The following is a 117,578-nucleotide window of genomic DNA, read 5'->3' as shown; positions in this document are numbered from 1 at the left end:
TATCCATTACCTCATTTGACTTTCACAACCACCTTGGGAGGTTACTAACTATAATTGTTATAATCTCAATTTTCCAGATTTTGAAATTGAGGTTCTGAGAAATTGTGACACATAGATGGTATCTGATTTAGGATTCCAGGTCCAGCACTTTGCTACTACTATTATGCTGACTGCCCAGTGATTACTTAATTCAACCCACTGATTTATCAAGAAAGAACTGAAACTGGGAAGTTTGCTAAATTTGCCCAAAATTACAGAAATGTAAGTGACAAATAGGAGACCAGAATTCAGGTCTTCTGACTTCTACCTGATGATTAGGAGGCACTATGAAAATATGGGATAGAGCACTGGTCAAGTTATCAATGTTATTCATTATGTCACCAACATCATGTTACCAACATTGACCAACTAGGTGACTCCGTAGTACAGTTCCAGGACTGGAGTCAGGAAGAATTGAGTTAGAGGGGACTTCCTCATCTATAAAATGAAGTGGAGAAGGAAATGGCAAACTATCTTAGTATCATTGCCAGGAAAACCTCCAACAGAGTTATTAAGAGTTGGACAGGAATGAAATGACTGAACAACAAACCACTTACTGGCTGTGTCACCTCATTGCGCCTCCTCTTCTTCATCTGTAAAATGGGAGTTAAAGTAGATATTAGACATGAATACCTCTGAGATCTCTTCCAGTTCTAAATCTATGATCAACTTTGCGGGATGTGCTGCTCCATATAGTTTAGCATCATGAATGATTCCAGCTGTCTTAGGAGATTCAAGAGTCATAAATACCTTTGAAGTGTATTTGTTCTTTGGGAGTCAGAGAGGATGTATTCAGCTTAGCATTTTATGGTCACCCTAAAGTTTTCACCAATTATCCATCCTCCAACCCAAAGCCTTGATATGTAAATGTCCCTCCTTAGGCAGTACATAAATTGTACTGGCATTAAGGATTTGTTCATTTAATCATCTTTATTAAAGCTCTCATGAGCACCAATTGATTTTTGTTGTTTGTTTTTATAATTACCATACTAACTTGTGTGTCACAACTAATTGGAACTAATTTCACCAAAGGGAGGAAAGAAGAATTGTCTAGAGAAATTAATGTGGAAACACAGAATACTCATCAACCAACTTAGATCAGAAAAAGATATACATAAGTTAGAAACAATGGCAAGTAACTGGACAAATACAAAAAAGGTGTGGGACAATACTAAAGCTAAAGCTCAGAAGCAAACTGTGTGAAAGATCCTATTCTAAAATATTCAATCCTTACAACAATCCTGGGATATTGGTGCTATTGTACAACTGAAGAAAGTGAGAAATCCATTTTAAATAAGTTGCCCAGAGTCACACAGATTAGTAATTGTAAGAGAGAAGGCAAGGCTCATTTTGAACGCAGGTTTTTTTGACTCCAGGTCCCACATGCTATCCCCCTGCACCATCAATTGAGGAAAACAAGGGAGGTTTCTACAATTTTAGAAGTTGCAGAGGAGGTACTGCATTGGGAGCTTCCTATTTTAATGAAAACTCAGGTCTAGTCCTTATCCCTTTGAAGCTGCATGAGTGAAATGAGGGTCAAAGAAAGGTGAGAATCCCTCCTGAGCACAGATACGATGCAAATCAGAGCAGCTCACTTATCATTTTGCTATTTCCTCTGCCAAAGATGATGATCTTGATATTAGAAAGGAAAAAATAAAAATTACTTTAAAGGGAAATGATTGGCAGGTAAGGAAAGGTAAGAGAAACTGGCTGCCCTAGAAGAATTCAGATCACCTAGTCCAGATGAACTACATTCTTTGGTTCTAAAAGGACTGGTGGGTGTGACTGCTTGGCCATTGTCAGTGATATTTGAGAGACAGTGAACTGGAGAAATACTGCAGGGTTGGAGAATGGCCAATGGCCTGGTTTTTTTAAAAAAGGGGGGGCAGGGGGAGAAGGAAGGAGGAAGAAAAAGATGAGAAAGAAAAAGAGAAGAGCTGTAGGAGGGAAAGGACAGGGAGAAAAGGAGGAGAAAATGAAGAGGGATAAAGGATGGGAGTAGAAGAGGAAGAGGAGCAGAGGAAATGAAGAGAGAAGAAAATGGCAACAAGAAGGAAGGAAAAAGAAGAAGAAGAGGATGTTAGTGTAACATTTACTACCCTGTCCCTCCCCCCTCCCAGGCCTGAAGGCTAGGTATGTTATATATATCATTCCTACTCTGAGAAAGTGACTATTATCTGGGCTGCCTTAAGAGAAATATAGCTTCCCAGAAATAAAGAGCTTTTATTGTTCTTTGTTCAGATTACATCTAGGTTGTTGTAGTTACAATACACATAAAAGCAAATGAACATATGGTCGAGAAAAATAATAAAAAGCATACTCAAAACATCCAATAATACATAATATAAAACATCATATGGATACGTGTAGTATGATCATTTAGCCACATGTGTAGCCATTTCCCCCATTTCTACTGAAATATCTTAATTAAATTCACCTAGTTTTCATATGATCTGCTGAAATGTTTTCCCTTATGTTGAGGGCTGATCATACTGGCTGAGCATAATCCTCAGCTGAACTACAGTTCTGCCTCCTAAATTTGAACTTGGCAATGGCCCAAACTACCTATCAGTGATACTAAACTTTGTGGAGGTGGGGGAGACCCAAGAGCTTTAATACTAGAAAGAAAACATGTTGCCTAAGGTTCAGTACCCTCCTTTTACTTGAATTGCTTTTTGATTCTCTTTTGCAATGTCTCTTTCTGAGCTGTTGCTTGTGGTCTTTTGCAATATTGGAAGACACAAGTCCAATCAATTCTCTCCCTAGTTCAACTAAATGATGTGTGTAAACCTAGGAAGGTAGGGGATATCGCTATTTCAGTTGTGTCCAACTTCATAACCCTTTTGGGATTTTCTTAGCAAAGATAATTGCCATTTCCTTTCCATTGCCATTCCATAAATGAAGAATAAGGCAAAGAGAGTTAAATGACTTTGTTCAGTCACATAGCCAGTAAGTATCAGAGGTTGAATTTGACTGCAAGATGTCTTCCTGATTCCAAGCCCAATCCTCCATCCTCTGTGCCACCTAGTTCCCCATTTTATAGGGGAGAAAACTGAAGCTAGATTTCAATTCATATTCTCCTTAATTCAGGCCCCTTCTAACTCTGAATTTCTGTTCATGTAGGAAAAGAAAACCAGTGAAGAGAATGCAGTGAGGAGGTAGAAGCAAAGGGCAGTGTGATGCCACCTGGAAAGAAAAAAAAATATCTATCTATCAATCTATCTATCTACACATATTTGTATGAGCATAATCTTTGTCATCCAAAAATATTTTATTATACACTTTCAGGAAATGCTATTTTTGGCAGAGATAGAAGCTGTGATCAGACATGGTATGAAATCCCTACAGAATATATAGCACAGTATATAGATATGACTGCAAAGAGAGTTCAGTGACTAACTCAGATTACAAAAGATACAGAAAATGAGAATAAAAGTTTAGAAGACTTTAATGGCTCTCTAATTTCAACAGTATTAATTCAATGATATAGATTGTAACTCCATGCTTTCTCATTCTGCCCATTTCTTTCTGTCAATCCTCTAGCAAAGATGTCCGACTCAAGGGACAGCTAAGTGGCACTGTAGATAGAGCACCAGCTCTGGAGTCGAGGACCAGAGTTCAAGACACTTAATAATTACCTAGCTGTGTGACCTTGGACAAGTTACTCAACCCTATTGCCTTGTAAAAAAAACTCCACCAGAACCAAAAAAAGAAAAAAGTTCAACTCAAGGCCACTTGACCATAAGAGTGACCAGCAGAACTTCTGAGTTTGGGTCAAGCCAGATCAAAATGTAATGGGGAGATTTTAATGAAATAAATAAAAATAAAATATAGATAATACTAATTTGTGGTTTTCTAAGTCAATGTGTATCTAGCAGAACTAGTTTCTTTTGGGTTTGATGCCATTGTTCCAAAGAACTTGAACAACAAAAATAGAGATATTTCTCTAGTTCTTTTAGTATTCCTGGGGTGCATACAAATGTATCTGGGGCAATTAAATGGCACAGTGGATAGAACACTGTTTGGAAACAGGAAGACTCATTTTCATGAGTTCAAATATGGCCTGTCTGATCCTGGACAAGTCACTAAGCCCTGTTTGTCTCAACTTCCTCATTTGTAAAATGAACTGGAGAAGGAAATGACAAAACCACTCCTGTCTTTGACAAAAAAAAAAATAAAGCAAATAGAATCACAAAGAGCTGGACACAACTGAACAACATAATACTAATATGCCACTCACTTCGTGTATCTATCATCCTCAGTATATGATTCCATCTTATTTTTCTAGCTATCCATGTCATTGGAGAAGTCCTTTATACTAACTTTGCACCAGGTCATTAGTAGTATCATCACAGTCAGTTTATACCTCTGATAGATCTCCCACTTGTCTTCTGAATTGCTTATAAAGCATTGGCCTTTATGTAGAAGAATTCTAGCCTAGACATCTAGTCCAACTTCCCCTCCCCCAACCCCCACGAATTCATGGAAAAGGAAACTGAGGGGTAGCTAGGTGGTACAGCTCTGGAGTCAAGAGGCCCTGAGTTCAAATCCAGCCTCAGACACAAAATCGCCTAGCTGTGTGACCTTGACCAAGTCACTCTTAACCCCATTGCCTTAAATAAAAGTTAAAATGAAAAAAAAGGACGCTGAGATCCCCAGAAGTACCTTGCCCACACTTGTTCTGTCTTGTGTTTCTTCTTTTACATCATGCTAGTTCTCAGGACACACTCCTAGTTCACTTCCAAGAAGAATTCTCTGAGACCTGGATTCTTATCTCCTTTGCAACAACCTGGGATCCAGTCATTCCTTTTTACTCCCAGAGTAATCTATAGTGGCTGCTCTCATCTCTCATACCTTCAACAGTCTGATCATGGAAGTTCTGGGAGGAGAAAATGTTAACCAATTTATCCCAGTCTTCTCCTCATGTCTAGGTCAATTTACTACAACCCTCCAAGATCATAGGTATTGATAAGCATGTGGCGCATGGAGAGGAGAAAAATGTAATTTTTTTTAAATAAAATAGCATAATATAAGGTAGGTAGCAGTGGAGGAAGGAAGAGACAGTGCTTCAGGAAAGCTTGGGAAGGAAGAGAACAGTTTTAGTTGAAGAACAACAAAAGACTACAGAAGAGGTAATCTCTGGGCTAAGCTTTGAAGGGAGTGGCAAATTCTAGAAAATGGATCTAGGACAGAAAACACATTTCAGGAATGGGGAAATACCCTACACAAATGTACTGGTCCTGAAGATAGCATGTCATGCTCTAAGATCAAAGAAAAAAGTGAAAGTGAAAATAATATGAGGGCTAAAAGAATAGATGGAACCAGAGTCTGAAGGACCACAAATTCCAAGCTAGGGAAAAGAGGGGCAGGAAGATGGGAATAAAAAGTCAACAAGAAATGATTAAGCAACTGTTTTGTGTCCAACTGGGGAGACAGTATTTAGGACCAGAAGGAATATGGGAATCAATAAAAGCTTTTGTACAGGACCAGGAAAATTATATTAATAGTTTTATGGGAAATGGGTAAGAAAAACAGGGACATAAGGGCAAGAATAATCCATAGCTAGAATGATATCACAATAATCTTGGCAAGAGGTGATGAGGGCTCCAAGAAGGATGGTGGCAGTATCAGTGGAGAGATGAAGACAAATGTTAGAGATGTGGAAACCTATTGACTGGCTGCAGAAAGTGAGAAAGGGGAGACAAAAGTGATACTTAAAAGTTTTAAACCTTGGTAATTAAGAGATGCTGGTACTGACACCAGAAATAGAGAACTTGGATAGAGGAGAGGATTTAGGGGGAATTAGAGTTCACTTTTGGAGCTCAAAATGGAACCAAAATTACCTTTCCCATGGTGGATCATCTGAAGTTCAAGGGAAGAAATTTGAATGAATATGTAGATCTGGGCCTTAACTGCATAGAAATAATTCAGTCAACCCTCAATTTTCTAGTGTTTAACTTTCATAATTTCAAACATACCTATGAGTTTATTAACATTTTCACTTTCAAGTTGTCACCACACACATTTCAGCCTAAGTATGGCAGAGAAAAAAAATGAGAGGCAAGTTTGTGGAGAATATGATATTCTACTGGTATTTCACTGGTCTTGTTTGCCTACAGTTTTAAAGAGCTCCCTGCCCATTCATTGCACATTTTCATTGTTTGCCATAAAATTCAAGATTGGTATTACAATTATGGCCCTCTAAGCATCCTTGGACTCCAAGCCCAAGTGTGAAAAGCCAGCAATGTGATTTAGTGAGAAAAAAAATGTTTGATAAACTTTGTGCTGGAATTTGTACAGTCATTTTTGGCAGTGAGTTTCATGTTGATGAAATATGAATCCCCTCCAGAAAGTGCTATAGTAACCTCTCAAATGTGTGATGAGGAAATTGAAAAATTGGAAAAGTGACTGATGCTCCTGTTGCTGAAGGAGTATCCCCCTTCCCCCACTGTCCAAACTAGATTCCTGAGGAGAGAGTATCTTGTCCCACAATTCCCTGGTTTGAATTGAGCCACATCAGGAGTTCTGAGCTCAGACCTGGGGCCCAAAACTAGCCCTCAAGTAAGTGCTTTTCATCAAAGAAGAGTTCAGCCACTGAGCGGAAAGGGAGATTAGAAATGGTGGGTTGTGATTAGGTGGTGTAGTGGATAGAGCACCGGCCCTGGAGTCAGAAGTACTTGGGTTCAAATCCGGCCTCAGACACTTAATAATTACCTAGCTGTGTGGCCTTGGGCAAGCCACTTAAACCACATTTGCCTTGCAAAAACCTAAAAAAAAATGGTGGGTTTCTCTTTTCCCTTTTTTTTCCTCAGGCTTGACATTGTGCCCAGTCCCTCCCCATCCAGGTCTGTGTTGCTTCTCTTCCCTGCATTTTAGGGGTGATTTCATGGTTTACTGTATTTAGGATCAATGCATATTATCAGAATTGATGTTTTAATAAAAAATCATATGCAGAAAAGTATATTTACAGGAAAAGAATCTATTTCCCATGGGTTCAATGTGTCAACATTTGCAATTATTGACTTTTGTGCCCTTTTCTAGGAACATTACCCTTGCCAAAGTTGAGGATTGACTGTAATTGCATCCGTATGAATGAACTTGCCAAAGAGAAGGTCTATAAAAGGAACTACATCAAAACCTGAGGAGACACTTACATGGTGGGAAGAGGATAGTGAACCAGAGAGATGGAGATGTAGGAGAACTAAGAGCTCTGTTTCAGAACAAAGAATTTTCAGGAGAGGTAGTAGTCAGCAATTTTAAAAAGGAAAGATGAGAAATGCCAAAAGGTCATATTTAGCAGTTAAGATACCAGTAGTAAACTTTGAAAAAGGCAATTTCTATAGATAGAAATCAAGAGATTGAGTAGCAAATTGTGAAAAATTAAAGTGGAGAGTAGTTTACACTTAACTGCCCTTTAGTTCCAAGTGAAAGAGTGGCTATAGGTAGAGTAGGGCACTGGTGCCTCCAGGTTGTGCTTGGGATAACACAAGTTCTTTTGGCCACTGTGACTGGGACATGGGGGATGGAGTAGCTGCCTGAGAGATTTGGCTGATAAGCCAGAAAGAGCTGCCCACTCAGTAAAACTTAAAAGGGAAGAAGCCCATTACCAACTTCCTGTCTGCTTAGCAGAACTCTTAAATCCTTTGAATTTTTATGAGGGGTGGCAGTTATGGCAAATTATGATAATCAGCATATGTGTTCACCTAACAAAGTTTAAGAGTAGATTTCAAAATCCTAATTTCCCTCTTACTGCTTTGGATTGTTTTTTTTTTCCCTGAACACATAGTGGGTGAGCAAATATGCTCAGATGCATATTTATAACCTTGGGAGGAAACCCTGAAAGGTCTGGTAGAGTTCCTGATACACTCACTGTCCATTCCCAACCTCCATCACTGGAGGTGTTCTTTCTATCTAGATGCAGATAGATGAAACTGGGTAGAGCACTGGTCTGAGTTCAAATCCAGTCTCATACTAGCTGTGTGACCCTGATTGCTTTGCATCCAAGGCTATCATCTCCAGTCATCCTAATCCATACCTGGTCACTGGACCCAGATGATTTCAGAGGAGAAAGTGAGGCTGATGACTTAGCACGGCCCCCCTCACTCCAATCCAGTTCATGTGCTTGTAATAACATTAGCTCTCTGTCCCAGTTGTCTTTGAAAAAAGGACCAACAGCAAAATCAAGATCTTTGTATCTACTACAATCTTTTTGGAGTAGATGACCATTGAAAAGATCAACCCCAACCCCCTGGCCTGGATTGCCAAAGATAAGGACCTGGAGGGAGCTAATTCAGAACTGAGGTGAACGTGAAATGTTTATTTGGAAATCACAAAATGTTTTTATGTCTTAAATATCAACTGTCTGGGAGATATAATAGTTATAAGCTTCTGCTGCTTAAGCTTTAATTTCCATTAATTTTTATGCATAAACACACAAGCATTTACATATATATATATATATATATATATATGTATGTATATACTTGTCCTATATCTGACATTGTATACTGAATACCTTTCTACTCATTTTTGGGAGACCTTAGAATGAGATTTCTAAACTAAAGTGATTTTTCTCAGGGTTCTGGGGTGTAGTTAAGGGGCTCTAAAGAACCAAGAATATAAGGAGGAACTTCACTCCTCTCTGGAGGCCAAGTTCCCTCTAAAATTGAACCTGGTTTTGGGGCAGCTAGGTGGCACAGTGGACAGAGCAACAGCCCTGGAGTCAGGAGTACCTGAGTTCAAATCCAGCCTCAGACACTTAATAATTACCGAGCTGAGTGACCTTGGGCAAGCCACTTAACCCTACTGCCTTGCAAAAACCTAAAAAAAAAAAACTTGAACCTGGTCTCTGTTTATGGTTCCAGAGCTAGGGCCCATTTTAATGGGATAGAAGTATTGTTACACTGGAGGCTAATAGTGCAAAGAGAGAGAAATAGATATTAACTTGAAGGATTTTCAGAGCTCATATAATTCAACAAGTATTAAGCAATTAAGTGACTAGGTACATAGAGGCTGATCCTGGAGTCAGAAAGACCCGAGTACAAATTGGACCTCAGACACTAATTAGTTGTGTGACCCTCAGCAAGACACTTAACCTCTGCTTTCCTTAATTCATTGGAGAAAGAAATGGCCACTCCAGTGTCTTTGCCAAGAAAACTCCATGGTCAGTACTGATGTGGTGTGGCCCATGTGATGAAAGGAAAAAAACCTTACATCCAAGAATTAATCTGAATCAGATTAATCATCTTTGTGCCCAATTTTCCAATTGAGGCACTAAACTATGATGAGTTACCCCTGTTTAAAATCTTAGCTATATAAGCCACTTCCCTCTTCCTCCAAAAGGGAGAATTCCAATAAGTAACTAAGTTCCCTCCTTTGAAGGAAACAAGTCATTCTATGTCCCCTGTTTATTTGGGTCATCAACTCCACCTCCAGGTGGCCTGGCTTTGTGGTACACTTGCCCTGGGCATTCCTCTCATACCTAGCATGAGGACATTTTTCTGCAGTTTCCCTACAATCGAGGGAAGAACTGCTGGCAAGATTCTAGTCTGGGGTCGATACTACAGTAGTAAGGCTGCACTTTAAGGTTCTACAGTTTGAGGCTTTATGTCCCTCCCTCTGAGGTCATTGTCTCATGATTTCTTCCTTCTGTTCAATCTGACACTTCATTACATGGGGTCATGAAGAGATGGTCATGAAGAACTGAACAACAACAGTCAGGTACTCAGGAACAAAAAGACTTCCCTGCCCTCAAAAGTCTTACATTCCAATAGTTTAAAGATGGGGAAGATCTTAACAAGCTTCTGGACATTAGAAAAGGATTCAGCAAATAGAGATGCTGAAATGAGGGCATGATTGAAGAGGCAAAACTCCAGAAGGGACACAAGGGCAAGAAACACATTATCCTCTGGGACTGAAGGAAACAAAAAGGTGATGAGGCAGACTTATGGAGAAGAGTGCTCATAAGTAAGGCATTCTACAGAGGGAAGTTGAGTAGAATTGTAGGCTTGAGAAAAAAAACTTGCAACAGTTTGATAAATTAAAAACATGAGGGCTCCATTACGTTAGATAGCATGCATTTCTTGTGGACTTGAGTCAGCAGCTTTATGATCCTTTCCAGCAGTTTAAGATTAGAAGCAGAAAAAATACAGAACTGAGGATTAACAGGATCTGAGCATCAAAAAGATGAAATGCGAGAAGGCTGAAGGAGAACTGAACTGGTGAACAATGTGAAGATTTGAAAGGGAGGAAAGTGACGCCAAAATTGGAACTCTCCCTGAGAAACTAGGAAGGACTGATGAACCAGAAAAGCTCAGGAAAGGTAAACTGGTTTAGGAATTATCAGGTAGTGGGAAGGGTAGATAACATTTAAAAACTGAATCTTGGAGGTTACACTGTCTTTGGTGAAGGCTATTAACATTAAAGTCACTAAAGTTAAAGAGGGGTTTTGGGGTAGAGAGGAAGACCATGAAACAAGAAGTGAATTAACTGACAGGGAGGAGGACCTGGAAATAGGCAGATGATTGCAATAAATTTATGAACATGTATAAAGATGAAATGAATTTCAAATATAAAAAAGTACCTGCTTAAAAATTAAGGCAGCAATTTTTGAAGATTACTGACTTAACAGGAAAGTAACATCTGCATTTAGTCACTTACTATCAGTATGACTAAGTAGATTCCTTAATCTCTCTGAATAATTATCCCCAATCGAAAAATGGGGACAATAATCTTTGCACTACTTACCACATTCCATAATTGTGAGTAAATTATATGGAAATTAGTTAGCTCTAATAATTTACTTAAAACTAAAATTTTAAAAATGAATGGAAAATAACATAAATGATTTTTAGGTTAAAGAATTTTGAAATTTGAAACTCAGTCCCACTCTAGAAAACTCTTTTATAGGCATTCTTAATGAAGAATTTTCAATTTCTACAATGACTTTCAGAAGTGAGAGATCCTAAGGTACTTCCTTGTCCTCCAAAAGACTAAGCAGAAGTAAATTTTATTATGATCATTTGAAAATTTTTAAGATCATAAAGAGAGCAAAAGAATTAGTCAAAATATTTAATTAACCAGAAAACCCAATTCCACTGTATTTGGTAGAAGTTAGAAACTTAATAGATGTTGGCTGAATTGAATCCTAAGAAGGCTTACTGTAGAGAATATGTAGAATAATCTGATTGGTATAGGGTGGCATAGGAAAGAATTCAAGTTCCAAATCACTATCAAAAAGGATTTAATTCTTTGAGGAACAGATAGCAACAAGTCTTACAAGAAGGATCAGGTCATATCTTCATACCATTAATATGCACCAAATGGAAATGAGATGCTCTGATAAGATTTTTCATCATCATACATGTCACAGTTCTGTTTAAGCTCCTTACTAACTTGTAAAATCTGGACGTGTGACCAAACAAGTTGCAAAATCTGCACTAGGTCTAAAGAAATTAGGCTACAGAGCAGTCAAATTCAAGTGAATTGTTCAGGGAGCACATAGGTGAATTCATAACCAAAACAAAGGTCTTAGATGCTTTGTAAAAATGTTTTTATATTTTAAGTTGTATCCTTAATCTAATTCAATTCATATGAAATACAGTTTTCTACCCCTGAAAGCAGCACAACTGACAAGTCATTAAAGAAGATGGGTTCTTTGGTATGATTTATGTTCACTTTTTCTTTCATTGCATAGCTCTACAATTATAGTATCAAAATAATTTTTTTCTAAGCTACTAAATTAAAAAATCATAAATTAATCAAAGCTTGAGTGGCTGTGGTCCCATTTTAATAAATGACTTCTATGAAAGTCAATAATTTACTCTTTTACTTTATATTTCAAGGGAAGATATGTTCTTTTTTAAAATCTAGAGGTAGAATGCTTATAATACAGTTTCAATTTATGTAATTGTTAAGTAAAACTATAGTTTAGGAATAGTGACTAGGTTAAGAATTTAAAAAGTCAGCATATTTTCTATAAAAAAATTTTTTTTATCATTCCAGTTTTAGAAAATATATATGTGGACATACTGACAACCTTTCCAAAGGCAACCAAACCACATTTAAATCTAACTCTGTCATGTGTAATCCTTCTCCATGATGTGGAAGGGCATCTTGGGATCACAAGGATTATGACAAAAAGTCTCCAGCACATCTTACCAAGCTAGGACAGTGTCAGAACACAATAGCAACGTATGGGCTCCACTATATACCTCCCAAGGAATGGCTAAGCTACATTTGGAGAGAGAGAGAGAGAGAGAGAAAGGTTCATCACTTGGAAGACTGGCCACAGATAATGGATTTTTTTAATCAACCAGGCAATCTTAAATTGAGGAGGGGTCACAATCTACATTGGTTCCAAGATAGCCCACAACCACAGAAACATCACTTTTTGTGAAGTTCACTACTTATTACCATTCTATCCTAGTTAGATGAGAGAAAAAAGAATTTACTCAAAAAAGGAGGAAATGGGACAGAAGACATTCAATGCAGTACTAAGAAATTTCTTCCTAATAGAGTTTGGTGTCTTTAAGAAGTCTCCACAGCACCACTTATACTAGATAGAGAGTAGGCTTCCCAGGTGAAAAGAAATCCTTTAATCCTAGTGCATATCTGAGAGAAACTTTCATTAGTAATAGGACCCAAAATCTTTACTTTCACTTTCATAGTGGGGGAAATAAATGTAGTTGGATTTACAGACAAAAAGAAAAGAGGAATTTAAATGAACAGTAGTAAAATCTGGGTGAAAACTATGCAAACATTTGGTTGGAACAATTCAAAGAACAATTCAAAGAAAAGCCATACTGCTTTTTAAGGTCGCTAAGTAAAACTGCAGGACTTTTCTATTATATTAATATTTTAAAACTGATTATTATCAGATATAAACAAGAAACTATTACTAAGACAACTGAATGTGTGCAACAAACACAACTGAGGGGAAAAAAATCATGTGCAATGGTAGACAGACCCCTCTGAGAAAAGCAAATGATTGTTTCCCAAATCTGCTTTGAGAAACAGCCATTAAACATTACTTCATAAGTCTGAAAAGACTGATTATATTGAACTTGCATTTCATCTTTATCTAATTATGGGTCATTTATTCCATTACCACATACCCACATAGTACCAAAGCACAAGTGTTAGTGTTAATTCAAACTTAAGCTGCACCAAGACTTTGGGGATAGCCTATATTTCTTTGTGTTCATTTCATCTTTGTATTAGCAGTATAAAAATAGGTTTTATTTATTTTGTAGCAAGAAATGAGGATGACATATAGTGGTCAGATTTTCATGGAATTAAAATTTAAAAATCAACTAAGTAAATATATTCCTATTAAACTTTTAAAACATGCCATTTTCAGAGAATGCAAGTTTAGCTCAACTGTTTTAACAAATGAACAACTAAAAAGATGAAAACTATAAAAGGTGAATGCACTTAAATATACTCAAAATTAAAATCAAGTCAACTAATTAAATAAAAAAGATGTTAATTCTCTAGGGAAGACAATATATACAAGTTAGAAGGTGAGCAGAAGATTGCAGAATGTGTGCACACAATTATCCAGACAAAGAGGATGTCTTTCAAAGCCCAACCTTATCCATCCAACCAGGCAGTTTATAGCCCCAGTCCACAAATATTCCTGGGATCTACTCATGGGATGGAGAAATTCGAAAAAAAAATTTTGGCTTAAAGTTCATAATGTTTTTTCAAGTTCTGTATATCCTCTGAAGTAAACGCATGGTTTGATTTGTCTGAAAGGGCTTCCAACAGCTGTTCGGTCTGTTCTTTTTGTCCTTTGCTAAGTAGTGTCAACATCATCTGAAAAATAAAGAAATTTACATTATTAGGACAGTACAGTCAGCTTGGTATTTTGAAGATCAAAGCAAAATCCCTTCTTATGTATGATCTTTCTCTTTTTAAAACCTATCAATTTGCATAAAGAGTAAATATTTGGCAGCTTACCATAAATCTTTCTGCTTTACTTAGATGTAAAAGATGCTGATAGACCAATATGGGATCACTGTCAAGAAGGTGATTTTTCAGAGACTGGATGAGAAGGAGGAAAGTATCCCCTTCCAGTTTGTTACTCAGCAATGCTGGCAAATCTTTCGGGTCTGTGATGGCTAAGAGCTTTGCACAGGCTTCTTCATCCTTCCTTATGTTTATGGCATTTAAAATCTGCCCAAATTCATAAGCATTGGCAGGTTTTGAGATGCAGAGTTTTTCCAAGTCTTTTGCTGGAGGCCTGCTGCTTGCCGGTCCCTCCTCCAATTTGCAGCAGCTGACCAAGATGTCATCTGGAGAACCACCTCCAAGTTGTTCCTCACTGCTCTCTGTCACCTTCAGAATGGAAAAAACTTAATGTTGACATTGAGCAACAGAATACCTTAACAGCCACATGTATAGTTCATCTATGTTATGACAGATCAACTTTACTCCCAGACTAAATATACTTTACAGAAACATTAATTTACAAAAATGAAAAATCAGAATCAATGTATTTTAGAAATAGAAGGTCTTCAAGAGACAAAGCTGAAGCTATCAGTTTTGCAGTCCTTTGCCTAAAGTCCCTTCAGCAGACAGGACTTCTTCCATCCAGGAGACAAGAGCAGAGCTAGTATGGACTAGAACTTGGGTCTCAAAATTTCTGTTCTACAACTATGTCCACTGCTCCCAATATTTACTTTACAAAAAAAGGTTTACTGCAGGGAATACTTCAAATAATGAGTTCCCTTAGAGAACATTTAAAATACAATATGATCTATGAAAATTGGCTTTTATGATACTTTAGGAATATAACAATTAATGACAAGCAGGAGAGCTGGAGCAATCTGTATTGCTCCAAATATGACAGGTAAATTCTGAAAGAGAAGTGTGTATGGGTATGTGTATGTCTGTTTGTATTTGTGTGAGTATGTGTGTGTACATACAGACTGATAGATGCCACTGAAATATTTTAGAGAAAAATAATCAGACAAAAAACTCTCAATCTTCAGTTGAAGAAGGGCAAACTTCAGTCAGGAGCTCCTGAAAATGCTTGAAAAGGGAAAAGAGAGGATCACAAAGATAGGGTAGGAAGTAAAGGCAGGAAGATGTATTGGAGTCTCCTGCAATAACTTTCCAAGGGCTGTTGATGAAGTCCTGGATGGAGGGATGGCTATAGGAACAAAGGTGGGGGATGTTAAGGAAGCCTCTCCCCTGTCCTCACTTCTGGAGAGATCACTGTTCCTGCCACCTGCTTCAGTAGGGACAAATCAAGAATAGAAAGGATTAAGAAGAAGCAATAGAATTTTAGGTTCACTAAAAGTAGCAAAGGTCCTCAGAACTTCAGGTCCTGGGCTGTAGTTAAGCTTCAAAGAGATCTGAACTGACCCAAGTTTATCTCAAGTTTGCTTCCAGGACCATCAGGAGGGTTATGTGAGTCAGTTCAGATTGGGGTCTCCAAGATCAGTTTGGGAGGAAACCATTACCTTCTCCCTCCCAACATCCTCCCCCAACCCCAAATTACATTTCGTAACCAAAAAGTTACTTTTATGATTATCGTACCTCTTCAATTTTTATTTTCCTTCTTTCCTTTTCTTGACTGTGTACTGGTGTGTCATCCTTGTTATTAAGAAATATGGTTATCTCTTTTATCTCTCTCTTTGCTTCAGAAATATTTGGATCTAATAGGAGAACTTTGTTGAGATCATTAAAACTTTCCTGGTAATTCTGAAAGTCAAAGTGGGAAAGGGAGGGAAAAAGAAATACTTCTTATAAATCTTGTGAAAACCGGCATGGGTTAAGAAACTGTGTATAATATTCAATTTTATTCACTTAAGTGGGAGGTTCAGAGACCTGTCCCCATTCGAGCTCCCAAGGCCATAGAGGCTTCCACTTCAAAGACATGTAAATTAAGCTCTGTGAAGCCAAAGTACTACATAGTATTAACTTGATAGTGGATTTTGTATGTTTTAGAATACAAACTGATTTGCTGCATGAAATCTTTTAGAGCTCAAAACACTCTAAAATAAAAGCCATGATACTATTTGCTGGCAGTTGCATAGAGAAATGCTTTTTTTTTTTTAATTTTTAAAAGCATGATATAAATGCAAGGTATTTTTCATATGGCTTTTTCACATTCTATATCTTTTTTATATACATACCCCTATATATGCACACACACACACACACACACACACACACATATAAAATCAGCATTCATCTTCCTGGCTTGACTGCTTATATTCTATTTGGTGCTTAATTCATTACCTATAATGTAACATTATAAAGTAATAATATTGCTAGTCTACATGAATTTAACTTCAATAACTTCAAAGTCAGCATCTTTTTAGAATTCAAATTTAATTTCTCTTAATGGCCATAAATATGTGTGTATTTTAAGATATGGTAAAATGATATTGTTTTCAGAAATTACATTTGTAAAACATATGTCCCAAAAGTCTTCTTATAGTTTTAAGCTTAAGACTTTTGGGATATTGTAGATATAAAAGATAAAATTAATTATTTTATAGTAAGCCATTGTTTGAATGATTTTTTAAATTTTGTTTGGGGAAAAAAAAAGGTAGATGCATATATAAGTGAAAGAGGCAAAATTTACACCCAGATTTTCCTGACTCCAAAGCTTCCTCTCTATGCACCAAAGTATGCTGCGTCTTATTAATGTGAATAATCTGCTTAAAAGGTACCTTGTATTTCAACATTCATACATGTTAGTAAGGATGTGGTTCCCTGACAGTGACAAAGTATAGGGTTAAAGGTTGAAACAAACAAGAAAAGAGATTATTTACTTTTCCCTTTGTTCACTGGTAATTGTACCCTCTCCTAGCCCATTTTTTTGCCTGCCTTTAAGAAGTAAACCAAATCTGAGCTTTGCTTAAAGGCCAACCTAATGTAAGCCTTAACTGCAAGTTTCTCATCTTGGATGGGTTACCTCTGTTGTTAGAATCTGCTCAGGGATATTTTTACTATTGTGCTTACCAAAACCTATACAAGATTCTCACAATGAAAGTGAAAATTTAGTGCTATTTTTCTTATTATCTTTGAGTCTTTAAATTCACATTATTATTCCTGTCCTGTACAGCAATAATGGTTGAGAGCTTGACCCAAAATCAGATTTTTATCCTCACAAATCCATGACCATTGCATAGGAAGAATTATGAAATTAGGGTGATGGACAATTTTTAGAAGAATACATAAAGGAAATTGGTTTTAACTAAAATATAAAGGCTACATGTACATGGTTGTTCAAAATAGTTTTGCTATGCCAAATCATTTAAAATTAACATATATATATACTGGCATTCAGAAAAAGAGCAGAAAGGTCTTTTTTTCAGATAGAAATTTGTTTTAAAAAAGTGGCAAAAGTGGGACATTTTGAGTAACTCTTGAAAAATTCCATTTAACACAAACTTTCTTTGGGATTTTTTTTTCAGCATCCAATAGAAACATATGTCTAGTGATGTAGGCAATTCACTTAAAGCCTTAGATGTGCCTATGTTACTTTCTCTACCAAGGAGAAACCTTTTCCAATTTCTTTTTTCTCCTCTCTGATCTGTCTCTTTGTCACTCTCTTTTTTTAAATTTTTTTTTTCTCTGACTCTCTTTTAACTTCATGTCATACTAATAGCAATGATGAAGACTAATAATGCCATGGTCCTCAGTAGGAGTTTGTTATATTTGTTGGTCTTTGTTAATTGTGTTTACTTTAAGTATGATAGGAACTAATTCAGTATAATAAACCAAAAACTATATATAACATCACAGGATATTTTAGTTAGAAGGCACGGATCATCAAATTCAAACCTGCCAAGTATAGGGATGTCACATTAACTAGTTCAAGATTACAAAAATTAGTTAATATGGAGGAAAACATAAACTCAAAGTCTTTGGATTTTATAATTCATAATAAACTGCAACAGATTCTTTTCATCTCTAGGATTAACTATAAAGCCTATGTTTGATAAACTGAGTTCTTTATGATTTAGCCTAAGTTTACCCCGCCAACCTGACTGTACATTACTGCTTTCAGTTCAGTCAAACTGGACTTATATTCCTTCTTCATGACTCTTCATTTCCCTCCCCACATCTCTGCATTGCCAACCCCCTTCCTGGCATGTAGGCCCTCCTCATTTCCAGGTCTCAGAAGCCTTAGATGCCTTCTCCACACTGCCAATACTCTCCCTGCTATCAAATAACTTTATATTTATTTTGTATGTAGTTTTATGTCCTTACCTTCTATGTAGAAGATATATACATGTATATATGTAACTCTCCTTTCTCCTTTCCTTCCTCTCATCCTTTTCTTCTTTCCTTTTATATTTACAAGTGTTTAATATAGAACAGATAATAAAATGCTTGTTGGCCAAAGGATAATTTAATTCTTTTTTTCTCTTCATTGAAAACTATATTATTTCATCTTTCACATTATTTTTTGTTAATGGAAGCCACTTGATTTATTTTGAAATAATTTTGAGTTTGGGCATTCATGGGATCACAAATTTGAAACCAGAAGGCATTTCAGATGTCATCTCATCTGACTTCTATATTTCATAGATGAAGGAGCTGAAATTGAGGAAAATTCAACAACTTCCCAAAGATCACAGAGAGTCAGAGAGAAACAGAGAAACAGAGTCAGGATCTAACCCAGATCCTCTGATTCTCCATTATGCCATACTGTCTCCTAATATATATTCCTTCCTCCTCGTCTCCTAATATATATTCCTTCCTCCTTTTCTTACCTTTAGTCCTTTGTGAGCAAGACCTCTCCTATAGAAAGCTTTAACATTAGTCTCTTCTATCTCAAGAGCTTGATCACAGTCCTGTTTTGCCTCTTCAAATTGGCTTAACTTCAAGTAACAAAGAGCCCTAGTAAAAGGTAAGGAACATAAGCATCATAAAAGGTGGTGACTCTGGAATATCTTCATTCTTCACAAGCATGAATGCCAGAGGTCAGTGACCTGAGGCTTCTGTGTGGAAGTTGCTGGTACAGTATTAGAAACATTTTCATAGTAATTGAAAAATGAGGCCCAGTGGTTCTTCAATGAATGTAAAAGAAAACACAGTGAACAGTTATCATCTGAAGAACTCAAATGAAAAGGCCTTGGGGCAGCAAGACAAATTCTCCACCCCATTCTATGACAATTTTAGCTGCCATGATCACCCTACTTCTTAGAAAACTCAATCACCGTGCTCTACAATCATCCTGGATCCTCATCTAGAGTGACCAGAACTACAGTACTGGAAGAACTTCCAAGAGGAGCAGCAATATTTTTTATTAACCTGGTTAACAACCAAAGGAGAAACACTGAGTTAGAAAAATCACTTAACCCAGTTTGACTCAGTTTCCTTTTCTGCAAAATGAGCTGGAAAAGGAAATGGCAAAGTACTCTAGTGTCTTTACAAAAAAAACCCAAATGTGGTCAGAAAGAGCTAGATGGAAATGAAATAACTGAAAATATAATTCATCCCAGAGGCATGGACAAACAATAATGTCAACTGCTTCCACAGGGATCTGCTATCAGCACTAAACCAGTACAACTCCCACTAGACATTATGGGTCAGACCAAAATTACCTGTTTGTGTATATGACACATTCATTTTGATTTATCTGCAAACATTCACTATATTTGTCAACAGCTTCCTTATATTTCCCTTTCTTTACAAATTCATTTCCTTGTTCCTTAAAGCTTGCAAACATTTCTTCATGTTTTTCACCTACATGGGAGGAAAAAGGAAATTGTTTGCTATAGGTTGCTCTTAAGGAAGTAATGTTTACAAGCCTAGTTCAAGTTAACTCGACTGCTGTTGCTCTCTTCATGTGAGTGTCAATGTTACATGGAATAAAACAATACCAGATATGATAAAGTACAATGATTGTGCAGTTAAGTTACCATGATTTCTGAAGATTAAGTCCTAGGGTGGATTTTAAAAATCACTTGGTATGTTTATACAACATAATTTCTCTCCACTAAGCACTTAGGGAGGTCTAAGTCACCAAAGGGTACCAGAGACAGAGAGGTCTGGACAACGTCAATGATACACCAGACACGGTTGCTAATGTAAGGTCAGAACAATCCTTTCGACCATACTTGCGAACATCTCCCCACACCATCTGGTGTGGTGTTGAGAGAAGGCTCCAATACAAGGCCTTAATCAGGTTCAGAGTACTTGTAAACTTTAATCAATTTAATTTTAGATATCATTCACTGACTGTCCATCTTACCTACAACCTGAACTATTAAAAGTCTAGGACAAGTACCTTTCATGCACAATGTACTCATTTCAGAACCTGTAACAAAATTTTTTCAAGAGTAGCTATAAATAAAGTGAAGGACACAACAACTGAAAGAATATTCACTATTCATTACCAGAAAGTTTTAAAAATCTTATCATATCTACAATTTAAATTATTAAAATGTAAAGTTTAAAAATTAGAATTCATGAAGGCCCCATAAATTTGTAATATGCTTAAGAAAACCCAGATTTTTTTTTTTTGCAAGGCAAATGGGGTTAAAGTTGCTTGCCCAAGGCCACACAGCTAGGTAATTATTAAGTGTCTGAGGCTGGTTTTGAACTCAGGTACTCCTGACTCCAGGGCCGGTGCTCTATCCACTGTGCCACCTAGTTGCCCTGAAAACCTAGATTTGCAAAAAAATAACAATGATAATTTAAATTGGCATAGGTACCAGAAATAAACAGAGAGCTGGCCTTAGTGTCAGGGAGAACTGGATTCAACCCCCTCTTCTGACTCATACATCTTATGAGACCTGCCTTTAGCCCTCAGTGCTCTTGGCTGCTCTATAAGACAGGAAGTTATAGAGAAGGTGGGGCATCTGGAGAGGTAAACCTTCCTTACCAGGAAGGAAATAGGTCTCTGTAGCTATGACATCATAGGTTCAGTTCCTATCCTCCTAGAAATGGTGGTTCAGATATTTTTGATACAGGGATCCATTTCTTTTCCCTCCATTACAAAGGGGCTCTGGTTCAAAAAGCTCTTCAAGGACCACACCTCATACCCTCACACTTTACTGAGATTGTTCTTTGAGCACTAGCACTGTTTGTCTCTCATATTGTCTCTCTGTGTCTACTATTCTTTCTCTCTTAAATATTCTGTCTCCGATATTCTGACTCCATCTCTAATATTTTTTTGTCTCTGTCTCTAATATTGTCTGCTTCTTGAGCTCTCTGTTTCTGTCTCTCTCTCTCCCTCTTTCTTCTGCCTCCCCCTTTTTCATCACCTCTCCCTCTCTTCTCACCTTAAATCTCACTTCATCCATCAGCTCCTTCTTCTACTAGGCCCAGATCTAGACATTGCTATCATCTCAAGCTTCTTTTCTTTAAATTCACTTTTTTTTTTAAAGATTTTTCAAGACAATGGGGTTAAGTGGTTTGTCCAAGGTCACACAGCTAGGTAATTATTAAGGGTCTGAGGTCAGATTTGAACCCAGGTACTCCTGACTCCAAGGCCGGTACTCTAACCACTGCGCCACCTAGCTGCCCCTTAAATTCACTATTAAAGCCCTACCAATCCAACAGCAACTGATCTTTATACCCTGATATTGGAAACAGTCAAGAGTCATCTAGAATAAAATTTGGAAAATCAAGTTTGCTAAGATTATGCTTTGGATAAAAAAAAAAAAACAAATCCTGGCTATGAAGTAAATAGTCTGATTTTTGGTTGCCTTGCAACTTTGGTTTTGTTTTTTTCTTTCCAGGTTTATCTACCGGAATTATATATTTAGACTGAGGTCACAGATTTAAAAAAAAGTAAATAGAATGTAACTCCAATAAGGAAAGGAAGTAAGATGGCATTAAATAAGCTACACTGAGTAAGTTTAAGATACCAGATCCCATCACATACAAAGCACATGCAGATAGGGTGGAGGAACACTATAGTTTAATGGTTTAAGGAACCATGGTGGGAAACATGAGAGAGGGAACTACTGCCTTGATTTCCAAAACAAGGAAGAGGGTAGGTACTGCAGACCACTGACCAATGAAAGTGATGTTGATTCCTGGTAAATCATAGAAAAGATTATTAAAAGGAAGGTCTGTGAGCACACAGAAAGGGAGAAGGCAAGTCCTATAAGAACAAATCATGCCATGTCAACCTTACTTCCTTTTTGAAACGGTTATTAGACTAGAAAATAGGGGGATTCCACAAGACATCTGACAATCTTTCATGATAAATTAGTAATTATTTTAAAAATACTTTGTTCTAATCTTAAACACCAAAAAAAGGGCATTTTCAGACATAATAAAATGCAAAAATGGAATTCTATGTCAAACCACAAAATCTCTACTTCATAGTGTTTACTTCTTAAAAATATATTGCTTTCAAAACTGTTCTGCTTAACTCCTTTTCAACCTTTTGGTCTTTTCTGAAAACTGTTATAATGGTCCTCTTTTTTCTTCCATTCTATTCTTTGCCTTTTGATATACTTATCAATAAAGTAGAGTGATTCAGTTCTATTTAGGAGCCAGACACTGTGCTGGGCTCTAGAGATATGAAGGCCAAAACAAACAATAAAGTGGTTTTGGAACTTGTTCACTAACCAGCCTGACCCCATAAAGTGGTGATTAACAGAACATCATGAATCTAGAAGACACTAAGATTATATCTCTGGCTCTGTCCTCTTCAAGCTTTAAATGGGTTTAGAGATATGAAAACACAGACATCAAGTTTGTTAAATTCACAAATGACACAAAGATGGAAGGGATGACACCTAATAGAGTAGGTGACAGTACTGGGATCCAAAAAGATCAAGAAAATCTGGAAAAGCTAATTGGATGAAGACATGATAAAATCCAACACACCCCTCAGATGTAATGTTCTACTCCTGAATTCCAAAAACCAACTGCTTAAGGACATGGGAGATAAAACAGCTGCAGAGAAGTAGTTCATGGCAAAAAGGACATAGGAGATCCAAGGAATGGAAAAATCCAATGAGTCAGTAACATAATGTGCTAGTCAAAAGTGTTCATATAAATTTGGGTTGCAATAACAGAAAGTCAATATTAAAGGAAAGAATAGTTCTGTGTCCTTGGTTAGAAGATTGTCTAACTTTAGATGTCAAAATTTGGAAGGGACAATGATAAGCTCAAGGGCACACATAGGATGATGACCAGAATGGAGAAGGGACTCCAAATTCTGCAACCACAAATCAGGAAATCAGTTCTGAAGGCACTTCCCAAAAACAGGCTGCAAGGTGGCAGAGATGATAGAGCACTGGACTCAAGTCAGGGAGGTCTCGGTTTGATCTTACTTCAGATACCTGTTAGCTGGCTGAGTGACCCTGAGCAAACATTCAAGTGTTTGAAGTCCCAGAGTGAGGTAACTGATATAAAGTGCTCTGTATACCTAAAAACACCCTATATTTCTTTGCTAATTATTTTTATTATGAATTCCAAAAATGTTTTGCTCACTTCATCATCATTTTTCAGTTTCAAAAGGTGACTGATATGAAGGATGATAATGAAATGATCATATAGATATTATGAAATGCTTATTTAAAAAAAATTTCCATTCTTCTAGCTGGCCATCAAACAAGGGTTAATTTTTGGATTCATGAAGCACCATGAATATAGAAAAGAACAGTATTTCAATGAAATATGTTGTTTTGGCTTTGTCCTAGCACAAGCCTTTGCCTCAATGAATGGGTGAGGTTCTAAAGAGACACATGAAAAATGACACTTGTCACATACCTGTGACATTTGATTTTTGATGGAGTCCAGACTTAGTTCCATTTTGCTCTGCAGGACTTTCTACATCTACTCTGTGTAACTGAACTGAAAAGGGAACGGATGGAATTGGTGATAATTTTTCCCTCCAAGTTGGACCATCTTGATCTATTAAAGTTCTTGTTATTCTAAAAAAAAGAAAAAAGAAAAAGGTTGTTTCCACTGACTATATAATTTGCTTCTTTAATACTACATAAGACCTTACCACAGTAAAATTGACAAATGTTCTGTAAACTTATGATGCCATTCTATGTTCCCTTCGGCAAAGCATATAAACCCTAGCTATTTTCAGCCACTGTTACCACATAAGTACTGAACAGACAAAAGAGGCTTCAGAAACAAACAAAAAAAAAAAATGGTTCGGTTGGATGGTGTGGTCATTTTCGATATGAAGCACTAGCAGTAGTAGTAGTAGTAGTAGTAGTAGTAGTAGTAGTAGTAGTAGTAGTAGTAGTAGTAGTAGTAGTAGTTATAGTAGTAATGTTGCAGTGGTGCTAAATTATTAAATATAGGCATATTTAAAAACTTACTTTTTAGGAAGCAAAATGTTAGACTGGCATTTAACAGATCTGGGGAAGATTTCCTTTAACATTTAATTATTATAAAAAATTAGTCAAGTTTTACTCTTAAAAGTGCCAAATCGACACCAACAGTTTTAGATCATAATTGTAAAATGAGTAGTTTAAAATAATAAAACTATTATGAAAGATAAATATTATATAAAATTCATTTCCTCTTAAAACATTTTCATAGTTAACAATATTCTTACCTTGTATTTTTAATCTTCAAAATTTTCCAGCTATATTGTTTATACATTTACAAAGCACACCGAATGCAGATTGACATATTATAACCAGTTACTCCTATAACACACTTTACATTTGACATTACTAGTGATTTTTAAAAATGATCTTAAGGCTTATTCCAAATAAAGTGGAAGAACTCCCATCTAAGATTATAAAACAAAATGGTACTCAGTTTTAGAATAATGGTTTTCTAATCATATTTTGATAATCTGTGCCCATCTGACACTAATGTAATTTATTGAGAATTAGGGGGATTAAATTGATTTGCTTCAGATTGTCAGCTTCTTGTCAGTCTCTGAAGCAGAGGTCTTGTATTTATTTACTCATGTTTACACATATATTTCAGTGTGGGAAAATAAATAACCTTCTCAAATTGCAGATAGAAAAGGAGCTTTAGAGAAAGAATTTGCAAGCAAAAAATGAATTACCAGCAGAGAAGAAGGAAGAAGTAGTTGAAAAAAGTGATGTGTTGCCAGGGAGTAAATAGTTATGTGCAGGGAAATCTAAAAACATAAGAGATGCCTAGAGAGGAAGAGAGGAATATGGTTAAAAGAGGACAAAAATAAAATAAGCATTTTTAAAAAATAATTACTGACTTTCAGTTTTCCATTATAGAAACTTAATATAGCAAAAAAGCAAATAACTATGGAATTAATAAAGAGATATGAAGTTTAAAAAATATCACCTGAAATTGAACAAATACACTTCCACCTCCACAATATAGCTAGGCTGGACAAATCCTCTAATAGGATTACAAAAATTATATAACCACAAAGAGAATAAAGTCTTCAAGACTTTTTAAATAGCAAGTAAAAAAGGAATTTTTTACAAAGGGCACTCTTGTCAGTTTATATGAATACTGGGAAAAAAATGAAGAGGTCTTGAAAACTAACACTTTCTATCCCCTTTCTAATCCATCCTGCCCACCAGTCCCTGACAAAATCCAAAACACCACTTTCCTCATAGCGCTCTCCTGCTTCAGATTTCAATAGTGTGGTATGCTGGAAAAAAGTAAGTGTTAGCCTGGGATCTGAACAATTCAATTTTAATCCCAGCTGTGAGTCTTCTATACCACATCTTCTATACCATCATTTACTATCTCCAAGATTCAACTTCTTCTTTCAAAGAAAGCTAAACTCTTTTTTCTTTAAGGAAAATACTTAAAAAAAAAAAAACTAAATAAATGAGTTCCCTAACCACTTTTTATAAGGAGAAGCTATATTTTTTTTTTTACCCCAGATCTGGGGATCATTAGTAATTAGGCATAGCTAAAGATCCAGAATAGAATGTAATGGAGGCAATGGTTGCCTCCCTAAATAAAAACTTTGGAGAAATATCAGGTGTGGTTGGGCAACTAACCTCATAAAATTGATCTCTATTGGAAAATCGACAGACCTGGAAAAGCCCTTCAAAATCAACCAAGCCTATCCTTTTCTCTTATCAGATGAAGAAACTAGATTCTAGTGAGCCCAAGATCACATAACAAAGTGAGCAACAGAGCAAGGCCTAGAATCAGGTCTCTGGGCTCCCAGGTCAGTGCTCTTTCTACCTGCCTACAACAGAATATAGTCTAAACTTAGTGTCAAAAGTATTCCAGGACTTCAGTAAGTTGGCCTTCTCTTATCAATATGACCTTATTTCCTGCAACTTCTCTAGCCTGTCTCTCAAACATCTAGTACTCAATCCACCTTCTATGGGTTTTTTTTATTTTTTATGTATGAATTTATTTTGCAAAGTAATGGGGTTAAGTGACTTGCCCAAGGTCACACAGCTAGGTAATTATTTTTTTTTTTAGGTTTTTGCAAGGCAAACAGGGTTAAGTGGCTTGCCCAAAGCCACACAGCTAGGTAATTATTAAGTGTCTGGGACCGGATTTGAACCCAGGTACTCCTGACTCCAGGGCTGGTGCTTTATCCACTATACCACCTAGCTGCACCTGCAGCTAGGTAATTTTTGTCTGAGGCTGCATTTGAACTCAAGTCCTTCTGACTCCAGGGCTGGTGCTCTATCTACTGTGCCACCTAGCTGCCCCTCTATGTTTTTATTTAATTCTCCTGCCTAGGAAGGGGAATGCTACTCTCTGACTATATGATTCCTGGCCATGCAGATACTATTCTCCTCCATGAGAACTTTTGCAACAACTCTGACACAAAATGAACATTTCTCCCCTACACATTTTGACACCTGATTACAATGTATCTTGTATTTTCCCTAAATTATAAAATACACTTAAAATATCTCCTCAATTAATTTATGAACTACTTATAAGTAGGGATCAAGTTATAAACTTCTCTTGTATATCTCACAGTAGGGTATATAATATGTCACGTAATAGGTATTCAGTGAATACTAACTGGACCAAACAGAATTCTAAATAAGGTCAGGAAATTGTGTTAGACAGATATGGAGCTGGTATTGGAATCAGAAAAATTTGAGTTCAGGTCTTTCCTTTGTCACAAATGCTTTGTGTGACCATAGACAAATTACATAATATCTTAATGCTTTAATGGACAAGTTGTTGATGTATGTAGGTGGAAAGTTTCCACTTTAGGAGTTCCCTAAGTGATTTTATCCATCCCTCAAAAATGGAATTTGCATTATCACAAAATGATCACATTATCATTTTCATTCCAACAATTTTATAAGGCTTCACCAGATCACCACATTAAATACCTCCCCCCAAAACCCCCACTACACAGTCCATTTTCCTTTAGGCCTAGAGATTATTAAATAGAAAATATAGTTATTAAATAAGCATTAGCATTTTTATTATTTCATCATTAAACTGCTACTAATTCCAGCTATGTATCATTTATTTACAAATCACAAATCCATGAAACTCAGAGTCATGTAGGTATAAAAACATTAAACTGTGAAGGAAAATACATATTCTTATAGTATCAGACATGGTACCAATCAAAAATGCCTTTTCCATTGTCACAGTAAATAAAGTTGAAGATTCGGTATTTTGACTAGAGATATAAATCTATTCCCAGGAATACCTAATAGTGCTGATCTGATAAGGCTAATCTGTTTTTTTTTCTCACTTGCCTAACCCTGTCATATAACTTAGGTCAGTGATTCCCAATTTGTGAGCCAAGGAATTGTTGTAAGGGCTCTACACACATATATCAAGCAAAGTAAATCTGATCTTTAGTTAGTCGCAACATCCTTGCTATTCCCTGCATATAAAGATGTTATTGTGATTACTAAAATGAAAGTTAAAGAGATACTGAATTCTTAACAGCTGTCAATCAGTGGAGATTGACATCCATTGGCTTTAAAAGCCCTTCATAACCTAGCCCTTTCTAACTTTCCAGTTTTCTTACCCTTTATTTGCCTCCACGTATCATGTTATCCAGGTACACTGGATTTCATCTCATGACTCCCTTGTGATGGGCTGTCTTCGCCACCTACAAGGTTCCCTCTCCTCATCTGCACCTCTTAACATGCTGGCTTCTTTCAGGGCTTAGTTCTAGCCCTCCTTAATGCCAGTTCCTTCTCTCTGAGCTAATCTCTAATCTGCCCGGTATGTCTAGTTGTTTGCCTGCTGTCTTTGCCATAATACTTGAGGCAGGGACAGCATTTTTCCTTTCTTGTGGGACATTTAATAAAAAAACTACCATCCTGTGGTAGTAGGAAGATTTGGGATAATTTTAGACATTGAAAAGGGAAAATATTGATATAAATGAGAAATCAAAGAAACATTTAAAGGTAGGATTTAATCAGAAGAGTGATTTATTCTTTGGTGTTCCATTCCCCCCGCCCCAAAAGAAAGATATCCCAGTGAAGACTTAACTTGTGAAAGGGATTGTGAAATAAAGGATCACTGAAGATGGCAGAAGTGAAAAGTAAATTTAAAAAGATTTTATAAAAAGTCAGAAACCAAGTCCCAGGCTGAGACTTTGATTTTTATTAATGCACAAAAAAAGAAGTTGGAGTAGTCATAGTAATATCATTATGATTTCAACTATTCTCAGCAATTATAAAGTTCCTTGAAAAAAGGCTAAATCTAAAATTCTGTGATATCTAATTAAGAGAATTAATTAAAAGAAATTCAACTTAATTGAAAATATACTAGCCCGTCTACAAAGAATAAAAATTACATTACCTGTTAATGCTGTCATTTGCTGCTGGTATTCTGTTGTCTATCTGCAAAACTGTTTTATAATCTACATATGCTTTTCGATACTGCTCCATAGTTTCATATGCTACTGCTCGCCTCAAGAGAGGTTTTATAGAAAATGGATGAAGTTCCAAGGCCCTAAACAAAAAGGAAAAATTACAAAATGTAAGTTAAAATGTTTTTAATTTTCAAAAAGGAAATTCAAAGTGATTATACAATGTAGAATCATGTGCTCTCAAAAGGGCCTATGTCTACAATTTCCTCTGAGCTAAGTCAGAACATTAATAGCTAAACCCAAAGGGAATTCACAAAGACATGATTTAGAAGCAAATTCAAAAACCACATACTTTACCATTTCATTTATTCTTTAATTGTTTCATGAGTTTGTCAATCCTGTCCCTTGGGCTAAATGCAAACCCCTCATCCTTTTTATTTTCTATCTTTGTGTAAGTTTTACAATGTACACAATTACTAGTACATATAAATAATGTAAAAATAAATATACACATTCTCAAAAAACACATACGCCACATGATCAAACATGTTTGGATATATATCTCTGAACATCCCTCTACACATCATTCCCAACAAATGGTCATCTTCCACTATCAGATGTCCAGTGCAAGAACCCATTTTCCTTTTCTCCAAGATAGATAAAAAGACAAAAAACCCAAACTTATTGTCCTTAACTTTTCTTGAAGTTATAGCACTACTGATGATTTATTTTTGTTACTCTAGCTCACTTAAGGATTTAAGGAGGCCATAAATTCAAGCTTTCTCTCAAATAACATAATGGTAGGAGTCTAGAGATGTTGGAGCTAATCCTGATTAGCTGTGGAATCTGAGACAAGCCATACCTCTTTGAGCCTCACTGTCCTCAACTACAAAATGGAAACAGTATTTCTCTTCCCTACCCAGGGCAGTGAGTACTTGTAAGCACCAAACATGATAACATATGTGAATACAATCAACATATATATATATTAAGTAGCCACTACACTTGAGACACTGTTCTTAGGGACCAGGAAGAAAAACATAAGATAAATCTTGCCTTCCAGAAACTTAAAATCTACTAGGAGATGATTTGTACACAAATGATACAAGATAGAGTATGATAGGAGCAAAGGACAGATTAAAATTCTTTAGGAAAATTGGCAGAGAGAGAAAACCTTTCACCTGTGGGGGGTAGAGCCAGGGAAGGGATCAGGAAATGATTCACAGAACTTGCATTGGACTGGAAGGAAGATTTTTTTTAAAATAACATTTTTTTTCCAGCTATATGTAAAGACAATTTTCAGCATTCATTTTTATAAGATTTTGAATTCCAAACATTTTTCCCTCCTTTTCTCCCATTTCTCTAAAATAGTAAGCAAACACTTTTCAAGTTTTGAGTTCCAAATTCTATCTTTCTATCCTTCCCTCCTCTGCCCCCTCTCTGAGATGGTAAGTAATTTGATTTAGGTTATACACACATGTGCACACATGTGTGTATGCAATCATGTAAAACATTTACATGATAGAAAGAACACACCAAAAGGGGGGAAAAATAGAAAAAAATAAAATTAAGTGAAAAATAGTAAAACTAGACTCCATCATTTCTTCCTCTGGATATGGACAGCATTTTCTATCATAAGTGTTTGTAATTGAATTGGGTCATTTTTTAGCTGAGAAGAGTTAAGTCATTCATAGCAGACACAATGTTGTTCCCATATACAATTATTTTCCTAATTCTGCTCAATCATTTTGCATCATTCATATAAGACTTTCCAGGTTTTTCTGAATATGCTGCTCATCATTTCTTACTTCATGAGTAATCTAATACATTCATATACCACTTGTTCAACCATTCCCAATTGATGGGTATTCCCTCAATTTCAACTTTTTGCCACCACAAGAAAGCTGCTATAAATATTTTTGTACATGCAGGTTATTTTCCCTTTTTTATGATTTCTTTGGGATACAAACCTAGTAGTGGTATTGCTGGATCAAAAGATATACATAATTTGGTTGTTCTTTGGGCATAGTGATCTTTAGAATGACTGGATTAGTTCACAACTCCAACAGTGAATTAGTGTCCTTATTTTCCCAAGTCCTCTCCAAAATTGATCATTTTCCTTTTTTGTCATATTAGCTCATCTGATAGATGTAAGATAGGTGTTACCTTAGAGTTGGTTTAATTATCATTTCTCTAAAGTATTTTAGAGCACTTCTTCATATTAACTAAGGATAGCTTTGAGTTTTTCATCTGAAATTGCCTGTTCATGTCTTTTGACCATTTATCAACTGAGGAATAGGAAGAAGATTTTGATAGCAGGAATGAGGTGGGAATGAATTCCAGGTGCAGGGAAGTACCTAAACAATATATGAAGATGATAGCCAACAGGAGGAGATTGCACAACAACTAGTAATCCAGTTTGGCTGGATCACAGGATATGTGATGGAGGGTAACATGACAAAAGGTGGAAAGGCAGATTGGGAAAAGATTGTAGAAAATCTTAAAAATGCTTTAGATCTATTATAAACTGCCCAGTTAGGAGCTTCTGAAGGTTTTTTAAGAAGGGAAATGTCATTTTAGGAAGATTATTCTGGCAGCTTCATAAAGAACAGATTGGGAGAAAGGAAGAGAATAGAAGCAGGAAGACAAGTTAGGAACTAGTATAATAGTCCAGGCAAGAAATGATACAGACCTCCTATAGGGTGATATAAATTGAAGCTGATCAACAGAAGGAAAGCTCTAGAATTAAGGGAGACTAGGAAATACAAATTTAAGCAATTCTGAGATTCCACTTCACACCCAAGTTGACCAAAAAAAAAAAGCAAAAAGAAAATGGCAAATACTGGAAGGGCCAAGGGAAAATGGACATGTTGATAAACATGTGATTGGAGCTATGAACTAATCTAGCTATTCTGGAAAATAATTTGGAACTATATCCCCAAAATTACTCAGATGTGCCCTCTAGTACAACAATACTAGATTGATAAGGAAAGAAGACCAAAATAGAAAAAACATATTTATAGCAGCTATTTTTTGGAGTGGGAAAAACCTGGAAATGAAGGGAGAATCCCTCAATTGGAAAATGGCTAAACAAAATATGGTATATGTTATAATGCAATATTATTGTGCTGTAAGAAATGATAAATTTATTTTAGTTCCGTTCAGTTAAATATGTAAGTGCCTACAATGAGCTATGGGTTAGGGATATAAAAAGAGGCAAATTACAGTCCCTACCCTCAGAGAGCTTACAACATACAAACAAATATATATGAAGCAAATTATATAACAAGATAAGTAAGAACTAATTAAGAGGGAAAACATTAGAATTAAGAAGGGTTAGGGAAGACTTTGGGCAGAAAGTAGGGTTTACTTGACACAGAATGGAAACCAGGGAGGTCAGTAGTCAGCAGAGGAGGGAAAGCATTCAGGTGAGGGTGACCCTCTGAGAAATACCAGGGTGGAGAGATGGAAAATCTTATTCATAGAACAGCTGGGAAGTCAGTGTCACTGGATCAAAGAATACACAGGTCAGGGAGTAAGGTACAAGAAGCCTGTGGAGGGCTTTGAATGCCAAACAGGATATTCTGTATTTATTTATAGGGGCAATAAATGAAGAAGAGAATTTCAAAGAAACTTGGGAAGACTGTAAACTGATGTAGAATAAAATTAGTAAAAGCAGGTGAACAATGCACATACTATCAATAACAAAAAAAAACCTTTAAAAGCCTTAAGAATTCTAATCAACTCAATTGACCAACCAAGATTCCAGAGGACTTATGAAGAAATATGCTACCCATATCTCCTGACAAAGAACTCAGTGTACAAGATGAGATTTTTTCTTTTGACATGATTAATTCAGAAATTTGTTTTGATAGACTATGCATACACTATAAGAGTTTTTTCCTTTTTTTTCCAATGGGAGGGATGGATTCTATTCACTGAAAAAAATTAAACTCACTATTTACTACATCTAAGTATATAAAGATTTCTTGTTCAAATATGGATAAGAAGAAACATGCCCCAGAATTCCAAAGAACTGTATATATATGTGTAAAGTCTTCACCTGGCTCCAAGTCTTCATTCTAGATATCTCTGTACATGGAACATCTCTTAGACAGATAAATATATCTCTATTGTGAATATGAGGAATATGAGGAATATTTGAAAAGGGAGAAAAATAATTCATCTGCACACCCCTATCTCTTCTCTATGACTTCAGTTTCAAAGGCATTAAAATGCCCTGATGTTTGCTACAAGAGGCACAATATATACTTGGTTTCTGATAAAAGTGGAATTGGGAAGAACTGAGTTCAAATCCAGCCTCAAGTATTTACTAGCAGTGGAACCTAGGGCAAGTCATTTAACTCCTATTTGCTTTAGTTTCCTTATCTGTAAAATGGGGATTACAACTTGCACCTATGTCCCCAAGTTGTTGTGACAATTATATAATTTTACAGTGCTTAGCATGGTGTCTACCACATTGTAAGCACTTTATAAATATTAGCTTGTGGAAACAATGAGATTTTATGCTACAAAAGATTTCCATAGTTAAAGTGTCACCTATTTGCCAAAAAAGATATATCTCCAACCCCAAAATATCCATGCTAATCACAAGATGAAGTCAAACCAATCCACAAACCCGATCTTTCAGCCTAGACTGGTTTCCTAGCTTGTGGTGAACAGTCTCTATTATCAAAAAGCATTTGGAAAGAGTAGATTATAGAATATACAAACCTATACTTTTGACATTATACTCTAATCAGGCAACTAGTGGATAGTAATGGGTAGAGACCCAGTCCTGGAGCTGTCCTGAAGTCTAGAGGATCTGAGTTCAAATCCAGCCTCAGACATTATTTATGAGACCTTGGGCAAGCCACTTAATCCTAACAACCTCACATCCAGGGCCATCTCCAGTCATTCTGATTCATATCTGGTCATTGGACTCAGATGGCTCTGGAAGATAAAGGGAGACTGGTGACTTGGCACAGCACACCCTCATTCAAATCCAATTCAAATCCTCTCCCTTGATGCCATGGTCTTCTTCAAGAATGAAGGACAAACATCATCTAATGAGCTGAGCTAGATCCCTTGCCCCTCAGAAAGAGCTTCAAGGATGCCCCTGCCTGAATCAATCTTATTTTCTAAGACTGCAGATTATCTCTTCCTAAATCAATGCCCATTGGTTTAGGGCACACTCGGGGAGGCTAGGTGGCGCAGTGGATAAAGCACTAGCCCTGGAGTCAAGAATACCTGAGTTCAAATCCGGTCTCAGACACTTAATAATTACCTAGCTGTGTGGCCTTGGGCAAGCCACTTAACCCCATTTGCCTTGCAAAAACCTAAAAAAAAAAAAAAAAGAATTCTCACTCTATATCAACTTTTGAAGTTAGATCTTTCAGGCCCTTCTGTTACCTCACTAAACTTGAACATTTGCACACTAGTAAATGGAAGCATCTCAAAAACTATGTAACTATGTAAAAAAAGGGAAGTTAATTGCTTGACAGAGCTTTTCAAATTTAATCATAGAGGTCAGGATGAAAACACAATAATAAGGAAAGCAATAAATCTTATAAGTACTTGGATTATATAGTAACAGAATGATAGACTTGAGGGACTGTAGGGTCTTGGCCTTCCATCACATAAGGCTTTGTGTTCCAAAGCTCAAAGTGCATAGTCTCTAAGAGAGGTGTTGTATTGTTTGTCTGCTCCACCAAGACAAACACCAATTGTTTATTTTCTTAAAAACTTTGTATATAAAAAAATGTTTATGGGTCAACCAGAAGTCAGTCACTTATTTGGGATAAATTTTTCAAAATTATACATTTAAAAATGTCATCATGACAAAATGTAAAAGCTATTAAAGTTTGTATTCTGAAGGATTTTTTGAGTTAACAAGTTCTCTGACCCACTTAATGGAGTTAATCCTGCCAATGAGAAACTGAGTAAACTATGCATCTTATGGAAGTAAAGACATTTACAGACCTAATGAATTTTAAAAGGCCCACTTTCCTCTAAGGTGTGAAACTAATCAATAGTAAAAGAAAATTCACAATTTGTTATTAAGGGAAATAGCCTTCCTTCCAGAATATAATTTGGTACTTTATTATACTAAGGCATTTGAATCATATTCTACAAATATTTATTTTCTACTTTTGTAGCTTTTTGTATTTATTTCTATTTCAATTACAAAAAGTCCCAGTGCCAATAATTATAAAGAGCACAAAGTATAAATGGTATGACTGACCTCCAAAACCTTATAGACTAAAGACATGATAACATGTAATCAAATAACTAAGTAAAAAGCTGACCATATCACATGAGAAGTTTTTTAGCAAGTGAATGACATAATTCTGGAATCACTGGATTTAGAAGGGAATATAAGGGAAATTGAAGGATAATCTTATATAAGTCCTTAATTTTGCAGATATGAAAACAAACCAGAGAGGTTAAATGGTGACAGGTAGTAAATAGCAGCAGGAGTGTTAGTTAAACCAGGGCTAAACCAAACCAGATTTATGCCTAAGAACTTTAAACCCCATATGTTCTTTATTACAGCACTTGATCAAAATAATGCTAGATGGAAGTGTTCAAGATAGATTGAAGGAAGAAGAGTTCTAAAACAGGGCAGAATAGGAAGGAGTGTCTACAATATGTAATCTAGGCAAGAAACAGTAGATACAAGATTCACTATATACCCACCCACTATTTTAAATCTTGTCTATAATAACAGCCTTTTCAATGGTTTCAGATCACCAGATTCTTCCCCATTCAATTTATCCTTTGCATAGCTTCCAAATTAATTTTGACTAAAATCACTCTTTTGTTCCACCATTTACCTGACCCAGTAGGCTACATTCCTAGTCAAATTAGATCCTTATAGGAGCAGCTAGATGGCACAGTGAATAGAGAACTGACTCTGGAGTCAGGAGGACCTGAGTTCAAATTATGTCTCAGGTACTAGCTGTGTGAGCCCATTGCCTTGGCCAAAAAAAAAAAAAAAATAGAAAAAAAAGAGAAGGGCAAATTAGATCCTTATCAGTAACAAACAAGGAATACACATTCAAAATGCTGAAGCATTTTGCTTCAATGCTCAAGCAATCTTCTCCAAACCCCAAAGTGTGTAATTTACCTGTTACAATCTTCAATGCAGCCATTGCAATTGCCTTCCTTTAGGTAACATGCTGCTCTATTTGAGTATAAGACGCTTAATTCATCAGAATTTTCACTTCCTAAAATTATACATAAAAACAGTTTAAATGAGTTATCAAAGCCCTTTTTTCTTAGAATTCATAGGCTTCCTGTAGTTTCTGGTTTGCACTGCAGTATTACTTTTTGCTGATGGTGCAAGGCTTCCAGGGGCTATTCCTTATTCCTTATACAGCCATCATAAAATCAGCAATCACAACATGTTAATCAATATAAACAGGACTCCTTTGATGCAATGTTTCAAAATAACTTCTTATTCCTTGTCAGTTATCACTCATAAATCAGATCATTCCAACATTAATCATTACAAAGGAATTTACAGGCAGCAAATTCCTGCCACTCAAAAGGGTTGGGCTTGTATTTTTATACTGTGATTCTGGCAAATAAAATTAGCAATTGTAGGTTTTGTTTGCAATGAAGTTAAGACATTCCAAGAAACCCAAATCACTCACCTAAAGCCTGAAGCTTTTCCATTGCTTGTGAATACTTAAGTCCTGCTTCCCCAAACTGCCCATTCTTGAACAACTCATTTCCTTGGCTTTTCAGGTCTGTGGCAGTGGTGGCAGCAAGGGGCAGAGGAGAGGGAGCCGGGCTAGAGACCTCCTGGGCCCCACTGCTCCCACCTGCACTTTGGTGTCCCTGGAGATGGCCATTCACTTCCCCTGTGAGGTCAGGGGAGGGTTCCAAGCTCTTGGAGGTGCCTCCACTCAAGGGGCTCTCTCTGCTCGCCTGGCTCTCCTTTCCTCGTGACTTCTTCCCATTGCCTTTGCCAGTGAACTTATTTTGCACATTGCCCATTTCAGCCTGGTCACTTCTCTGCTCTCCTCCCACGGGCACATCAGTTTCTATAAGGAAGTTGATTAAGGAGGTTAGAGTTTGCATCATCAGAAGAAACTACTGTGAACACAACAGAGGGGTGGTTCAGTTGGGGACCAAACCCCAGGTAATTGGGCAATTGGTTTTTTGAGGAAATTTGGGATCTAAAATGTATTCCTGATCATGCCAGAAAAAAGCCTAGGGAGTGAAAGTGTAAAGTGCACTGAGAAGATTTATAGCCAAGGCTGCTCTCTCTTTGCCACCCCTGTTGCTCCTCAGAGCCTTCAGTCTAGTGCTACTGAATTGTAGGTTTGTGTCCTGCAGCATTAACTCTTTCAATACAGAACTAATCAATGCCATTAGGAAAGAGGCATTGGGATTGGGCTTTTTCACCATCAACTAACTACCTACCAAATTACTGCTTAAACCAATACATGTAAGAATTATCTTTGCATATAATTGGAAAAATTAATTAAATTAAAAAAATATAAAAAGCAATACATGCAACAATATTATTTATTTTCCTTTCAATAATATATCATGAATTAAAATGACTCATTTTGACAGTAAAAATACTATTATTGAGTAGGAGAACTTTTAGATAAAATCATAATTATACACATATTCTCTACTTGCTTCCTCTTCCCATTATAGACTGTGATCATTTGTAAAAGATGAATAATCAAGGTGAGCTTTGATTGCATTATTTTAAAATGATTTTCTAAAAAAAATCATAAGAGATCATTAAAATTTTCAAGCATAAAGTATTTTAAATTTGTACCAATTCTTCAAGGCTCTTGATGTCTCAGTAATGGGAACATCCTCTCCTGATACAGATGAAAACCAGTCTCAGTTGATAAATTCGAGGTCCATGTGAACCAGTGAATGACAGAGACACAGTGAATATGGATCATTCTGATTTTAAGCCTATCACTCTATAACCACTGAACCACACATTGGATTTCACTTCAAATAGCTCTAGATTAGGTTTTGTGTTATGTTCTTTTCACTGCCTCCTTATCTGTGTTTTCCTTGTGTTATGATCAAGAGATAACTTGTACCAATCACTTCTTTATACTGTTTTTTCAAGCTTTATTTTATTTTATTTTTTTTGGTTTTTTTGCAAGGCAATGGGGTTAAGTGCCTTGCCCAAGGCCACACAACTAGGTAATTATTAAGTGTCGGAGGTCTGATTTGAACTCAGGTACTCCTGACTCCAAGGCCAGTGCTCTATCCACTATGCCACCTAGTCACCCAACTCAAGCTTTATTTTAAAATGAATATACTACATAGTTTATATCAGTATATACTGAAACAAATAATGTATCAGTATATTGAGGGAACCTTAAATCATGAATGTTATTATTTAAAAAACATCATTTTATTTTCCTCCCTCCAAAATAATTTTTAACATTAGGGTTGTTTTTTAAGTTTTGAGTTCCAAATTCTAACCTTCTCACTCTATTTCTCATGCCTCCCTGAAATGGTAAGCAATCTAGTATCGATTATACACATACAGTCATGTCAAACATATTTCGGTTAGTCAATAAATTTTTTCCTCCAAAATAGTAGATGGAGGGTCTAGGAAAGAGTCTTGAAATATGTGTTTCCAATTTTTAAAATGTGATCAATCTATAGTCAATAATTATTATATTATTTTTCCCCCTTAGGTAAGAAAATGTTTTCCCCACATAGAATCCCCTTCTCTTGCACGTTCAACTATCCAAATCCTCTCCCCTTGTTCCATAAGACCTGCCTGGAAACATGATAGTATCATAGGTTTTATTTTAAACCAGAAAAGTTATTTTCAAATGCCAGATTTGCTATTACTGCCTGTGTGAACTCGGGCACTTCATTTACCCTTTTATCTCCTTATCTATAGATAGATTTAGAGCTGTTTCAGCTCTAAATCCACAATTCTTCTCATTTAAAAAAAAATTAAGTCCAGAAAAGATTTCTCAACTTGTTATCAACCTGGCTGTAGAAATATTTGAAGAATACTAAATAAATTAGTGCTATTAATGACAGACTATGGTCATATAAAAAAAAAATCTCTAACTAGAATTATTTAAAATTGAATTACTGGGCCTTACTTCACTGCAGCTAGGTGGCATAGTAGAGGGCTGGACTTGAATTCAGGAAGATTCAGCTTCCCAACACTAGCTCATATGACTCTGAGCAAGTCATTTAATGCTGTTTGCCTCAGTTTCTTCATCTGTCAAATGAGCTAAAGAATGAAACACAAACCACTCCAGCATCTTTGCCAAAACAAACAGACAAAAAAGCCCAACTGAAATAGGGTTATGGAGAATTGGTAATAGCTGAAAAATGACTAAACAACTGCCTAACTTCAAAACTTCAAGTGCAGTATTACACATAATGTCACATCTGATTTATGTGACAACTGGTTTGCTTCAAAGCAAAGCCCTAATTTGTAATTTTGACTAGAACTATTGTGTTTTATAGGTAGTGAAACCAATATGTGAAAGGTAGAGATTAAATAAGAGTATAGGAAGAAAACATTTAGCATCCTGAGTTGGATTTCATAATTTGGACTTATTCTCTTGAGAAATCAGTGAAAACATTTAGTCATTCAACTTGAAAATAATCACCAAATAATGCCTCCTTTATAGTCAATCAATCAAGAAGCATTTATTAGGCAACTACATGTGCCAGACACTAAGATCCAATTAAGTATAAGAAGTGTATGCTTTGGTCTCCATCATTTCAAAGGTTATCATTATGGACCCTAAATATAATGTTATAGCAACAGCCTCCCAACTGGCTTGGCCTCCAGTCCCTTCCCTCTCCAATACACATTACACACCCAAGCCAAATAAAATAACAATGCCTTTATGCCATCCTCTTGTTTAGGAATGCCCTGTCTGATTGCTCTCCAGTGCTTTCAGTATAAAGTTTAAGCAAGTTTGCCTGACAACCTATTTCCCTACCTTTCCACCTTCCAAACACTGGTCAGCCATCACATACCCTTCCACTCGAGAATGCCCTTCTCTTGCTCCTTCACCTATCCAAATTCTAGCCCCTCTTCTTCTAGAAGACCTCTCCTGATCCTTCCATGTTCATGCTGATTTTCCTTCCCCTGTATTCTGTACTTGATTTGTTGTATCTATCATTCATTCTGTCATTTTATGAAATACTGCTCTATATATTGTTAATTGTTCCATCTCCAACAAGTCTATCAGTTTCTTATTTTTATCCTAGAAAAATTGGAAATTATGAGTAACACTCTCTTCATGTGGCCCTGTTGAAGCTAGAGGAAAAATGTTTTAGCTGTCTAAAGAGAATTATGCTTTCTTAATGTTCAGTGTAAAGCCCTGAAGGCAAGTTTTAATACCCTCTCTTCCTAAAGCAGGATCATAGATGACCTAGTTTATGAACTGCCAACACAGAGAGAAAACTAAGAAGTGGCAAGGCTCTAGCAGGCTCAGGAGGAGATCTGGAAGTAAACAAACAACAAACTTAGTGAATGAAGAATGCCAGCTCCCAGAGCAGCAATAATTGAAAGAGTCAATCCTCCACAACCAATCAGTCTTAACTTAGTGTGCAAAAATAAATGTAAATATCAAAGAAAATCCAAGGTGACCCCCCCCCCATTTATCTGTGAAGGAGCAAGCTTTGTATTCAATTGTGAAGCAGGTAAAGCAAAGGAAACAGTCTCCTTTTTGTGCCTCTAGCAGCACACTGCCCACCACACAGTAGAGGCTTAATAAATATGCTTGATTAATCCACTGGTCCTCCCCTCACCCCAGTGCTCCTGAATTCTACCACAGGGAATGAAAACCTTCTAGTCTTTCAGATGTATCTGCCCTTCACTTAATTTCATCTGGCCTGTATCAAGTTTTCTAGAATCAAATGACTCCTGCAGAAATGATCAAATACAGCTGCATACAATGGGAGAAAAAGTCCATGTCATTAACCAGAGACATTGTCAAAGTCTAAGACACTCTCAGAATTGGAGAGAGGACACCAGCTGGGGATCTAGGACTTCTCAGGCAGCCTGGGCCAGCAGGAGAACAGAGGGGCAGAGAGTGAGGTCCCAGATGTGAGACAATCCTGGGCCTCTCACTTATTCCTTTCTATTTGGTTTTCTTCCCCTCCCTCTCTCAGCAATACAGTTCTCTCCTTTTCCTGTCTTCCTTCTCTTTTTCTATTTCTTATTCCCTTACTAAGTCATAATAAGAAACTGAAGGCATTTAACATAATTTGTTGCATTAATTAAATGAAGGTTTATAGTCTTTGTTTCCCATTACAATTACAGATTTTTTTTTCCTGAGAATTAGTTGTCTTTGGTGTAAAAAAAGGTCCTTAAACCTTGCCCTAGAGGTTTGAAAACATATGTTGTTTTTTTACCTTTCATTTTACATTTTGAAGGAGGGAGGTAGGAAGAGGGATGGAGACAATAAAGAAGAAAAGAAGGAAGGTATAAAGGATATAGTAAGCACCTACTGAGTGCTACACAGTGCTTTATAAGTTTACCTCATTTTATCCTTATAAAAATCCTGAGAGGCAGGTATTGTTATTATCATTCTACAATTGAAGGGACTGAGGTAAATCAAAAAGATGTTATATGACTTGCCCATAGTCACACAAGTAGTAAGTGCCTCAGGCCTAGTGCTCAATCCATTCTATGGCACCTACCTTTTATTTAGCTTTCATTTACTAAGGATTATTTTTGTTTTAAAAAAATACTTTATCGGTGGCTAGGTGGCGCAGTGGAGTCAGGAGTCCTTGAGTTCAAATCTGGCCTCTGACACTTAATAATTACCTAGGTGTGCGGCCTTGGGCAAGCCACTTAACCACTTAAGCCATTTATATATATATATGTATATGTATATATGTATATGTAGTTCCTCCCAAAAGTCTCTGTGAGCCCAGTTCTACTGAGCTCCCAATCATGCATGACTGACCACAGGCTTAATGAATTAATAAATATGTGAACATTACTCTCTTTTGTTAAAGCCAAATTTAGATAATCTTTTTTCTCAATCTTCACTCACAAATATAGTGATTTAAGAATTACCAAGACTTTCCTCATCACAACCTTGTTTAGTAGTGTTACCCTCATTTTCCTAGTGTTACCCTCATTTTCCTGGTGTTATCCTCACTTTCCTTTTTTTTTTTTTGCAAGGCAAATGGCATTAAGTGGCTTGCCCAAGGCCACACGGCTAGGTAATTATCAAGTGTCTGAGGCCGATTTGAACTTAGGTGCTCCTGACTCCAGGGCCAGTGCTCTATCCATTATGCCATCTAGCTGCCCCTATCCTCATTTTCCTAAGGCCCATTTAATCAGGGTCACATGTGTCATATTCGGGATTTGAACTCAGCTCATTGTGAAACAGTGGAAAGAGCACAGCTTTCAGAAGAAGACTGTCTCATACCTAATTCTGCCTCTTACTACTGGAATGATCTTGGACAAATAATTTAACTTTCTCCCTGACATTCTATTAAAGTTCATTGTTCTTTTACTGTCTCTCTTTGAGATCCATAATTTATTTTTTGTAAATAGAACTTTCTCACATTGCTTCTCTTTGGGAGCTTTTATTTTTGAAAGCAGAACTTTTTAAAGAGGCAAAAAATTTATATTTTCATTGATTCACAGTTTAAGGATGTGTATGAGACTATCTACACGATTTTTTTCTGTTTCTAGTCAATTTCTCTGCTATTAAGTCAATGGTCATAAAACCCCCATTTAAGACTGAAATGTTTGTTTTATTTGTAAATTACAGTGTTATAAGGACACAGCCATAGTTTCATCCAAAAGTTCTAATGTTCAAAAGTGAAAGCCAAGTAACTAACTGAAAGAGGAGTGATACTGGGTTTGGAAAAATTGGAAAAAGTTAAAAGAAAAATAACTTGGAGGGTAACCCAAAAGGTCATTTTCAGAACAAAAAGTATGACTGAAATGAACCTGTGGAAGTCCATTTCCTTTTCTAAACAAACTGAAAGATACAGACAGCCTAAATTTTTTAAATGCCACTTTTTCTCAAAGAACAACTGAAGAAATGATAGTTTACTCTTATCTTCACTGTCATTTTCCTGTTCTCCACTTCTTTTCCCATCTTCATCCTCTGAATCTTCTACTTCCTGAATGATCATTCTCTTTCCTTTGATTTTGGGTACAGATTCAGGTTGGGACGTGTTCAGGTGTTTTTCAACTTCTGACAAGATTTTCTGTAATTGAATCTTTAGGTTAGGAAAATATTTTACAGTAATAAAAAATAAAGTAATTTCAAGTTTCAAAACTAAAAAAAGAGAATTTCATTAAGCCCAATAGTATCAGAGAATCTCATAGCTGAAAAAGTCTTTAAGGGTTGCATACTCCGAACCCCTCCATGAAGCATGAATCCCCTCCTTGACATCCCTCCCAAGTGGTCAGTTAGCCAAGCTTTTGTTTAAATACTTTTAGCATCAAGGAACTCACTATCTACCTCACTATTCTACCTAGATGCAGTTAAACTGCAAGAAAGTTTTATTGAGCAGAAATTTGCCTCTCTTTAACTTTTGCCCATATGGTCCTGGATTGTGTCCTCTGTGGCAATGAGGAATAAATTAAAAAAAAGTAAAAAAAAAGAACAAGGACAAAAAAATTAAAAGCTAATTTCTCCTCCATATGATAGCCCTTCAAATATTTGAAAACAGCAATCATATTCTAGTTTCTTAAGTCTTTTTTTTTAAAGTTAAAAATGCTTAAGCTTCTTCAACCACTGTTCATTCCACATAATTACTAGATGCCAAACCATCCCCATAACTGTCCTCTAGGCTCCATCTATACCATCAATGTTTCTTTTAAAATGCAGCACCCAGAAATGAACCCTGAAGTCCAGATGTTATCTGTTCTGTGCAAAGCACAAAGGATTCTAATCCCCTTTGTTCTGGACATTGTACAGGAACATGTGCATGATGTGACCTGAACCAACACTTTACAGCTGTATCATCAGGGCTGTGGGGGTCCAATTTCATCAGCATAGAGACCCCCAGGGAGCAAACACCCCTCCTTCCCAATTCATTGTCTGAGACAGTGATTTGGTGTGATGGTGGGAAATGTTTTGCCCATATCACCCAGTCAGTATGCCTAAGAGGTAGGACTTGAACCCAAGTTTTACTGATTCCAAGACTTGTTAACTACAAACTACACCATTCTTTTATCATAAGAATATCATTTAATACATTATAAATTCTATATATTATAAATGTATAGTCATTGAGCAATATATCTAGCCATTCAACCAAGCAGATGGTCTATAAAAATAAGTTAGCTACTAAGTCCCAAGAGGGTTAACTCCTATAAAGATCATGAAGTATTACTTACTGGATGTCCCCAAAAGTTGTGCCCATGGAACTAATTATCCCCGTTAATGGTGCTTTACATACATCTTAATATATAATTTTTTGTGAGTCAAATGAACACTATTGTATGGGATATGCCTCTACTTCTGTTAATACAGCCTCATATTTTAAAAGGAAGCTAGATGGCTCAGTGGATAAAGTGCTGGACCTAGAGTCAAAAAGACCTGAATTCAAATCTGACATCAGACACTGTGTAAACTTGGTCAAGTCATGTTTTAACTTGTTTGTCTTAATCCACCAGAAAAGAAAACCTCAAACCATTCCAGTAGCTTGACCAAGGAAACTCTATGGACAGTATTAGTGTGCTGTGTTCCATGGGGCCATGAAGAATCAGACATGATTGAATAACAATATATTGTTAGACTTTTAGTAACTGTGTCATATTTTTACTCATAAGGAGTTTTAACTTCAAACTACTGAGACCATCTTCACTTCAACTACTATTGTGAAGACAGGTCTTCATTATCCATTAAGATTTTTACCTCTAATTCTGCCACATCTAGTTTATTTTGTTCCTCTATATAATTTAAAAATTTCTAGGGCGGCTAGGTTGCCTAGTGGGTAAAGCACCAGCCCTGGAGTCAGGAGTACCTGGGTTCAAATCTGGTCTCAGACGCTTAATAATTACCTAGCTGTGTGGCCTTGGGCAAGCCACTTAACCACATTTGCCTTGCAAAAACCTAAAAAAAAAATTGTTGTTTTCTAAGACAAACTCAGAGACTATCCGAAAATAATTACAAAACAACTTTTCATACAAAATCAGATTTAAATAATTGGATAAATGTCAATTGCTCATGGGGAAGCTAAGTTAATATAATAAAAATGACAATTCTAAATTAAATTACCTTTTTCAGTGCCAAACTACCATCAAATTACCAAAAAATTATTTTATTGAGCAAGAAAAAGTAGAATAAAAGTTTAAGAAAATCAAGGGAATCAAAGCATCAGTCATCAAAACTGTTTGGAACCAGCTAAGAAACAGAGTGTTGATCAGTGGAATAGTTTAGGACAAAGAAACAGTAGTAAATGACTATAATAATGTACTGTTTCATAAACCAAAAGAATCCAGTTTCTGGAATAAGAATTCACTCATTAATAAAAACTTCTGGGAAACTGGAAAACAATATGACAGAAACTAGGCATAGATAAGCATTCTCACCCTATTCTAAGGTAAGATTGAAATGGGTCAGTTTAGACATAAAAGGTAGAACAAGGAATGGCTTAACTGTCAGATCTATGGAAAAGGGAGGAATTTATGATCAAAGAGGAGCTTGATAACACTGTAAAATACAAAATGGATAATTCTTTACATTAAATTAAAAAGTTTCTGCACAAATAAAACCAATGCAACCAAGATTAAAAGGAATGCAGTAAGTTGGGAAACAATTTTTACAACTAGTGTTTCTGATGAAGGTCTCATTTTTAAAATTTATAGAGAACTGAGTCAAATTTTTAAGAGTACAATTCATTCTCCAATTGATAAATGGTCAAACAATTTGAACATGCAGTTCTCAGTTAAAGAAATTAAAGTCATCTATAGTCACATGAAAAAATGCTCTAAATTACTGACTAGAGAAATGCAAATTAAAACACCTCACATTAGAGGTAGCGAGGTGGCTAGGTGGCGCAGTGGATAGAGCACCAGCCCTGGAGTTAGGAGTACCTGAGTTCAAACCCAGCCTCAGACATACTTACTAATTACCTAGCTGTGTGGCCTCGGGCAAGCCACTTAACCCCATTGCCTTGCAAAAAGTAAAAACACCTCACATCTATCAGATTGACCAATATGATAAAAAAAAAGAAAATGATCAATGTTTCAGGGAATATGGGGAAACTCGAACACTAATGTACTGTTGATGGAATTGTGAACTGATCAAACTTTCTGGAGAGCAATTTGTAACTACACCCAAAGAGCAATAAAACTGTACCTAATTCAGTAATAAAACTACTATGTCTGTGTCCCAAAGAGATCATAAGGGTAAAAAAAACCTACATGTACAAAAATATTTATAGTAGCTCTTTTTGTAGTGGCAAAGAATTGGAAATTGAGGGAATGCCTATCCAATCCACTGGGGAATGACTGAACAAACTATGGTATATGAATGTGAGAAAGTGCTATTGTTCTGGAAGAAATTGTGAGTAGCCAGACTTCAGAAAAACTTGGAAATTGCATGAATTGATGTTGAGTGAAGTGAGTAAAACCAGAATAATATTGTACACATTAATAGCAGCATTGTGTGATGATCAACTATGATGGACTTGTTCTTCTCCACAGTAAAATAATCAAAGACAATGCTAAAGGATTTGTGATAGAAAACAGCATCCACATCCAAAAGGAACCATAGTTCTGAATACAGGTCAAAGCTTACCATTTTCCATTTAAAAAATTTGTTTTGTGATTAATTTTTTTCTCTCTTGTGATTTTTTTCTTCTTTTTGTTCTGGTTCTTCTTTCATAATGTAATTAATATGGAAATATGTTTAAAATGATTCTGAATGTATAGACTAGATTAGATTGCTCTCTGTCAAGGGGAGGGGGAAGTAATGGAGGAAGAAAGAAATGTGTTAACTCACATTAAACCTTATGAAAATTGATTGGTTTAAAACTATCTTTATATGCAAGTAGAAAAATAAATTTATTAAATTAAAAAAATAAAAAAGTTCCATTAAAGTTTTTAAAACAAATGTTAAAAATAGTTTTTACATGGAACTATGAGAAAATGAAATACTAAATTTGAAAAAATTTTTCTACCATTTCTAAGTAGCTGAAGTAAATATTGAATGGGACAGCTGGTTAGACAATATTAGGTACTTACTCTCTATTTGCCACTATGCTAAGCACTAAAGCTAGGGCAGGACCACTGACAGAACTATGACCTGGATCAAGTATCCTGATACATGCTAATCAGACTTTATATTTTTCTCCCCATCCTAAAATTATATTATTATAATAATTTGAACAATCACTTAGACCTATCTCACTCAAATAAGGAAACTGAGGTCCAGCAAGATCAGTTTCTTTATACAGGGAACCATAGCTAGTGATAAAGCTGGGACTAGAAATGAGGTCTCTGCACCTCTTCCATCTAGTTCTCCTTTTAATTAAGCTGTACCAAAGGAACACAGGTGGGGATTAAAACTGTCCCACCTTCAATAAAAGACTGAGGCAGAGCTCTGAGCCAATGGCACTTTATCAAAATAGTATATGGTCCCCTCTAATGAAATGGACCTCACATCTTTCTCATGATCTGAGATGTCCTCTCCTTGGTATCAGGGTCCCATTTTTATAGGCTCTGCTACCTTGACTTTCAAGAACAGCTATCTCAAAAACAGAACAATTCCATTGGTTGACATATGATACATAAACTTAAATAGACAAAAACAAATGTCAACAGGGTCATAAATTAAATGAAGCAAGGATTATCTCTGTTGACTAGGTCAACTCAACATAGATCAGCTACTCCTAAGGTTGGGCAAGATGAAATGGTACAGTTGGGCTACTTCAAAGATTGGGCAAAAGGAGATGGTACAGTCAACAAAACATGTGGGGGGACTTTACATGCCATGCCACCACTACTGTATAATTTGATGAATGGAATTTGAGCAAAACAGGATGGAGATATTTGAGTAAGCATTTCTGGGGTTATGCAAGTAAGCAGTAATGACCCTTACATTGAAAGTCTGAGGTCAATTATAGGGCCTTCCTACCTGAATCTATATTCCTATGTAACTTATACAAAGTATGGATTAATACTTTGCTTATTTTTATACTAATTATTAGATGCCTGACTCTCTCTCTCTCTCTCTCTCTCTCTCTCTCTATATATATATATATATATATATACATTCCAAATTACTAATAATCATTACCCCTTATAAAATCATAATGAATTTACTAATGCTGATTAAAATTTAAATGGGAGTGTTCATTCATTAATTCAACTTTCTCACTTCTGAGTAGCTTGCTATGAGGAACAGTAGTTAGAGCACTGGCCTGAAGACAGGAAGTTCTAGCCTCAGATAATGCTTGTCTTTCATTCTTGAAGACCATCATGACATCTGGGAGGTTAATACCATGACAAGTACATGAGATGGCTATGAGTGAGGGGGTATTATGCTAAGTCATTAGCCTCACTTTCTCCTCCAGAACCTTCTGGGTGCAGTGACCAGATATGAATCAGGACAACTAGAGATAGCCCCGGATGTGAGGCAATCAGGGTTAAGTGGCTTGCCCAAGGTCACACAGCTAGTCAGTGGCAAGCATCTGAGGGTGGATTCAAACTCCCATTCTCCTGACTCCAAGGTCAGTGTTCTATCCACTAACTTATATTAGCTGTGTGATCCTGGGCAAGTCATTTGACCTCTGTTTGTCTCAGTTTTCTCAACTGTAAAACGGATAAGAATAATACCTACCTCAAATATCTGTAAAGCATTTAGCACAGTCCCTGTCACATGGAGGACATTATATAGACATTATTCCTTTCATCTTCCCCTTCCCTTATCCCTCATTATTGTGATGCACCATGTCATCAGGACTGAGAGGAAGCTCAGCCACTCAAAAGGACCCATTTTCTAGTGTAGAGGTACAACATAATGACTCCACTAGAATGGAGGTAGGGATAATGATGCTGACAGCACATAGCTCCTCATCCAAACAGGAGACTAGGAAGCCTTGTAAGGTTTGTCATATAATTGCATAATGTAGGCAGTAAGTAATCCTATTGTTTTAGTCATACAGTTGGCCTGCCTTTGCTCCCTCTGGGCCATGTGGTTTCTTCCACTGATGACTCCAAAGTCACACTTAGCTTCTCTTTAAAGACTGAACTACCACAGGAAACAAATTCAATATTATCTTCTGCAATAATCAGGAAATACTTCAGTATCCATTCATAAACTGGACATCTATTTTCATTAGAACATGAAAGTCCTGTCAGTAAAATGCTATGAGCTTTCCTGGGAAACTTCTGTACTAGCCTAAGTTTATCTGAAGGTCAAACCCAACTTGGCAAAGGACATTTCCAAGGGAATATCACTCTTTTTTTGACCCTCTTTAATGCTGAGATCTGCTCTGGTATTCCCTTCATGTCACAAGTAACAATATTAGGAACAGGAACACAAGAGAGGTCTTGTTGTTATTCTACAGTTTGAATCTGGGATAATCTCGATGTAGGTATCACAGCTGACAAGGTTTAGGACATCATTTAGGACTGTGTGGGTATGGCTCATAGGAGCCACCTTCATTTTCCCAGTGTGGCTTGGTTTTTCAGTCAAGTTTTTTGATGAATTAAACAAGTAACAGTGATAGAACATTTCAACTTCTGTCTGAGCTGATGATCCTGGGATGTTTCCTTAGATAAATATCTGCTCAGCAGGTTTAACTCTTCTTGTCCTGAGACAAACCAAGACCATTATCCCTTGTACTCACCTGAACATGTTTACCAATTCTATCAAGACAGCTTTCTCTGACATCTTCAGAAAGCTGATGCTATCATAAGCTTTTTTTTGTTTGTTTGTTTGTTTAGGATTTTGCAAGGCAAATGGCATTAAGTGGCTTGCCCAAGGCCACACAGCTAGGTAATTATTAAGTGTCTGAGGCCAGATTTGAACTCAGGTACTCCTGACTCCAGGGCCGGTGCTCTATCCATGTGCCACCTAGCCTCCCCTATCACAAGCTTTTAAGAAAGCTAGATGGCTCAGTGGACAGAGCTGAAGACCTGGAGTAAGACCGACCTGAATTCAAATTCACTTTTAGAACCTTTAGAAGCTATTAGCTGTGTGACCCTGGACCTAACATCTGTCTAGTTCACTTATTTCAACTGTAAAAAGGGCTAAAGGTAGCAACTGCCTCCTAGGGTTGGGAGAATTAAACGAGATATTTGTAAAATGCTTGCAAATTTCAAAGCATTTCAAAAATGTTTAGTATTGTTATTATTTCAGCATAATTCGATAAGTCATCAGGAATATCACATCAAATATTTTCTATCATATGGCTACTGGCAAGAACCATTTTTCATTTCCTACTCTGCAACCTTTTTTTTAGGGTACTTGCAATTATCCAAAAGAAGCCTTTTCTAGCAAACTCCTGGTTGCACAATGTTCTATTAAATAATTACAATATACAATTACTCTGTAAGTAGTATACAAACAAAATTCTTTCCCTTGTTCTATGTAGTAACTGGGGTCACTTTCCAGTTCACATCTGCACATCCCAGAAAAGGCTACCCTAGGTTCAAAGTGCTCATCTGTTCAAAATCAGAGCTCATGAGACCCACAACAAAATTTTTATTTTTACTGGTCAGTCATAGGACACAAGTTGTTCAAATAAAGACATTTAAAGATATATATTATAATAAGTAATAAAACATTTATTCCATAAATTTGGCACACACTGATGTGCATATTTATATGTGTATTTTATGTGTACACATATATACACATCTATACCTATATATACACTTTTCAAAAATTTCTTTTTACTGCTACCTGAGAATTACTGCTAATATGGAGGTTGAGGGGCCTTTGAGGATGTCCAGATTGCCTAACATGGAGGTCTCTTCATCCCCTACTCCTGAGATTCACTGGGGTAGAGGGAGGATTATGCCTCCTATGTGTTTAGGGGTATATGTTTGTCTGTTATAGTTTTTGTTATTATATAGACAAATGCAGTCAATATTTGTGTGTGAAATCTAATCTGATTTTTAGTGTTTAATAGAACTGGGATGCAAGAGACAACATTCCATGATGAAGGGAACAACATCAGTGAGGGGGCTGGAATAATTTGCAGTGAACCTAGGTATTCTTCAATCCCCTTAAGGGTAGTGTAGAACTCTGGGGAAGGGGTGAAATGATAAAATCTAATACATCTGGCCTTTAGGTGGGGGGAAGAGGAAGGTAGCCTGTGATATAATATCATTAGTGGAAATAATAAACATTTATAAGGAGGCATAGATTTGTAGGGCACAAGGTTAATACCATAAGAGTCATTGGTGCCTCTGTAACCACAGGGCTGCAGATTACTGCTGGTGATATCATCAAGCTGCTCGGTTGGTCAGCAGGACCTTGAGTGGTCACTGCCCAATTGTGCTATGTCAGCAGTCTTAAGGGTGAGTCCAGATGCAGTTCCAATAAGGGGAAGGTTATGAAACTTGTCCTTGCATACAGGGCAGGGATGAAACCAATGCTTAGGAATAAACCAACAATACAGCCTAAAAGGTTTCCTAAACCTGGCATCCCTGACTTTTGTTTTGGGATCATCCTAGTTTCAAACTGTAGAAGAACAGCAAGGCCTCTCTTCTGTTTCTGCTTTTAATACTACTTCTACTAGGTCCTCATCTGATGTGCTAACTCTTTCCCATGAGAGTCATCCCTCTTAACTTTAAAGCTTTTTTATTTTTTAGGTTTTTTGGCAGGACAATGGGGTTAAGTGGCTTGCCCAAGGCCACACAGCTAGGTAATTATTAAGTGTCTGAGGCCGGGTTTGAACTCAGGCACTGCTGACTCCTGGGCCAGTGCTATATCCACTGTGCCACCTCAAAGCTTTTTTTGAAAAGAAAAAGACTTCATGTATCAGATTCTATGCTGATGACTCTCAAATCCATCTATGCTGCCCCAATCTCTCCAGTGACCTCCAATCTCGCATCTCCAATTGCCTTTCAGACATTTCATTAATGATGTCCAGGAGACATTGAAAAGTAAATCATGTCCAATATAGAACTCATTATCTTTCCCCCTAAACTAGACCCTTCCCAGCTCCTACCTTCTCCCACACTGACACTCTTCTCCCAGTCACTCCCTTAGGCTCCCATTCAAGCAGACATTCTAGATTCCTCCCCCAACCCCGAATCTAATCTGTTATCAATTCCTCCTTTGCAGCTTTCCCCTTCTGGGGCAGGCCCTTATCACTACATACCTTGATTCCTTCAGTAGCCTAATGGTGGGTCCTGCTTCAGCCTCTCTCTCTACTCCAATCCTTCCTCCACTCAGCCACCAAAGTGGTTTTCTTAACTCATCAGTCTGATGTACAACTCCCACCCCTACCCCATCACTCAGTAAATTCCAAGGCCTCCCTACCCCTCTAAGATCAAACACAAAATGCCGTTTGGCATGCAAAGTCCTTCATAGTCTATCCTGGTCAACCTCTCCAGTCTTCTCATACCTTTCTCCAACACGTCCTCTTCCATCCAGTGACACTAATCTTCTGCTGCTCCATGAACAAGACATTTCATCAACCAACTGCAGGTATTTTCACTGGCTGCCCCCCATGCCTGAAATGCTCTCTCTTCTCATCTCTGCTTCCTGAATTCCTTCACTGGCCAGCCAAAACTTATCTTCTAAAGAAAGTCCTTCCCCATTTCTCTTAATCCTAGTGCTTTGCTCTCTTAAATTATTTCTAGTTTATCCTGTTTATAGCTTGCTTTGCATTGATTTGTTTGCATTTTAGACTGGGAGCTCCTGAGGGCAGAACTGTTTTTTGCCTCTTTTTGAATCCCCAGTGGTGAGCTGTGATTGGCTGGAGTAGGAGCTTATAAAATATTCGTTGACATTATCAGACTGAGAGGACAAAAATCATTAGTTTTCTGCTCATATGGAAAAATCTGTTAGTTCTAGTCTCCTTAGCTTTAATGGGTATTTCCCCCTTCAAATAGTGATTCCTTATTCCAGGCACCCAGCTCTGTAGAACAGAGAAGAGTCCCAGCTGGTAGTGTCAGAAGGCTTAAATCCATTCTTAGGGGTTTTTTTTTAAGTGTAATGTATTTTAATAGCAAGCTTATAGGAATAGCACAACACAAATAGACAGCTCAGAAAAGTATAATGAATGGATGAAATTTACTACATAATAAAATATTAAAAACACTATTTAGTTGCCATTGGGAAGAAATTTACTCTTTTTTTTAAGTGGCATGACCAGAAAAATTTAACATATTTATCTAAAATTATTATAAAGTTGGATGGTTGAAATTTGTTCATTGAAATATTTTTGGCTGCATCAAAATTCACATACAAATGAAAACAGAAAAAAGTTGCCAATATCTGATTCTATTCCCTATTTTTCCCATCAAAATTATATACTTAGGTACTATTAAAGATAATTTTCTTAGGCTGAAAAATGAAATACAAAAAGTTAATTTTATCCATTAAGTTTTATTCTCTAGGATCTTACTGAACCCATGGGAGGATGGTGGTATTAAAGATACCAACCCTGATACAAAATTTGGGGGAATTTTATACAGAAAGGACAAAGAAATCATAAAACTTGAGTTGGGCAACCAGTGAGATTTCATATAAATGACATATTTCTACATTATGATCCTCTCATAAGTCATATAACATTTACTCCAAATTCCTATTGATAAGAATCCTTCTTAAGTTGGAGAGGGAACATTTACAATCACAGAATTGCTCTCTCCTCATCCAAGACATCTCTTATTTTATGATTTGTTGAGACAAGTAAATGTATTTATTGATGCTATTACAAAGCTGACCAGGTAGTATTGACACAGGCCAAGCCAACATTCAAATGGAGGAGACAGGTCTTGACATTGATTCTACTATTAGTTGGAGGCTGAGAAACCAATTTTTTAATTATAAATATAGAATAAAATTTAGTACCTTTTGACTTCATTGGGAAAAATAGCTAACATTCAAAACCGCCAATAACAGGAAGATTTTTGTTTTGTTTTGAGAATGAATGTTTCCCCTCATGATGGAATTTTAAGCACATTTTCCACACAGATGTCCTCAGACACACCAACCAGACAGGCCTCAACTGCTGCACTATGGAAGACCAGAAGAGTTTTGAGGTTTGGAGCAATTTCACACACCTGGCCCTGGAAGGGAAATGTCCTAATCAGAAGTCCCTGGACTTCTGAAGGTTGAATTTCCCAAAGAGTCACAGTCTGTGACCTGTAGCGATGAATTCTAGATTCCTCTAGTACAAGGAACTGTTTCCTTGGTGTTCTCCCACCTGGGAATTTACCAAGGCTTCCCTAAAAATGTCTCCTTCTGGCAACCCTGGTCCTGAAGAGTGACAGAAGTAGGTGTAAGCATTGTTATTCTGGTTTTTAATCTTGACTTCCTGCTCACTGGGGGGTAGGAATGGAGTGTCACTGACAGAAGCCTCAGTCTGATTTAGAGCTAATGTTCCCAGGGATCTGCACTAATCCTAATCTAGAAGGCACAGTTGGGCAACTAAAGGCAGAAAAGACCTGTTTCCCTTATATCCTATTGGGGACTTCTGGGAATAACTAAAAAATCTTCCAAACAATAAGGCATTCCTGTGCTCAAACCACCTGTGGTACACTGGAAGCTGCAGATGTCTCTGGAGCTGAGACTATGCCAACAGAATGTACTTGCTTGCTAATTGTATTAGGCAAAGAAGATGCACAGACATATTGACTGTGGACTGGACCAATACTTTCACTGGAGCAGGGAGCTCTTGGTGAGGAGGCAGCAGGTGTGGGGAGAGGGTCAAGTGTCCTTAGAGTTAGGAAGACTGAAGCCCACCTCATGCCTGGGACTGCATGACCCTAGGACTCTTAGAATGTTACATCTAGATCAGGTAAAAGAATAGAGACCATTGGACCACAAGTTAACAGATCGAGGGGGTTCAATGCTGACTTGGAGTCAAAAGACCTGAGTTCAAATCCGACCTCAGATATTTCCTAACTTTAACTCTGCCCAAGTCACTTAAGTACTTATTTGCCTTCATTTCCTCATCCATAAAATGGAGATAATATCACAAACACAAGTTTGCTATGAGAATCAAATAAGATAATTATAAAACACTTAGCACAATGCTCTATAAATGTTAGTTATTATTAGCTATTATTGGTCTCACCCCCTCATTTTACAGACAAAGATTATGCCTAAAGAGATGACATTATTAGCCTTAAGTTAGTTCCCATGTGGGAGAGAGGATCTAAAAGTCAGATCTTCTGACAACAAATACAGAATTATTTCTAGACAGAAGGAAACAAGAAACTTGGAGCACCATGTGAAAAGCTGCCCTAAAATGTGACCACTGCTGACAGGTTGTGTATGTGTGTGTGTGTGTGTGTGTGTGTGTGTGTGTGTGTGTGTGTGTGTGCATATATGTATAATGCATAGGCTTGTGCATCATTTAAAAAAACAAACAAACCTAAGTATATATTTTCATTCTACTTCCGAAAAAATATTCATATTCTATACTACCTGTGATGTCTTTCAAAGAAAGAGGTCAAAGAAACTCAGTCTAAATTTATTTTCTAAGGTTGTTGTATTTGATTAGTTTCAATGATTAAAACAAAATAGAAAGCAAGTAGAACATTATTTTCCTTACCTTTGCTATTACATTGCCTGGTTCTACAGTCAGCACTTTATTTAAATCCTGTATTGCTTCATGGTACTTGTTTTGATGTTTATGTGCAGTGGCACGTCGCAAAAAAGCTGCAAATTTGCAAAAATATTTCTTTAAACACTTACACTGTAGACGGTTATGGCTTATTTTGCAATTGAAGAAAGAATGCAAGTAGTATAAGACTGTTAATTATGTAATTACTAAGGTATATAGACACTAACCAAGAATCATTTTTCAAGTCTCAATTTTTTTAATCTTTCAATAATAGGGGCAGGTAAGTGGCACAGCGAATAGCACTGGTCTTGGAGTCAAGGGAACCTGAGTTTAAATCTGTTCTCAGACACATGATGCTTACTTACCCTAGGCAAGTCACTTAACCCCGACTGCCTTGCCAAAAAAAAAAAAATCTTTCAATAGAAAAAAAAAGCAAGGATGAGAAAATTTTTATAATATTCTGGTTCTAGTTTTAGCTTATTTCATATTATTATATCTCTCATTGTATGGTAAAAATAATTGAAATTGAAACTTGCATTGTACATTCCAAAGTAATTGGTCTTGGGGTTTACAGACCTCAAATCACTTCTGTGATAACATCAAGAAAAGAGTCCTTTAGATTACACAAGTGTAGAAATCAGCTCTATTTAAGGATGGACATTTTTATAAACTGAACTTTATGTTGGAAATAATGATAAAGGGGTGGCTAGGTGGTGCAGTGGATAGAGCACCGGCCCTGGAGTCAGGAGTACCCGAGTTCAAATCCAGCCTCAGACACTTAATTACCTAGCTGTGTGGCCTTGGGCAAGCAACTTAATCCCATTGCTTTGCAAAAAAAAAAAAGAAAAGTAAAAGAAAAGAAAAGAAAAGAAAAGAAAAGAAAAGAAAAGAAAAGAAAAGAAAAGAAAAGAAAAGAAAAGAAAAGAAAAGAAAAGAAAAGAAAAGGAAAAGAAAAGAAAAGAAAAGAAAAGAAAAGAAAAGAAAAGAAAAATAATTATAGCATCACTGGTTAAAAACTCCATCACTTAATGGTATACTACTGACTCCACACACCCAAGAGAGAGCTCATGTAATAAGACTAACAATAAGAATTCACATTCACATAGCATTCTAAGGATGGGAAAGAACTTTCGTCACATAAACTTTATTAGATTAAGCAGTAGAAGCAATATTTTCTCCATTTTATAGAAGCAATATTTTCTCCATTTTATAGATGAACAGACTCTGAGATTAAATAATTTGCCCATAGTTATATGTCTAAAGCAGGACTTGACCCTAGGCCTCCTGATTCCAGGACAACCATATCCTCCATTGTAACAAACTTCCCATAAAAATGATAATTATTAAATTAATACCTCAATGTATTATGACTTTAAATGAACTGATAAATGTCTTAGTTGGTAGTCATTAAGTCCAACCTCAGGAAGCAGTGTGGAATAGTGGGTTAAGCACTTTACTTGGAGTAAGACTACTGGATTCAAATTCTGCTCCAAATACATAGTAGCTGGGTGACACTAGGCAAATCATTTAAATACTCTGGGGGACTCAGTTCCTTCATCCACAAAATGAAGGAAGAGCTGAACTTGACACAGGCCTCTGAGATCCTTTGTAATTGTCAAATCTATCATCAGTTGAATTCCCTCATTTTATGTGTGAAGAAACTAAGGCCAGGTCCTCAGGAGGTTGGGCCAGGACTTAAATAAGAGATTCTCTGACTCCAAATTCAGCTCTTTTTCTAATTAAGAATACTTCCATCAAAGAGATAACTCAAACAAAAATTAATGGATTCTACTGAAATTGATTTCTAAGGGGTCACTTTATGGATCGTTTTACCTTTTAAGTTTCCAGGTTCCAACTCTAACACCTTCTCACAATCCTGAAGAGCATTATTCCAGTTCTTTAGTTTGATTTCTGCTTGAGCTCTGTTGTTATATGCAGCCACCGTGGGAGAGACCGATATGCTCCTATAATATTGAAGGTAATCTATTTACTAAAAAGGCTTAAATTGTTAGACATCAAAAGTATGTGCAGATGTTATATGTATATGCAAAACAGTCTGGATAAGTAAAAGTTAAATAAAAAGAAAAATTAATACAAGCAAAATTATGCAAGTAAGTTTTCAACAAAAATTTTAAAATATATGTGAACATCAATTCTTAGTCCAGAATATAGAGGTGATAAGGGACTGATTTAACTTCTCAACATACTAATTGAAAAATCTATTCAATAAGCCACAAATGCCAACAGATTTTTGGATTATTATGAAGACAATTTTCTAGTATTTAGAACAAATGATCTTATTTTCATTTCTTTACTAACAGAAAATAATCTAGAAGAGACTATAAGAGATCACAAGATCATCTGAACTTAAGACCCAGAGGGACAGAGGAAAGAAACCAACAGAATTAAGAAAATGAATTTTAAGAATGAAAATTTTATGAGCCTCAAATTACGAGTGGGAAGAATCCAACAGAAACAAAAGGCCCCACAAATCTGACTGCTGTTCAAAAACAGTTGTACCATATACTGGAACAAATTATATGTGTATAAGAGTGATAAGGAAAATAAGAGATTCAAGTTAGCTATGAACTCTAAGAAGGAAAATTATAGGCAGAAATAGGAAAGTTAAAAAAAAAGTGAAAATGAGTTCAGATTTCTAAAAATACTACACAGCTAGGACAAGATGATCCATCAAACCTGAAAAGAGATGCTGCTTGTGATGACCATTAGCATATTTTGTTAAAAATATATAATTTAAAAGAGAAGAATTCAGAAATGTAACTGTCATATTAGTCAAGGGCCTCCACAAAAGCCCTGATCCTCCATAACCTCTACCAAGGTCCTACCCAAGCTAGAAGATTAAGGTGCAATGGCTCCAGAAACAGAATCAATCTGGTAACCAAGGACAGCTAAACTAAAAGCAGAGAAGCTCTGGGCAGCAGCTACCAAGAAACACTGGCTGGAAGAGATGTGTAGTTTCATTAATGAGATTATGTCATCACTGGCTACCTAGATAATGGCCACCAATTCAGGGGCATTTTTATGTCTATGGTGATGATTATATATCTTCAACATGCCTGCCTGGCCAGAATCTGTAACAACTACCATTTTGAGGAGCAGAGAAGATAATTGAAGACATCTGCACAGGTTGGTTCAATGAAATATGCATTGTTAAGGTTCATGGTCTCCAAAAACAACTCCCTAAGGACACCAAGGCCTTTCTATCCATCCTATAACTGAAGCCTCTTATCTGTATTGTTTCTGCCCATTAGAATGTGATCCCCCTTCCCTATAAAGAATCATTTTCAGTACCTAACACTCCTTATAATAATTCATTCATCCATTCTGTTTATCATATAGATTTTCTACAATTTATTGAAGAACATGGATAAAAATCTCATAGAATAAAAAGGCATGGATGGGATGCAATCTGCATCAGAGGAGGGATTACCTATATTAGTGAGAACAAAGAAATATAGACAAGAAAATAAAACTAGTGTTGAAATATCTGAACTGAAAAAGGGAAAATGGAATATATATCTTTATATATATGGTTGAGAAAGGGACAAAGCCAAGATGATGGCATGAGGGCAGAAATTTCCAGAAATTTCCAGACTCTAGTCAAAATTTAGAAGGGTAGAACCACAGAAAGACTGAGTGATACAATTTCTGAAGTCCAAGACAACTTGAAAGATCCATGGAAAAGGTCTGTTCCACTGGGACAGTTCAGCTGGGAGGGCCTGGGTCCCTGGGTCCCTGGGAGTACCTAGATCAGTGACAGCTGGGGCAGTTTCCAGATCTCTTGGCCTAGGGATCACTTGAAGGGGCAGTGAGAACTCCACCACACCAAAATGATCAGGGAGCCCAGGCCAGTGCCAGCTTCCAGGGTGCTCAGTCTACAGATGGTAAGGGGGATTCTGCTGCTTTGCCCAGATTCAGAATCAGGTTGCAGTCTGGGTCCCCATACTACCATAGAAGAACAGGGAGTTCCAGGGCGGGGGGGGGGGGGGGGGGGGGGGGTGCTTACGGTCATCCATAGACCAGAACACAGGCAGGAGAGCAGTCAGAGCCTCCCATAAGACCTTGAAGGAATTGGGGCCTGGGGGGGGGGGGGGGTAATGCCAAAAACCTCCAAAAGCTTTGAAAGTGTGGCAAATCAGTCAGAGGCTGAGGAAATGAGCAAATAACAGAAAAAGATGAACCTGACCATAGAAAATTACTTTGGTCCCATGGAGGATCAAAATATACACTCAGAAAATGACAAAGAAAAATGGGAAATGGGTTCAGACTATGGAAGAGCTCAAAAAAGACTCTGAAAGGCAAGTAAGGGAGGTATAGGAAAAATTGGGAAGAGAAATGAAAGCGATGCAGGTAAATTCCAAAAACCAAGTGAAGCAATGATCCAGGAGTCAGGAGAACCTGAGGTCAAATGCTGTCTCAGACACTTAATAATAACTTAGTTATGTGACCTTGGGCAAGTCAATTAACTCCACTGCCTTGTAAAAAAACAAACAACTAAATTGTTTACATCCCTATACCAGAAGACAATACTTGTAACTCTTGAGGATTGAATTTCTCTCTTAGGAAAGTTGAAAGAAGCACACTTAGCCAGAGGGAGTTGGTATAAATTGACTATGATGTGATCAAACTTTTAATCAGAAAGTTGTATTGGGACAGTTAAAGGAAGAGAATTTCGAAAGAAGGTGTGGTTTAGTTGATTATAGTTAAATGATGTTTATGGGACTTGAGAACTGTGGTTATAATGGGACAGTTGAGAGGAGGGAAGTTTATAAACCAATCAATATGTTTTGATGAAAGACTAAACTTTGACAAAGGATGCAGGTACAATACAGGTATAAAACAACGACAAGAAAAAGAAGCTTACACTAGGAGAAGAAGACATTAGAGAATAAAGAACACCACATGAAGAGGCACATAGGACCTATTAAAGTAAAGAGAAAAATGGAAGGTTATGAGCACTGAGGAAATCTTTTTTTTTTCTTTGTTTTACTTTGTTTTTTGCAAGGCAATGGGGTTAAGTGACTTGTCCAATGTCATACAGTAATAAGTGTCTGAGGTTGGATTTCAACTCAGGTCCTCCTGACTTCAGGGTCTATTCACTGTAACATCTAGGTGCCCCCAAAAGCATTGTGTAAATATTATTCTTAATAGATTTGGCTCAAAGAGGGAATAACATATATTCCCAATTGGATTTAGAAATTTATCCTACCCTATAGGGAAATAGAAGGGGGAGGGGGAAAAACAGCATGGTGAGGTTGATAAGAGGGAAGGAGGAAGTAAAAAGCAAAAGAAAGTTAAAATAGGGATGGCTAGGTGGCACAGTGGATAGAGCACTGGCCCTGGAGTCAGGAGTACTTGACTTCAAATCTAGCCTCAGACACTTAATAATTACCTAGCTGTGTAGCCTTGGGCAAGACACTTAACCCCATTTGCCTTGCAAACACCTAAATAAATAAATATAAATAAATAAAAAAGAAAGTGAATAAAAAAATTTTTTTTAAGTTAAGTAAAAGAAGAAAGGGAGAAGAAAAGGGAAGAAAGCTAGTAGAGGGAGAGTAGATTGAGAAAGGTAGCAATTAGAAGCAAAACATTGGTTTTGGGGGAAGATAAAATGGAAGGAAAATACAGAATTAGTAATTTTAAACTGTGAATGTGAACGGGATGAACTCTCCCATAAAACAGAAACAGATAGCAGAATGAATAAAAACCAGAATCCTATAATATGTTGTTTACAAGAAACACATTTGAAACAGAGTGATACAAACACTGGAGCAGAATATATTATGTTTCAAATTAAGTTAAAGATAAAAAAAGCAGGGGCAGTAATCCTGATATCAGATAAAGCAAAAAATCAAAAATAGAACTAATTAAAAGAGAGATGGAAGAAGAAAGATATTGTAAAGCTAAGGCTAGCTAATTAATAGATGTATTTGTGAAATTTTGTGAAATTTTTCTTATAATAGCTATGAATTGAGGAATGGCTGAACAAGCTATGGCACATGAATATGATGGAGTACTCCTGTTCTTTAGGAAATTATAAGTGGCCTGACTTCAGAAAAGCATAGAAAGATTTGTGTGAACTGAGGCTGAGTGAAGTGAGCAAAACCAGAACACTGTACACATATAACAAAAACTTTGTGAGAGGATCAACCATGATGGATGCTGCTTCTCTCAGCAGTTCAGAGATCAAGGAAAATCCTCAGAGATATGTTAAGGAAAATGCCATCTATGTTCAGAGAAGAAACCATGGAGTCTGATACCTATGTTCACTTTTTAAAACTTCTTTTGTTTTTTCTTTCTTTCTCAAGGTTTTTCGCCCTTAGTTCTTTTTCTTTTTTTAGGTTTTTTTTGGCAAGGCAAATGGGGTTAAGTGGCTTGCCCAAGGCCACACAGCTAGGTAATTATTAAGTGTCTGAGACCGGATTTGAACCCAGGTACTCCTGACTCTAAAGCTGGTGCTTTATCCACTACGCCACCTAGCCACCCCTCCCCCTTAGTTCTAATTCCTCTTTAACAATATGGCTAATATGAAAATATGTTAAACACGACTACATGTATACTTATATCAGATTGTTTGCTGCCATGGAGAGGCAGGAAGGGAGGATGGTAGAAAAATATGGAACTCAAAAGTTTGCAAAAAGGGTGAATGCTGAAAACTATTTTTACATGTAATTGGAAAATGAATATTTATTAGAAAACAATTAAATAATTTTTTAAAATAATAGTGCAATTCTTTCTTTTCACCAGACATTCCTGCCAAATGGGAGTGGGAATTCTAGTCTCAAACTCTAATTTTTTTTTTTTAGTTTTCTGCAAGGCAATGGGGTTAAGTGGCTTGCCCAAGGCCATACAGCTAGGTAATTATTAAGTGTCTGAGGCCGGATTTGAACTCAGGTACTCCTGACTCCAAGGCTGGTGCTCCATCCATTGCATCACCTAGTTACCCCTAAAATTCTAATCTTCATCACTAGTCTGATGTTTTAATGAACTGAACTAGAGGCAGGGTGGTATACTGTCTACTTACTATATTCCAGGAACCACAAGTATTGGGACTACAAAAAGAGGCAAAAAAGAGGGTTTCACCTTTAAGAAGCATACAATCTAATATGGAAGAGTCAACAAAAATCTACATATGAGATGAATAGAAATAATTAACAGAGGCAAAACCCTAGAATGAAAAGGACTTGAGAAATGTTTTCTTCAAACAGTGGTGTTAAACTCAAATAGTAAGAAGGCCACTGTACCACACTTATGGATCCTTAAAGGTCACCTACTGATGAAAAACAACACAGCATCATCTTATGTTCTGCTGTATCTTAATTGATTTTTAAGATATTTCCCAATTACATTTTAATTTGATTCAGGTTCCTCTCAGTAAGGCTGTAGGTAGAGAAACACTGCATAGAAGATGGGATTTAAGTTGAAATATGAAGCCAGAGAAGCCAGCAGACAAAAGATGAAAAGAAGATTGACCTCTAAGGCAGAAATTCCTATTCTGCTTGCTATTGCTGACTATATGTGTGATCTTAAGAAAAATTACGTAGCCCTTCTGACCTCAGTTTTCTCATCTACAAAATACGAAGTGGATGAGATTACTACTGGGGTCCCTTCAAGTTCTAGACCTATGATTCTATAACTTATTCCAGATCTAATTCTATGCACTGAGATATTAAATTTTTGCTGCATCCCACATTAACAGATAGAACAAGACATGAAAATTTTATAATATAATATTCTTTGTTTCATCCATCAATAATATCATGAGATTCAGTTAGAAAGTTGACTTTGTTCATTGCAAATTTAGGCTATTCAAGAGTTAGCTTCAAACAGTTCAGAAAAGATTTGTTAAAAAAAAATTGTTTCCCACTGTACGACTGGCAGTTGGAATCCAGGCTTCTCTCTTCTCCCCCCCCCCCCCCCCAAGACCACTATGATCACACTTTAGTTCCTGAATTTCTTCATGACATCTTATTAATTAATAAGCAATGCCACTCCGCTACCTTCTTGCATCTTGACTATTCCTGAATAGGATTTGCCCTTTCTACAGCTAAATTCCTAAGTCCAAAGTCTCAGTGTTAACTGAGGACAAAATTTGCCTACTTTTATTATTTCTAGTTTATCCTGTTTAGTCACATTTTTGTGTACAGTCAAATGAGGCCGTGGGTCTTATGGTTGGCTCTCATTACATTTTTTTCTCATGTAAACTACTGGTATTACATTATTGTCATTCTTCTTCCCACTTGCTACTTTTCATGGTATGCCTCTAGCTTGACAAATTTCTCTGAGTGATTTGTCCTCTTTTCCTTCTCAGTTTAAACTTTAAACACATAACTCCAAAAGATTATATTTTTAACCAGTATTTACTTGATAACATTTTGTACGTGTATGTATTTTGTGACCTTTAATAATCTTATAGGACAAGGGCCAGGTTTTTTTTTTTCTTTTTACCTCTCCTCCCCAAATAGTATCTGGCTCAGGACCTGGAATGTAATAGCTACTTAATAAATGCTTGTCCATTGATTGATTAGAAGTACTCCATTCTTCACTATAATTCCTACATTTTAAATTACTGCCCATAAATCTGACTCTCAAGCACTATCACTGGTTTTGGTTTTTTGTGCATGAGATTTCTTCTGTTTTTCCTCTAATTGCTGTCCTCTCCCTAACCATGGGTGTTTCAGAAGAATAAATCAATTGCTACTCTACTTGTTATCATACATTTTTCCTCAATGATTAGATCTTTCCTTTTAGATTCAATGCCACCTTTATGCTGAAGACATTCAAACCTTTACTTTCAACTTTATCTCCACCTACCCAAAGCTATTTCTTCACCTTGATGCTTCAGATCACCAGCTCAGACTCAACAGATCTTGCCACCAACACACCAACATCCCAAAACAAGGCACAGGCTGGGGAAATGAGTAAGAAGAGAAAAAAAAGAGGAACACCACTGAGAAATACTTTGTCTATAATCCCAAGAAGAATCAAAATACTCAATCTGAAGATAAGGAAGTATAAGCTCCTGCATCTAAAGACTCCAAGAAAAATGGAAATTGGGCTCAGGCTATGACAGAGCTCAACAAAGACTTTCAAAATCAAGTGAGGGAGATAGAAGAAAAATTGGGAAAAGAGAGAGATGCAGGAAAAACATGGAAATGAAGTCAGCAGCTTAGTCAAGGAAATCCAAAAAGTGCTGAAAATAATAGCATGCTAGGGGCGGCTAGGTGGCACAGTGGATAAAGCACCAGCCCTGGAGTCAGGAGTACCCGGGTTCAAATCCGGTCCCAGATACTTAATAATTACCTAGCTTTGTGGCCTTGGGCAAGCCACTTAACCCCATTTGCCTTGCAAAAAAAAACTTAAAAAAAATAATAGTATGCTAAAAACCAGCTTAGGTCAAATGGATGAAACAGTTCAAAAAGTTATTGAGAAGAATGCTTTAAAAAGCACAATTGGCCAGATGGAAAAAGAGATAAGAAAGCTCTCTGAGGAAAACAAATCCTTCAGACAAAGAATAGAACTCAGGGAGATTGATGAATTTACAAGAAAGCAGGAATCAATACTTCAAAACCAAAAGAATGAAAAATTAGAAGAAAATGTGAAACATCTCATTGAAAAAACTGATATGGAAAACAGATTTAGGAAAGATAATCTAAAAATTATTAGAATACCTGAAAGTCATGATCAGGAAAAGAGCCTTGACATCATTTTCAAAGAATTACTACAGGAAAATTGCCCTAATATGCTAGAAGCAGAGGGTAAAATAGACATGGAGAGAATCCACCAATCTCCCCAAGAAAGAGATCCAAAAAAAACAACCCTCACGAATATTATAGCCAAGTTCCAGAACTCCCAAGTCAAAGAGAAAACAATACAAGCAGCCAGAAAGACACAATTCAAATATTGTGGAGCTGCAGTCAGGATCACACAGGACTTAGCAGCAACTACATTAAAAGCTCATAGGGTTTGGAATATCATATTCCAGAAGGCAAAAGAGCTCGGAATGTAACCAAGAATCAACCACCCAGCAAAACTGAACGTCCTCTTCCAGGGAAAAAGATGGACTTTCAATGAACCACGGGAATTTCAAATGTTCCTGTTGGAATGGCCAGAGTTGAACAGAAAGTTTGACCTTCAAATACAAGACTCAGACAAAGAATAGAGAGTGGAGAAGAAGGGGAAAATATGAGGGCCTTAATGATGATGAACTACATGTACTCCTGCATAGAAAAATGATACTGATAATACTCATATGAACCTTCTCATTTAATAGAGCAGGTAGAAGGAGCTTTTATAGATGAAGCACAGGAGAGAGCTGAATTTGAAGATATAATATGGTGTAAAAATGGGAGTCAATAGAAAAAAAGGGAAATTTAATGGAAGAAAGAAAAAGGAGAGGTGGAATAGGCTAAGATATTTCATATAATAAGATTTTTTTTTAATACAATGAGCTATTGCAATGATATGAAAGGGGGGAAGGTAAGGGGGAATAAGGGAATCTTTGCTCCCATCAGAGGTGGCTAGGAGAGGAAACAGTGTATGTGTATATATATATATATATATATATATATATATATATATATATATATACACTTAATGGGGTATAGACAGCTGGAGTAAGAAGAAGAGAAGGGGGACAGGGGGAAGGGGGGGAAATGTGCGTGATGGAGGAGAGGATGGACCATGGGGGGGAGAGTGGTCAGATATAACACATTTTCTTTTTTACTTCTTGCAAGGGGCTGGGATTGGATGGCCTGTCCAGGACCATAGAGACAGGTGGATGCTAGGCCTAAGGGGCGGTATGTGGGCTCGGGGCCTCTTGGCCCAAAGGCTGGGGATCTGTCTGGTGTGCCACTTAGCTACCCTACAGCAGAGACAGAGTGAAAGGAGAGAGAAAATATAGTATATGGTAGTGGAGAAGGGAGTTGCAATCAGCAATGGCAATGGTGGAAAAATATGGAAGTAACTTTTGTGATAGACTTATCATAAAGAAGTGATCCACCCATGACAGAGCTGGAGGAGGTGTTGGAACATAGACTGAAGCACATTTTTTATTATATTATTAATTCTTTTAGGGGGGTTGCAGGGCAAATGAGGCTGGGTGGCTTGCCTGGGGCCACACAACTGGGTGATTGCTGGGTGTCTGAGGCCAGATTTGGACCTGGGTACTCCCGACTCCAGGCCTGGTGCTCTGTCCACCACCCAGCCACCCCACTATCATTATTATTATTATTATTATTATTATTATTATTATTATTATTACTATTTTATTTTGGGTCTTTTTTTTTTTGTTTTTGCATAGCAGTGGGGTTGGGGTGACTTGCCTGGGGTCACACACCTGTGTGATTGTTGGATGTCTGGGGCCAGATTTGGGCCTGGGTGTACCTGGCTCCAGGGTCAGTGCTCTGTCCACTGCACCACCTGGCCACAGCTACTATTATTATTATTATTTTTTAATTTTAATTTTTTTCTCTCTCCTTTACATTATTGCTCATGTGGGTCTATTTTTGGGGGGATGGAGGGGGTATTATGTTTACTCTTAAACAAGAATATTTTAGTAATTTATAAAAAAAATTATTTGCACAAAATAAGAATAAATAAATTTTTAAAAATTAATGTAATAATTGAAAGTAGAAAAAAATAAAATAAAGTTATTGCTTAAAAAGAAGAGGAGGTAATGTAAAAAGTGATTGTAATTTGATTTAATTCAAGACTTGAAAAGTGTACTTCTAATAAGACAGAAAAAGGGAAGGACTTAGTGACTTTGAGGCAATGCTGCTTATCAAACACTCAATCAATCAATCAATCTATAATGATACTTTGATTATACTTTGAGCTTATCAAGCAATCAATTAATCAAGCTGTGATTGATGATACCTAATTAATAGTACTTGAGTGATAAATAACATCAGGTAAAGATTTATAATTTTAGAGGGAAAGAAGGGAGGGTGTGAACACTGAGTGAATTCTGTCCAATAGATTTGACCCAGGGAGGGAATAAGATACATTCCCACTTGGGTTTAAAAATCTATCCTAATCTACAAAGAAGGGGAGTGGGCAGGAGAAGGGAAAGATAAGGGAAGAAGAGTCTGATAAGAGGGAAGGAAAAGGTATAAATAAAAAAATCTAAAGTTAAATTTTAAAAGAAAAATTAAAAGGGAAAGGGAATAAAACTTTGGTGAGGAGGAGTAAGAGGAAAGAAAAAAGAAAACTAAATGGAGAAAGATAGCATGGAGGGGAAATACAGAATTAGTAAACAACTGTAACATGAAACATAAGCGGATAGCAGAATGGATTAAAAATCAGAATCTTACACTATTTTGTTTACAAGAAATACATTTGAAGCAGAAAGAACATACAGGGTAAAGGTAAAAAGGATGGAGCAAAATATATTCTGCTTCAGCTAAAATAAAATCAGGGGTAGTGATCCTAATCTCAGATAAAGTGAAAGCAAAAACAGATCTCATTAAAAGGGTTAAGGAAGGAAACTATATCTCTTAAAAGGTACCATAGGAAGAGAAGCTATCATTATTAAACATGTATGCACCCCATGCTAGCATCCAAATCCCGAGAGGAAAAGCTGAGTGAATTGCAAAGAGATACAGACAACAAAACTTTAATAATGGGGGAACTCAACCTCCTTCGTTTAGGGCTAGATATATCTAACAACAAAATAAACAAGAAGGAAGTTAAGAAAATGAATGAAATTTAGAAAACTTAGATATGATAGACCTCTAGAGAAAACTTAATGGGAATAGAAAAAAATACCAAAATTGACCATGTACTAGTGTATAAAAATCTTATAATCAAATGCAGAAAGGCAGAAATAATAAATGTATATTACTCAGACCATGATGCAATAAAGGATCATAGGAAAAAAACCAAAAACTAGTTGGAAACTAAATAACTTAATTTTAATTTAAGTGGATCAAACAGCAAATTTTAATTTAAGTGGATCAAACAAAATCATGGAAATAATCAATAATTATATCCAAGAAAATGAAAATAATGAGAAATCATACCAAAATTTATGAGATGTAGTCAAGGCAGTTTTGAGGAAAAACTTTATATTGCTAAATGCTTATATGAATAAAATAGAGAAAGAGGATGTCAATGAATTCGGTTTGTAACTAAAAAACCTAGAAAAAGAGCAAATTAAAGCTCCCCAACTAAATACCAACTTAGTAAACATAATACCCTCCCCCCCCCAAAAAATATAGACCCTCATGAGCAATAAAGAGGAAAAAATAAAAATAAAATAACAACAACAACAATAATAATGGCAGCTAAGTGGCCCCTGGAGTCAGGAGCACCCGAGCCCAAATCCAGTCCCAGACACCCAACAATCACCCAGCTGTGCGACGCAAGGCAAGCTACCCCAACCCCACTGCCCTGCAAAAACCAAAAAAAACCCCCAAAAAACCCAAAATAAAATGATAGTAGTAGTAATAATAATAATAGTAGGGGCGGTCAGGTGGCACAGTGGACAGAGCACCAGCCCCAAAGTCAGGAGCACCCGGATCCAAATCCAGCCTCAAACCCCCAACAATCACCCAGCTATGTGACTCCAGGCAAGCCACCTAACTCCTTCTGCCCCACAACCCACCCCCCACAAAAATAACGATGATAATAATAAAAAATGTGCTTCAGTCTGTGTTCCAACACCTCCAGCTCTGTCACAGGTGGATCACATTCTTTGTGATAAGTCCATCACAAAAGCTACTTCCAAAATTTTCCATTGTTGCCAACTCCCTCCATTCGTACTTCCATGTACTATATTTTCTTTCTCCTTAAACTCTGTCCCTGAAAGAAAGCTCTTAATGGAAGTCCTATTGACAAAACCCAGAAAGAGAAGCTACAAAAACAACAGGTGCCTCAAGGTCTGTCCTCCGGGATGGGGGGGGGGGGGGGAGGATGGTGGTGGCCAGTGCAGAGTGCCCACAGCTAGTGGGTGGGGCAGAACCAGCCTAATCTAAGATCAGCCTCGGGGCTTTCACTGTGGGAATCACTTTGCTCTGAGAAACAACCAGAGAGTGGAGGCATGGCCGTCTGGGACTAAGTCTGGGACTTACAGGAACTGGAGGGTGGGTTCCAGCCTCTAGCACTCTCTACTGACCGGGTGGAGATATTACATACAATGGGAAAAGCCTCCAACATCCCCTACTAGCCACTCAATGAGCAAAGCCTCCGGCACTCACTACTGACCAGCTGGAGATACTACACTCAGTGAGTAAAGCCTCTAGGGATCTCAAAAACAAACCTCTGTGAACCAGTTCCTTCCCCTAACACAAGATCTTAGGGAAATAAAAAAAGGTCAGTGGAAAGGGGAGACCATAGGAAAATTCCTAGAAGGAAAAGACCCTAATTCAGAGAGACATAGTACCTCTGAGGAGAATATGATTTGGACTCCAGCACAGAAAGATTTACTTGAAGAAATCAGAAAGGAGTTTAAAAATCAATTGGAAAATTTTGGAAAAGAAAACCAAGAGAAAATTAGCACCTTACAACAAGAAAACAAATCCTTAGAAAATACAATTGGACAAATGCAAAAAGAAAATAATTCTTTCAAAATTGCAAATGATCAAAGGGAAAACCCTTACAAAGATAGAATTGACCAATTGGAAAAGGAATTGCAAAAGGTAAATGAAGAAAATTCTTCCCTAAGAAAAAGAATGGAGTCTGTGGAAACCAATGATTTCATGAGATGATAAGAATTGGTTAAACAAAACCAAAAAATTGAAACAATAGAAGAAAATGTTAAATACCTCATTAGCAAAACCACTGACTTCCAGAATAGATCAAGGAAAGATAACCTAAAAATTATTGGTCTTCCTGAAAACATTGAAGAGAGAAAAAGGCGTGGACTTAATATTATAGGATTTAGTGATGGAAAACTGACCTGATATCATCGAACCAGAGGGCAAAATAGCTATTGAAAAAATACATTGACCTCCTCTGGAAAAGAATCCCAAAATGAAAACACCAAAGAATATTATGGTCAAATTCCAGAACTATCAGATAAAAGAAAATCCTGCAAGAAGCCAGAAACAATTTAAATACCAAGGAGCCACAGTTAAGATTACACAGGACCTGGCAGCATCAGCATTAAGGGATTGAAGGACCTGGAATGCAATATTCCAAAAAGCAAGGGAGCTTGGAATGCAGCCAAGAATCCAATATCTGGCAAAACTGAGCCTTCTCTTCCAGGGCAAAAGATGGACATTTAATGAAATAGGATTCTTCCAACTTTTCCTGATGAAAAGACCAGAGTTTAATAGAAAATTTGAACTTCAAACAGGAGACTCAAGAGACACATGAAAAGGTAAAATTTTAAAAGGGGGGGAGGGGAAAAAACTTTTCAAACAAGATGAAACTGGCAATATTCCTACCTGGAAGAAAGACTAACAACTCTTGAGAATTGTAACTCTATTAGAGAGAATTTAATTAGCCAGAAGAGATGGATATGAGAAACTGTTATCCAGTAAAATGAAAATGGATATATCCTTACCTGGGAGAAAGACTCTAATAACTCTCAATAATTGTAATTCTACTAGTGAGCAGCCAGAAGTGATGGACACTCATGACCTTTCTGTGACTCAGATAGAATGATTTAACAACAATACCTCCTTAAAAAGGAGGAAAGTAAAGAGATGAAATGATGGAGGGGACTGAATGGGGTAAAACTCATTACATTAAGAGGTACAAAAGACTTATTGCAATGGAGGGGAATAAGGGAGGAGGTAAGAACTGCCTAAATCTTATTCACATCAGATTGCTTAAAGTTAACACACACACACACACACACACACACACACACACACACTGTTAAATTAAGAAACTTATCTTACCTTTACAGTGTTAAAAGGGGAGAAAGGGGAGAGGGAGGGAAGAGGGAATCAAAAGAAGGAAGGAAAGGAAGAAGTGGCAAAAGAAATAAGGAAGGAGTTTAAAAATCAACTGGGGAAAAAATGTATTGGGAGATTTGGTAGAGACAATTAATACCTTGCAACAAGAAAACAAATCCTTAGAAAATACAATTGGACAAATACAAAATGAGAATAAATCTCTCAGATCCTCAATTGGACAAATACAAAATGAGAATAAATCTCTCACATCATCAATTGGACAAATACAAAATGAGAATAATTCTCTCATATCCTTAATTGGACAAATGCAAAAAGAAAATAATTCTCTCAAAAACTCAATTGGTCAAATGGAAAGCTCTTTCAAAAGTAGAATTGACCAATTGGAAAAGTAGTTGCACAAGGTTAATGAAGAAAACTCCCTAAAAAAAAAAAAAAGAAAAACTCCCTAAAAGTCTGCAGAAACTAATGACTCCATGAGACAGCAAGAGCCAGTTAAAATCAAAAAATAGATAAAATAGAAGAAAATGTGAAATACCTCATCAGCAAAACCACTGACCTCAAGAATAGGTTGAGGATGGGCAACCTGAGAATTATTGGACTTCCTGACAATAAAGTAATTTCAATACTAAATATGTAAGCACCCAATGGTATAGCATCCAAAATCTTAGAGGAGAAGTTGAAGGAATTACAGGAAGACATAGACAGCAAAACTCTACTAGTGGGAGACCTCAATCTCCTGCTCTCATATTTAGATAAATCTAACTATAAAATAAACAAGGAAAATAGGGAGGTAAATAGATTGTTAGAAAAACCTAGACATGATAGACTTATGATAGATAGAAATTGAATGAGGATAGAAAGGAATATACTTTCTTTTCTGCAGTACATGGCACTTAGACAAAAACTGACTATGTACTAGGGCATAAAAGCCTAATAATCAATTGCAGAAAGGCAGAAATAGTGAATACATATCTCTCAGATCACAATGCAATAAAAATCATATGCAATATTGGGCCAGGGAGATATATACCCAGAACTAATTGGAAACTGAATAACCTTATTTTAAAGAATGAGTGGATCAAACAACAAATTATAGAAAGAATTATTTTATCCTAGATATTGACAATAATGTAACAACATACCAAAATCTATGGGATACACTCAAGGAGGCTGTCAGGGGATATATTATAGCTTTAAATGCTTACATGAATAAATTAGACAAAGAGGAAATCAATGAACTAATATGCAACTAAAACAGAGAAAGATCAAATTAAAAACCTCCATTCAATACCAAATTAGAAATTCTAAAAATTAAAGGAGAAATTAATAAAATTGAATGCAAGAAAACTATTGAACTAATAAATAAAACCAAAAGCTGGTTTTATGGGAAAAAACAACAAAATTGATAAACCTCTAGTCAATTTGATTAAAAGAAAGAAGAACCAAATTGCTAGTATCATAAATGAAAAAGGTGAATTAACCACCAGTGAGGAGGAAATTAAAGTAATAATTCAGAATTATTTTGCCCAATTCTATGCCAATAAATTTGATAATCTAAGTGAAATGGATGAATATTTACAAAAATATTTAAGTTGCCAGCTTAAATGAAGAGGAAATTCAATACCTAAATAATCTTATCTCAGAAAAAAAGAAATTCAACAAGACATTACTGAACTCCCTAAGAAAAATCTCCAGGGCCAAATGGATTCACAAGTGAATTCTATCAAACATTTAAGGAACAACTGATTCCAATTCTATATAAACTCTTTGGAAAAATAGGTGAAGATGAAACTCTGCTTAACTCTTTTTATGACACCAATATGGTGCTGATACCTAAACCAGGAAGAGTTAAAACAGAGAAAGAAAATTATAGACCTATCTCCCTGATGAATATAGATGCAAAAATCTTAGTTAAAATCTTAGCAAAATGACTACAAGTTATCACTAGGACAATACATAATGACCAAGTAGGATTTATCCTAGGAATGCAGGGTTGGTTCAAGATTAGGAAAACTGTTGATATAATTAATTATATCAATAGCAAACTTACCAGAAATCATATGATTATATCAATAGATGCTGAAAAAGCTTTTGACAAAATATAGCACCCATTCCTACTAAAAATACTAGAGAGTGTAGGAATAAATGGATTGTTCCTTAGAATAATAAACAGTATCTATTTGAAACCGTCAACAAGCATTATATGCAATGGGGATAGGCTAGAGGCATTCCCAGTAAGATCAGGGTTGAAACAAGGATGCCCACTATCACCACTACTATTCAATATCATATTAGAAACGTTCGCTTCGGGGGCAGCTAGGTGGCGCAGTAGATAGAGCACTGGCCCTGGAGTCATGAGTACCTGAGTTCAAATCCAGCCTCAGACACTTAAATACTTACTTAAGTGTGTGGCCTTGGGCAAGCCACTTAACCCCACTCCCTTGCAAAAAAAAAAAGTTAAAAGTTAGAAATGTTAACCTCAGCAATGAGAAGAAAAAGGAATCAAAGGAATTAGAATAGGGAAGAGACAAAACTCTCACTCTTTCCAGATGACATACAATGATGGTATACCTAAAGAATCCCTAAAAATCATCTAAAAAACTACTAGAAATAATTAACAACTTTAGCAAAGTCTCAGAATATAAAATAAACTCTCATAAATCCTCAACATTTCTATATATATGACTAGTAAGATGCAGCAGAAAGAACTAGAGAGAGAAATCCCATTCAAAGAAACTACAGACAATATAAAATACCTGAGAGTCTACCTGTCAAGGCAGACTCAGAAACTTTTTGAAAACAATTACAAAACATTCTCACACAAATAAAATCAGACTTAAATAACTGGGCAAATATCAACTGATCATGGATAGGCCAAGCTAATATAATAAAAATGACAATTCTACCAAAATTAAACTACTTGTTTAGTGCCCTACCAATCAAAATTCCAAAAATTTATTTTAATGAGTTAGAAAAAATTGTAAATTATAAATTTTCCATTCATATGGAAGAAATAAAAAGTCAAGAATCTCCAGAGATTTAATGGGGGAAAAAGTGTAAAAGAAGGTGGCTTAGCCCTACCAGATCTAAAATTATATTATAGAGTTATCAGTCATCAAAACTGTCTGGTATTGGCTAAGCAACAGAGTGGTGGATCAGTGGAATAGACTAGGTGCAATAGCAGGAAATGCTTATAGTAATCTGCTATTTGATAAATCCAAAGTGCCCAGCTATTGGGATAAAAACTGTTAGGAAAATTGGAAGTTAATATGGAAGAAACTTAGATTAGACCAACACCTCACATCCTATATCAAGATAAGATCAAAATGGATACGGGATCTAGATATAAAAAATAATATTATAAGCAAACTAGAAGATCAAGGAATAGTTTACCTGACAGATCTATGGAGAGGGGAGTAGTTTATGACCAAGGAAGAGATAGAGAACCCCATTAAAAATAAACTAGATAATTTTGATTACATTAAATTAAAAAGGTTTTGCACAGACAAAACCACTGTAACCAAGATCAAAAGAAATGTAGTAAATTGGGAAACAATTTTTATAACTAATGTTTCTGACAAAGGACTCATCTGTAAAATATACAGAAAACTGAGTCAACTTAAAAAAAAAGACAAGTCATTCCCCAATTGACAAATGGTCAAAGGATATGCAAAGGCAATTTACAGATGAAGAAATCAAAACAATACAGTCATATGAAAAATTGCTCTAAGTCACTAATTATTAGAGAAATGCAAATTAAAATATCTCTGAGGTACCACCTCACAACTCTCAGACTGGCCAATATGACCAGAAAGGACAATAATCAATGTTGGAAGGGGTGTGGGAAATCAGAGACACTAATACATTGTTGGTGGGACTGTGAACTCATCTAGCCTTTCTGGAGAGCAAATTGAAATTATGCCCCAAAGACAACAAAAATGTGCATACACTTTGATCTAGCAATACCACTACTGGGTCTATACCCCAAAGAGATTATGAAAAAAGGGTAAAAATATCACGTGTACAAAAATATTTATAGCAGCCCTGTTTGTGGTAGCAAAAAAATGGAAACTGAGGGAATGTCCATCAACCGGGGAATGGCTTAACAAACTGTGGTATATGTATGTGATGGAACACTATTGTTCTATTAGAAACCAGGAGGGATGGGAATTCAGGGAAGCTTGGAAGGATTTCCATGAACTGATGCTGAGCGAGATGAGCAGAACCAGAAGAACATTGTATAACCTAACAGCAACATGGGGGTGATGGTCAACCTTGACAGACTTGCTCATACCAACAGAGATCAATCAGTATTTTTATTTTAGTTTTTTTGCAAGGCAATGGGATTAAGTGGCTTGCCCAAGGCCACACAGCTAGGTAATTATTAAGTGTCTGAGGCCAGATTTGAACGTAGGTACTCTTGACTCCAGGGCTGGTGCTCTATGCACTTGCGCCACCTAGCCACCCCAGTGTGCCACCTAGCCGCCCCTAGGGCATCAATCAGGCACAATTTTGAGATATCTGCGATGGAGAATGCCATTTGTATCCAGAGAAACAATTGTGGAGTTTGAACAAAGACCAAAGACTTTCTATGTACTTTTAATTTAATTGTTAAAACTGTCTTATTATATAATTCTGCTGTATCTCATACTGTAGGTTTCTTCCTTAAGGATATGATTTCTCTCTCATCACGTTCAACTTAGATCAGTGCATGCTATGAGAATGAGGTAAAGGCTAACAAACTGCCTTCTGTGGGGGTTGGGGGGAGGGAAGCAAGATTGGGGGAAAAAATTGTAAAACTCAAAATAAAATAAAACCTTTCTAAAATTTTAAAAAAATGAAAAGAGTGACCACCAAAGAGAAAGAAATTAAAGAGATAATTTGGAGCTACTTTGCCAAACTGTATGCCAATAAATTGGATAACCTGAATGAAATGAGTATTTACAAAAATACAAACTGCCCAGATTAACAGAAGAGGAAGTAACATACTTAAATAACCCTACTTCAGAAAAAGAAATTGAAGAACCCATCAATAAACTCCCTAAGAAAAAGTCTCCAAGTCCTGATGGATTTACAAGTGAATTCTACCAAAAAATTTAAGAAACAATTAATCCTATTCTACATAAACTATTGACAATGCTATCCCATCCAGAGGAAGAAAAATAAAACAAAAAATTCTTCAGAATCTGATGAATACTACATTCACTTTTTAAAAACTATCTCTTATGTATTTCTTTCCCTTAATCCTAATTCTTCATACTGAAAATGGCTAATCTGTAAACGTGTTCAACACAAATGTGTATGTATAATATTAACCTGACTGTTCGCAGTGGAGGGGGGTGGGGAGGGGGAATGGAAGGAAATTCTGTACCTTAAAAATATATATAGGTATATGGATTAATGTTGAAAACTTTCATAACATGTATTTGGAAAAACAAAATATCAATTTTAAAAAAGAAAATTCCACATGGGATCAGGAAGTGTCTAAAATGAATAAACAACAGTAAAGTGATGGCATATAAAGTTAAAGTGATTTCCTTATATTATCTAAATCAATTCTCACAACAACCCTGTGAGGTAGGGGCTAATATTATCCCCATCTTAAGATAGGAAACTGAGGCACAGAGTAGTTAAGTGTCACACAACTATGTTTCTGTGGTAGGAGGATTTCAAGCATCACACAGCTACCATGTTTCTGGGGTAGGAAGATTTCAAATCCCATTATACTACTTAGAATCCTTTCACTATGCAGAAACTCACCGAAGTGGTCTCTTTAATTACATTTATCCTAGCATCTCATATAATTTTGAGTTATACATGAGACATTTTGAACAAAACCAAATTCTCTATTAAAACCTATATACTTTCAAAGAATGGGATCATGCATTTGCTATTCATATCAGTGAGCTATATGAATGTAAAAATATGTCCAACTTAAAAAAAAAAATCAAAAACCAGCTTACCTAGTATAATATGTCACGGCCTCTTCATAATCTCCTGAACTGAAAGCTTCATTACCTTTTTCTTTTTCATGAGTAGCTAAAAAATCTTTTTCTTTGTCACTCAGACCTAGAAAAGAACATCTTTGCTGCATATAAAAGGGCTAAGAACTTAAGAACAAAACTAAGAATATTTAATTTTTTAAAAAAGGAACTAAAACTTGTGTAACCACAAAGATATCTTTAAGATATCATTCTGAGGGAATTTTTGGTTGTTATTAAGCAATGTTAATCTTAGCTGGCCTCTAAAGTGAGCTAAAGAACTGTTTAAACTTACCGTTTTGTGTGTGAATTGCAAAAAAAGGAATTGAGGGGCTTTGGAGAAGAAAGAAGAATTTTAAAAGGAGGATAAACAACCGGATAAATGATGAGAACACTAGATTTATTTGAAGTTATAAAAACCCTAAATAATAAATCATTATTTTAATGGTAAGTGCCAGTGACAAGAGAGAATTTGATTGGGGTGAAGAAGTAGCTTTGGGGGGAGGGAATTCCCAAACCTTCCAAACAATTTTTAAAATTGTATTTTTGGACACTTAAAAGACATCTTCCAGCTTATTATCAAAGATCAACAAAATATGACAGAAATTTCAAAACTTACTAAATTAAATTCTGCTATGTTGCAATTACCTATTGTACCAATATTCTTCTCAATTTTAAGTGAATGTGACCTGATATTTAATGTTGTATTTTCTTTATAGTCTTCATCGATCTTTGAACATTCTTTTTCCACATCAAATCTTAAATGAAAGAAAAAATGAAATGATTTTTATAAATGGAACATATGAAAGACTTCAAAACAACAAAGACAAATTGAATTTTTGCTGATGTTTCCTGAGAACCTATTCAAACAACAAATAGATATTTAAATATGACACTAAACCAAATAATTGTGATCTTTATCTGTTGGTTTAGTGGGTATTTGACACTTCCTCCCCTATGCCTTTGCAGAGGGAGGGACTAATCTCATTTTTCTTTGTATTTAGCAGAGTGTGTGTCTGCCTGGTACAGTATGGATACTTAATGACTGATCTTTTCTGAACCTTAGTTTAATATCTTTGTTATATACTTCAGATTTCTATTTTTAGAGACACTAAAAGAGTTTAAGCAAGTGACTTGCCCAGGGTCAAACAGCTTATAAGTTTCAGAGCCAGAATCTGAACCTAGAATTCTCTCACCTTCAAGTCCAATATTCTTTTCACAGTAACATTCTCAATATAGGCTTAGGTTACAAATTATCCTTGCTATAGTCTTAACAAATTTGCAATCTAATGGATACACCTTAAATACAAATCAAAACCTAAACCATATTTGGCCTTATAAATTAAAATCAAGAGATACCTTTCAAATATCAGGCACTGTGCCTTGTTGGATAGGAAATACAGCATTGTTTGGTCTTATGGCAGTTAACACTTACTAGATGTGACCCTGGGCAAGTTACTTAATCATGTTTCCTCATATGTAAAATGAGCTGGAGAAGGATATGGCAAATCCTCTAAGATCTCTGCCAAGAAAACCCCAAATGGAGTCATGAAGAATCAGACATGACTAAATGACTGAACAAAATGGTACTAGGGGATCAGGAGGTAGTAAGGGCTATAATAATTTGATATAAGAATAAAAATATATAATGTAGTAATGATAATACGATGATGATGGTGGTGATGATGATGATGATGATGATAGCACCTAACAAAAAGTACTTACTATGGGTTGGTCTTATACTTAATACTTTACAAAATATTATTCTTTGATTCGTACAACAACAACCCTGGCAGGAGAAGGTGTTATTATTATTATTATCCTCATTCTATTGATGAGGGTATTGAAACAGAGATAAGAAACTGAGCTTGGATTTGGGTTCAGGTCTTCCTGACTCCAGACTGAGCTGCCTGGTGGGGCAAGTTCCAAACAAAGAACTGCTTTGGTCAAGGCAGGCTGGGACTTCTAATAGCTCATGGTCTCAAAGCGATACCTAAGAGAACTGAAAAGCTGAGTGACTTACTCAGGGCCACAAACTGGTATGGATTAGAGGTAGGACTGGAGGAGGACACAATTTATTGAAGATTTATATCTAAAATACAATCGACAGAATAAACTGCAACAAGAATTAGCCATATAGACTCCACATTGCCAGTGTTATTTGCTTTTATATTAAATGCAGTCTGGTACATGTAACAAAAACAGTTCTTGTAACCCAGAAGCAGGCAGAGATCCAAGTTCAAAGCCTAGGTGTTCCTAAACATCAGGTTTCTCTGAGACTCAGTTCTTTCACCTGTATAAATGTAATTGCACTATATACCATGGTCTCACAAAGTTATGGATCAAATGGTATGGTGGATGTCAATCACCTTGTAAAACTTTATAAAACTTCAGCTGCCATCACTATGATTATTAAGAACCTTGGACATAAACTAAAGCTACCTGCCCTCCCTTCTGACTAGCGAGTAGAGAACCAAACTCCTGCCAATGCCTTCCTTTATAGAGGGCAGACACTGGACTCTCCACTTTCCTAAATTTGCACTTGCTGCTGTCTGGTTTCTACACCACAGAACAAGATGCCCCTGGCCTGGTACTTTCTGGTCTTCCCCCTCTCTTCCTGCATCCTTTTGTGCGTTGTTTCCCTTCACTGAGGGCAGATGTTATTTATATAAATGTTGATTGGATTGGATGAGATATTTAAGAAAACTAGAATTTTATAGGAATTCATTACTAAAATTTTTAAAAACAAATACATACTACTAAGAAAATAAGTATTATAATAAGAATATACTTACTTATCCCACTCTGCATAATCTCTTGGGATTCTCTTCTTTTGGGAGGATCTTGATTTATTATCTTTATCCTAAAGGAAAATAAAGCCATGTTTTAGAAATTTTTATTTTTTCTTAGGGTCTTATTATGTTTAAGATATGAGGGGGTCTTGGGTTAAAGTAAATCTCTAAAAGCAGGCTTTGGAGAATAGAACTGTTGAGAAGTATTATAGATAGCTCACAGGTCTGCTAACTCATTCCCTCCATGTTCTTTGGTTACTGAAGGAATCTAATAGTTGGGCAACACCTTAGGTAAAGCCCACAAACTTCACTTTGTTGCAGCAGCAAGGGGACAGGATTTGATTCTTGGAACCAAAAAACTGATGCTGGGTTGGGAAGCAAGGAAAACTGTCAAAATGTTGGGTTAGGTAAAATCAATTCAACTGCCTCCCTATGTTGTATTAGCATATGTGATCTCTGGGAGAAAGATCAGGTGCTAATCCATTTTGGCATTCATCAAAGTAATACCAGGGATCACCACATTTAAACAAACAAACCAAAAAAAAAAAATCTTTTGTTCAGCTTGGCTGGAAGTTTCCAGGGATAACTAGGTGGCACAGGGCACAGCTAGGTGACCTTGGGCAAGTCACTCTTAACCTCACTGCCTTAAATAAAAAAAATTTTTTTAAAAAAGAACTTGTGGGGGGGTAGCAAGATTAGGGGAAAAATTGTAAAATTCAAAAGTAATTAATTAAAAAAAAAGGAACTGAGTTTTCAGATTTTTGCCTCCCCAGGATATGTAGCAGTCTGGGATTTGCATGGCAGATTGATATTTGATATTAATTTGTGTTACTAGTTGCTTAAACGCTTTTTTTTTGGCAAGGCAATGGGGTTAAGTGACTTGCCCAAGATCATACAGCTAGGCAATTATTAAGTGTCTGAGTCCAGATTTGAACTCAGGTACTCCTGATTCCAGGGCCAGTGCTCTATCCACTGTGCTACCTAGCCACTCCTGTCTAAACACTTTTTTATAAAATAATGTCAAGTAAAAGTCAGTCAATGAGACAAAGTTTAAGGCAAGGAAAAAGGAGTAGCTAAATAGGAGCCCAAACTAAGTGGATTGATTGGTAGATGCAATAACACTCATAGGCAGCCACAGAAGCTGGCACCACTCACACAGGAGTGATTGACAACCAACTGCTCTATAAACCTGAGGGAGGAACAGAGATATTGATTGGCTGATGCTCACAGCATCCTCTAGTGTTCAGCGGTACTCATTACATGAAAAAATAAAACTATAATAAATAGTACTATAAATAACCATTTTCAAGTTAAAATTTGCTAGGGATATTTAAGGATGTTGACAATATTTACTTTGTTATCTCTAATGGGGTAGAGTTTCCTCTGCCCTATAATAGATACGCTCTATTAGTTCACAATTGCAACACAGCAGAACTCATTACTAAGATACCCTAATCTAAATGCAGGAATATGTGTGAGGTAAGAATGAATAGAGCTCCTACTTTGAACAGGGACATCAGCTGCAAAAGAATAAGGGGTAGGGGCAGCTAGGTGGCATAGTGGATAAAGCACCGGCTTTGGAGTCAGGAGTACCTGGGTTCAAATCCGGTCTCAGACACTTAATAATTACCTAGCTGTGTGGCCTTGGGCAAGCCAGTTAACCCCATTTGCCTTGCAAAAACCTAAAACAAACAAACAAAAAAGAATAAGGGGTAAGAGGAATGAACTTGAAAGAAGAGCAGGGGAGGAGGGAGAGGGAGGGAGGGGAAGAGGGGAGGGAGAGAGGGAGGGAGGGAGACAGACAGACAGACAGAAACAGACCGAGTAACAGACAGGGTCGGGGAGGGAGAGGAGGAGAGAGGGAAAAAGAGGGAAAGAGAAAACAGGAAAACCCAGAACTGAGCATGGGCTCCTGGGAGAAATAACACAGGCCGGGTTGATCCACATCTGATTTCCACATGTTGTCTACCCTGCCTCATTTCTCTAGAATTGGAAGACTGAGGCAGGCCAGGTGTAAAGGAAAAAAAAATGGAAGAGAGCCAGATTGCGGATTACTGGATATAGATTTAAAAACCCCAGCATTCTTCTGTGCAGTTATGTTTCAACAGCATTGTCCCCTTATATTGTCAGTTTCCTATTACAAAGAAAATCCTATGGGCCAGCAAATCCTTGTCTGATGAGATACATGACAGTGGTTATTAAGAATAGAGATTAGGGGAATCTGTTTTGAAAATAAGATGAACCACCTGGCTACTGACCCTTTACAGGTGATTTGTGGGCAAAGAAGGTATGTGGTATCATGCCCTGGGGTGAGTTCAAGATTTCATAAATAGGAGGGGCTGTAAGTAGAAAGATATCATATTATGTACATAGTGTTCAAGACTTCACTGAGGTAATGCAACACAAGCAGGACCAGTCTCCTGTATCTACTCATGTTCTATGAGATAAGGGTTACTATCACACTCTTCCTAGGTGCCCTATGCTTGTCACACACATGTTTGATCCACTATTGTTTCAGAAATCAGATGCAGGCAGACCTTGCCAAACTAATTTCCTCTCACATGGTACAAGAAGTACAGTGTTTTTCCTCTTCTGGCATCCTTCTTCCAGAGTTCAAAAAGATGTCACTAAACCTATGAACTATGGGTCAGATCTATCTGCTTCTAGAGTTTATTTCCATAACAATGTCTGGGCAGAAAGTTCCCTCCAAAAATGTAAACGGAGACTCATCTATGCTGCATATTCTAGGCACCTCTTGCCTATGTTCTCTCATAAATTTGTCATGGGAGACTGAAGGGTGAAGGGTAAAGTTGAGATCTTTCCTTCATGGTCCAAGGAGAAGGAACTTCCTGAGATCACTGAACTGAAGTATGATTCATCAAGGCATGTTCTGGGGCAGGGAGTGCTGAGGAACATTCCTAGGGGTCCACACCTGGGGCCTTGACCTGTCCCTGGGTGTTTACCTCAAGACACCTAGAGAAAGTGATTATACTCAGGATCTGAGGGTGTTTTGGCCACTGAGTTCAGCCTCCTGTGCCATTTTTGTGTGAACACTATAAAGGTCTTATTGGGAAAGTGGACTGTGGAAGTCAATCCCTAAGGAAAGAATACTCTGCCAATGGGACTTTCCCAGTCATGACCCTGGAGGCTGCGTTGTGACTTGACTTCCCCAGCCAGCCAGATTTCCATCTTGGAGCTTCCTTGGTTGGGTAATTTTTCTTTATCTCTTGCCTTTCCTTTCCTTTCTCTATGCTGATGTTTTCCTTCATATATATATATATATAATATATATGCATGTAACTATGTATCTCTTAGGTTATAAGTATATTAATCATTAAATTCTCATGTAAAGACTTAAGACAGAGTATGTCTTTGTGGGGACAGATCTGAGCCTGCACAATCTGTAACCCTTTCTGTTACAGAAGTACACTCAATATGCTGGAATCTTTCTTTTTCATGCCAAAGTGGTGAACTTTGGCTATTTACTTGTGATCCCCTGGTCTCACCACATAATTGATTCATTGGCTTATTTTTAGCTCCCTATCACTACATATATATACATATATATATATGTATATATATATATATATATATATATACACACATACATACACATACATACACACACACATATATTAATTAATTATATAATACTAATTGGGTTTGTAGTATCTTGCAGCCTGCTCACAACCAGTGCTGGAATTCATACCAGTTCAGCAGAACTGATACTTTCTTTTAGATTGATTTTGGTGAACTGGTTGTTAAAATGGTATTTGTAATCAGGGTTCTCTCTAAGGTGGGTACCTGGGCAGTCATCCAAAGCGGGAATCATAAATTTACATTCCTTGACTCTTTTTTAACATTCATCTGTACAATAGCATTTTCTAAGTGCCCATAGTAATGTGCATTCCATCCATAGGTAAAAAAAAAAAATTGATGGAACTCTGCTTGGAATATTTATTTATTCAATTCTTAAAACTCATATTTTTGATGAAATACTACATTTTAATTCCCTTGTTTTTGTTACTTCAATAAACACAAAAAGTGCTAAACAACCAACTTTCATTTGTTTCCTCTTTGTGTTATGCCCACAATTCCCCTGAGATATGAGTGCACTAGTATTCCCTGAATGGTGAAACTAATAGGAAGCTGGGATACAATGAATCAAAAGATATATGGATTTCAAGGATTATGTTATCATCCATTTTGGAAGCCATGGAAGTAGAAGAAAAAAGGAGAATAGGTAGAATGAGTTTTGGTTCAGCATATATTCCAACATTGACTGCTGTTGTCACATGGCTGCTTTCCACTTCATAAGGATACATTCGCTTACTGAAGTATCTAGTTTTGTGTACTTCTCTTTTTGTTCTTATTTGAATATTAGATGCATAAAACATTAAAATATCTTTCAGCATAACTTTTTGTATACTTAAAATTGTCATTAGGACAGACAACCAATTGCTAATTTATTTGAATCCCACCACTGCTCACAACACTACATTCCTACAAAGAGACTTACCACATAAAGTGTTTAAATGTTTGATTGATTGCTATACCTCAAGGAATCCAAACCAAAATTTCATAGCTAATATTTGATTGATTGCTTTACCTCACAGAGTCCAAAGATAATAAAACCCCACATAAACCAAAGTTTCACAGCAGAATGTTTTTGCAAACAAATGTCTAGTAACAAAGTAGGTAATCATTAATTGGGAAGTGGCTAGACAAATTACTGTATATAATTTACATATAAAATGAATTTACATATAAAAAGTTCAAGGCAATAGAAGAATAATTAGATAAGACAAGGAACTTATCCTCAGGTCATTGATTGCTTCTGTACCTTTTTCCAGCAAGTTCTTTCCATGGATAAGCCATAAAGAATTAGATTGTTATTTTTTTTATTTGTTTTGTAAGAGGAACATTCAGAGTTGTTTGTGATTACTAGGTCAATGACCATGATCTATCTCAAGGCCTAATCTATATAAATATGAATTTTGGAAGCATAATGGATAATTGCTATAAACCCAGGGTGAAGTTTCTGACTTAGGGAACCAACCCTGTACCAGGAAGAGTGGACAAACTATTAAAGACTAAGGGTATGACCAATACTACTTTTTGCTTCTGCCCAAAAGATGGAAGACATCAGAGCTGAGATTCTGAGAAGACAGAAACACAGATATTTCTGCTGGCCCTAGAGTTCTTGTTCTTTTTGAAAAGCAGCTAGGTGGCATGGTCCATAGAAAGCTGGGCTTGGAGTCAAATGCTGACTTGCCCAAGTAAGCAAGTCATTTAACTTCATTAGGCAAATTAAGTAACTTGTCTGCCTCAGTTTCCTCAAATGTAAAATGGGGATAATACTAGCATCCAAATCACAATGTTTCTGTTACTACCCTCCTTTTTCTAAAGGTCAGAGCAGTCATGTCAACACAGTCAGGCAATGGAAGATGGTGCAATCAGTGAAAGGACATCAGTGGTCCTGTAGCATCCATCTTTCTTGCATGGACCTTGACTCTACATATTCCTTTCCATTTGTGAACTCTGTGTCCATTCTTACCACTGACACTCTCCTATCTGAGGGAGATGTTTTGTTGCTACTGTTCTTACTAGGCTGTGTCAGTAAATACCCTTTACCTTAAATTAATCATGTCCTCTGGCCCACCAGAGTTATGATGAACATTCTCATGGGGGCCTGTAAAGCACAATCAGAAGGATCTCAGACTCTGATCAGCCATCTTCTTTTGCCTTTCTCTGTCTTCCCAGCAACTGTCTGACATATTTAGATGCAAATGTTTACCAACCAACCCATATAACCTTTGAGTATAAATTGGGGAGGCAAGGGGCAACCCGAGGAGGTCCTCTAAATTTTTTTTTGGTTATTGTAAGGCAATGGAGTTAAGTGACTTGCCCAAGGTCACATAGCTAGGTAATTATTAAATATGTGAGGCCAGATTAGAACTCAGGTCCTACTGACTCCAGGGTTGGTGCTCTATTTGCTTCACCACCTAGTTGTCCTGAGCTACTCCAAATTTAACAGAATGTTCTTGGCTCCATGAGAAAGGAGAAAAACTGAGAATTCCATGTGAAACAAATCAGTTACACCTATTACATTGGTTGGCTTTGCTAAAACTGTTTTTCCTCAGTTAGGAGGGAGTTGGGCTTAAAGATAAGGGGAGAGGATGATGAAGGAAATGACTGTGATATAAAAATAAAAGACATTAATCAAACTTCTCATTACCTTTTTTAGAAACCCTAAGAGAAAAGACAAGAGGTTTAAAAATAATGAACAGTGTTGATGGGAATGGAATACAGGATAGTTAAATAGGCTAGGGATATATAGATGATTATCTCAAAATTGAGGTGGGTTAGATATAGGGCCCAAAAAGGAAAAACTCCCAAAGCTCCAAAAGAAGGTGCTTAATTCAGGACAGAATATGAAAATGACAGAGGGTCAAGGAGTCAAGGTCTAGAAGAAGTCTCCAGGCCTCTGCCTCATAGAAGACCTCTTCCTTTAAATGCAGCTCCAGTACCATCTTGTGCATGACATCTTTCCTGATTCCCCTCTCCCCCTTCATTTTGAACTAGTTTATGTATTTACACATATACACGTACATAAACATATAAATGCAAGCTCCATATATTAACATCTGAATTTGCTGTCTCCTGCATTAGAAAGTGAATTCCTTAAGAGTAAGGATTACTCTGCTTGGAATATTGTATTTGCCTCCCTAGAGGCTACCTAGCATTGGTGGCTAATTGACTGAAATAATTTGAGGACAAGGACTGTTTCATTTTCATGTTCATATACCTAGAACCCCAGAGATCTTTGCATACAGTAGGCACTTTAATAAGATTTTTTTGAACTGAATGGTAATAGAAAATGCCTTAGAAGAGATTATTTAATGTTGTAAATCTCCTCCAAACCAAATAACAGGAGATTGTATCTATAACTTCCCTCAACTATGTGTAATTTGTATCATCACCCCCCACACACATGCACATTCCCTGAGGATACCTGCACACTTAACACTGGTTTGTGGAAGGTGGAAGAAGTACTACACAAGAGAAGAAAAAGTACCAAAAACTATGATCTTAAGGGTTTCATTTATAAAGGAGAAACTTTCCCCTTTCACTTCTGTGACAGAATGGCAAGTGGAAGACGATAAAAGGAAATGGATAACTGAAAAAGTTACCCAAGAGTACCCTGAAAAAGTACCCTTAGCATCTTCCTATCCCCGCCTCCCCAAGAAGCTCTAGTCAAAACTATTTAAAAAGACATCCAAATACCTGAAGGGGGTTATTTGTACCACGAACTGGAGGCAAGTGCACTTCTTGAAATTCTTGAAAAGTGTCCAGTTCATGAAAATGCATCTTAGAGTCTTCTTTTTTTATTTCTGATACCCAACTCTAAAACAGAAAAAAGAAACAATTACAGGAAAACAGAACTTAAAATATTCAACCAACTGGGCTAAAATAATAAATAATGAACTCAATTATTCAAGGATTAACAATCATTTGCCTTACATCAATAGAAAGTAGTAGCAGAACTAGTAAACTACAGTAGTAAACGATCATTATTCTTTACTAACAAATTAAAACTAAAGAGAAATAAAAAAAACATTTATAATGATAACAAAAAATTAAATATGTGGGATTTAACTGACCTAGATGAAAGTGTGGCCTTGTAGTTAATGTGTAGATACAAGTAATAGAAAGGAAATTCAGTATTCATGAATGCATTTATTGAATAAAGGCTAATGACACAGTGCTTAGCATGGTGCTTATAAGGCACATCGTAGATGCTAAATAAATGATTATTGACTTCAAATGACAATAATCTCTAAAATGATGCAAAATATTAATCAAAATATCAATGATAGTAATGAGATTCTTTAGAGATATAAAACTGGATAAAAACAAAAATATATGTGGAAAATCAATGAGGCAAGAATATCATGAATTAATAGGGGAGAGGTACTGAAGAAGGCAGATTTACCTTCAAGGCCTTTTAAAATATATTACTATATATTATGCTATATTATTAAATATATCATAAAATAGTTATGATCAATTGTACCTGGGAGGGAAGAAGAACATGAATCTGACTATGACCCACGATTTTGTAGATATAAGAATTCAGACTAATTACCTACAGTTTAAATAATAGAGTGTTCCTTGAGTCTCAGAGAGGATCAATGACTTGGTCATGACAGTTACAGCTAGAAAATGTCAAAGGCAACCTGTAATCCTAAACTTCCTGACTCCAAGTTCAGGAATTCTATTCATTATATGACATTGCTTCTGAGAACAGAATATATTTATCACCCAACACCCCCCCATATATATATAAAATAGTAGTGCTTGAAAAACTGTTGAAAATAAAACTTGAGAGAGGATTTATTAACAAATGTTAGGAAAACTGAATTGCCACATGGTTTTTAAAAAACTCAATCTTATCCCCTACTGTATTTCATAATAAATTCCGGCTGGATCATAAACGCATTTTTTTTAGGAAAAACTATTAAAAAGTTAGAAAAAAAAGTGGAACAATATATTTAGCTCAATTGTATTCTACTAAATAAATAGAAGGGTTCAGTTTCACAAAAATAAAACTTTGCATCAGCATCATAACAACAACAGAAACTAATCAAGATAAAAAGAAAAATAAGGTGTTGGAAAATAAATTGGGAACACAGCAGTATGAAAGCATTCATTTAAATGGAATCAAATCTATCCTCCAAAACTGACTTTCCTGGCTTGGTACAGTGGAAAGAATGCTCCCTCTCTCAAGAGTCAAGATAGCTGCATTCAAATCTTCTGGCTGTATGACCATAAATGAATTCACATGATTTATCTCTTTAAGATTCAGTTACCCACTTCTAATATGGGCATGGAGTTACTGATGTTCAAGTCTTAAGGGGTTACAGAAAGATTATGTTTATCTCAAGTTCCAATCTAGAAAGTGGGAGATCTAATGAGATAGCCTAGTCATCTAAGTTGGAGGAGTGTTCACATCTAGTGAATAGAAACATTGTTCTTTGGGGATAACCATTAATTCTTTTCAGCTACCTAGCTGATTTCACTGTTAAGAATCAACAAAAAAAATGTCATTACACATCTTACTAGCCTAAACACTTTACCCACATTATAAATGATGAGACCATCAACTTTTTGATAAAATTAAATTAAACCTGAAAGTCCTGTACTCTACAGTTTTTCATCTTTGCCACCAGTTGAAAAAAAAAAAAAAGACCTTTTTTCTTGAAAAAAAAAGACCTTTTTTCATAATAAAGACAGGGGTAGATCAAGAACAAAACAATGACCAATTAGAATGCAACAAATTAAAGAGAGCAACTTGATACACTCTTCCATTATCCACAACAAGTTCTTCCAATCAGCTACATTTTTACTTTCTGTAGCTACCACTTCATTCTTATCTTCCTAATCACATCATTTTTTACAAAGAGTTTCGAAAAGGGTAGAGTCATATAAAGCAGGATTCAATAACATAAAGGCTTTATTCTGTCTGGCATGTGATGTCTATTGAACATATGTGCCAAATTTGGGCTCAGCAGAGAAAGCATGTATACCAGAGTTCATTATAACTTGTAACCTGAAATCTAAGATTCACTACTACTTCCCCCCAAATCAAGACTGAGAGTGGTATAGGATTATCTAGATTATAGGATTGGAATAGACTTAAATTTTAATTAGTACAGCCCTCTACTATTTTAGTGAAGAGAAAACAGACTAAGTGAGATCAAAATGAACTGTCAAAAATCATACAGAATTCAAAACTTGATCCAAATGGCCATTATGAGAATTTGTTTTGCAATGTACACATGTTCAAAGGTTTTGATTTATTTTTTCCTCAAAGGGAGGTGATGGGGAGGAGAAAATGATAAATGCTTGATGATTAAAAAAATATATTAATGAAAAAAATCCTGGTCCAAGTTCTTCCTTTCACTTCCTGAGCAAAAGATTTTTTACTGTAGAAGCTATTGATTTCCAGTCAGAGCCAGGGCATATCAAAATACTGAATACATGAAACTAAATGGTTTTGCCATCCACTCAATAGCTACTACAAGACATCTGCTACTGCTGTGCTTTCCAATACCAATTTAGCCAGGATCACACTCTGACAGAGGTAAACTCCTCCCTCCCTTTCTTGATGAGCCTGGGTTTACTTTGCCGTAGAGTTTGCCCTAACTGTTGCCCTAAACCCTTGTACTTACTACCCAGGTATGGCAGAAGCTGTCAACAAATAGGTAAACCTTACCATTTGAAAAGACTATTCAATAATATTGAGTGGAATATTCCCTCTTAAGAGTTAACATTCCTAGTGAAGTCCTCTCAGGGTTAAAAATCATTAAAACAAGGACAGACTATTACCTTCAGACTATTCTTAGAAGAGGGAGAAAGGTCTTGCATTCTCAGTCAGATACCCTCCCTATTCTACTAGGGAGTCAAACAGTGGACTATTTCCAGAAAGACCTTGCATTGATTCTGTTAGGGAGGGAAATAGTGAAATACTTCCAAAGAAGAGACCTTGAAGTCTTAGTTAGCCCCGTATTTGATAATCGACTGTGAGAACAGTAGCCTGCCTTCTCTTGTTTGATAAGTACTAAACTAAAGAGATAGTAGAGTTCCTTAGAAGACACTGCATACTCAGACATTAATTGATTTAACAGAAGGTCATTAGAAATCATCTTCTGATACCCTTGCCATCTGGATGGTGAGGTAATATTTTATGAAAACCTTTTATTCTTCTCTTTGTTGCTCAGTAGATTTTTTGCATAAAGATTGTAACTCTGAACCAATCAGGTTGGAAGAGAGGGGGCCAGGGAGGGGGGAATCGTGCTAGGCCATATAATCTTGCTTGACTGTCACCTCGGGGCAGCTCCTTGATCTTCACTACCTTTGTGAGACTTGGAGCATGCCCTTTTCTCGAGAAAAGCCAAAATAAACTTTCCTTTTTGCTCAAAGGAGTCTCTATTTTTTTAAAGTGGTTTCTTATTCCACACAATATCATGTCTTTTTTCAGAATGACTATAAGAACTCAGCTCCACAAAAATCCATCAAAGGGACTTGGCAGAAGATGAGTTCCTGATCTTGAAACCTGACCAATCAGAGGCTGACTGAACTTCCAGGGACAGACAGTTTCAGGTGGATATACCAGAGTTTCAGCTAAGGAACTTCAGGGACCTCTAATCTAAATACAAGAACTCTTCCCCCTCAACTTCTTACAATATTGTACTAAAAGTGTTCAATTTTAATTGTAAGATCTAATGCTTTTGAGTGATATGTGAGTAATATCCCTGTTGCACAATTACATAAACTATGCTTCCTATATTGTTTGTATGGTGTTTGTATTTGTGTGTGTATATAGACAGACACAGAAAGAGAAAGAGATAGAAAACCTAAATTTGGGGGATCAAAGATGACTCATTATTTTTTTTTAATTATCAGAAAGCTAAATAAGAATTAACAAACTGAAACACAAGAAACAGAGGAATTCCCAAAGAGGACAAACATTCAGGGAGTTGTCTCACATTGTATGGGCAGCTAAGTGCTACATTGGAGAGAGTGCCTAGACTAAATCAAGAAGACTCATCTTCCTGAGTTCAAATCTGGCCTCAAAACACTTACTAGTTATGTGACCCTGGGCTAGTCACTTAACCCTCTTTGCCTCTGTTCCTTCATATGTAAAATGAGCTAGAAAAGAAAATGGCAAACCACTCCAGTATCTTTACCAAGAAAACCTCAAATGGAGTCAAGAAAGGTAGGATAATGTGATCTTATTATGTATATCACTGAGAGTGAGTGATGGATCATCATTCACCATACGTTGTTCATCTGATAATGAACTTAAGTCCTATTTTAGATGGTATTCAGTTGCATCAAATATCACCATGACACTGGTAAATATAAGAAAGGATGTTGATAATTTTGTAGACTCAAAAACTAGTCAAACATTTTACATACAATTTATCAAAAACTGATGTTATGGGACAGTTAGGTGGTGTAGAAATTCAGACTAATTGCCTGCAGTTTAAATAATAGAGTGTTCCTTGAGTCTCAGAGAGGATCAATGTGGCATTACAGTTATAGCTAGAAAATGTCAAAGGCAACCTGTAATCCTAAACTTCCTGCCTCCAAGTTCAGGAATTCTATTCATTATATGACATTGCTTCTGAGAAAAGAATGTATTTATCACCCCAACCCCCCCCCCCAATATATACAAAATAGTAGTGTATGAAAAACTGTGGAAAATAAAGTTCTGAAGTCAGGAGGACCTGAGTTCAAATCTGACCTCAGACACTTAATAATTGCCTAGCTGTGTGACCTTGGGGCAAGTCAATTAGCCCCAATCCCTTAAAGAAAAATAAAATTTAAAAAAAAACTGATGTTACACATATACCTTTATATCACCATCAATTTTTTCCCATTCTTCTCGTGTAAAACTAGAAGCTGTTGCTGCAGGCTTCTCTTTTCGCAAGACTCTACTTTCAGGACAAAGGTTTTGAATTCGTTTTTCACAACATTCTATAAGTTCGGGATAAAATCCTTCCTCACCAGACCTTAAAAGATACAGCAGTTACACATATGAAAAAGTGAATAGACAAGACTATGTATACCATGTCTACAGTGAGCATACAACTTAGATTTTCTTTAATGGTATTATTTTCAATAGGCTGGAAAGGGAAGAAAACTTTAGAGAGGCTTCATCAAAACATACATTTCCTTTTTATGGTTTAGAAAAATATGATCACTATAACAAACAATCTTCATTTCGTAAATTGCAAGATCTGCAGCTCATAGATGGAAATGCGAATACTAAACACAAACAGAGAAGAAGCTGGAACACCCATGTAGAATATAGAATCTATAATCAGTATTATCCAAGAAGAAATTGGAAAAAAAAAGAGGAAACACATAGAGGAATAGTAGCATATTTCTGCCTCAGTTAAACTAGGGCTACTGATCATTTTTTTTAAAGTTCATCTTTTCTGAGTACTATACAAAAAAGAATAAATATAAAACAAGTATATAACTTAATAATCTTAGAATATTTATAGATTTTCTTTTGAAGTATGCCTTATTCTAGGATCTGGGTTGGTGTGGTCTTCAAAAACAAAACAACTACTACTACTACTACTACTACTACTACTACTACTACTACTACTACTACTACTACTACTATTATTATTAAGTGGAGGGCAGATGAGAAAACTGTAGGAAAAAAGACTGAAATATTAAGTGTTATTCTAATGCAAGGAGATAGAGACCATGCCTGTGCTGGAAAGGAATACCTTTCTTTCCCCTTCACTAAAATGGAAAGGAGAGTTGAAATGTCAGGGAAGTGAGGAGGCTGAGGTGAGAGGGAGAATGTAAGGCTCTTTGAGCCTTACAATCAAGCAAGGGATAGAAGATGGAGAACATCTACACTGAGGAGCAGCAAATTTCCATCGGGCTATCTATGTTTTCTTTGCCTTCCAGATTTTAAAAATATACTGTGTCAACTGACAGAGATTAGTTTTTCTATATATTCTTAGATTCTGATGTACTTTAAGAATATATTCACTTTTTTATTTGGCATGTGTTGTATTTTTTTAACTTGTTTCAATAAAATATAGTTCATTGTATTGTTTTCCCTGGAGGGATTAAATGTAGAAAAAAAGGTGCCTATGAATGACTGGACAGATACACAGAAAGAGAAATGTATTCTCTGCCTAATTGCTGGGAATACTAGCTGGGAGCTGAATCCCCCCCCTCCAAAAAAAATAATACTGAGATACATTATAGCTCTCTAAAGGCAGTTAGTTTAGGTGGTGAAGTAAATGGAGTTCTGGGCCTGGAGAGTTATTTTCATGAATTGAGATCTGTTCTTAAACACTTAGAAGCTGTGTGATCCCGGGCTTTTTGCCTCAATTTCCTCCTCTATCAAATGAGTAGGAGAAGGAAATCGCAAACCACTCCAGTATCTTTGTCAAGAAAACCTCAATTTTCATCAAATGGGATTACAGAGATTGATAAAACTGATAAAAGACTAAACAACAAGCAAAAGCAAAGGCAGTAAGAATAAATTTGTTAGGCCTATCATGGATATAGGATAAAGTAGTTTTCTTGTGAACATAGGATGAGACAGTAGTTTTCTAGTGTGGGGAGTTTTAGTCAATTCAGAATCAGCATTGTCTGAGGCAGTGGCTGCAAGCAAATTTCTTTCCCATTGTTTCTTATGTAGTAGGTTTAAAGAACCCTGTATTTACTCACATACAAAAATGGAACCAAGGTACGGATTAGAAAGTCCCTGAGGGGAGGAGGCAATGACCATGAAGGCTAAAAAGATAAGGACTAGTTCTGATTCTCAACCAAACACCTGCTCTTATCCATTACAAGATTTCTTTAAATAACTGATTATCAAACTTTTTTAATTCCATTGAGCTCTCATTACTTATATCACATCAACAAAAATACATTTAAAGAATTAAAATAGTTACATTGTTGGGGGGGAGCTGTGAACTCATCCAACCTTTCTGGAGAGTAATTTGGAACTATGCCCAAAGGGCAACAAAAATGTGCATACCCTTTGATCCAGCAATACCACTACTGGGTCTATACCCTGAAGAGATGATGAAAAAGGGTAAAAGCATCACTTGTACAAAAATATTCATAGCAGCCCTGTTTGTGGTGGCAAAGAATTAGAAATCAAGTAAAAGTTCTTCAATTGGGGAATGGATTAGCAAACTGTGGTATATGTATGTCATGGAACACCATTGTTCTATTAGAAACCAGGAGGGATGGGAATTCAGGGAAGCCTGGAGGGATTTGCATGAACTGATACTGAGTGAGATGAGCAGAACCAGAAAAACATCATACACCCTAACAGCAACATGGGGGCAATGAACAACCTTGATGGACTCACTCCTTTCATCAGTTCAACAATCAGGGACAATTTTGGGCTGTCTGCAATGGAGAATAGCATCTGTATCCAGAGAAAGAACCGTGGAGTTTGAACAAAATCCAAGGACTATTTCCTTTAATTTAGGGGGAAAAAAAGTAATATCTTATTGTCTGATCTTGTTATCTCTTATACTTTATGTTTCTTCCTTAAGGATATGATTTCTCGCTCATCACACTCAATTTGGATCAAGGTACAACATGGCAACAATGTAAAGACTGACAAACTGCCTTATGTGGGGGGTGGGGGGATGGAAGTAAGATTAAGGGGAAATTGTAAAACTCAAAATAAAATCTTTAATGGGAAAAAATAAAATTAAAAAGAATTAAAATAGCTCCATGCTATCATTAAAACCTCATGCCATTCATTTCAGAAATGATCAGTTTCCAAACTAAAGATTATAACCTTAGGGGAAAAGATGTTATGGCAGAGAGAAAGAAATGGCAAGAAGAAACTCAAAGTGGGAAAAGGACAAAATGGTAATAGTGGATAGAACATGACAGTGCCAGTAATGCTGATCTAGTAGAAGGAAAAAACAGGTTTTTAGTTTCAGTCTCTATATCTCCCTCCTTCAGTCCCTTCAATCTCCCTAGAGAACCCCAAATAGGTATCTGTTACCAGTTTGAGAATGACTACTTTGTATCCATATACTCTTGCCTCTGGTCCTGGCCCCCCTCACTTCTAAAATAGCATATAGGTCATTTTCTAGCTTATTCCATCCAGTCTCCCTAAACTCCATCATAACCAGTTGACAAGTTAACCCTCTATGTTTTTTTCTTGGAATGACTGAGATAAAGGACCTTTTTTTTTGGGGGGGGGGGGGAATCTCCGCAAATAAATTGGCTAAATTTTCATAATGGTGAGCTACTGGGTTAAATATATATATATATGTATATACACACACCACTATTTTCACACGCCCTCAGAAAAATATAACAAGTTCAAGTTGGCCTGGCTCTAAAGGCGTTAATAGATCATGAAGACTTTCAACTATAGAGAGCTACATATACATAGTAAGATCACTGGTGAGTGTTAAGATGTGCATTAAAACAACCCAAACAATCAGAACAATTGAAAGTTTTATGTTAAGATTTTTTACATCCTAAATCACCATCATTTAAATGATAAACAAAGTAAAAAAATAATCAAATTAACTTACTATTAAGAATTGAAAATTGTTTAAAGTTTACCTGAGTACAACAAGAATCTTTTCTAAGTGCTTAACATCTGAACATTTTTCAATAAATTTGAAATCCAGGTGTTCAATGGGAATTTTAAATGTTTTTGTTGTTCCAAAACTCCAAAGTGAAGGTGCTTGATCAGTCATAGCTATAATAATTAACAATAGAGAAAAACTGTTATTCTCCTAAAAATAGATTGCACTCATATTGTATTTTACATTTTACATGCCATGTAAAGCTGAAAATCATTAGTGATGGAAGTCAAAAGACCTGGGGTTTTGTCATACCTTTGCTACTAACTAGCTATATGACCTAAGTCAAGGTCATATAGTCATTTGACTTCAAGTCAGAAGTCAAAGAATCTGGGTTTGAAACCCAGCTCTGATACTTAACAGTTATGTGATAGTAGGTAAGTCACTTTCCCTTCCCCAGCCTCAGTTTCTTCATCTGTAAAATTAGGGAATTGGGCTACATCTTCTAATTTCCCTCCCAGTTCTAAATCTGATCCTATGATCCTTCCAGCTCTTAATATTCTATTACACCATGAAATGCTTTGTTTATAACTCCAACTGAAGATCCAGGTGTAGATGTCTAGCAAACATTTTGAAATGTGGAGCTGGACCTCAGGAGAGAATTAAGGTTAAAGATACAGATTCTAGTATCATGCTCTTTGAAATAATAATAGGAGCCAATTCTTGATGACTGCCAAAGTAGACAGTGCTGAGAGAAAAGAAAAAAAATCATTAGGATCAAAACTTGGTGAAAGAGGTTCTAAAATAAGGGAGAAGATGGCTATATTGGTGAAGATAATAAGGTCATATTAGGCTAATTTCATTTTAGTTTTTGACAGGGTGACTTGTCTGGTATGCCAGAAAAATGTAGCAAGGGATGTGACAAGATAGACTCAAGATGACATTATTTGATATTCAGAGCCCAGCCCAAATAATTTATTCCTCTGCAAAATCTTAGACTTAGAAGAATCTCAGATGAAAACTAGCTCAATCCCAAAATTGAGAAGGAATTCTTCCCAATGTTTATTCTGCCATCTTTTGCACTATAGTCCTACCACAGAGACTGATTAGCACTTGCATGACCCATTCTACTTTTAAACTTCTCTAGCTGTTGAAGTTTACCTAAAATGGAGTCTTTTCTGTTTTCTCTGCAAATTTCATTCACTGCTACTACTTTTACCTTCTAAGAAGAATAAGGTTAAAACCCTCTTCCAAATGACAATACATAAAATACTAAAAAAACAACTCTCATGTTTCTCCTTTCTAGTTAAAATATACCCCAGTTCCTTCAATCATCATGTGAAAAGGTCTCTATCTCCCCCTGTCATTCTGGTTATCCACCTCTCCACCTTTCTTAAACCATAATCAAACTCAGACCTAGAGATGCAGTATAATTAGGGCAGAGAATAGAAGGATTTTCATCAGTAAACCCACTTCCTCATTTTGGTGGCACACTGGGCCCAAAGCCAGGGAGATTTGAGATCAAATCTGGTTTTAGGCACTTACTAGCCATGTGGCCCTGGGGCAAGGCACTTTAACCTTTGTTTGCCTCAGTTTCCCCAATTGCAAAATGGAGACAAAATAGCATAGAAATGAATAAAATATTTGTAAAAAGTACTTAGCACAGTAGATGAAACATTAATATGTTCACATTCTATAATTGCTTACTCCCTTTCCTCTCTCTCCTCTCTTCCCTTTTTAGACAATCCAGGATTACATCAACTCTTTTGGCTGCCTTGTCATGATGCACACTGAGATAACAATACATAAAAATGCCTAGGTTGTTTTCGGACCAATTGTGGTCTGTTTCTTCAATCTGGTATTTGTGAAGATGATCTAAAAAACCCCAACTTTATAATTATCATAATTAATTTTTAAAATTTTATTGGATATGCTGTTGAGGGGGCGGCTAGGTGGTCAGGGGTGGCTAGGTGGCACAGTGGATAGAGCACTGGCCTGGAGTCAAATCCAACCTCAAACATTTAATAATTACCTAGCTGTGTGGCCTTGGACAAGCCACTTAACCCCATTGCCTTGCAAAAACCTAAAAAAATAAAAAATAATAAAAATAGATATGCTGTTGAGATGTTTTCGTATTCTGATTTAGGCATCCAATCTGTCAGCTCTCCCTTACAGCTTCATGTTTTTTGATAAGTATACTATCTATACTTTCATTAAAGTTATCAATAAAAAAAGGTTGAAAAACATCTGCAAAGGACAGAGCTCTATGACATTCCACTGATGGATTGTTTCCAAGTGGGCATTAATCCATTATGCATCACTCTCTGGGTCTGGTCATTCAACCACTTATAAATTCCCTTAAGGGTAAGAGGATTCTGCACATCAATATAACATGAGGACTTTTTCCAATGCCTTGTTGAAATTTAAGTAGAATGTCTCAAACATTCCCAGCATTTCCCAGTCTGGCTAATAAAACTTGTCAAGAAAGGAAAAGAGGCTAATTTGATATGAATTCTATTTGAACAAAGTATGCTGGATTATGAGAATACTTATTTCAATTTCTAAGTACCCATAAACTATCTAGAATTTTTCTAAAAGTTGAAATCAAATTAATCTATGGATTTAAAAAATTCACTTTCTTTCCTTCTTTGAAAATTGGAAAAACAATTGCTTATCTTCAGTCCTGTGGCATTTTTCCCATTCTCCACTCATGAATTTTCAAAGCTCACTGATAACTGGATAGCAATCATATCCACAGATTCTTTCAGGATACAGGAATATGGTTGATCTAGGCCTGGTAAACTGGGTACACTGGAGGTGATTAAGTGGCTATCTCCATATTTTTGGGTTCCTGTTAAGCATTTGTGTTCTATAATAAATAGTCAGAGATTCATTATCCTTGTTGGGGGGAAGGGGGAGAATAGGAGAAAGCAAAATAAAATTTGTATGGTTCTACCAAAATCATAAGTAAGTCTATTTTCATCTGTGTTTTTTAATAAAATGGTTGGGGGTAGGGGTGGGGTGGGGGGAAGAATAAGGAACTGAGGAGGAAAAGAAAAGGACAGGCACCAATAGAAAGGGCAGAACAATCCAAGAGGTCTAACTGGGCTAAGCAAGTTGCCAGCCTCTCATAACAGAGGTGCCATGATATAAGAGCAAAGCTACTGGGGAAATGGGGCAGGATGGTTGGGCCATCTGTAGGTTTCTCTTTTACTCAATCCCTGTTCTCATAATAGAGGACTTTAGCATCCATATTTATACTCCCCTAAGCACCATCAAATTCCAATTTATCAGTTTAATCATCTCACAGAAACTACTCCTCTACTCCACCTCAGTCACATACATATTACCCTTGATCTTGCCACAAATGGACCATCTCCATGATCATGGACTCTTAAATTCCCTTTTTTTTTCCAATCTTTTCCTTTCTACCAACTACTTTCCTACTAACTAAAAACATACCCATGTCTCCCTCATCCTCAAAAAAAACCCCTCACTTTATCCATCCATCCCTGCTAGCTACTGTTCCATATCTCTTCTTCCTTTTTTGATTAAACTCCTTGAGAAGGTTGTATACAAAAGACATTTTCCTTTCTTCCCTCTTACTCCCTCCTTTAATTCTCCAGCTTCCAGTGACCTCAGCATTCAACTAAAATTGATCTCTCCAAAGTTGTTGGTGATCCTTTGTCAAACCCAATGGCCTTTTCTTAATTGTAATTCTTCTTGATGTCGCTGTAGCCTCTGACATGGCTAATTATCCTCTTTTTCCCTCTTTTGTTTTGGTTTTCAGAACTCTACTCTCCCCTAGTTCTCCTATCAATCAGATTGCCCCTTCTCAGTCTGGTTGGCTGGATTTTCAAAGGTCATGCTCACTAAGCATGGGTGGGCCATGTTCTGGGCCCTCTTCTATTTTCCTTCTCTACTACTTCACTTTTGATGTCATCAACATCTATGTATTCAATGATCATCTCTTTGTTGATGATTTTCAAATCTACTTCTCTAGTCCTAACCTCTTCTTTCTTTCTTGTCTCTCCAACTGTCTCCAAGACATCTTGGACTCTGTGTTCCTTAGACATCATATGATCAATGTATCTAAAACTGAACTCATCTTTTCCTCCCAAGACCTTTCTTCTTAACTTTTCTATTACTGTCCAAGATATCACCATCTTTCCAATCTTAGGCTTATAACCAAAGAGCCATCCTCTACACCTTGCTCTATCTCACTTTGTCCCCTTTAATATTCAATCTGTTCATAATTCTGTTGATTTTACCTTAGGAACATCTCTCAAATACAAACCTTTCTCTTTTCTGAGAGACAGTTCCATGGTACAGTGGATAATGTGCTTGGCCTAGTGTCAGAAAGACCCAAGTTCAAATCCAGCCTCAAGTCATTTACCATGTGAGAACCCTGAGCAAGTCAATTGATCTTTGTTTGCCTCAGTTTTTTCAACTGTAAAAGGGGATAATTATATCACCCACCTCACAGGATTGCTGTGAGAATCATAAGCGCTATACAAATGTTGACTCCCTCTGACATTGCCATCATGAGGTATAGGCCCTCGTCATCTCATACTTGGACTACTTCAACAGCTTACTAATTGGTATCCCTGCCCCAGGTTTCTTCCCCACTCCAATCCACCCTCCACTTAACTCACTACAGTGCAGATCTAATCATGTCACTCTCCTACTCAATAAATTGGCTTCCTATCACTTTTAGGATCAAACATAAAATTTATTTGGTGTTCAAATCCATTCATGGCCTAACCCCTTTCCCCTGCCCCTTCTCAATCTGCTTACCCTCTCCCCATTCACGTACTCTTCTGAGGCAAGGACACTTTATCATTCAACTTCAGACAATTTCTCTAGCTGTTCAATATCTAGAATGCCCTCCCTCCCTTCTCATCTCAGCCTCCTGGCTTCCTTTAAGTTCCAGCTAAAATCTCACCTTCTGTAGGAAGTATTTCCTTAAGCACTCTTAATTCTAGTGCCATTCCTCTGAAATGATCTCTAATTTTCCCTGTATTATCCTGAATATACATAATTTTTTTCATTTTTTTTTCCAATGTAAAACATTTATTAGACTGTGAGCTCTTTGAGATCAATGCCCAGAAGGAGGTTTTTCAGCTTTTCTCTTAATCCTTAAAGCTTAGCATTAATAAATGCTTCCTGACTGACTTTCAGGGGACAGACTATGTAGAATACATATTCCTCCTTAGAGGCCTCACAATGTCTACTTTAGAGTCTTGCTTTCAATCTTTGTAGTGTGGGCACTTATCCAGTAAATACATATTGAACAAATAAAAATAAATGCCTCTTTAAATGTGTAACATCATCGTGATAGTAAAGAATTTTTTCTGCTAATAATAGCTACATTCTATTTTTATGAAGGTAGAATATTTGTTTTCTTTCCATGTTATACTCCTTACTTTTTCCTGACTCATCAAGAGAAGTCTGAAGGTATGACTTTCAAGGAAGCCATTAATATATATATATATATATATATGTGTGTGTGTGTGTGTGTGTGTGTGTGTATATATATATATATATGCGCGCGTGTGTGTGTGTGCATGTGTTTAAAGTTAGTATATCTAAGCAAGTGTGCTTGGACTACTTTCTAGGATATAATGTTAATGTTAGTTATTACTCTTTAAGGCTTACTAGAATAAATTGAAGTTTTTATAAATTTAATTTTTCAAATGACAAGAGAACAGAACAGCAAGATATATTAATATTGCTGGCTCTTGAGAGCAATATTTTTTTAATGAAAAAAATTTGAAACACTGAATGTGAAGATGTACTTACCTACAGATAAGTTTAGCTTTTCTTCTGTTTTCTTTTATTCTCCTCCCCTCCCAAGATATAACCTCCTTGAAATCAGATACTTTCTTTAAAAAAAAAAAAAAAAGAAAAAGAAAAGGCATGAGAGGTGGAGTTTAAATGGTAAATTAGAGACTACGACCCAGCTCCTTCAAACAACTTTTTTTAAGTTTTAGGTTTTATTCAGTTATTTATTTATTTGCAAGGCAATGGGGTTAAGTGGTTTGCCCAAGGCCATACAGCTAGGTAATTAGTGTCTGAGGCTGCATTTGAACTTAAATACTCCTGACTCCAGGGCTGGTGCTCTATCCACTGCACCAGCTAGCTGCCCCCAAACAACATTAAAATAATGCCTCAAATCAAATTTTGGAGTGGTAGGCCAACAAAAGGTCAGGTGAGATATTTTTTCCAATCTAAGAAAAGTTAAGCCAGCAAGAGAGGTCTGGGGGACCAGTACCAGAAGCAAGTACTGGAAGCCTCAGGAACAGCTTTTGGAGCATTCAGTCCAGGGGGGGTTGAACAACTGATTAGAAACAGATGACAGAGAATTCTTTGCTGGAACAGGATACACCTGGCATTGATTGGCAAGTCTATTGTCCATACACAGTTCCGAGGAGTGCTTGTTGTGGGTCCCAAGGGAGCAGAGGCCCTGGTCACAGCTCCAAGATAAAGAGGACCTATATGTACAAAAATATTTACAGCATCTCTTTTTGAGGTGGCAGAGAATTGAAAATTGAGGGAATGTCCATCAATTGGGGAACAGTTAAACAAGTTGTGGCACATGATTGTGATGAAGTATTATTATACTATAAGGAATGACCGAGGGAATGGTTTCAGAAAAATTATGGCAAGAAAAAAATGCTGCACAGTAGGATCAACCAATTCCAAAGGCTTCATGGGGGGGGGGGGGGTGTTCTTTACCTCTGTAGAGAGAAATGAGGCACTCTAAATGCAAAATGAAGCATAATCTTCTCACTTTATTTTTCTTCCTTTTTTTTTGCAATATGGCTAACATGGAAAATCTGCTTTGCATGATTTCACATGAATTGATATATTGTTTGCCTCCTCAATGAATGGGGAAGAGATGAGAAGGAAGGAGAAAATTTAAAAAGAAAAAAATATTAAAAATAACTTTCAACCTTTTTATATTATGGGTCTAGCACCTAGCTTAATACCTTTAACACAGTAGGTAATTAATAAATAATTGGAAAGGAAAATTCAATCCTGAATGCACCTCTTATTTTATTACAGCCAAGTAAATAAATATGATCATTCAAAGGAGAGAGTACTAATTAATGCAGCAATCTTGAAAAACTGGAGCTAAGGATTCTAAGAGGCAGAAGTGAGAAGAGGATGTTTTCCAGGCAGGAGGAAGGCAGTCTGTGCAAAGCTGTAGATGTAGACACAAATCCTGGGAACTCCAAGTTGGACTTAGTTTGGGAGGGAATCAAAGGGTTTGAACCCCAGTCCAAGACAACAGACTAGAGATGATCTTTTGCACTTTGTCTTCTGTCGGACTCACTTTAGCTCCTTTTTTTTGAGGTTTCTGCAAGGCAATGGGTGAAGTGGCTCGCCCAAGGCCACACAGCCGGGTCATTACTGAGTGTCTGAGGCCGCACTTGAACTCGGGTCCTCCTGAGTCGGGGCAGGTGCACCCCCTAGGCGCCCCACTTTGGCTCCTTTCCAACTACCTGCTGTGCATTCCGGGGGGCGGCTCAGTGGGGGGCTTGGACCCCAGAACATGCCTCGGGCGGCTTGGGCAAAGTCCCCGCTCTCCACCAGAGCTTCCCATCCTCAAAATGGGCATAAAGCAACAAATAATTTTTAAAAAAAATTCTTAAAAGGGGCGGCTAGGTGGCGCAGTCAGGAGTACCTGGGTTCAAATCCGGCCTCAGACACTTAATAACGACCCCCCGTGTGGCCTTGGGCGAGCCACTTAACCCCATTGCTTCGCTAAAAATAATAAAAATCATTTTTCTAAAAATGGGCATCCGGCGGTGAGGATGAAATGCGATACATGGGAAGCGGCAAAGACCAACCGGAGGATGCCCTTCTCCAGGTCGTCCTTGCGAGTCCGACTTTAAGTGCGCCGCCTTACCCGCTCCGCGCTCTTCGGGCGCCGGCCCGGCCGCTCCCGGGGCTCCGCGCTGGGTCGGACGCGCCCCGCCGCTCGCGGGCCCTCGCACTCCAGCGTCCACCGGAAGGAGCCGCGTCCGCCTCTCCTAGCAACGGCCGCTGCGCGCGGCGCCGGCCCCGCCCCTCGGCCTCGCTCCCGCCTCCCCCGCCGGCGTCTGGGGCAGGAGCGTCCCGGGGGCGCGCCCGCAGGGGGCGGGGCCGGACGGCGCGGCGGCCGGGGAGGGCTGAGGCGCCCGGCGCAGGCGCCTCCGGCACCCAGCGAGCAGGAAGCGCCTTCCCCCCCCCCACCATCCAAGAGGCAGCTCCGCCGGGGGCCGGGGGCGGGGCGACGTCCCTCCGGCCGGCACATTGGCTGCTCCGCTGCTCGGCTCCCGCTGATTGGCCCCTGCCAGTCGCGGGGCTCCGCCTCCTTCGCTTTGGGCCCTTCCCCTCCTCCCGGCACCTAGGCGGGTGGTGTTCAGCCTGGGGGGAGGAGGCGGAAGCCGCCCTGCGCCGGGGTCCAGGTAAATGTTTGAGATCCAGGTCTCTGAAGGACAGAAACGGGCATGACACTTTTTTTTTTTAATTTTAGGAAGGTTTTATTTTCAGTTTACATTTTTTGACCCAATCTTGCTTCCCTCCCCCCACCCCCACAGAAGGCAGTTTGTTAGCCTTTAGGTCATGCCCCATAGTATGCATTGATCTAAGTTGAATGTGAGGAGAGAGAAATATCCTTAAGGAAGGAACATACAGTATGAGATATAGCAGAATTACATAAGACAATTTTTTTAAATTAAATTAAAGGTACATAGAAAGACTTTGGTCTTTGTTCAAACTCCACAATTCTTTCTCTGGATACAGATGATATTCTCCACCACAGACAGCCCAAAATTGTCCCTGGTTGTTGCACCGATGGAATGATCGAGTCCATCAAGGTTGATCATCCCCCCCGTGTTGCTGTTAGTGTTTTTCTGGTTCTCCTCTCACTCAGCATCAGTTCATGCAAATCCCTCCAAGTCTCCCTGAAATCCCGTCCCTCCTGGTTTCTAATAGAACAAAAGTGTTCCATGACATACATATACCACAGTTTGTTAAGCCATTCCCCAATGGATGGACATTCCCTCAGTTTCCATTTCTTTGCCACCACAAACAGGGCTGCTATGAACATTTTTGTCCATAAATAAAATTTTTATCCTTTTTCATAATCTCTTCAGGTTATAGACCCAGTAGTGGTATTGCTGCTGGATCAAACAGTATACACATTTTTGCTGCCTTTTGGGCATTATTCCAAATTGCTCTCCAGAAAAGCTGGATGAGGCCACAGCTCCACCAATAATGGATTAGTGTCCCAGATTTCCCACATCCCTTCCATCACTGATCATTGTCCTTTCTGGTCATGTTGGCCAGTCTAAGAGGTGTGAGGTGGTACTTCAGAGATGTTTTAATTTGCATTTCTCTAATAATTAGTGATTTAGAGCAATTTTTCATATGACTATGGATTGCTTTGATCTCCTCATCTGTAAATTGCCCGTGCATATCCTTTGACCATTTGTCAATTGGGGAATGGCTTGTCTTTTTAGAAAAAAATTTGACTCAGTTCTCTGTATGTATTTTAGAGATGAGTCCTTTGTCAGAAACACTAGTCATAAAAATTGTTTCCCAATTTACTATATTTCTTTTGATCTTGGTTACAGTGGTTTTGTCTATGCAAAAGCTTTTTAATTTAATGTAATCAAAATTATCTAGTTTGTTTTTAATGTTCTCCAACTCTTCCTGGGTCATAAATTGCTTCCCTTTCCATAGATTTGACAACTATTCCTTGATCTTCTAGTTTGCTTATAATATTGTTTATGTCTAGATCCTGTATCCATTTTGATCTTATCTTGGTATAGATTGTGAGGTGTTGGTCTGATCTAAGTTTCTTCCATACTAACTTCCAATTTTCCCAGCAGTTTTTAATTGAAGAGAGAATTTTTATCCCAATAACTGGATTCTTTGGATTTATCAAACAGCAGATTACTATAATCATTTCCTGCTATTGCACCTAGTCTATTCCACTGATCCACCACTCTATTTCTTAGCCAATACCAGACAGTTTTGATGACTGATACTTTATAATTTTAGATCAGGTAGGGCTAAGCTACCTTCTTTTGCGCTTTTTTTCATTAAGTTCCTGGAAATTCTTGACTTTTTATTTCTCCATATGAATTTACTTACATTTTTTTCTAGCTCGTTAAAGTAATTTTTTGGAATTTTGATTGGTAGGGCACTAAACAAATAGTTTAATTTTGGTAGAATTCTCGTTTTTATTCTATTAGCTTGGCCTATCCATGAGCAGTTGATATTTGCCCAGTTATTTAAATCTGTTTTTATTTGTGTGCATGACACACTTTTAAGTTTAATCTGCATTACTGACATTTTCTTAATTTTTTTAGGGCTGGACAATCAATAAAAGAATAAATCAAACCCTGATTTGCAGAATTTGCTGATTCCAAGATGTAGAGGTTCACATTTTAAATTTAACAACTGACTCCGTTTCAGGAGTATGAGATCAAATAGGTGATGATATAGTGAATAGAGTGCTAGGCTGGTCATCAGGAAGACCTAGGTTCCTCCCACTTTAACCTAGAAATCTTACAAAATTCATTAGGATTTAATCCAGAAAATTAACACCCCTTCATTTATCACAAGAAAGAAATGTTAGATTGACATTTTGCTAAAGGGAAAATATTTACTCTTGTTTCAAAAGGCCATTAACTTTTTTATTTTGGGGGTATTTTTGCAAGGCAAACAGGGTTAAGTGGCTTGCCCAAGACCACACAGCTAGGTAATTAAGTGTCTGAGACCGAATTTGAACCCAGGTACTCCTGACTCCAGGGCTGGTGCTTTATCCACTGCGCCACCTAGCCACCCCCAGCAATTAACTTTTCAATGTCCACTCTGCAATTTTTTATTTTTTAAATAAGAGACTTCACCATTCTACCCTTAAAAGACCAGATTAGTCTGTATCTTGGCCTTGACACTTCGTTCTCCATTTAGCTGCACTTGTTTAAGATCTTCCCTCTGGCACAATGTTCTCCTTCCCTTCTCTTTGCCAATTTACATCTTCCTTATCCCAAAGCTTTTCAAGTATCCTCATTGGTACCTTGGTGACACTAGTCAGAAAGATGAGGAGTTCAAATCTTTAGTTTTGCCACTTTCTATAGGTATCGCTTTTTTTTTTTTTTTAGATTTTGGCAAGGCAAATGGGGTTAAGTGGCTTGCCCAAAGCCATACAGCTAGGTAATTATTAAGTGTCTGAGACCGGATTTGAACCCAGGTACTCCTGACTCCAATATGCCACCTAGCCGCCCCTATCTATAGGTATCTCTAAACTTTGGTTTCCTCATTTGTAAAATGGTGGGATTGGTCTGGATTTCAGGTGGCATTGTTGTTCAGTTGTGTCTGACTCTTCATGACCCCATTTGGGATTTTTCTTAGCAAAGATACTGAAATGATTTGCTATTTCCTTCTCTACCTCATTTTACAGGAAAAAACAGAAGCAAACAAGGCTAAATGACTTTCTCAGGGTCACACAGTGCCTGAGGCCAGATTTGAACTCAGGAAGACCATCTTCCTAACTCCCAGGTCCAATACTCTACCCACTGTGCAAACCTAGCTGCCCCTTGTACCTGCTGCCTCATCTGTAAAATGATGGGATTAGTAAAAAGATAGGGCAGCTAGGTGGTGAAGTGGACAGAGCACTGGCTTTAGAATTAGGAGAATAGGAGTTCAAATCCACCCTCTGACACTTATTAGTTGTGTGACCTTGGGCAAGACACTTAACCCAGATTGCCTCACAACCAGGGTCATCTCCAGTTGACCTAATTCATATCTGGTCATTCCAGTCCACTGGACTCAGCTCTGGAGGAGAAAGTGGGGCTAAACACAGCACCTCCTTCCTCAAATTCTATTCTTGTGCTTGTCATGGCATCACTTCCCTTAAGTCATGGCCCTCTTCAAGAACAAAGGACAAACATCAAAAAAGGACTGCTCTGTTTCTCTCAGATCTAGATCCACAATCCTTCCCTGGGTCTCCACTCATCTTTAGCTTTGGGACACAACTTTGTTTAGTGTTATACTTAAGCAAGTATATGCCATGCCCCCTTCTCTATGCAAGTTAAGTGCTGAGGACTGAAAATGTATAATCTAAACCTTGTACAAGTGGCTTGTACATAGCTTGTCACACATCAGGTGCTTAAACGTTTAGTAACTTTATTTTAAAGAGCAATACTCTCAAACTTTGAAGGGACTATTACAAATGAACTTTGAAAAAAAATCTTTATCTGCTAGTAAAAATGGTAGAAATTTCACTGCACCAAATTGAAAGGATTTGATATTCCTTAGGTGTAAAACCACTACAAATCCCTGATCAAGAAATTGGATTAAAATTTGTGCCTCCCCTCTCCCCATCAATACATAAATGTTAACTATAGATTTGAAGGGATTGTTTTTCACTGATCTTTTGGAATATTAAATTTGAATATTTATAGGTACAACTTCAAATTTCATCTTATCACTTGGACTATGTTCATTCCCTTACAAATTTCTCCATAGTCTCCAACAATCAATAAATTACCTGAAGTCACACTGCCTACTCTGATTTGTCCTGTCTTCCTCCTGTCATAGGAAGGAAACTTAGTCCAAACATTAGGAAGATAGTAGCAGTTCTTCCAGTTCCCACAGTTCCCTCTTGAAGGACCATAATATACATTCAGTAAATCTTTTTTTAATAATAATTGGGGGGGGGGGAGTCCATCAATTGGGGAATATTCACCTGAACAAGTTGTAGTATATACTGTATTATAAGAAATAATGACTTTGATGATCTTAGCAAAATATGGATAAACTTGCCTGAAAATACAAAGCGTGAAAAGGGTAGAACTGAATGTTGTATGCAATAACAATATAGTTTTAAATATAACTTTGAGTGAATAAATCATTTTGACTATTATAATTACCCAAATTAACTACAAATGACAAATGAAAGACACTATCCGCATCCAAAGAACCGATAAGTAAAAGTATGTATAAAATATTGTTTAACATACATATATAGACATACATGTATATATATATACATGCATACATATATATGTATAATATATATTTGTGCTGAAAAGTAGTAATCTTAGGGTGGACAGGGGAAAAAAGAAGAGAGAGAAAAAAAGACAAAAGTTATGTGATAACAGTTTAAAGGATCACTATACTAAAATTTATTTCATTTATTACATATTTAAAAAACAATAAGTTGTACCTAAGTGATTCGCAGTTTCATGTATCACTTTTTTTCTATTCTAAGTTATGGAAATGTTTGTTTTATTTCTTAAGTTCAGAATAAAATAAATAAATAATAGCAACTCATGTGCATTTAGTACTTTAAAATTTACAGGGATTTTTATTTATCACAAAGGGTTTTTCCTCATAATAACCTGTAAATTAGGCAATGAGAAAATAATTACCTGTTTGCAGCTGAAGAAACAGAAGTTCAGACAATCATTAAATACTTTATTCTCAAAATTCAGTATGCATTTATTAAGCACTTACTATGTGCAAAGCACTCTGCTAAGCATTTGAGATACAAGGAGTTCATATTCCAATAGGAGAGACAATATATATGGAGGCCTTAAACTGCCAAGTCAAATGGAAAAAAAAAATTGTTTTTCAGATGTCATTCCCACTAGCAAAATACCAGTTTCTGATGCTGACCCACTTTATGTGCCAAGGAATTTGGTTTTCAGTAACTATAGCTGTGGGTTGAATCTCTACAGGACTGGATTCCCAGAATGAGAGCTATGGGCCTAAGATTGGAAGCAATGCTATTCCCAAGACTCTTGGGTCCTGGGCTGTCTCCATCAGGATCTGAGAGAAAATGGTGGTCAAGGTGGGAGTGTCTCCCTCTCGATGCCCTGTTGCTTGTCAGGCAGACCAACTTAACTTTCTTTGTGTGTGGTTATTAGATACAAGTTTACATTATACACATCTTATTTAATTCTCACTCTTCTTTAAGGGAGGTAGTAGTATCTCCCATTTTCTAGATGAAGAAACAGTCTCTTTGGTCCCACAGTTAGTATTTTGAATCCAAACTGACCTGACTCCAAATCCTGTCTCCTATCCACACTAGAATGTCACATTTCTTTTTTTTCCTTATAGACAATTTATTTTTCCAATTACCTATTATGAAAATTTTTCAATATTCATCCACACACACATATTTATAAGTTACACAATTTTCTTCCACCCTCCCTTCCCATCCCCCTTCCCTCAGCAGTGAACAGTATAGTGAACATTGTACATGTACACTTGTGTTTACATAAGTCATTTTTTTGTGAGGAATTAGGGATAAGGGAAAAGAAAGAAAACCATGGGATAGGAAGAAAAAACAACTTTTTAAAAAAGTGAACATAGTAAAAACAAAAAAAAAGTGAACATAGTGTTCATTCAGATTCTGCAGTTTATTTTTGTTTTTTTGTTTTTTCCTTCATCTGGATGTGGATGGCATTGTCCATAACAGGTTTCCCAGGGTTATCCTAGCTCTCTGAATTGCTGAGAGGAGCTGTATCCATCAAGGTTGATCCACTCATAGTGTTGTTGTTAATGCCCTACAGTATTCTTTTGGCTCTTTTTTCCTTTGCTCAGCATCAGTTCCGGTAATTCTCTTCATGCTTCTCTAGAGTCCAAAAATTCATGGTTTTCTTACAGAACAATAGTACTTCATAACATTTGTATCCCATAACTTGTTCAGCTCTTCCCCAATGATGGGCATCCCTTCAATTTTTAACTCTTTGCACTACAAAAAGAACCACTATGAATATTTTGGAACACATGGGACTTTTTTTCCAGAATATCACATTTCTGAAAAATATAAAAATAAGTTGTTTCTTTAATGTTGAATTTACTTAAGAAAAAATATGCCTATTTTTGATAAATTATTAAAAATAATCTACTTGATTTGTGTTGAAAATTCAACTACTATCAGTTTCAGAACATCAATCCAAGTGAGTGTTATAGAAATTGAGAGTATACTTCACATTGTAGAGTCAAAACAATAAATGCATCCACTCTGATAATGAATAGAAGACTAGACCAAACCATGCCAATTGGCATGATCCCAGTATAAATAAAATAAAAGATGTAGCTTTTGTTATAACTTTGGATTGAGTGGATATAGGAGTAGAGTAATGGGAAGAAACTGCAATGATAATTTGAATTTCAAAAAGTCAACTGCAGGAAACAGAAATAAGGACTGGGCATGGAGGTCATCTTGGATCCAGAATTTAGGCTAAATGATGTCATACTTAATTGAGTCAACTAAGATGGAAGGAACATCACAGGTGGTTCACCTTGATTTTCATAAAGCATTTAATAAAGCTATTCTTCCAGAACAGATGGAAAAATACAGTCTCACTCTCTATGAGCTGGTCATGGCTAAATTCTATTGTTATCTAGCTCTCAACTCTCTTATCTTATCCCTATAATTTCATGGGATTGAGGAATTCCAGAAGTGTGGAAACTTCCTCTATTGATACAGATTGGCCCAGAATCTGGAAGACTCCTCTTCTTGAGTTCAATTCTAGCCTCAGATACATCTTAAGTATGATCCTGGGCAGATCACCTAACCCTGATTGCCTCAGTTTCCTCATCTGTAAAATGATATTTGTTTATCGATAAAAGATTAAAAAAACCCATCACTTCAGTATCTTTGACAAAAACAAACCTAAATGGGATCATGAAAGATTTGCATACAACCGAAAAATGGCTAAACAAATTTGTCCATTATGCCACTTTCCTCTTATGATAAGAATTTTGCCAATTCTTCGCTAAAAATCAAGATGTGTCTTCAGTATTTTTCTCCTACTTGTCTATAACCATTTCAAAAGAGTTAATGAAATCAATTACCTATTCTTAAAACTACAGTAGCTTTTAATGTTCACAACTTCCCTTTCTAAAGGCTCCCCTTACTAATACATTATAGTTTTTTTTGTGTGTTTGTTTTTCCCAGGAATTAAAGTCAAACTCATTCTGCCCTCTTCCCTATCTTGACCATAGGAATACTAATCAAACATTTTCCAGAGATTATTGACAGCAGCTCTGCCATTACATTTCTCAGTCTTTTCAATACGCTCAAATGAAAATTGTTCCAGCCAGGTGACTTAAGTCATTTGAAGTTAGATTTCTCCTTATTCAACAAATTAAAGCAACAAACAAGCAAACATACAGCTGTAATGAATAAGGCATTGGGTACAAGAACACAAAAAATTATGTTAGAGAGATAACATGGTAGAGTGGAAGCATTGACTTTGAAATCAGGGGGATCTGATTTCAAATCCTACTTCTAAAATTTACTAGTTGTGTGATAACAGGAACAGAGATTAAAAATCTAAGGGGTTTTTTTTTTTTACTTTATGTATTTTTTTTTAGGTTTTTTCCAAGGCAAATGGGGGTTAAGTGGCTTGCCCAAGGCCACATAGCTAGGTCATTATTAAATGTCTGAGACCGGATTTGAACCCAGGTACTCCTGACTCAAGGGCTGGTACTTTATCCACTGCGCCACCTAGCTGCCCCAAAAATCTGAGTTTTGGGATGGCTAGGTGGCAAAATGGATAGAGCACTGGCCCTAGTGTCAGGAGTACCTGAGTTCAAATCCCGCCTCAGACACTTAATAATGACCTAGCTGTGTGGCCTTGGGCAAGCCACTTAACCACATTGCCTTGCAAAAACTAAAAAAATAAAAAATAAAAAAAAATCTGAGTTTCAACAACAATCTCTTTAGTTGGTCAACAAACATTTGTAAAGCATCATGTGACAAGCACTGTGCTAAGGCTAGTGTCCCTTTAGTTGACCAAATCCTTTTTGGTCCACTTTCCCCTATCTTCTCTCTGAACTCTTTGGCATTTGCTTCCCTCATATCTTTTTTTTTTTTTAGGGAAATTTAAGCATTTTATCAACCCACAAATTCAATACAAACTAATTATATGAAAGCAGCAGAAAAAAAAAGCTACAAGTAGTAGGTAACATTAACAGTACCAGGCATTATGTCAAAGCATTTTACAAAAATCATCTCATTTGAAACTCATAGCAACCCTGGGAGGTTAGATACTGTTGTTATCCCCATTTTATAGATGAAGAAACAGGCAAAGTTAAATTGACTTGTCCAAGGTCTCACAGCTATAAAGTCAGAGATGAGATTTAAACTGGGGTTTTCTTGAATTCAGACCTTATGCTACATCAATAAGTATAGAATTTTAAGAGGGGTGGTCAAGTCTTGGATGTTCTTTGTCCTTTTTGCTTCTCAATCATGTCCAATTCTGACTCCATTTGGGATTTTCTTGGCAAAGATTGGTATTTCCTTTTTTTTTTTGCCATTTCCTTCTCCAGTTCATTTCACAGTCAACAAAACTGAGGTAAACAGGGTTGGTTAAATGACTTTCCCAGTCATACAACTGATAATGATCTGGGGTCAAATTTGAACTCAGATCTTCCTGGTTCCAGGCACCTAATTGCTTTCTCCTAATCACACCAAATCAAGTATGTAATGTTCAGTTTGTGGTATTCCATTCTATAAGGACCAAGAGGATAAAGTATTTCATGTTATATGACAAGACAACAATATATAATGTTAAGACTCAGGAGTCAGGATGACCAGAATTAAAATCTACTTTGGATTTTTTAGGGCCCAAAGTGAACAATTTTAACTTCTCTCATCTCAATTTCCTCTCCAATATTAGACAGCAACATCTTACAAGACTGTTGTAAGGATCAAATACGATAAATTGAAAAGTTCTTTGCAAACATTAAAATACCACATAAAATATTAACTATTTTATATTGAATGGTTGAAGCAAATGTTTAATTTGGAGGGGTCAGAGGGGAGGACCCAATAGAGGTCTTTAAATATTTGAAGGGATTTGATTCAATATGACTTGCTTAAGATTGTTTTATTTAAGAGTTGGGAGATAAAAGAGATGTGGAACTAATACACAAATTTTCCAACTTCCCCCCACCCATTCCCCCTCAAAAATCTGTTTATGAATCTCTGAAATAGTGATCTCATTCTTCCCTGTTCCTAAATACTCCCAGGATTTAGAGAACTTAATTGACCAACTTCCAGACCTCATAATATTTTGTTGGGTTCCTCATCTCTATTCTCTCACCTTCTCTGTACAAGGATAGACTAGCCATTCAGCTTGAATGCATGTTAGAGCCCAAAGGGGTAACAGGGAGAGGGGAAAATGCATTCCCCTCTGTGAAAGGAGCTGGGGAATAAAGAGTAGTGAAATGAGGGGCCCCGTAGCTGAGATGACTGAAAGGAGGGCCTGGAGGTAGGGGAAAAGCCATAGGTCCCCCAGGGAAGGAGCCAGTTGCCTCAAAATCCTCTCGGGGTGAATTGCCGTTGCTTCACTTGCCCTTCTGGTGCCAGTTACAAAACCAAACCCGGACAACATCTTTGTCAAGGCCCAGCTGCTCAGCAATATTGCTAATCTGCTGAAGTGTGGGTTTGGGACACTGGAGAAACATGTTCTCCAAGCTTCCCTGAACTCCATTCTCAATGCTTGTGCGTTTCCTCTTTCTGGCTTGTTGAAGGACTGTCTCAGCCTTGCACATCTCCTGAAGGTGGTCATTGTCATCAGCTGCTTCTAGCCACTTCTGTAGCAGAGGTTGGAGCTTACACATGTTCTTGAAGCTAAGTTGTAGGGCCTCAAAGCAACAGATGGTGGTCTGGCTAAAAACCTTCCCAAAGAGTGCCCCCAAGGGGATGCCCACATCAGCCTGGGTATAACCCAGAGTGATCCTCTTCCGCTTTAGCTCCTTGGCAAACTGCTCCAGTTCCTCTGGGGAAGGGGTCTCCTGTGGCTGCTTGTCTCCACTCTCCGCCAGCTCAGTCTTGGAGACTCGGGCAGCGGCGCAGGGCTCTGGGGAGCTGCCCTCGGAAGGGCTCTCAACCCCAGCTCTGGCATTGCCGTCGGCAGCAGCGATCTCCTGCCCAGGTGGAACCATCACTCCCACGTTGGGCTGAGGTTCACAGTAGACACCCCCTCCCTACATATCGTACAAATGGCACAGGGCCATTCCCCACCCATTGGGCCCCGGTCTGGTTCCAGTCCCTCTGGGTGGGCCTTGGAAGCCCGGCCAATTCCATGTAGGCTCTGACCCTCCCGCCCTGCCACCACCTGGGGGTGGCAAGAAATATTCAGGAGTCAGGTGTCCAGCCATGAGGTACTTCCCTCATATCTAAACCATAGCCATTTACATTAACCCAAATTCAATTACACACTAAGATTCTCACTTCATCCCAAAGTTTCCTTCATTCTATACTGGCAAAAAGATTCTCCTTACTGACCAGAATTGGGTTACATTATCTTTTCTCTATCTTTTAGAGTGTGCAATTATCACTAAGGTAAGTTAAGAATTATTAGACTTCTTAGTTTTTTGGCAGTTTTAGTATAAGTCAGAATAATCAAAATCTCCAACACTTTATCCTGACTCAGTGAGACTTATGAGGTTATTTCCCATTCATCATCCATTTCCTTCCTCTGACTAGGTATTCTGTAGTATACTTACCACAGTATTGCTTCTCTTTTGCCCCTTCTCTGACCCTCAATCAAATGTTCTTTATTACTTCCTTCTTTTACTTCCTAAATTTATTCATATATATTTTTTATTACACAAAGAAACAAAGAAACAGTGAGGTAGAATGGATAGAGAGCCAGTCAAAGTCAGGAAGCTCTGGATTCAAATAGTGCCCTTCTCAAGTTACTTAACCTGAAGCGACTAGGTGGCATAGTGGATAAAAGTGTAGTCAGGAAATCCTGAATTTAAAGTGTTTATAATAGTACCCATGACAGATTTGAGGATAAAATGAGATATGGTCTGAAAAGTGCTTAGCACAGTGCTGGCTCACAGTAGAAGTTTTAATATCCCTTTAAGACTTTACATTGCAGAGAATGTTCCAATCTGCATTGGTAGGAGTTTCTTACCTGGGAGTTCCCATACCCTTTGAAAAAAGTAAAGGTCAGATTCTAGTCATGGGACATATCCTACTAAATTTCAGTGATACCTATGAAGCCAAACTGACCTCGTGCAAAACTCTCTAGTTTACCTTTTTTGTTGCTCATGTTGTCATATTTATGAGGAATTTGAGGTCATGTGTTTCATTGCTGCTTTACCTCTTGAATATTATTACTTATATTGTGCCTGATATTATCTGTTATTTTACTTGCAGGTGCAGTTTTCATCATTTTAAAGATGGAAGCAATGATAAAAAAAAACAATTCTCTTGAAATTTCGTGTAATATTATTCAAAATCCTTCACACACAAAAGAACAATTTTGTGAAAAGATTTAAAATGATCAAGATTACAATTATTATATACAATTACTACTGTCTTACATTAAGCATTCTCATTTAATATTCTGTTTAAATGGTAAGGGAGGGGAAATACATTCTTGGGGGGGATCTTAGACCCTGAACCAAGGAAAGGACCTGCAATAGAATAATACAGTATTTAACTGAACCATACTGTAAAAAAAAAATCAAAACAAAAGCAAAATTAAGTTAAAATCTTTTAAGTTCAGAGATTTCACTTGCTTAAAAAGGGGAAACAGATCTCTTTGAATTCTATTTCTGTTCTATATGGCATAGCTATATATTTTTTGATAGGTTTAAAGGGAAATGGATTCAACAGTGGGAAAAATTTCAAGGATGTTACAATATATTGTGCTTTCTGTTTTCAGTCTCAAACTTCAATTATTTTTACATTTTTGTTTTACATTTTAAAACATTTTCTTTCACAATTGTTCTTTTAATTTCCTAAGAATATGTTTGTCATATCATTTCTAATTGCCAAGGTTGCTGCAATATGGAAACAGCTTCCCCTTTAGTATCTAACACAAAGACCTATACAATAAAATCATTCTTAATCCCTCATAAAAAATGGCAAGGCTAGGTGGTGCAGTGGATAGAGCACCGGCCCTGGAATGAGGAGTACCTGAGTTCAAATACAGCCTCAGACACTTAATAATTACCTAGCTGTGTGGGCTTGGGCAAGTCAATTAAACCCACTACCTTGCAAACAAAAAAATTGGCAAGCTTCTCCCACACAATCCCAATCCATTGAGGAAAAAGAAATGAATTCCAGGGTGCAATAGATTTAAGGAAAAATTTATACACTGAAAACATTAGAGGCAGTCTTGACATTGCTACCAGGGTTCTGAGCAAGCCCTTCATTCTCTACTGTAATTAGGTGAGGGTCTATTCTGGGCAGTCAGATACCACTTGGGTTGCTTTTGCTCTGCCATAGCCAGTTCTATCTCCAAAGCCACCATCCCCAGAATCTCAAAAGTCATAACTAGTAACCTTAGTCTTCTAAGCTATAGTCAGAAGCTTTGAGCAATCTTTTTTTTTCC

At 36.9% G+C, this 117,578-nt stretch overlaps 2 protein-coding genes and 1 pseudogene across 4 annotated transcripts in view; all 3 read right to left on the bottom strand.

Annotated features, from left to right (window-relative positions):
• Nucleotides 1-11,573: 11,573 nt before the first annotated feature.
• On the bottom strand, nucleotides 11,574-104,295 carry SPAG1 (sperm associated antigen 1). 3 transcript variants are annotated; one of them, XM_074200620.1, is made up of 20 exons: nucleotides 104,117-104,295; nucleotides 102,004-102,086; nucleotides 96,239-96,377; nucleotides 92,508-92,667; nucleotides 87,374-87,493; nucleotides 80,090-80,157; nucleotides 77,943-78,052; nucleotides 77,277-77,382; nucleotides 57,260-57,390; nucleotides 55,415-55,521; nucleotides 42,766-42,934; nucleotides 36,367-36,759; nucleotides 35,838-35,937; nucleotides 28,699-28,851; nucleotides 23,746-23,909; nucleotides 19,614-19,755; nucleotides 18,780-18,906; nucleotides 15,586-15,750; nucleotides 14,002-14,379; nucleotides 11,574-13,857 (listed from the first exon to the last, which is right to left on the bottom strand). In XM_074200620.1, exons 3-20 carry the CDS (start codon nucleotides 96,373-96,375, stop codon nucleotides 13,726-13,728), a joined length of 2,862 nt encoding a protein of 953 aa, XP_074056721.1. In that variant the 5' UTR covers nucleotides 96,376-96,377; nucleotides 102,004-102,086; nucleotides 104,117-104,295; the 3' UTR covers nucleotides 11,574-13,725. The 3 variants fall into 3 exon arrangements, with proteins under 3 accessions (XP_074056721.1, XP_074056722.1, XP_074056723.1); XM_074200621.1 differs by having other exon boundaries at nucleotides 42,766-42,922; XM_074200622.1 differs by lacking the exons at nucleotides 92,508-92,667; nucleotides 96,239-96,377 and having other exon boundaries at nucleotides 104,117-104,294.
• A 5,448-nt stretch (nucleotides 104,296-109,743) lies between these two features.
• POLR2K (RNA polymerase II, I and III subunit K) overlaps nucleotides 109,744-117,578 on the bottom strand; it is a 16,223-nt gene continuing 8,388 nt past the window's right edge. The window contains exon 4 of the mRNA XM_074200625.1: nucleotides 109,744-111,027. Within this exon, the coding sequence (XP_074056726.1) occupies nucleotides 110,943-111,027 (85 nt within the window). The 3' untranslated portion in view covers nucleotides 109,744-110,942. The remainder of the gene's footprint in view (nucleotides 111,028-117,578) is intronic.
• On the bottom strand, nucleotides 112,982-115,386 carry LOC141497799 (POU domain, class 5, transcription factor 1 pseudogene; annotated as a pseudogene).

This window comes from Macrotis lagotis, chromosome X (assembly GCF_037893015.1).
Source record: "Macrotis lagotis isolate mMagLag1 chromosome X, bilby.v1.9.chrom.fasta, whole genome shotgun sequence".
NCBI classification, from domain to species: Eukaryota; Metazoa; Chordata; class Mammalia; order Peramelemorphia; family Peramelidae; genus Macrotis; species Macrotis lagotis.
The sequence above is the reverse complement of the archived record's forward strand: the minus strand, read 5'-3'. Positions and strand labels throughout refer to the sequence as shown.

Excerpts from the sequence above, each read along its gene's own strand:
- SPAG1 (XM_074200620.1), bottom strand. The coding sequence starts at position 96,375 with ATGACTGATCAAGCACCTTCACTTTGGAGTTTTGGAACAACAAAAACA. Across the intron at positions 28,852-35,837 it reads TGCATTGAAGATTGTAACAG|GGCCTTGGAACTTCATCCAT; the intron begins GTAAATTACACA and ends CTTTTTGTTTAG. Across the intron at positions 18,907-19,613 it reads TGTGTCATATACACAAACAG|GGCTCTTTGTTACTTGAAGT; the intron begins GTAATTTTGGTC and ends ACCTTTTACTAG.